This window comes from Pinus tabuliformis, chromosome 1_1 (genome assembly GCF_031772625.1).
Source record: "Pinus tabuliformis cultivar Carrire ecotype Pingquan chromosome 1_1, CPIR1, whole genome shotgun sequence".
NCBI lineage: Eukaryota > Viridiplantae > Streptophyta > Pinopsida > Pinales > Pinaceae > Pinus > Pinus tabuliformis.
Window position 1 is genome coordinate 497,629,133 of NC_142297.1, and position 144,179 is coordinate 497,773,311.

Below are 144,179 nucleotides of genomic sequence, written 5' to 3' on the forward strand. Positions count from 1 at the left end.
AGTGAGACCCGGAAGATAGGCGTTCGAGTGAGGAACCTTTATCAGCTACATGTGGATGGATGCGCAGCAATGGCAAGCAAGGTAGAAGGATTGGTGAGCTGGGATGATGGCGAGTTGTGGCACAGGAGATTGGGTCACCTTCACCATGGAGCCTTGAAGATACTGCAGAAGATCACTACAGGGCTTCCTAAAGGCACACTTGCGCAGTCAGATCAGTGCAAGGGGTGTACTTTGGGGAAGTTTGTGAAAGCCACCTTTCACGAGAAGGATTGTCGCGCCACGATGATCCTTGAGAGAATTCACATAGATGTGTGTGGACCTTTCTCAGTTGCTTCAACAACAAAACACGGGTATTATATGATTTTTGTTGATGATTTCTCTCGTAAGTGCTGGATCTTCTTCATGCAGAAGAAGAGCGAGACATATTCAAAGTTCTGTAAATTTAAAGCACTGGTCGAGAAGGAGTCGGGGAAGAAGGTGAAGGCTCTTAGGAGCGATAATGGTGGTGAATACATCTCGGACGAGTTCAAGGATTTCTGCAAGGCAGAAGGGATTCGTAGAGAGCTCATAGATCCCCATAACGCACAGCAGAACGGGGTAGTTGAGCGGAAGAACAGAACGATTGTGGGTGTTGCACGAGCAATGTTGCATGATCAGGGCCTACCCCTTCACTTGTGGGCAGAAGCATGCAATACAACAGTTTATGTGCAGGACCATTGTCCTCATAGGATACTTGGCATGAGTACACCCGAGGAGGCTTATTCTGGTAAGAAGCCTGATATTTCTCATTTGAGGATTTTTGGTGCTAACGTTTACATGCATGTGACAAAGGATGCCAGGAAGAAGTTGGAGCCGACCGCAGAGGTTGGGATATTTGTGGGGTACACTGATACGCCCCACAAATATCGTGTGTATTTGCCAGACAGTGGTAAAACTGTTGTGCGACGGGATACAAAATTTCAGGAGGAGAAAGCCATGAAGTGTTCACTTGAGAGGGAGCTACACTTGCATGCAGATGAGGAGCTATTAGTTCCTAAGGATGAGCTTCAGGATGTGGATCAGCCACAGGATGAAGTTCATGGAGTGGAAGAGACCACTCATGCAGCGCCAACCATCAGAGGGCGAAAGCGCTTGACAGAAGCTGAGCGACTGGCTCAAGATGCAGAGAAAGTTGTAGGACCACCTACAACCCAACCCAGGCAGAGACAGTCACCTGATCGATACACTGGATACATGGCTCTTATGAGCAAGTGTGTTGTGACTGAGCCATCCTCTTTCGAGGAAGCTGTGGAGGATCCCGTGTGGGTAGACGCCATGGTGGAAGAGTATGATTCTATTGTCAGAAACAGTGCATGGGAGATTGTTCCTAGACCGGAAGGGAAATCAGTGGTGGGTTCGAGATGGATCTACAAAGTTAAGCAGGAAGCTGACGGGAGTGTGGAGAAGTACAAGGCAAGATTTTTTGCCCGAGGCTTTTCACAGATTGAGGGCATCGATTATGAGGAGACCTTTGCACCTGTCGCAAGGTATTCTTCCATACGGACGATTCTTGCTCTCTCAGCACAGATGGGATGGCACATTCATCAGATGGATGTAAAGACTGCGTTCCTCAATGGAGTCATTGAGGAGGAGGTGTACATTGAGCAACCCGAAGGCTTTGAAGTCTTCAGCAACGAGTCGCATGTGTGCAGGCTCAAGATAGCGTTGTATGGGTTGAAGCAAGAACCACGTGCTTGGTACACACGGATAGACAGCTATTTCATAGGACTTGGATTCTCCAAGAGCGAGGCGGATCCGAACCTATACCAGATTGTGGTGGAGGGTAAGTTGCTTATCATTGTACTGTATGTTGATGATTTGATTCTAACGGGTGATGAGCTGTTGATACTGTCATGCAAGAAGGATCTTGCTACAGAGTTTGAGATGAAGGATTTGGGCCTCCTTCACTATTTCCTGGGATTGGAAATATGGCAGCGCAGTGGTGGACCATTTGTTTCTCAGGGCAAGTATGCTTGGGAGATACTGGAGAAGTTCAACATGCATGGCTGCAAACCTGTTGATACTCCTCTTCCTGGAGGTTGGAGGAAGGAGGATGCCACTTCGGGAGAAGAAGTGGATGCCACTGTTTATCGACAGTTGGTGGGGTCGCTGATGTATTTGGTCAATACACGACCTGATATATGCTATGCAGTTAACCAACTTTCACAAGCTATGGTTAAGCCTACCAAGCTATTCTGGAAGGCGGGCAAGCATTTATTGCGCTACTTGAGAGGCACATCGGGATATGGTTTGTGGTACAGACAAGAGGATAAGATGAAGCTTTGTGGCTTCACGGATGCAGATTGGGCAGGGAGCCCAACGGACAGAAAGAGCACATTAGGAGGGGTCTTCAGTATCGGATCGACAACAGTTTCTTGGTACAGCAGGAAACATAGATCTGTGGCACTCAGTTCAACGGAGGCCGAGTATATGGCAGCAAGTTTGGCTACATGCGAGGCTATATGGATGAGGAAGATCCTAGTTGGTTTGTTCGGTTCTCATTTGGATCCTACTGTGATTTACTGTGATAACCAGAGTTGCATTAAACTCTCGGCTAATCCTGTATTTCATGATAGATATAAACATATTGACATCAAGTACCATCATATCAGAGATTGTGTGCAGCGGAGGATCATGTTACTTTCGTACATTCCAACGGAGGATCAAGATGCTGATATTCTGACGAAGGCTCTCACCAGGAGCAAATTCGAGTACCACCGAGGCAGGATAGGGGTTGCAGATAATCTATATCTTGTCGAGAGGGAGTGTTGAGATTGCAACAAGATGATGGAGCTTAGTGAAAAGAGTCGCCTTCACTAAGTGGGCCCGCAGGCTATTTTTTGGCGCAAGTCTATTTTTTAGACTATGTCTATTTTTAGACATATGGATCATGTCTATGGATTGTAGGTTGTTGTTTATGGATGATTGATCAAGTTGGGAAAAACTAGATGGACTTCTGTTTTTTATGAAAGTGTGAGTGATCACAGTGTGAGTGATCAAAGTCTATTTTTAGACTGGCTGTCAAAAATAGAAAAGTCAAATATTATTATCTCACAATAATATTTGGACTATAAACTTAATCTTATTCTCTTGGAGCACTTCAGTTTGAGCTACAGAGGTGGCACATGCAGCTGTCAGAAGGAAATATGCTTTTCTTATGAGTCAGTTGAGTTGTTGCATGCATGACTTCAGTTAGAACTCAATCAGTTGAGTTTGGTGGAGTTGATTGTGGAGTTGATGGAGTTGTGTTCAGTTTAGCTTTGTTAAACTGGTTGTATTTAGTCTAACTGGAAAATAGACTAGAGATGAGTTGGGTGAATTAGTTATTCATTAATTCACAAGTTATTAACTCATAATACAACTAATGAATACATCAATTAACTTAGTTGCATGTTAGTGCATGTTCAGTTCAACAGGGACAGGTGGTAGAGAATCAGATTGCTATCAGTTGTGACTATAATTGTGCACCAGATCTTGCACAATAAAGGGATTGAGTATGCCAATGAGTTTGCTCACGTATTTGCCCACATTATAGCGTGTGCTCACGTCCAACAAAGTGTGAGTGACTATTTTGCAAGTGAAAAACGAGTTTGGTGAGCCATTCTCATCAGTTCTTGAGCAGGTATTGAGCAGTGGAGACAGACAAGCAGTGGAAGAGATTTGGAGATCAGATCTGAGTTGTATTGTGTGTAACAGAGGTGGAGATACTTGTGAGAAGTATTATGCTGTGTAATGTTACATGACTCAATCATTAATATATAGATAGTTGGGGTTTTTAGCGAGATGCTTTCCCCGGGATACATACTGTGTTAATGTGTGAATGCTCTTGATGTTTTATTGTTATTGATGCTGCTATATTGATGATCAACGTAGAGGAGCTTATGTATTGTGTATGATTTCCGCAATAGTACATGATCAGGATAATCTCTGTTGAATATGTGTTAAATTATTCAAAATTTCTACAGGATATTCTTTTGCATGAGGCCATATCACATTTTCAAGCCTATAAGTATTGTAAAATCATGTTACATAAGAAGTGGAGAAATAAAGTGGATATCTGAAGTGAATGGAACACTATATTATTGATATTGTTCATTTGAGACATGATGCATTCTAAAGTGAGAAGAGGATTTTGGTCAAAGGTGATTAGGAAATTATGTTAAATGTCGATTTTAGAACATATCCATCTCTTATTGAATTTGAAATCAATTCCTTGGTATGGGTTTGAAAATATTTGTGTGATTGAAATGTCTAAAGAAAATGTAACCGAAAACTATGTATAAGTAGCAACAAAAAATCATTCCTTCTTGTCGAAAGACCACCTCAAGGATTACTTGTAGGCCTTTTAGGAGTTTCTACACTTAGCTTGTTAGGAAGGTCACAAGGTTGCATGGGTTCAATGTTGTTACGAGGTGTCAAAAACAAATTCCACTATCAAGAAAAGGTGAAAGCCTCATTGAATGAACCAACATTCATTAAAAATATTTTCATTTCAATTATTCATTCCAATTTCCATTGTTGAGAAGACAATTTTTTTACAAATTTTATCTCATGAATATTTGTGAAACTAAAAATAAAAATAAAAATGATGAAATGAGTCCAAAGTGTAGAGATTGGGGTTGAAATCCATGTGGAAAATTGAGAGTTTGAAATTGGAATGCCTTTTTTAAATGAATTTAGTAACGACAAAATCAAGGTAGAGATAAAGTATAAGTTAAAGTTTGAAATTCATGAAGGATTCATTTAAGAATTGGGTGCATGATCAATGTTATGCGACATCCAAAGAATTTAGAATTTTGTCAAGTCATTTCATAAGGGTTTTTTCTTTTGTCATGAAACCTTATAACTCAAGTGAGATAAATAATGTTAAAGGTGTCAATTTCATGTCAAACCAAAGTAAAATATTGCAATGAAAATTCTGGTTAAAGGAATATGATAGTGACATTTAGTTTGGCCAATTATTTTCACAAGTTCGAATCTATGTCAAACTGGCGTTTTTGTTGGGAATGGGCACCCTGGGGTCAATTTTGGGTTAAAAGCCCAAGTTTTGGGGCTAAAAGCCAAAGTTTTGTGTAAAGTCTACGCATTTTGTGGTCACAGAGCGCGAAGATGTCAAGAGTCAATAAAGGTTTTCCACCCTTCTTTTGTGTAAAATTATGTCAGCTTTAGAGATCTACCCATGGTCCGTAGACCATGGGATTGTATAAAAAGGAGGTCTTAGAGGAGTCTAAGATAATGGATTTGATAGTTGAGCCTTGTTATGTTTTATGAATGGGTCTGTGAGAGCTAAGATTGAAGAGTCTTAGCAGAGTAAAAGGCTTGGCAACTGAGTGTGCAAAGGCCTAGGGTGGAAGTCCACAACTGAGTGCGTGGACCCCTGCAGCTGTGTGCACAGGGTAGTCAGAGTCTGTACTGGATATTTGAATCAATAATAAAGAGGAGTATTCTGAAATTACCTGTGTATTTTACTTTTGTTCATTGCATGTGATTATGTTATGTTGACTCCTGGGTTTATGTTTTAATGCTACTCTGATGTGCAAATCTATGTGTTCCTCTATTTTATATGACCACAAGTACAGATATGTGTTTGCACGAAGATAACCATAAATGCATGTTAAAGTAACCAATACTTAAGAAAATATGGGTAGATACAAAAGTAAGAATAATTGCAAGGGCACGTAAGTCCCTGATCTATCTATTTAGGACACGTGAAGGACGATCAGAGACTTTTGCAGAGGCTTGAAGGATGAATAAGAAAAGTACTTTGATAAGCCCTAAAGGGCTTATCGATTTGCGCGAAGGAAGGTTAGGGAAAATAACCGACATCACAACCATCTCAGGGTGTGGAAACCTGGTTCCTGCATTCCCCCATACTGCTTCGAGTGAGACTTCAGTTTGTGCTTCGCAAATTGATGCCAAAAGGGCCAGTAGTGTAGGGATTTGCTTGGCTACTTAACGCTAAACCTAGGTCAGGAACCATCAAGCCAACGAATGGTTCCGTTTCCAAGACCAAGATGTGCATAACAAGGTGTGTGATGTCGCATCATTGGAATCCAACTAAGAACGAGATTGAAGACTGGTTGGATAGAAAGATCCACGAATTCATGGCACAAGAAAATAGGAACCTGCGATTGACGAAAGAACAGTGGTTGGAAAAATATTTTTACATAGAGATACGTGAAATATTATTTTGTTCCTTCTTGGTTGAATTATACGAGTGGATCACGAAGTTAGCAGTTGACCAAGGGAGGTGGAGGCTTGATGGTTCAATTGTTTGGACCCCAAAGTTAGTGCAGAAATTGGAAGCCTTTGAAGATAAGATCGTGTGCACTATCGGTCATTGGCTCGACCATATCATAGGAGGGTTTGTGACAAATTTCACGATCAATACTTCGGTTAGATACAGCGAAGCAGAGCATCGCTTCTTCAAGGGATCATGAGGTAAGTATTTGAAATCATTAAATACTTGGATTATGATTCTCTTGTGTGAAAAGAGGGTTATGTAGTTACCTTGATGTTGTCGGGAAAAGTATCCAATACGGAATGACCCTATCCCACTCTAAGGGTGATAGTACCTCAGCAACAATCAAAGCAAAGATATTCGAGATTACTTCTTTATGAGATGTAAGAGAGAGGGGGAAGAGATCCACTAATCGATGTATTCCGCTAATGATTGATCCAATCTTCTCTCTTTGCTGCTTGCTCCCAGCTCCTTGCTCTTTCACTGGCCCAACTACACCAAGATCCTGCAAAATAACAAGAGAGGGGAACTACAAGAAGCATACATTCATAATTGATTCAACGATTAGAATAAATCAAATACACAAGCATAACAATACACCATTGAGACACATGCATATAGAAGAACCTCAAATGCTTTATTAATGGAAGAAGTAAAGTTCAGGAAGTGATACAACCATAAAAGGCCCAATCCAGCATCACCTCCCAGCAGAAAGAAATCTCCTCTTCACCTCCTTCAAGCAAATCACCCAATAGTTCTATACTCAAACCAACAACACTTCCTTACATTCACAAGATTCCAGCCTGCTTAGACCTCATGAGAGAGCTCTATATATAGGAGTTTTGGAGAAAGGATGAGTCAGCTTGAGGTTGGCATGAAGCTGACTAGTGTCCTCTCCCACTTCAGTTATTCTTCAGTTCTTGAGTCCACTTGGAGGTTCTTGCTTCCACTTGGAGATCCAAGTGTCATTTTGGAAGCTTCCTGGGCATTGACACCTTGAGGAATGACTATGCCACTTGGCCAAACTCGCCCAGCGCAGGTAGCCTTCTTTGCAGTTGACATTCAGCACAGGTACACAGTGGAGTAGTTGACATTCAGCGCAGATGCTCAGTGGAGCAGTTGACATGATCCAGAATTAGCTTGTTTTTGAGTGTTTTCAGGCGGAGAACTGATATTCTGTGCTGTGGTTTGCTGACCTTGTTCCTCTAGGGGTAGGAACAACATGTTTAGGGACTTTGGATCCCTTAGATTATTGACATTTCATGCTTCATGCTGTTAGGCACAAAAATGTCTATAACAGTTGCCCCCTAAAGTATGAGGTCGTTTATCGGGTGAAATGCTTTATCAGGAGGATCCGAAGTTCATTCAATCGCTGAGAGGTGACCTGTAATAAAATACAATACGATACATTATTTTTCATTCTGCTTTCATGATCTAGCTGAGGCGGGCATTCCCATGCTCAACTTTATAAATTCATTTTAGTACATAGAACAGATGATCGTCTGATGGTAGAGTGATAATTCTCTCCTGAAATTATCATCCTTTGAGTAGGATGACCATCTGCTGCAATGATGTACATGTCAAATGCCTTTATGTTTCCTGAATATATATCGCAACCCGGATGGATGAAACTAGATCCGGGGTCTTCAAACTCGTTCGATATTTACTCTAAGTACAAGTTGATCCATGTGAGAATTGCGTTGAAGTCGAACATGGAAAGACATTGCTTGATTATCGGTCAATGATGTAAACCGTTAACAAGCGCGAGAGGAATCACTGATAATGATAATGACCCTCAAGGTACTGCAGTACAATTCACGTGGTGTGAATAAAGGACTTGGCATCGAACACCATGCAAAATCTTCTGGTCGAAGGTCATTGATGTATACCTGTCACCGGAAGTGAGAAACTTGCCATTGAGGCATGCAAGCTTCAAAGTACTGAGGGGGGTGTTCCTAGATCAAATTCTTGGATAATGAGCTGAAGTCGACAAGAAGTGATCCGTCAAAGGAGGACCTTAATGAATCCCACATCAGTGACACGGAACGAAGCTAATGATTTTAGTGGAGGTGAAAACAATCCGTGAAATATGATTTAGGGTGGCGATCATGGGTGGATGAAGGATAATGTATGGCAGTGGATGGGACACGGTTGACTCTTTCTGAACAACATCTCTTGAACATATAACGACACTGATGCGATGGATTGGTAGCATTACCCCAAATGTGGATGGTTTGGAAAGGACCATGGTGATGAGACCGGTGAATGAAACAACCCAACCCGATGTGATACGGAGGAAAAGTGTCATGTTCAAGAGCGACTTGCTACCATTAAAGCTTTGAGGTTCTCCCAATTTTTCCCCAGTCATTTCTGACCAATACCTCTTTATTTTTGTCAAGCTTGAGGAGGATAACATATGCTTGTTCTATAGCCTGCCCTTCGGGCAAGCCCATCGCTATGTTTTAACGAGCCTAGCGATAGGGAAACTCGTTCTCGTCTAAAGACAAGTTTGTCGCTATTTAATCATTTTAACGAGTCTAACGACAAGGAAAACTCGGTCCTTTTCATTTTTAGAGAATCTGAAAAGGTACAGAAAGTCAACTCCAAGATTCCTTTTTCATCATCTAATCCCTTAAGTCCGAAAAAGTATAAAACAATACAGAAGGGATGAGTTTTCGATAACTTTAATGAGCCGAATAAAACAAGCGCTCGACCTTTTTGTGTAATAATCCCTCAGGTCCAAAAAGATTAAAATCTAGAGGAGGGATAGCTCTTCCGGTCACTTTAACGAGCTGGAAGGCCAAAACTCGGAAAACTTTTCATATTTTACGAGTCAGTTGAAAAGAGCTCAAAGAAGACTCGTCTTTTGAGGAACGAGTGATAAACAGGGATAGCAGTAGATTCCAGGTACAGGTTGGAATTTTCCAATCACGGCAGTGTCACAAGGATGGCTAGGTGAAATCACTCTTCGCAGCTATTCCTCAAAATAGGTAAACAATCATATGAGGGTGAACGATCGGCCAAATGGAATGGAGGTGGCAGGTGCAAACACGACCAAGGCTTTTTATGGCTAATAAATTTACGATCACCATGGTTATTTACCAGGATAGGTTCATTTTTTATTTAACAAGCTTGAATGCGCAAAAACACTGCTCAATATTATGTTTATTTTTTAACGAGCATGAAGTATGTGCTAAAACTGCTCGGATCTCGCTTTTCTATTTTTTAACAAGCATAAATTCTACGGTAAAACTGCTCGATATACCAGTCATATGATAAGAAATGTCTCCTGTAAGACTCCATTTTTTATAGAGCTCGCGCCTTACATAAGCTATGCTCCCTCTCATCCTTTCTTTATGCAAGTTCGGAAATGGCTAATCCCAAAAGCAGATAAATAACCGCTCTTAGCTTGCACTTCAAAAGGTTTGCATGCCCCCAGGTATAAAATACAATTTCAAGGCTACCCCTCCTCTCCCCCACCTCTTCTTTTCTTTGGGTGTTCACAGCTACTTGTCGTCTTGCTAGTATAATGTTAACGATACTTGTCTTCTCGTTATTTTTAACAGGTCTTATGCGGTACTTGTCTTCTCGTCAGCCCAACTTTTGATAGCTCTTTTGCAAGATCACAAGAGAACAGCTACTTGCGACAAGAGAAGAACACTACTCAAAGACAAAACATTAATGTTATTGAGGGAGGCTTGCCTCTTTTTGGTTACCCAAAGATTGTTTTGTTAACACCATCAAATGAAAACATTTCCTCGGCACTGTCTACTGAAGTAAACAATGGTGAATGACCTTTGTCAAACAAGTAACCTTGACAAAAGAGTCCTATTCCAGAACAACCCCTCTTCCATCCACGGATGGGGTACGGACTAGTCATATTCTTTCGCGGAAATTCTACCTTATACCCAGGGTTTCCTCTGCCCAAAGCAGACTAGGATGCATGCCCCCTGGGTTCCAGTCCCATCTTTTCGAATCACTCACACTCATCGGGAAGGAGGACTGGGGGTGGAGACATTTCTTGATTGAATAGACCATTCAGGGTTGGTATTTGACTATTTGCGATGCATGATCCCGGAAATGAAAGTTGGTCTACGAGCTTGACCATCCTTCCTTCGTGTGGAAAACACATTACTCTAAAGAGTGAGGAGACTATAGCTCCCATGCAATATATATAGTCTCGTCTAAGGAGTAGGTTATAATCCAAGGGTCCTTGAACAACCTTCACGTTCATTTGAATGGTCTTCCCTTTCAATGTAACAGGTACATTGGGGAGGATCCCTAATGGTCGACTGGTTCCTTTATCAAAACCCGAGAGATTTCTTATCTCAGGCAAAAGCGTCGGGGAACCCAGTGCTTTCCAAGCAATAGAGGAAAGGATACTCACAGATGCCCCTTCATCAATGATAGTGCCAGCCATTACCATTCTATAAATTTGGACTATGATTCTGAATGGTACATTGGCTGGCAACCGGGGTCTGCCTAGTTGGTTCCAATCAAAGGACACAACTAGGTTGCTTGGTGGTGGGACCGAATATACGGCCGAATATTACCCTGACGATGTTCCTTCCTGGGATAAAGGAATGGGCGCATTGCCCTGATGCTCATCAGAGTCAGTGTTGATGAAAAGAATCTGGATGGTGTCATCCTTATTCTCTTCAGTGAGGGTGTCATTTGAAGATGAATCTTCAGTGATGGTGTCATTTGAGGATGAAAACTTTGAAGGAAGAACCGGGTCAACTGCCGTATCGACCTTTAGACTTTCGTCTGGTCTGGATTCAGTAGGTTCATATTCAATGACTGATGCTTCAGCTGACCACTTGAGCGGGCCAGCTGTATTTTCAACCAACGAAGGACTTGGCATGAGTTTTTTGTATCCAGGAGGAAGTCTCAATGGTGAAACCGGGTGATCTTCCAAAACTCTCTTCGCTTCGTCTAAGAAGGGACAACGGTGGATGGCGTGATCGCCTTCACACAGTCTGCAGGGGGATCTTGCTCCCCTCTTTGTCTTGAACCTTCACTTTCGCTGGTTGATGGTAAGCATTCAACATGGCTATCAGAGGTTGATGCTCCCGAATTGTGCAACCGAGGGGACCAGTCCCTTAGTATCTGGGGAATACAGGGACAATCTCTATGGAAGTGGTCTCCTTCACATATGACACATGGCGATTTAGGCTCGGTCTGTGCTGTGTGTGGATTTTTGTTAGATGTCTTTTGCTTGCCCCCAGTCGCCTTAGGATCCTTCTTCTTCTTCTCTCTCTTCTTCTTCTCCTTCTTCTCCATGGGAGCTTGGCTTTTGCCGGCTCTACCTTGCGAAGATGAAGGATTGGAGGAAGAGTTATAGGAAGTAGAAGGCTGGTGGGCAGCTCTAGACTGATCTAACTGTTGACTCGACTGTTCAGGAACCATGGTGTTCTGAACTACATTGGTTGAGAATAGCCAAATAGGTAGGCCAATTGTCAATCCTAGAAGCGACAATGTGGCCATGTGGGGCGCACCAACTTCTCCCCAAGAGGAGAAAGGGCTAGGATTTCCATCCTGTGGAATTCCTTGGTTGGGGCGTTCCATGTTCTCAACCTACAGATCAACGCAGGAATAGGAGGTGATTATGTTCTGTTTAAAATAAATTTTATAACGACGCTTTAGACACAACTTGCTTTTTCACTTTTTAAGAGTCGAGAAAAAGCTAAAGATGACTCTAGTCTCCTTCGATGTTTTAACGAGCCCGAAGTGACAAATGCTCGGATGGACCTTTTCAGTTATAGAGTTTGAAAAAGGCCAAAAGAAACTGCTCTGGAGTTCTAGGCAGAGGGTGTGCCAAACTTTTCGCAAAACCACAGAATACGTTTTACGGTACGAGTGGTCGATCTTCGTGAATGCTGTGTTCACTGCATTGCGATCAGTAGGGCGGCCGACACGGCTTCCTATGGATAAAGGCTTTGTTCCTATAGGGGTCTCCCAATATATACGCGACGGTATGTGGGAGCACAAGTCCGTATTGATACTTATCGCTTCACCGTGGAGGAATCACCCAACCACTCAACGCTAAGATATCACGTTTAACGACGCCAGAACACGTCTCTAGCTTAGACCTCTATATGTTTGCGTTATGTTTCAAAGCGTTGTTATGTAAATTCAATTTATTTTAAGGTTGATCTTGTTTAGCAGTTTGCCTTTATGGATCACCACGAGATGTATAGTAACACTCCTAAATGCAGTCTAAGATGATAAGCAAGCTTTTCAATCTTTCAACTTTGAAAATCTTAACTACTGAGGGAAAAGAAAGACATCATCTTTTCACACAGATCACAGAGCACACACTAATGCACTTTTTCCTAAATCAACATACAAGCTGTCAAAATGCACATGCACAATGCAAGTATTTCTTTTCTCTTTCTTAATGTTGATGTAATACAAAAAGAAAGCTGTTGTATAATTTTGAATTCGATTTCAAGTGAAAGCAAACAAGCTTGTCCAAAATAAAAAGACACCTTAAGATTTACTTGTTTCGACACTAGAAATATATAAATTCAAACCATATGACGAAATCAAAAGCTCAATCAGCTATGAACAACAAACAAACTAACTCTTAAGATCAAAACGACACTTAATCACAGGTCTAGATTTAAGAGGCCACAGCAAGACTAGTTCACTTTCGTTATGGGAAACTGTAAATGATACAAGAAATAAAAAAAGAACAAACACAGTTTCTTTATACAACCGAGGCGGAATAGTGGCAAGGAAAGTTGGTTTCAGATAGGTACATTGACTGATAACAGGCTGCAAAAACAAGGGTGAAAACAGGGCAATAAACAGGAGGGAACCCCAGTAGCACTAGGCAAAACTGCTTCAGCGCAGGTAGTACACTAGAAGTTTGAACTTCAGCGCAGGTAGCCCCTTCGGGAACTACGCTGAAATGCAGACTACCTTCACAGTGCCTACACTGAAGATTCAAACTTTCGTTTTTCTCAGTCTCCGAGTCACAGATTGCTCAAAAATTCACAGTTTTTGGCCAAATCAGAAGCTATCAATCAAGTACACACAAAGGGATGAAAAGGAGGATGAAAAGCTATCACTAAGAGCTATTTAGAGTCCTTGTGGATCAGCTCTTCAAATCATAAACATGCCCAGAAATTGAGCAAGAGTAGATGCCCTCTACTTTGCATTTGAAAGCTCCAAATGCAGTTCGATTCGGTACTCCCTGTGTTTATGAAATGAATAGCAAAAACAAAAACAACCAACAAGATACGTTCCCTAGAGGAGTTGCCAATTTTTTGTCGGGAAAAGTATCCAATACGGAATGACCCTATCCCACTCTAAGGGTGATAGTACCTCAGCAACAATCAAAGCAAAGCTATTCGAGATTACTTCTTTATGAGATGTAAGAGAGAGGGGGAAGAGATCCACTAACCGATGTCTTCCGCTAATGATTGATCCAATCTTCTCTCTTTACTGCTTGCTCCCAGCTCCTTGCTCTTTCACTGGCCCAGCTACACCAAGATCCTGCAAAATAACAAGAGAGGGGAACTACAAGAAGCATACATTCATAATTGATTCAAGGATTAGAATAAATCAAATACACAAGCATAACAATACACCATTGAGACACATGCATATAGAAGAACCTCAAATGCTTTATTAATGGAAGAAGTAAAGTTTAGGAAGTGATACAACCATAAAAGGCCCAATCCAACATCACCTCCCAGCAGAAAGAAATCTCCTCTTCACCTCCTTCAAGCAAATCACCCAATAGTTCTATTCTCAAACCAACAACACTTCCTTACATTCACAAGATTCCAGCCTGCTTAGACCTCATGAGAGAGCTCTATATATAGGAGTTTTGGAGAAAGGATGAGTCAGCTTGAGGCTGGCATGAAGCTGACTAGTTTCCTCTCCCACTTCAGTTATTCTTCAGTTCTTGAGTCCACTTGGAGGTTCTTGCTTCCACTTGGAGATCTAGACCCTCTTACTCATCACTAGGCGAATTCTCTGATCCAAGTGTCATTTTGGAAGCTTCCTGGGCATTGACACCTTGAGGAATGACTGTGCCACTTGGCCAAACTTGCCCAGCGCAGGTAGCCTTCTTTGCAGTTGACATTCAGCGCAGGTACACAGTGGAGCAGTTGACATTCAACGCAGATGCTCAGTGGAGCAGTTGACATGATCCAGAATTAGTTTTTTTTTTAGTGTTTTCAGGTGGAGAACTGATATTCAGTGATGTGGTTTGCTGACCTTGTTCCTCTAGGGGTAGGAACAACATGTTTAGGGACTTTGGATCCCTTAGATTATTGACATTTCATGCTTCATTCTGTTAGGCACAAAAATGTCTATAACACTTGATGTTTAGGGCTATGCAAAGTGCAAGGACTTTCAGGGATAGAGGAAGAAGAGGTCCTGAATATAACCCGCTGATTGAGCCTCCTCTAAGTGACGATGAAGGAGCAGCACAGGCTTCTCTGATGATTGCTATTTAGTTGATAAGACAAAGGTTCCCATGAAGACCTACAACACATCCATCCTCACCTCCACCGCTTACCCCCTCACCCACACTGCCACCACCATTCAACATGGCGAACTTTGTAAAGCTACTTGTGCTCAAGGGCGTAGGAAATGAAGATCCGTACTAGTTTTGGTTCATTGTGAAGGTAGTATGGGAAGCTCAGGGTATCACGGATGATCAAATGAAGAAAGAAACATTGGTTAGTGATTTGTAGGACCATGCACTAACTTGGTACATTAAGTACTACACTGATAATCTGATGTCCGCGTTGGCCGATATCCAAACCATGCTGAATAAGGAATTTAGTATACCTAAGTTTGAGGCACAATCAATTGTGGGATTCAAGGAGATCATGATGAAGCCTGGAGAGACGCCCTAGGATTTGGATCAAAGATTGAAGTGTATGATTCGTGAAGCCAACATGAATCTGACTGATGGGTAGCATCGTTAATGGTTTGTGGCCTCACTCCTACCTCACCTAAGGGTTGGGCTATCACAACAGAAGATCAGGACCCAAGCAGAAGCTCTGGAAATCGCAATGACATTGCATGAAACACCAATGCAGGATGCTAATCTGGGGGTTCAACAGATTCACGCGTAGTTGCAGAACCTTTTCCTTGAAAAGCAAAGTCTGAAGAAAGACAAAACAGCTTGGCCAAAGGTGCATAAAGAAGTGTTGTGCCTAAAGTGAAAAATCCAGGTGCATGACAAAGATCAGTATCTTGTTTTCAAAAATTATGTTGCATCAGGGGAACCATTGCCTCTAAGGCTAGAAGCTACAGCAAGGCCAAGTACAGGGCCCACACTCTGGTGTGCTATCTGTCAGGTAGCTGGGAAACATGTGACAAACAATTGTCATTTGCTATAGAAATTCGTATAGACACCGCAACAACTCTTCTACCACTTTTGTCAATTTGTGGGTCATGATGAGCGCAATTGTCGAAGTTACGAATTAATGTTGGACAGGACAACTACATACAAGGTGTAGGCAAAAACGTGGCCTCCAAACCAAAGGCATTGGAGGAGCGTGAGGTGAGTATCACGGGTGCGGACGAGGCTGACATGGAGGAGGACCTGGTAGAGGTCGAGGGTAGATTATTTGTTACAGTTGTAGAGGATCAGGACACTACACATGAGACTGCCCGAATCTGACACGACTATCATGCCGCTATTGTACTCAGTTTGACCATGCAATGGAGGATTGCCCTATATTGTTATCCAAGATACATGAGAAGGCAACACAACCTCACCAACCAACTCAAAACCTACAAATGATGAGGATTGAGCCTCGTGAGGAAGATCCTAAGGTAAATATTGTGTTGTGGAGTAGAGTGATGACTAGTGAGGATAAGGGGAAGCATCCCAAATAAGGTGAGTGGGTCTCCAAATCACCAGAAAAGGAAACCATGTTTGATCTGGAACGCGCAAAAGGAAGTAAAGAAAAGCTTCATTGAGGCCTCTACCTCAAGAATTTAGGAGAAATCGGTTGAAGAAATGGACCCATCCATGATTACCACGTTCTTAAAGACCTGTAAGAAACTGCTTCGCGATAGTAAGTTTGTGAAGGGACTACAAGAACTAATCAATCAGTGCGTTGGAAAGGAAAACACTATTGACAAATTGCACACAGTCAGAAAGCTTGGTAAGCATAAGGCAAGCACTAGACGTGAGATGAGACTCATTGCACAGACAGGAGAATATGAAATGGACCAAGTTATCTTGGACCTAGGGTCTGACATGAATGTTTTGAAGTAATAGAGATTGTGGATGATAGCAATCCCTACCCCGCACTCCATGGGATCGATTGGGCCACTGACATGAATGGGGTAATCAACCTGAAGAAGTGAAAGATGATATTTGAGAAGAAATCACTCCACATAGTGGTGCCACTAGATCCTACAGAAGTCCCGCGCTATACAAAAATGGTCCGCGATTATGAAACTGATGATGATTTGGACCAAGTTTACAAGATAACGACATGAGATCATGATTGGGTGAATCTGACAGTAGAAAGACGTATTGCATGGGACCGCGAGAGCTCCTGAACATCAGATTTAGATGAAGAATTGCAGCATTGGAAGAATCGACTACATAAAGTATCTACGTTGAGCTGTAATATGATGACCAAGTCGTTGTGCTGTGTATCATCAAAGATAAGAAATCTACCTCATTATGATGGGTTAACTAATGTTGATCACTTTATGGATGCATTTGAAAAGGAAGTACTAGAGAAGCATCACTTCCAGGCATTAGATTGGGCACTGTGTGCTACACCCGCAATATGGTGGGGTACACACAAACATAGTTTTGATGATTGGCGTGAATATAGGAGGACAATGAGGGTACGCTTTAGTCATCCGAAGGTGTGATTTACAGAAAAATATGATGGGAGAAACGATTCGTGTGACCATTTGGCCAAATGGAATGAAGTGTACGGAGCAAAGCCTCAACTGGAATGGGTCCATCTATTTTGTCATACCTTGGATGTTATACCAATGAATTTCTAATTAGAGATGGAACTCTCCCATGGCACTGAATAATGGGATGTTTTGCACTAGGGATTTTTGATGACGTTCAATTTGAGGATGGATTTGAATCTATCAACAAAGTGTTGCAGGAGGTTAAGACGAAAATTTTCAGGATACTACAGGATCCTCTAGATTTGATTCAACCTTATTGGACCACCCAGCTAAGCCACACGTTGGAGTGCTACAATGTCATAGTGGAAGAAGAAGATGAAGACCCAAGGAAGATTAATATTCCAAAGACTAAATGACATCGCGAAGTTGAAGGACCATAGCTAGAGAACCTAGACATAACTGAGCCACTCAAAACCAGGCAGGTAAACATTGGCACGAAGGTAGATCTGAAGTTTGCAAGGATTGGGGACTACTGGAATGACGCGACAGTAGATAAGGTCACCGAACTACTCCGCGAATATCAATATTTGTTTTGCACAAAGTTTTCAGATCTAAAAGGGATAATAGGGGACCTGTGTGTCATGAAGATCACCCTAAAATTGGACACGAAACCTATGAAGCAAATACCTTACTGCCTCAATATGAAATATAAAGAAAGGGTCCACCTAGAGTTAGACAAGATGCTCACCACGGGTATTATTAAACTGGTGGAATAATTTGATTGCATAAGCCCAATAGTGGTTCAAGAAAAGAACCAGAAGGAAGAAATAAGGATATGTGTAGATATCAGGAAGTTGAATGATGCCTTCACGCATGATCCCTTCCCAACCCCATTCACCGATGAGGTCCTGGATAATGTAGGCAGTCAGGAAGCATATTCGTTCACTGATGGGTTATTTGGGTACCATCAAATCAAGATCATGCCAGAGGATAAAGTAAGACAACCTTCACAGCTAAATGGGGATGCTTCCAATATACGGTAATGCCTTTTGGGCTGAAGAATGCGCCAACCATCTTTATTTGCGTAGTCATCGCGGTGTTCAAGGATTTAATTCATAAATTTCTAGAATTATACTTTGACGATTGGACAGTCTTCAGACTAGTGAAGTGCCAAGTGGCAAGTTTGTGCTTGATGCTAGATACATGCTGGAGGTACCAGATCTTGCTCAATCTAAATAAGTGTTTCTTTTGTGTCCCTTTTGAGATCTTGTTGGGCCATGTGGTATGCAGAAAAGGCTTGAAGGTAGACCCTACGAAGATCACAATCATAATCAATTTGGAGGCACCAAGGAGTGTGAAACAGCTGTATGCAATGTTGGGGCATACGGGATACTATAGGAAATTTGTCAAGGGCTATGCCCAGATCACTGTGCCAATGGAAAAATTGTTAAGAGATGTTACGTTCTATTGGAATGAATAATGCTAGAAGAGCTTGGATGTGTTGAAGGAGAAAATGGTCACTGCATCGATCCTAGTCTTCCCGGATTGGAAGAAGGAATTTCATGTGAATATAGACGCATCATGTATTACGTTGGGAGTAGTACTGACATAGGCTAGTGAGGGGGACTTGGATCACCCTATAGCATTCACAAGTAGGATGTTGTCCAAAGCTAAGAAAAAATATTCCACGACAAAGTGCGAAGGACTAGCTATGGTGTACGCACTCTAGAAGTTCAAGAATTATTTGTTGGGAGGACATTTTAAGATGTATACAAACCATTTTGCATTAAAATACCTAGTCAACAAGCCCGTGTTGGTGGGGAAGATATGCAAGTGGTTGTTGTTGTTTCAGGAGTATGATTTTGAAGCTATTGTGAAACCAGGATGCTTGAATGCTGGACCGGATCATTTGTCGCCCATTGAAATGGGAGAAGAACCTACAAATTTGGAGGAAGGACTACTCAACGTGTAGCTCTTTGTAGTACGTGTCGCAGACAACCACTTTGAAGATATTATACACTTCCTTACAATAATTACGGCTCCAGAAGAATATAAAATCCAACGAAAGAAGGAACTGGTGGTGGGCGTGGCAGACTTTTCTGTCATTGCAGGGCACTTGTACAGAATGGGATCAGATGAAATATTGCGATATTATGTGCCAGAGTTTGAATGAAACAGTTTCCTTGATGAGGCTCATGAAAAAGCTACAGGAGGTCATTATGCAAGAAAAGCAACAGCAGAGAAGATTCTACACACTCGGTTATGGTGGCCTACCTTGCATAAGGATTCAAAAGCATATTGTAGGGCATGTGATGCATGATAAAGGATGGGCAAACCCTTGCGCAGGGATGAGCTACCTCTGAATCCGTAGATATTGCTACAACCCTTCGAGAAGTGGGTGATTGACTTTGTAGGACCAATTCAGCCTCTAGGTAAAAAGAGGAGTGCGCGGTACATCATTGCCGTGACTAAGTACTTAACCAGATGGGTGGAGGCACAACCTGTGAAGAACTGTATAAGTGCGACAACAACCAAATTCATATTTGAGTACGTACTAACAAGGTTCGATTGTCCATGAATTCTAATGAGTAATCATGGTACACACTTTCTCAATGAGACGATCAGCGCGATGAAGAAATATTTTTATGTTTACCATCAAAAGAGCACACCCTATCATCTGCAGGATAATGGGACGGTGGAAGCATTTAATAAAATATTGGAGAGCACACTCACGAAGGTTTGCAATGCTCAAATAAACGAATAGGGTGTTTGCATGCCCATGGTGCTATGGGCTTATAGAACGACTTGCAAGAAGTTGACTGAACAAATGTCGTTCACACTGGTTTATGGCGTGGAAGTTGTGATGCCGATGGAGTACATTGTACCTAGTTTGCGCATAGCGGCATTCATAGAAATGGTGGATCATGGAGCCCTAGAGGAGAGGCTCGCACAGCTAAAGGAATGGCACAATCAGCACATCAAACTACGCACCTTCAAGGTAAATGATTTAGTTCTATTATATGACATCAAGTTTGATAAAATTCCAAGAAAATTTCGGATGCATTGGTTGGGGACCTATGTCATTAAGGAGATTACCGATGTTGGAGCAGTTTAGTTGGTAAAGTTGAATGGGGAACCATTCCCTGGGTAGGTGAATGGCAGTCGATTGAAGCCATACACCGGCAATCCAGCTAAATGACTATATGGTGGAAGCATAGTCTTAACACTCCAGGCAACTGAAAGGAGGCGAGGGACTATAAACTACATTGCTCGTGTTGGGGAGTTGTGCGATTGGGGAACCACACGGAATGAAGGAATGTCATAGTGTCAGCACAAATGCATAGGGAGCTACGCTATCCAACATTGGACTGTGCAGGGCAGCTGAAAAGTGACCGTTATGGTCAATGTTCATGACTTGACAGTGGGAAAATGGCTAAATGGAGCAGGGGGTGGAATTTAAGTCAGAATTTAAGGGCAAGATATGTGAAAATATGCCACCAATCCAGCATTTATAAACAAATTTTGGGGGTAATGATTGGATTTGAGTTTGAAAAGGCCTATAAATTACAGGTGGTTGCCCACCAAAAAACACTTGTCATTTTGAGAATTGAGGTGTTGAGCTCTCAGGCGCGCATGAACCGTGAGAGATTTAAAGCTTTGATAGCAAGTTCGGTGTTTGAGATGTTGCCAAAAGAGATGTAGGAGTTGTTGTCTAGTATTATGTCGGTGCCCACAGAAACTGTGAGTGCAGGAGAAGCAATGGCAGCTGAGGAAGCTGCGCCAGAGGTTGAGAGCGTCAAAGTACCAGCAAAAGTGTCTAAATCACTGAGGACGCCTAGGTTGAGGCCTACGCCGACCCAAGAGGGTCCAAAATCAAAGAAAGACAAGCAGAAAGTGCCACAGCCAGTGCGTGCATCACCCAGAAGGCACCCGCAAAGGGAAAAGCCCACCATGTAGGAGAAGGGAAAGCTAATTGACCTTGAACCTAAAGAGGATGTTGAGGAGATCCCCATGGATGAAGAAGACATTGACATGGGGTGGAGGATGTTGATGTTGATGGGTCTGACCCTAACTTTAAGCTACCTGAGTACATTCCTCTACACGGAGGCAAGATAAAGGTTCCAAAGGAAATTGATGAAAACAAGGTTTCACTACATACACCCTTGCTGCTAGACAAAATTTCCTTTGAAGGACTGTGTTTGGGGCACGTCCCCTTGTTAAAATTGGAGGATTGGGATTGGGCTGATACAGAGTGCTTTCCCCACTTAGCGATAGATCAACTCATGCATTGTGCCTTCTACAAAGACTCTGGTGTGACCACGTGTTACAGATCCATTTGGGCACATCAATCCTAACATCTAGATTAGTGTTTTATGGATCATCAAACCCTAATTTCAGTTGCTTCATGCCATAAACAAGTCACCCCTTTGAATGCCTCCTTCCTAGACAGTTTCATGACTTGAAGACATCCAGAAATAGCCTTTAGATTGACCAGTGTAGGTAAGCCCTTATGAGGGTGCACTACAGAGCAGTTGAGTCCACTACCAGGGTGCTCTACAAAGCACTTAGGCTTCCTTTCACCTATGCTGGGTGAGAATGAGCGAAATTCACATAGGGTTTGGGGAATATTCTTATCTTTTGGAGTCATATAGAAGGTTCCCTCACTTATCAACTCCTATGAGCTCGAAAATGGATGAGGAATGAGTTAAGGAGCATCCTATCCTCTCATCCCTTCCTCCATGGAACTAATTCTAAGTATGGAAGGCCATTCAATGCCACCATTAATGAAAAAACCTCCTTCATCTTCCTATAAATTGACCACTCATCTAAGTGATCAGGGGTTGGATTCTCTTGAATTGTAAGGAGATAATGCTGCTATGAGATTTGGCTTTGAAGCAAGTATTGTAATGCTACAAGTTTTTCATGCTTTTGATGTGATGTGGATGGGATCCAAGCTGGAGGAATGGTTTTGAATGAGACACCAATGGTTGTAATTCCTTCTTCTATTTAATAAAGTGTTTGAACCTTTTTCCATATGTTTGTATTGTTTCATAATGCTTATGTACGTGAATTGTATCTGATTCCTTTCACTTATATTCAATAGATCGTATGCTTTGATTGGTTCTTTGTCTTCTATTGTGTTTACAGGGTACTTCTCAAGCGGATTAAGTATGGGAAGGAGTGACAGGATCGATACAAGGGAGACGAGAGGAATATAGAACTACAAGTAGGTCTTCTATCTTCTCATATTATCTATTTCTTATAGGAAAATTCTAAAACACTTTAAACTGTTATTCTAGATACAACTACTTATCTAGGGAATTAGTATTTATCCATAGATGCTAAATTCTCCAAAACAAATTGGCGACCATACTGGGGAATGAATCCTCTTTCCAAGTAGATTATCCACCTCCTAAGACATCCTTGTAGACCTTATCTGTGTTCATATATCGTAATTTAGTGCTTTACATTGAAAAATTGGTCAAAACTATGTCAAATGGCCTTTTGAAATGTCTCACTGTCACCAGCGTAGGTTTTTGAGGGACACAGTGTGCTGGAGAGCACCCAAGCCTTAGGGAAAATGCTCTAAAGTGCATTGTCCCCAACTCCAGGATGTGCTCATCCTCCTAGGATAAGTTTCCCACCTTTGGAAAGAGCTTTTGCCAACTTTTCTCTGTTTGTTTGTTTGTTGATTTATCAATGAATGTTGTGTCTTAGAAAATGAGTTTCTATCTCCTGGTTTGGCCCAACTTTGATTGGATTGATTAATGTTTCTTAATTTTTTCTTTGTCATTATCGATCGATAGTCAAAGTTAGGATATAATTGATTAATCTTCATTCCAAAGAAAGTTTCGTGAAGTCTTCTCTTCCTTCGAATTAGAACCGTCGTAAAAATCTTTGTTCTTATTTTTATCACCTGGATTGAACCTCAGGCTGAAGGAAGGCAATGCCAGGGTAACCACAAACCATGCTTAGCCAAGTAGTTAGCCTTACTAGGCCGGGAGAGGGCTCTCTCTGTAAGGATCTCAACCAATATGATTGGATCAGGAAGATGATATTAGGCTAGGTATAGTAGCACAAGGTTTGATTTGATTTTGAAAGGGTTTTGTTGGATCAGGAGGAGCCGGACAGTTAGGGCTAGGAAATTAGGTCAAAATTATAGGGTGTTTGATGGGGCAAGGAAGATATAAAGCTTAGCACTCTAGGGTTTGATGGGTGAGGTGTTTCAAGACTGGTGAAAAGCTAGGAAGAGCATGTGATCACCATGGATCCTTCCTAAACTATATAAAACATAAACTAGCGAACATTTTCCCAAAAGCAAAGAATTAATGTTATGGATTCTGCCTACAAACTTGAAAACATCCACTTAGAAGAAATGAAATGATTAATGAAGTACACAAAACATTTTAACATATGATCACAAGAGAGGAAATTGAACTAAACATCATACCACATGGATCCCAAAGAAATAGCTGCAATTTTTCATTAATCTCTTGCTAAATTGATACAAAATGATGTACAATTAGAGCATAAGCATCCAACTGAGTCCAACCCTTTACAATGAGAAAGAAGAAGAAGATATAGGCATTGTTTCAACCTCCTCCCATCCTCAGGGTTCGAATCCCTAAAATGAGGAGCTAATATAACCAACAGTGAATAAGAAACTGGAACCTAGTCATCCTAACAACTTGCCTCTAAAAGTGATGAAATTGATTCATTTGTGCTCAAAATGACTTTTAATCTAATGAATCTACCCTCTACTACTAATTATCCATAATTTTTACAAGACAAGTCATAATTTACATTAGTAAAACATCCTCCATGAGAAAAAATCCAAGATCACAGTCAAAACACAGTGAAATGGCAATCCTGTGCAAAATTTTGTCCTACGTGCAGTGCCACTTTCAGGTCCCTTTTGGAGGCCTTCCTGGCCTCCAAATTGAGCTCATGATAGCTCATTTGAAGCTATCATGCCGAGGTCTACCTGCTGAACTGTCACTGCTAGTGTTTTCCTCCTCCTCATAATCTTTGTCTCCTCTATCCATGTTTGCCAAGCTTTGAGTTTGTGTACTCCTAGAAAAGGGATGGAGGTGGTGAGTAAGAGTGATTAGGAAAAAGGGAAGGGGAAGTGATCTTGTGGGGTATTTGGTGGACTAGGTAAACATGAAAATGAGTGGGAGGATATGAACCATGAGGGAGAGGGGCTAGGGTTTTAGGGTATTTCTTTGGGGATGAAGGAAAAATGGATATGGAGTGTTATGGAGTGATATCAAGGAGGGGTTTATGGTTTTAGTGATAAGTGATGGGAGGAATAGTAGGGGTTCGGGTTTTAAGGCATAAATAGAAAAGAGTCTAGGGTTTTACATTTACCATGGAAAATTATCCTCAAATGTATTAATTGAAAGCCAATGATGAAGTCAAGGAATAACACTTACTTGTTTGAGGGGAAGGAAGGCAAATTTGGTGTTTTTTAGGTGGTAGGAGTTCGTTTGGCCCTTGCTATCCATACACGCAACACTGTTGTTTTTTTCCACTGAGAAAACTGGCCTACATGCAACACTCTCTCTCTACACGCAACGCTTCGACCTGAATGAACAGTGCCACCTCCAACTGCCCTGTGTGCAGTGCCAATCTCCCTAAGCGTAGCGCCACTTCTCCTTGGCCAAGAATTTGCTCAACTTCTCCTCTCTCCTTCAATTTTTGTCTTCTTCTTTGTCAAATAAGAATGATAGGCTTGAAAATGAAATGTGACATCTTATATAGGAGTAAATTTTTATTTTTCATTAGAAAAACCCACTTTCTAATGTTTTTGGACCTTTTCCAAATCTCTGTTTTAATGCCTTTCCTTCATTGTCCCTTTTTAGGTGGATGATGCTCAATTTGAACTAATTTTTGTAGTGTTTCATTGTCTTGTAGCAAGGAGAGATGCATTGGTGCAACTGGGATCATTTATTACATAAAGTGACTTAAATTACATAAAAAAAATATAAATTAACCTAAAATACTCTGTTTTCGAAAATTACATTAGTGAAAAGAGATATTTGTACAGTGACCATGACATACTAGCAATCACTCTTGGTTTATTTATCATCCTCATAACCTTGTTGCCCTTTATTTACACTTACCTAATGGAAACATGATTGATTTTGACTCTGACCTAATGGAAACATGATTGCTTTTGACTCTGAAACTATGACTAAATACAACCTGGAGATGGGTCAGCAAATGTACTTTATGAGGGAAAATTTGTTTTTCTGAGGAGAATAAAACCATTAGTGGATCAGCTTGTCATGACCTAATGAAATGATGCAAAAATTTCAGTATGAGACCCCTAAAATGAAAATGCAAAGAGAAAAATTGATCCTTTATGGAAGTATGTATATATTGACACTAACATTGGCCTTATTGGGGATGGTAGCTCCTTGGATGTGTTAAGAACACCATAGACCAAGTGCTTAGTTGATTGGGCCAATATGGTCAAACAAACAAAACACTACAAAAAAAAAAAAAACCCTTTTTTACAAATTTTTGAAGAATAATGACTCAATACAAATTGAAAACTGACTCACAATCGACTCTAAACTGACTCAAAACAAAACCAACCAAACTCAACACAAATCAATTAAGATTTATAGCCTTCTCTTCAGGCCCTAAGCTCAAATGACATTGTACTTGATATCTTGTAAGGAAAAGCAAACCAATATATACAATGACAGTGAAGCAACTTCAAGGAACAACATCAAAAGTAGTAGTGTTTCAGGAGCCTACCATTCACTGGTCCTCCTGAGCATTCTTGACCATCCATTTACTTTAACAAAAATGCATTCTATCCTCGATAAGCTAATATTTTATAGGGTCCTTTCCACAGATTTTCAAACTTACCATGCTTTCCTTTTTCTTCATTTTGTGCATCCCATCGCAACCCTACATCTTCCAACTAAAACTTTTCTGCCTTGGTTTTTCTGCCATAAATATTATTTATCTTCTCTTTCAGCCAGAAATTTTTTTGAGAAACCTCTTCCCTTGTTTGCTAAAGGTGAATCGTTTGATTAATCCTACACTGAATATCATCCTCTTCGTTGTGGGCTTCCTGTAATAATCTCATGATCGAGACTGCAAGTGATGGGGGAAACACTGTATCAGTACCATAAACCAATTCAAAAGGTGACATACCTATTGATTTCTCGCTGCTCACTCTTTCGGCCCACAAGGAATTAACAATCTTTCGATGCCAATTCTTTTTGTTTGCCTCCAACATTTTCTTAATAATGTTCACCAAGGATTTATTTGATGACTTAGCTAATCCATTGCCCTACGGGTAGTATGTCGTGAAATGAACCAATGTGATATTGTACTTGTTGCAAAACTCGACCATCCTCTTTGACTGAAATCCTGCTGCATTATCTGTAATAATCTTGTGAGAGCAACCAAAGCAAGACAAGATATTTGACTCTAGAAACTAGATAATTACCATGTTCATGGCTTGCCTTGTCAGAATGGCTTCAATCCACTTGGTGAAGTAAACGGTAGCTGTCAAAATCCATCTGTGTTGTGCTGATGGCATAGGATTAATTTCTCCTATGAAATCAAGTTCCCGCTACTGGAATAGTGCATTTACTTCAACTAGCTTTAGAGGAAGAGGAAGCATCTTCCTTTTTCCCTGAAAAGCTTGACATTTGTGGCAGCTCATGACTGTCTTATATAAATCTGAAAACAAAGTTGGCCAATAAAATCCTGCTCTCAACACTTTGTTAGTTGTTGTTTTCCAAAACAAGTGACCACGACAATCCCCTCTATGTAAATCATTCATTACCTGCTAAGCTTCATCTTCAACCAAACAATTAAGAAGAACCCCTCCTAGGTCTTTCCAATAGAGAGCACTATTTAAAATGCAGAATTTTGCAGACTTTAGTTTTAGTGATCTACCTTTAGTTTTGTACATTCCATGAGGTGGAAAAAGATGTTGAAGAACATATACTATATCATAATACCAAGGTGATTTGAGAAACATCTCATATACCTGAATGAGTGTGCCACCATCTTCGTCATCTGACATTGCTCCAATGAGATTTATGTCTAGAGCATGCAGATTCGATTCAGCCATCAGTTTTAACAAGCCTTGTCCTTTAATTAGTTTGGTAGGCTTAATCTCAAGATAGTACTCTAACATTGCTGCTATCCACTTACCTCTTCTTCCCTCCAGATCAGTTTGCATGAGAACATCTTTGACAATTGTGTTAGTGAATGCAGAATGTAGACTCAGAAATACTTCAATGCTTTTATAAGATCCTAAGCTTGTTTCTTAATGGTATTGTAGCGCAAAGCAGCATCTCTAATAGTTCAACTGAAAAAATCAATGGGTTACTCCACCTGATCCTTCTTTTGCATCAACACCATAGCCATAGTGTGCTCAGATGCAAATCAAAATATAATAAAATCATGAGTATAATTAGGACTGATCAAAATTGGGGCTATGGTCAAAGTAAACTTTACCAAGTTGAATGATTTCATGGAATCCTCGGTCCATTTCACAATGTTGTCCTTCTTCAACATATTAGTTAACTCATGTAAATGTTTAGCCAAATTTGGTATAAATCTGCGTAATAAGTTCATCTTACCGTTGAAATCTTGAATCCCCTTTTTGTTGCGTGAAAATTCTATTTGTTGGATTGCCTCCACCCTTGAAGGATCAATGCAAATACCATCTTTGGAAATTATATGACCGAGGATTTTACCTTCCTCCATGGAAAAAAGACTCTTTTTCGGATTTAAAGAAATCCCAAACTTCTTGCATTTCTAAAAAACAATCCTTAGGTGGTGTCAAATCATCTCAATAGACTACCAAGAAAACATCCTTCTCATTAGCGAAAGCTATGTCCATTTCCCACTGAAAAGTGGCTCTGCCATTATTCAGCCCAAATGGCATCTTGGCATACTGAAAAGTTCCCCATGGTGTTGTGAAGGTAGTTTTGTCTTGGTTTTTTTCATGAACCAAGATCTGATTATATCCCAAGTAGTCATCTAGTAGTGACAACCATGATGCTCCAACTACTCTCTGCAAAATATGGTCCATCTTAGGAAGAAGATAATTATCCTTCAAGGACACTTTATTGAGGTTCTGGAAATCAATGCACAACCTTATCTCTCAGTCTTCTTTTTTACTGGGACCAAATTTGAAATCCAATCAAAAAATATAATTGGAACAATGATACCAGCGTTAAACAATATATTTACCTCTTTCTCGATGGATGGCAGTAGCTTTGGATTGATTCTTCTCAACTTTTGTCTAAAAGGTTTTTGATACGGCTTAATAGGAATAGTATGTTGAATGATGTTCTTGTCATACACTTTCAAATCTGAATAATCCCACAAAAAAACATTAGAAAATTCAAAAAGAAACTTAACATACTTAGCCTTTGCTTCAGGAGACAATGTTTTTGATAACTTTACAAGCTTAGGCTGGTCTGTTATTCCTAGATTTACATCTTCAACTCCTTTTGTCCATAGGAACCAAGGTTGGTTTTCTCGCCACATCATCTTGATCAAATAGCTCCTCTAAAGGTATGAGACCTCTAGGAATAATATTATCCTTTAGCTGTAAAGCCTCCATCTGATTTACCTAAATGTCTTGTTCATCAGAATCATAATCATCATCAATGAAAGCATTCTTAAACTTCCCTTCATTCTACAAAAAGGCATTAATTTCATTGTCATCCCAAAAAACATGCCAATATCTCAAATTATCAGGAACAATAGGCCTATGTTTGACATGAATTTCAAATTTATTGTTATAATTCATTGGAATCTTCAAATTCCTTGTTGCATTAGCGAGTGAATCAACAATGATGTTTTGACTTTGGGGCACTGTTGTTGTTACGGGAATAAGTACCCTAGGGCTTTGGGTTAGAACCCCAACAAAGCAAGAGTAATCTATAGCAAGAAACATGCATACAACTCAGGAAACATGCTTAAATAAACAAACTATGTAAGGATGAACATACCCGGATGTCCTTCGTTTGGGTAGTTCCAGCAGGGTTCAAACCCTCTACAACTCCTGATGATCTTCGAATATGCAAATCAACCAATCCAAACATACATAGCAGCATATAGATAAAGCATTTTAATGAAATCAACTTTATATCATATAAGTAAGATGATTAGTTATACATCCAAATGACATTCATACATGAATTACAACCACATCTGATGCATAAACAAGGTCAATCTCAGGAACAAGACAATGTTTCTTTTTATTGTAGAAAACTATAATAAACATGGAAAGAGTTCACCTTAGTCTTCTTCTTCCGACTCCAACCAGAATTGTCCTCCGGATTCATCTAGTCCCAGCCTTCAACAGCCTCCTTCCATAACCAATACCATGATATCTCAAGCAAGTGGGAGAATATCAACACTCAAGGAAACAAGGGTTTCCTGAACTTGGGGAAGTGCTTGAAGCACAGGGATACTTCAGACTTGGTCAGGGGATAATCTCAGTATAGTAATTCTATCTCTTCTCTCCTCCTTAAGGCCTTCCCATAGAATTCTATTTATACTTCTCCCAATTAATTTTTTAGTTGGGAAATAGTTGGGAAATAGTTGGGCCACAGGCACTAGGAGGTAATCAACAGGTAAAACCCGTGAACTCCACCTATAGTTAAGGAAAAATAAATTTAAGTTTTTAACACATATACGTGGGTTGGGTATTGACTAAATCACGTGTACATGCTTTTAACCCACGGAAACGTAGCGTACAGGGAGTAAAACATTGTTTTAAAAATATTTGGACCAAGTCTAGAAGGAGGGGTTTCCCTAGGCCATAAACCAATCATCAAAAATACCAAGGGTGATATTTGGAGCTATAACAGATGCCCCCTAATATATGAGGTCGGAAGGGGTACATGATGGCCGAAATTTATTAAGTATATGGAAAGGAAACCTATCGAAACTGATAAGGACTTCACTAGATTTCAGCTTGCCAAGCCATCAAAAGAAGATAAAAAAGAAACAGTTATCTAAGGCGGGCATACCCATGCTCAGAGAAAGTAAAGCATGTCTGCATATCAAGTACAAGCGGATCCACTATGTATACAAGTATAAAGAATTTAAAGTACATAATGGATCATCTGATTGTGATCGAATAAGTACATGTCTGAATATCACATATAAGAAGATGATCAATGAAGCTGAAAGATGAAGTTGATCACTGATGTCAAAAACTGATCCCAATAGTACCAAATGAACATGATGGAATAAGATGATACTACATCGCAACTCATATTCCAGCATATAAGATGTCACTATGAAGGACTGCAACATACAATGTGGATGGTGTCAACTAGCAACAACAGGAGCAACTGACAAGTGAACCAAAGAATGTTGATGCAACCCCAGGTCTTCACCGACCGCCGTGGTACATTTCTACACAATGGGAATAAATGATCTAAATTCGACCATGTGAGAAATCGTTTGATTATCAGCCATTAATTTATACCATTAACAAATGCGAGACTACTCACCGATAATGATAATGAGAGTCAAGGTACCCAGTAAAATCTAACAAGTGCGAATAAATGAGCTAAAATCGAACACCTGGAAGAATCTATCAATCAGGGGACAATGATGGTTTCCCATTGTCGATAGCGAAGGATCTACCACTGATGACTTCAAACCCCACGGTACTGCCAAATTCACTCTAGATCTTTTCCCCAGAGTAATGAGTCATAGTTGATAGGAAAATATCCACTAGAAGGAAGGAATTAAGGCATCCTACATCAATCTAGCACGAGTGTAGCCTGTAGGCCAATAATGTGGAAGGAATTATATGAAAAAAGATGTAGTAACCCAACCGAAGCACATTTCTGGCGTACACAAGATGTATCTAGTGCACGATAGAAACCTTCTGAACCAACCAATAATGAAAGCTGACATAGAGGGGAGGAATCCACCAATAGGGTCAAATGGAAACCAAGGCACTACACGAATCCCAATGTCTGATAATGAAATTTGATGTCGAACACAAGGGAAACCACTCAATCAAAGACCCATGAGACTAATCGATGTTGAGCACAAGGTGACCTATCAATAACGAAAATAGGGCCAAGGTGCACCTCTAAGCCTATCCCTAGAACAATATGTCTTCATCAATAAGGACAAGACCCACCAGAAAGAAGTCAATGGAGACCTTCTCAAACCGGCATGAGAAAAGGACCAATATAATTGATGTGATAACAAACATGATACTAACAACCAAGGATGGCCGACTGAAAAATAGGTTAAGAGACATTGCAGAGAGGTCGACTCAGGTTTACTTCCCTTGAACAAAAGCACGACTCAAAGATTACTGTGTGGTAGCATATGATAACTTTGTATAAGTTTTTCATGCAGGAGGCACGAGCGAACTCTCCATATGATTGGAAGAGATAACCAATCAAAGGAGAACTGACTCAATAACAAGGTTAAGGCATACCTAAGTCAAACTAAATCCTGCCCAAAATGGAGGAGAGACCTTCTTTTGAGTGCTTTGTTCAAGGGTGATATGACTGACTCTAACTGCCAACAATATATAGAAATGTTGTCCAGTTCTCGCTCTTTTTGGAATATATAATTTTTTTGTCTTTTTCTTTAAGCTTGAAAAAGAATAAAAGAGTGCTATAGTACAATGGAAAGAACGAGTGTTAGTGAAACAAATGATCTAGTTCCTGGGATGGGAACAATCCTATGCTCAATACAGGAAGGCAAAATTGGTCAAGGACACTCAAAGGGATGTTCCTTCCACAGGTCTAAGGATGTGTCAAGTCGCAGAAGCTAAGTGATTGCATGGTTTATTTTGCAAAATACATGGTCAAATAAGTGGCTTAAACACGAGTCCAAGGGAAGCCGACTCAAGGCCCAAAAGGTGAAAATAGTCAAAATGCAATGCAACAACACAACTCAAGACAAAGGAGCCTCTAGGGTATAAGGCCAGAAATAAGCGTAGAAGTAAGGAGAATGTGTCTTCAACACACAAGTCATGGCGGGACTAAAGAGGAATCCCAAGCCTAAGAAAAAAAAATCAACATGGGTGCCAAGTGACAACAAGGTACTATCTAGGGCACCCATGATAAGGTAGGCTCTACCACACAAGTCATGATACTTCTAAGAAATGAGAAGGTTCTGCACCATAACTTGGTGGGGTTGATCCTAAGGCCAAAATGGGAAAGGAAACTGATAAGTGCACAATGCAGGGGAAAAAACCTAACCTATATGCCATTTTAAAGAACCAATACCTGTCAGAACGGATCAAACATAAAAATTTCCAAAGGAGAAATCTTCCAAGTTCGGTAAACATAAATAGGAACATTAGACAAGAAGTTAATACATCCCACATATAAACTTCATATAAAATCTTATGTTATAGAATACAGAGCTTGAAAATGCGTACCTTATATATACAATATGGTACAAGGAACCACACAACTTTGGGGCTTACGCATAATAGGTCTTCTAGAAAAACCCCTTATAGGGCTCAGGCCAAGGACTCCTTTGGTAGTCAAAACTCATGGCCTCAAAGTGTTCCTCTTGTGAAGGAAAATCAAATTCTGAGTAATCATGAGAGCTACAAGGATCAAAAGAGGGAATTAAGGGGTCCCATGTCCCTATAGGAAGAATCTCGTGGTCAACTGTCGGGACCAAGTCCCAAGAAGGAGAATAATAGGTCAAAGGATCCTTCTCAGAAGTAATTGAACATTGAGGATTCAATGCCACATAATTCACCCATGGCGGGGTGGAGTCTACTTGAACACTTGGAACAAACCAAAGGGAATTTTGTAGTAAATTCGAATTGGGGTGGTGATTATCATATGCAAGCTGATCAATAGTGACATTATTCCTTTTATGAGGAAAACACATCACTCAAAAGAGTGAAGACACCACAGCATTCATAGCATAGACATAATCATGCCCAAGTATCATATTAAAGTCTAAATGCCTACCAACCACCATCATATCGATTAAGATAGTCCTCCCACCTAAAGTAATAGGAAATTGAGGAAGAACACCCATAGATTCAACAAGCCTTCTATCATAGGCTAACAACTGACTCTAAGCTGTCAACAACTTTGGGGACCCCAAAGCTTTCCAATTCAAAGAGGATATAATACTTGCAGAGGATCCTTCATCCACCATACATCGATAGAACTTTGTGGAATTAACTCTGACCTTTATTTGGAAAGGTGTAGTGGAAGGATGATGAGGCTCAAAAAGACTATCCCAATCAAAGGAGACACTCCTAGAACTTGGAGGGGGAACATTCGAAGAAACCAGAATGCCCCCTATACCAAAAGACTCTGTACTAGAAATCAAACAGACTCTTTTGTTAGGCACTTCACCCCCCAAAAGAGGAGTGTAATCAGCCAGAGATTGCACTGGCTCAACCACATTATCAACCAATGGTTGATGGGACTGTTGAGAAACCATATCAAATCCAGGAGTAGAAGAACTTTCAGACTCGGACCATATCCTTTGTACCTCTAGAATACCAGGGCACAAATGAGTAAGATGGTCTCCCTTGCATATCTTACAAGGGAACTTAGGTTTAAAACTTCTACGTCTAGGTTTCTTATCAACATCCATTCCACCAACATGACTAGCAAAAGTTTGTGGAGAGCCCCGAACATGGCTTGCAGAGGTCAGTGACTCTTTACTAGTGTGACTTGAAGTGACTAGACTTATGCCCCCAGCATGACTTGCAGTGGCTGAAGGCTGATCTTCAACATGACTTCAAGAGGTTGATGGTGAATTCCTAGTATGACTTGCGGTGACTAGACTTGTGCCCCCAGCATGACTTGCAGCGGCTGAAGGTTCATTGTCAACATGACTTGCAGAGGTCAATGATGAATTGCAAGTATGACTTGCAATGACTAGACTTGTCAACCCAACATGACTTGCAGCGGCTAAAGGCTCATCTTCAACATGACTAACAGAGGTTGATGATGGATTGCTAGTATGACTCACAGTGACTAGACTTATGCCCCCAGCATGACTTGTAGTGGCTGAAGGCTCATCTTCAACATGATTGGCAGAGGTTGATGATGGATGGATAGAATTATTCTTCTTCTTCATCTTCCTCTTTCTCCTCTTTTTAGATCTCTTATTACAAGAAGGAGGAGAAAGAGGAACCCTATATTTCTCTTTCAAAGAATATGAACAATTAACATCCATGTGATGCCCCTGAAATAAAGCATTCGTCTAAGAAGCTTCAAGAACATATGGAATATCTGGAGTGGACCACAACCAAACTGGTAGTCCAACATTCAATCCGGGAATATTCAAAGTGGCCATCAAGGGAGTACCAATGTTTTCAAAGAAAGGAAAAGCATAAGGATCCCCTTTTGGGAGGGTACCTTGGTTGGTTTCCACATGAATATGGGCCATATCTAACTTATTCACAGATCCTTCCCTTACGAGAATGTACAAATGGCTTTTCAAGGAAGATAGACACACAATCAAAACCCTTGCCCTTGAGAAGGCAACTCCACAACTTTTGAAAGAAATATCAAAAGCCTTTCAAGATCTGTGAAGTGGTAGGTTAGTCACTCAGAATATAAATCCAAAAAGTGACGAGACAAAAATACCTAAAGCCAACTATATACAAGGATAAAATAGCACTCGACTATAAAGTCCCTACAGATACAACCAATCAAGCAACTTCCAACTATTTCTGCTCCAGGTGATCAGGATCAGACACCAAAATACAAGAAAGTGAAGTAAGGGACCTTTCGAAGATAGTCTAGGATAATGATGGCACAAGCCTACTAGCAAAGGTATCAGAGGTAGTTAAGCTAACCTCCAGACAACAACCTTTACTGGTGCAAGCCCCCAAGCTTCACAAGGGTGCCCTCCAGAAGTATTGTTGAATGTGATGCAACATCAACCTCAAGTGCCACGAGATTCCCCTCCGTAGCCACCTATGTGGATTCCTAGGATAGGCAACTATGGACACCAACTCATATCAGAATTCAGGCGAAACAGTCGTGAGGTAGGATCCGACAAGTAAGAGAGGGGGTATCTCTCGTCCTTATCTTCACTAACCCTCGTGCTTTACTCCCAGTCACGTAGCTTTCCCGGTCTCCCTAACGCTATTGGATTTCGATATTTAATCAAACTTTTATCTTTTACAATTTAGAGCAGCCTTGGAGAGTTAACTCTCCTCTCTCCTAATCCAGGCCCCTAATAAACCTAAACTTGTTGGTGTATTCTGATGACAATACAAAAAGTTCTAGTTTATTTTAATTAGCGCTTGATTTTAAAGGTTGTTCTTTTAAGTCAAGGGTATGGGAGTGAAGCTAATGATGTGTGTATGACTCAACTGAAATCAATGAAAAAGTAGCTACATGAATGCAATCAATTTTCCTTCGATGAAAAGAGATCTCTACATAGGTTCTACGAAACTTTTATAAAGCAAAAAAATTTTCTGTTCTTTTTTTGCAACACACTTCACACACGCAAAAACTGAAAGATTACTAATGCTTTAACAATGCAAACCATCCTAATGCAAGGTGTAATGAAGATGCAAGATCCTAAATCACTCTTAAAAATGAAAGCAATTGTTTATAGCCATTAATAAGCCAACTTAAGTATTGAAGATAATATAGATTTTGAATGCAAAATTTCTCTCCAAACAAGGACAGATCGCAAAAGATCACAATTAACTTTTCAAAAAATGAAAAAGGAACCAAAAACTTGGCTAAAGAAAAGAAAAAAATGTTTTTTAAGACTTTTTCTTTTTCAAGAAACAATCAAAACAACTTTTCGAAAGCACTCTAAATGCAACCAAAGACTCAAAGACTGAAATAATAGCACATGGAAACTTTGCACGTCACAAATTTGACAACGAATGAAAACTTGAACAAAAAAGGCTTCAACTTGCACTAAACGACCCAAAAGGCAGCAAAGAGCTTTGGCAAACTAACCAAGAAGTCAAGAAAGAAACACTTTCAAATTTTTCAAAAAGAAACTTTCAAAAAGAAAGAAAAGTTGTAAGGCCACAAAATGATGGAAAGCAAAGCAAGTATACCAACAATCAAGCTTGACACAAAGATTGAAAACAATTTGTTGTTCTGGAAGACCAGAACAATCAATAAACTCTATAAGAAGTTTTATGTGTCAAGACATAAATCATAAAACTCACTCAAAACCAAACCTAGGCCAAAAAGTTTCAAAGAAAAAGAGAATTCAAAACAGTAAGCTCACTGAATAATCAAATTCTAAAGAAAAAAATTGACAACTCAAAACCCAAACAAACCAAGAAACAAATATTTACGGGCAGAAAGATCTGAAAAAAGCATGCAAAAAATGGTATACGCAACTGTGTTCAAGTACAGGTGTGTGTACACGCGCTTCTGACAAAATAAAATCGCGTATACGCGGTTTCACTTCACATAAACAAGCATGTGTATACTACTATAAATAGACAAAGATGTGTATACTTAGTGTTGCAAGAAAAATAAAAAACAAGGCTTGATAAAAAAGATCAGACTTGAGGTCTGAGTTCCTACAAGAGCAGGCAACACTGTCATAGCAAGCAAACCAATAACTGAGCCCTAATTGACACTGAACAATCCAAACTAGGAATAACAAGATTGATATCCCCAGTGGAGTCATCAATTCTGTTACGGGAATAAGTACCCTAGGGCTTTGGGTTAGAACCCCAACAGAGCAAGAGAAATCTACAGCAAGAAACACGAATACAACTCAGGGAACATGCTTAAATAAACAAACTATGTAAGGATGAATATACCTGGATGTCCTTCATTTGGGTAGTTCCAGCAGGGTTCAAACCCTCTACAACTCTTGATGATCTTCGAATCAGCGAATCAACCAATCCGAACATACATAGCAACATATAGATAAAGCATTTTAATGAAATCAACTTTATATCATATAAGTAAGATGATTATTTATACATCCAAATGACAGTCATACATGAATTACAACCACATCTGATGCATAAACAAGGTCAATCTCAGGAACAAGACAGTGTTTCCTTTTATTGTAGAAAACTATAATAAACATGGAAAGAGTTCACCTCAGTCTTCTTCTTCCGGCTCCAAGGGGAACCATCCTCCGGATCCATCAAGTCCCAGTCTTCAACAACCTCCTTCCATAACCAATACCATGATATCTTAAGCAAGTGGGAGAATATCAACACTTAAGGAAACAAGGGTTTCCTAAACTTGGGGAAGTGCTTGAAGTACATGGATACTTCAGACTTTGTCAAGGGATAATCTCAGTATAGTAATTCTATCTCTTCTCTCCTCCTTAAGGCCTTCCCATAGAAGTCTATTTATACTTCTCCCAATTAGTTTTTTAGTTGGGAAACAGTTGGGAAACAGTTGGACCATGAGCACTATGAGGTAATCAACAGGTGAAACCCTTGAACTCCACCCATAGTTAAGGAAATTTAATTTTTTTAAATGTTTTAACACATATACGCAGGTTGGGAATTGACTAACCCATGTGCACATGCTTTTATCACAGGGAAAAGTACCGTACAGGGAGTAAAACATTGTTTTTAAAATATTTGGACCAAGTCTGGAAGGAGGGGTTTCCCTAGGCCATAAACCAAGCATCACAAATACAAAGGGTGATATTTGGAGCTATAATAGTTGTCAATGTGTATTCTGGAAACATCTTCAAAATATCCAGAATTGTGTTCTTGTAGGCTCTCATCCACGGATGCTTTGCTTGATATTCTCCTTTTACTTGTTTAATCACCAACTCTGAATCACCATAAAACAGAAATCCTTTTTGCACCTAGTTTCTTCAAAAAAAAAAGACTTGTAATCAATGCCTCATACTCTACTTCATTATTAGAGCAATCAAAACCTAACTTGTACGAACATACTCTAACATTACTTGGGACTTTGTTAGGCTGAAAAGCAGGATTTCGAATCCAAATTCCAATACCAACACCGTCTTTACCCATAGAACCATCGAAGCCCATGCTCCAAAGGTCAGATTCATCTTCTTTATGTTGGAATTATGATTTATTTTCAACCTTACCTTCGCTGATTACTTCATTTTTCTACTCTTCACTAACCTTATACTAATTGGACGCTGCTCAAAAGAAATTGCTATTTTTTCTTTTTCTTGATTAAGAACTGTTATAAAATTCTCGAAAATTTCTAGTACATCATCTACCTCTACAAGATGAATATCTACACCATTCAATCCACTATCAGAGTACAAACAAAAGAATCTAAATCATGTTAGATGATCCAAAAATACAATTTTATCATAGGTTATAAAATTAGAATAAAATAATTATTAATTTAAGATATTAAATTAATAATTATTATTCTAGAATGTTTAATTATTTAATGGAGACTCTTAGAATTAGCATATTGTTGTAACTAGATATGACTCTCCAAATGTGTCGTATCTTAGGCTCTATTTTAGGAGATTGGTTAGCTAGTTGGTTTGAATAGCATTTATTGTAAATGGACACTTGTTATTTAATAAGTGATCCATAATTAGAGGTAGTTAGGACATGGAGATTATAAATAGCTCATTGCAAGAGTGTTTGGTTGTTCGGGTGTAAACTCTTGCAAAATCAATTATGTAATGTTTTATTCTTATTAATAAAATTACGTGTCTGAGGACACTTCTACCATTATTGTGGTATCAGAGCTCCAGTAATGTTGTCGTGGATGTGAGGAGGATCTTCCAACTCAACAAAGTCCTGGAAAACTCCATTCAGTTGGCCAACAAATCATTGCAAATCCGCCACCGAAAGGTTGAGATGGATTTTTGCCAACGTTTTTAATACATCAGTGCACCTAATTTCTTGTAAACAATCAGCATGCAATTTGGTACCAATTGTCATCGAACCGGGAATTGAACACGCAACCAGTCCTTCCTCATATGGTTCCTGAATAGAACGGATCCACCTTCCAAGAAAATGACTCTCCTTACGTACCTCCTTTGTCTTGAAGTAGCTGCATGGTCGATGGTGGAGTAGCGTTGCTAGTTTGCCAATCAATGAATCTTGCCAGCGTAAAGCTAAAGTGAAGCCTGCCACTTGCCAGCTTGATCATAAAGTTTTTTTTTTTTCGTGTGGGGTATTTTGATGCATATTGTATTTTAAAGAGGTCTGATCATTTTGTAAATATTTGGAGAAATAAGGATTTGTAAAGTTTTGGAGTAATAAGGAGATTTTAATTGTAATTTTTTAAAGAGCCTAACTATAATTCAAAGTAAGTTTACTTCGAGAGGGGGTAAATTTTTTTTACCAGATTGTGCAAAAGTCAAATTTTGAAAGTTGCCTTGTAAAAATTTGAGAAATTGACTAGAGCCAAGTGCAAAGCTCAGTCAATTTTCTCCTGTTTTGACGACTATTCGAGGGTCAAGGCCAAGCCCCGATAGACCGTGTTTTTTGCGTGGTGTGTTGTGTTGACTATCTTGTCCTTTCTATTTTGATTCTTGGTGCGACGCTTCAACGCTAAAATGTCTAAGTTGATTAATTTGTTTTCTGATTCCGAAAAACTAGAAGGCACCAAATCTTATAAAACATGGCATCGACTCATCAAAAGCACACTCATTTACAATGAATTATGGCAGGTAATATGTGATGGAGATGTTAAGCCGAATAAACCCATAGATGCAGATGCACTGGCAAAATGGGAAATCAAGAATTCTAAAGCCCTAGCTCTTATTAAATCGTCTGTGAATGATGAAATGTATGTCCATATAGAAAATGCTTTAGATGCATGGACTTCCTTGAAAAATTTTAAAGAACTCTTTGATACTCAGCCTAAACCAAAGAAAGTTGATCTACAGTTAAAATTGTTGCAACAAAAATTAACTGAAGATGGTGATATTCTTGAATATCTCTCCAGACTTAAGAATATTAGGTAGGAAATTATTAATGATGGTTTTCCCGCAATTTATGATAGCTTTATGGTCACAATTGTAATTGCTGGGCTTCCTTCTTCCTATACACATTTTTTAGAGACTTTACAAGTAACTGGGAAATTAGAAAAACTAAAGTTTGATGAACTTTGTGAAATGTTGAGTCAACATGATAAAAATTTTGGGAAGAAGAAGAAAGTTGGTGAAGATGTTTTTCTCACAGAGGCTAGCACTAGTAAGTCATCAGCAGATAGTTCTCGAGGAAGAGGCAGAGGGAATCAGAATCAAGCAACACATAATCGAGGTCGAAGCCAAAGCAGAGGCAACAATTTTTATTTTTTTTTGTCGTTAAAAGACTATCTAAAGTTTCTATTATATGTACAAAATCAAATTACAGACAGTAATGCAGGCAATCCAAGGCCAGCAGATGCACCTTGGAAAGGTTAGACTCTGAAACAAGAAGCTCCCTCACAGGGGCAGCATCGACTGAACCAAAATTCTCCCTTAGGCAACTATTCAAGCTAACAGAGTATTTCCAAAAAACCATTGCTTCTGGAGGTACAGAAGCAGAGAAAAACAACAACCTACGACGTTTCATTGCTAAAAACACAACCATTTCTGCCCACGCAGGGGCTATCGACCATGATTGACTGAACATAACAGTAAAGAAAAGTAAAGTTGAACCCTTCATACATGGGCCAGATAGACAGACTCAGAAAATTCCAATTAGACCGACGCACAGATGATGTCGTGACCGACTTACCCGCAGGGGCCTTGGTCGTCGCTTCTGGTGGCGAGAGGAGGGACTGAGTGAATTTGGGGCTCGCTGCCTGGTTCCTCGTTAAGGCTTGGGTCCTCCACCACGTAGCACCATCCCCTTCCTTCCGGGACACCTGCCCACATGGCCTTCCATCTTTCCTCGTCCATGCCTGGAGGTGCCGGCCCCAAGTATGGTCCGGTGTCTTTGTCCTCCTCCTTTCCCAGACTTGCTTGCTCAGCCTGCGGCAGCTCCTCCATGCTACCTTTGCCCTTATCCTCTTTGCCCGGACTTTCTGGCAGGGTCTCCATTGCCTCCTTGCTCGCCCCCTCTGAAGATGTCTCCACCATGCCCTCTGGTGCGCCTGCCTCGCCACTTTCAGGAATTCTTGTGAACATAACAGAGATATGGGCATTGACTCCTGTGGTATCCCGAGAGCAACCCAAGGTGAAAACCACAGAGCCAAATGCAGGCAGCAGTGGCCCTCCCTCGCTCGAACTGCCCACTTCCAGAAATTTCCCACACGGGAGCTGCGTTTCTCTGGCTCTCCTGTGGCAGTAGCAACATCAGCAATGATGATGTTCGTCTGCTACAGGAGTTCGAGAGGAGGACCCCCTTCCTGGTCCTCGTCTACATGGCTGCCTCTCCCGCAATTTAACCATGTTTGCTTCTTTGCCTCCCTCGTATGTGCAGACCACTTTAATTGCCAAGCACCCTCCCTCTATGTGCAAATTACCCCTTCGAACCTCCCATTGAACCAGAGAGCCTGTGAATTTCCACCACTGCAGTTTGCCACACCACCAGTTACAGCGGCGTACCAAATTGTGCACAGCGGCGGAGTTTCTGGCTTGCCTCGACTCCTTCTTCCTCGTCTTCCACATTCGCCTGGATTTATCTTGCCAAGGCTCCCACATTGTTCTCTGTAATCGAGTTCTGAGTTTCCCCTTCCCCAGAACATTAACTGCAATCCGTCCCGGCTCATTAACTGCCATGAATACCGTCGCGTTTGTGCAGAACCTCTATGGAATGGAGGTCGAACCATCTCCTTAAGAATAACCACGAGGTGGCACATGCAGGGCATGTGGCTCGTCCTCCCTCACCACGTCATCACCCGCATCCGGGGAAAGCAGAGGCAACAATTTTAATAGAGGAGGAAGAAATAATTTTCAAGGTAGAGGAAACAACCAAGGAAGAGGAAATTTTCAAGGACAAGGATATAATAGTCAAGGTAGAGGACAATCTCAAAATAGAGGTCAAAGCAGAGGCAGAGGACAATCTTCAGGACGGGGAAGAGACTTAAGTCAAATTGTGAGTCGAAGATGTAACAAAGTTGGCCATTATGTTGAAGATTGTCGAACATAACTTAATAAAATTCCCAAGTTTCAGCAGCATTCAAGACAATTTGCAAATGATCAAGATGAAGATAACTTAGAATATGTTTTTACTTCCTCACCAGCATTACAAATTTCATCCCATCTTAGAAGTGACTATGAAGATGCCTGGATCTTGGATTCTGGGGCAACTCAGCACATGACTTGTCGACGTGATTTTTTCTGGAATTTTCAAGATTGGCAACTTAATTCCATTTTTCTTGCTGATGATGCAAAACATACTCCTTATGGAAAAGGAGTAGTAAAGGTTTTTCTCCCTGACATTGGAGAAAAAATGATTTCCAATGTATGGTATGTACCCAGTTTCAAGAAAAAATTTCTCTCTTTAGTCACGATTCGACAAGCAGGACATCAGGTGATTATGGAAGATGGTTTAGTGAAGATTAATTCAGTGAAACAGAACTTGAAAACAGTTATGACAGGTTATGAAGATGGAAAACTGTTACAGATGAAAGGGACAGTTATTCCAAGGCATTCTGATTTTGCAGGGGCAGTGACTACAGGTATTTCACCTATCAGTCTATGGCATGTAAGATATGGACATTTGAATTTTGAGAGTCTTTCTCAATTGCAGAAACAAGGAATGGTTAAAGGACTTCCCACATGCAAAAGGGAAAATGCAAAATGTGAAGCTTGCATTTATGGGAAACAAAATCGCGAAAGTTTTCCAACAAGTTCATGGCGTGCAAACAGGGGGCTACAACTAGTTCACAGTGATGTTTGTGGTCCACTACAAACTTCATTTGGTGGTTGCAAATATTTCTTACTATTCATTGATGATTTCAGCAGAATGACTTGGGTTTACTTCTTGAAGAACAAGTCAGAAGCATTTGATAATTTTAAACTTTTTCGCCAACTTGTTGAAAATGAAGTCAAAGAAAAGATAGGTACTCTCAGGACGGATAATGGGGGAGAATTCACTTCAAATGAATTCAAAACTTATTGCATTGAATATGGCATAAGACGACATCTCACTAATGTTTAGACTCCACATCAAAATGGAGTAGTCGAAAGAATGAATCACACTTTGTTAGTAATGGCGAGATCCATGTTAACATTCAAGAGGTTAAGTCCAACATATTGGGCAGAAGCAATCCATAAAGCTGTCTACTTAAGAAAAAGATCTCCAACTGCTTCTTTAGATGGAATCACACCTTATGAAGCTTGGTTTGGTTTCAAACCTTGAGTTAAACATCTTAGAGTTTTTGGGTCAGTGTGTTATGCCTTAGTTCCGAAATAAAAACGAACTAAGCTTGACTCGAGAAGTTTAAAATGCACAATGATTGGCTATTCTGATGAGAAGAAAGGGTATCATCTTTTGACCAATGGAAAATTCATTGTGAGCAGGGATGCCATTTTTGATGAAACAGAGAGTAAGAGTGCTGAAGAAATTGAAAATCTTCTTCACAAATTAGAAACTAAAGGAAGTAAAAGAAATGGAAAAATGCAAAGTCAACCAACTTCACCAAATTGGTATGAACTTGATTTTCCTTCCTCTGACGATGAGTCATCCAGTCCATATACATCAACAACATCATCGGGGTCTTCTAGCAGTTCATCCACATCTCCAAGCAGCAGCAGTTCTTCTGACAGTGATTCTCCACATTCTTCACCTGAACGACGAACATCAGTTTATATTAATCCTCTTTACAGTGATGGGGACTTTACAGAAGCGCAAACAAGTGAGCACCAACTTCAGAAATGGGCAGTTCAACTTTTGAAAGATGTAAAGCCTTATGAACAGAATAAAACTGGCACCAGAAGGGCACATAGAAGTGAAGGAAATTTTGCCTTGATAGCAAATGATTTTGCTGAACCTTCCACATACAAAGAGGCAGTAAAACATAAAGAATGGCAACAGGCTATGGTTGAAGAATATCAAGCAGTAATTGATAACAACACTTGAAAACTTGTTGATTGTCTAGCAAATGTTAAACCCATAGGCTGTAAATGGGTTTACATAATTAAGTATAATCAGAAGGGTGAAATTGACAAGTATAAAGCACGACTTGTCGCAAAAGGTTTTGCACAGCAGGAAGGCATTGATTATGAAGAAACTTTTGCTCCTACAGCTAAATGGAACACCATTCGATTAACACTTGCATTGGCTGCTCAAAAAGGATGGAAAGTTCATCAAATGGATGTAAAAAGTGTTTTTCTCAACGGGGATTTACAGGAGGAAGTGTATATGACCCAACCACCAGGTTTTGAAGTTGAAGGACAAGAACATAAAGTCTGCAAATTGATCAAGGCTTTATATGGATTAAAACAAGCTCCTCGAGCTTGGTATGCAAAGATGGACGAATACCTTAAGAAAGTTGGTTTTCAACGACGTGAATCTGATGATAATTTGTATGTGTGACAACAGGGAATATATTTGGTAATTCTTTTTATGTATGTAGATGATTTGATCATCACTGGAAATCATGATGATCATATTGCACAGGTGAAAAAGGAGTTACATGCAGGTTTTAAGATGACAGATTTGGGATTACTTCACTACTACCTTGGAGTTGAAGTCTTCCAACGTCCACATCATATTTTCATTTCTCATAGTAAGTATGCCGCATAGGTTCTTCAGCGATTTGGCATGCAAGATTGCAAGCCCGTTCTCACCCCCATGGAGCAAAACTTGAAACTTTCAAAATTTGAAGGGGGGGAAAGGTGGATAGTACAACTTACAGACAGTTGATTGGAAGCTTGATTTATTTGACAAATACTCGTCCTGATCTATCTTATGCAGTTAGTATTCTTTCACGTTTTATGCAGGAACCACGAGACAGCCACTGGAATGCAGCCAAAAGAGTTCTTCGATATATCCAAGGAACAAAATATTTTGGTCTTCTTTACCCAAATACTAAAAATTTTGTACTTGGTGGAAATTCTGATGCCGACTTTGCTGGGAGTATTGATGATCGAGCATCAATATCAGGTTATTTAATGAATATGGGGTCAGCAGCAGTATCTTGGAGTTGTAAAAAACAAGCTACAGTGGCCACTTCTTCAGCAGAAGCAGAGTACATTTCAGCATGGGAAGCAGCATGTGAAATTGTTTGGTTGCGCTGAATTTTGCAGGACTTGGGCATTTCTCATGGAGAAGCTACATCATTGTTCATTGACAGCCAGTCAGCCATCAAACTTGCCAAGAACCCAGTTTTTCATTCAAAGACAAAGCATGTGGACACCAAGTATCATCATATCAGGTCTCTCATTGCCAAATATGTCCTCAAACCAGTTTATTGTCCTTCCGAAGATCAGATCTCCGACATTTTCACGAAGCTGCTTGGCAGAATAAAATTTACTAAGTTCAGGGATGAACTTGGTATCTGTTGTAATGTATCTTTGGATCATAGGGGGGAATGTTAGATGATCCAAAAATACAATTTTATCATAGGTTATAAAATTAGAATAAAATAATTATTAATTTAAGATATTAAATTAATAATTATTATTCTAGAATGTTTAATTATTTAATGGATACTTTTAGAATTAGCATATTGTTGTAACTAGATATGACTCTCCAAATGTGTCGTATCTTAGGCTCTATTTTAGGAGATTAGTTAGCTAGTTGGTTTGAATAGCATTTATTGTAAATGGACACTTGTTATTTAGTAAGTGATCCATAATTAGAGGTAGTTAGGACATGGAGCTTATAAATAGCTCATTGCAAGAGTGTTTGGTTGTTCGGGTGTAAACTCTTGCAAAATCAATTATGTAATGTTTTATTCTTATTAATAAAATTATGTGTCTGAGGACACTTCTTCCATTAAATCAGTATGTACAACATTAATCGGATGATTCATAGGATTCTCTTTACTACTGATCATATACTTCATTTTATTTTCCCGATACAACTTCCGCAATTGACCAAAAACATGGATTGTATCATAAGAGAAGTCAAGCTATAAAGTGCCTTTTAGTTTGGTTCCCCACGATCTAAACAAAAGCATACTGAATCGTGGTGGTATATCAGCGAATACCACATCCATTAAGACATTTTTGGTTGGGATTTGATCTAAAGAAACCACCAAACCTTTGATGAGACCAATGCAACGAACTCTACTAGAATCAAATGAGTACAAATCATTATATTTTCGGGTGATATCTAGGCCCAGCTTTGCGTAATGGCATTGGGCATCAAATTGTGGGAAGCTCCAAGATAAAACATAGCATTATGGAGAATATACTCATGTAGTCTAAGACTCAGATAAAAGGGTGGGACTTCACTATCTTCAGGCTGACCTTCTATGGCTGGACCAAAAATGAGTTCAGGATGATCATCCTCAACATTCACCATGTCAGACAAAGGATCGATTTGTAGTATTCTAGATACATGATGTTTATAGTTGCTATTCTTAACAAGCTCAGTCAAAGGAATGGACACTTTCAATTTAGCAATTTCACTTTCTAAATTAAAAGATGAAACTTTTTCTACCTCTTTGACACCAATGTCCCTCTTATCTGTTTTCTCTTTCGTTGCACTACCTTTTACTGATTGTTTTTCTCATTTTCAATTTTACTTGTTGATGGTACCTTGCTAGGATTCAGATCAACAAGCTCTTTTCCTTTCTTCTGAGTGTTTAAGGGATCATTCTTTGACTACACATCCTTTCTTTTCTTAATAGGATTGACTGGTACATATCTTCTCCTTAAAGAGTATTGCCTCTGTTCTGCACTCAAAACATTCATGTAACCATGCTCATAATCATCAGATTCAGCCTCCAAAACAACATCATTTGCCAAGATTTAATCCTCATCCATTTGAATGTCGGGACCTTCTGCATACTCTTCATCTTCGGTCAAAAATATGGGCATACCATTAGGAATGAAAAAGTGATTTGTTTCAATTACTGGACCTTCCTCATCTTCCTCTTCCATTCCTTGAACATAATTATATTGTAAGGGAGTTCTGATATGCTGCTGTTGTTGTGCTGGTTGCTCTGGTGCTTTTTGTTCTCTTTGCTTGATTCGGAATTGGGGCTACTGCTGGCCTCTAAAATTTGGATTCTGGATTAGAGGTTTAGGTCTATATGTGATTGATAATCAGTCAACCATCCTTTCCATTGTTCAAATCAATGTATCCATTTTTACATCTTAAGTTGATGCTTCTTCTTTCACGGTCACTCTTTTTTCAGATCTCATTCTTGCTCTTTTGGCCAGCAACTTTTCTTCTACGCTCACAACATTCTTTTGCATGTCTTCTAGTGTTGTATGATCATGTTCCCGCAACTAATATGCCATATCAGTATCGAATCCATCTGGAAACTTAAGCAAAGGAAATCCCTTCGGTGGTTTAATGTTTGCAGGAATAGCATTTTATACAGCATTAAATCTTACACAATAGTCTTGCACACTCTCGCCAACATTTCTTTTGGTGTTCTCATACTCAAAAAAAAATTGAAGGGGATTTTTCTTCACCTCCCATCGATCCAAGAACTTCCTATGGAGGATTAGTAAAGTAGTGATAGAAGTTGTTGGTACGCCTCTGAACCATTTCCAAACTCCACCTCTAAAACTTTGTACAAACAAGCTCATCGTCACATCTTCAATTTCAACTTCATGGAGGTCAAAGAAATCATTCATTTTGTCTACGTGCTACTGAGCTGTAATGGTTTGGGTGGCATCAAATAAAGGTATTTTGGTTTGATAATCAGCAAGCATGGCACCAAGATTTTGAGGTAAAACAAGGGGTTCATATCGGGCAACCATAACTCAAGGTGAGGGAGGTGGTGGATTTAAAGCAAGGATTGGAGTACTCGGTATATTCAAAGGGGGATTGACAACAACTTGAGTAGTGTGACCAATTTGTAAAGATGAAAGCAGTGGGTAAGGGATTGTTTGAGTTGCAGTAGATGTAAAGGAGATATTTCGAAAATCAAAATATGGCCTATTTTTCACCGAAGTGTCTACGCTTGAAGTAAGGTTATGCAACTGATCGAGAGCATGAACAAGCTGTGACCCTGATTTAATTTTTGTAAACAAGTTCTTCAACGGGGTTATCAAAAGATATAGAGGAATTAACAACTATTTAATCAATCCAACTCAAAGATTTACTATGAAATAGACTTTGCTCAAAATGAACATCAAACTCAATATCTTGCAAAGTGTCTAACCTTTCTGGGAGTGAATGAACACGAGGAATGAAAACTTCACTTGATTGTTCTTCTGCTACACTGAATTTCTTTGTAGCTTTCTTAGATTTCCACCCAATTTTATGAGGATCACTGACAATGGTTGGAGGATTCGGATCTAGATTAGATCTGGTGTACTTTCGAGAAGCTAGTATGCTTAATTTTGAAATTTTATATATTGCTTTACAACTTTCCAATTCAGCCTAGTAAATTCTAAAACTCATCATCCACAAGCTTAAGAATTCAAATGAAATATATTACTGGGGTGATTAATCTTTCAGTTCCCCAGTATGGTCACCACTATGATATCACCAGGATTGAACCTCAGGATGAAGGAAGGCAATGCCAGGGTAACCACAAACCATGCTTAGCCAAGTAGCTAACCCTACTAGGCCAGGAGAAGTCTCTCTCTGTAAGGATCTCAGCCAAGATGACTGGATCAGGAAAATGATATTAGGCTAGGTATAGTAGCACAAGGTTTGATTTTTTTTTGAAAGGGTTTTGCCGGATCAGGAGGAGCGAGATAGTTAGGGCTAGGAAATTAGGTCAAAATTGCAGGGTGTTCGATGGGGCAAGGAAGATATAAAGCTTAGAACTCTAGGGTTTGATCGGTGAGGTGTTTCAAGACTAGTGAGAAGCTAGGAAGAGTATGTGATCACCATGGATCCTTCCTAAACTGTAGAAAGCATAAACTGGTGAATATTTTCCCAAAATTAGAGCATTAATGTTATGGATTCTGCATATCAACTTGAAAACATCCACTTAGAAGCAATGAAATTATTAATGAAGCAAAAAATAATTTTAACATATCATCACAAGAGAGGAAAATAAACTAAACATCATACCAAATGGATCCCAAAGAAATAGCTGCAATTTTTCATTAATCTCCTGCTAAACTGATACAAAATGATGTATAATCAGAGCATAAGCATCCAGCTGAGTCCAACCCTTTACAATGAGAAAGAAGAAGAATATATAGGCATTGTTTCAACCTCCTCCCATCCTCAAGGGTCGAATCCCTAAGATGAGAAGCTAATCTAACCAACACTAAACAAGAAACTGGAATCTAGGCATCCTAACAACTTGCCTCTAAGAGTGAGGAAATTGATTCATTTGTGCTCAAAATGACTTTTAATCTAATGAATCTAACTTCTACTACTAATTATCCATCACTTTTACAAGCCAAGTCATCATTTACATTATTAAAACATCCTCCACGAGAAAAAAAAATCCAAGATCACAATCTAAACACAGTGAAATGGCAATCCTGTGCAAAATTTTGTCCTACGTGTAGCGCCACCTTCAGGGTCTTTTTGGAGGCCTTTCTATCATCCAAATTGAGCTCATGATAGTGCATTAGAAATATATTCAGGTATACTTTCCAAAACATCTATAATTTCCTCATTTGAATCTCGTTTGATCCCTCAAAAGTTGATTCTCCCAAGACTACTTCTATGTGCCCAAAAAGTGGCAGAAAGGACATTTTGGGGTCCTTTTTTGTCTTTTTGGTAGACCAATTCTGCTCCAAAAACTTAGAAAATGCATAGGGTGCATGTACTCATCACTCTGAATCCAAAAATTAAAGCCTTTTTTCCATTGGGTGTCCCTAGGAAAAGCGCAATTCCATGTAAAGCCAGATTTCCTGTGTTAAAATTTCCAAAATTTGCTAAAGACAAAAATTATTCCACACTTGATATAAATTTTTAAACAGCACGATCATCAAGCATCCCAATGAGCCAAGGAATATTCAGCAAGAAACCTAAGCCTATCCTCCTCTTTTTTGCCTTTGAGAGCCCGTCTCAGCCTTTCTTTCATTTGTTTGACCCTTATATTGCGAATTTTGTTCTAGGTCCTATAGTGGTAGGCCATGTGCCTGATGATCTAGTTGTCCCTATTGGCCCTTTGTAGCAAATTTTCTAAGTGCAAATTGACTCTTTCAAGCCTAATTTCTCTATCACCATCAATTTCCTTCTCAATTAGAGTCAAAGTGACCTGTGCTTCTTCCTCTTGCATTGTTGATTTACCCTTGTCACTTTGTCTTTTTGTCTTGAAAAGTTCCAGCTTCATGAGGACCTGCTTATCACTCATCTGCTTGTTCTCTTGTTCCACATATGTGATGACATACTTATCTCTCTCCAAATTGTCCATCAATGCTTGGATTTGAGCCTTTTTCTCCTATATGATGATGTTTTCTTTTGTTGCTTCATCCTGAGCCTCTAAGTCAATTGTCTCTATGCCATGATGAATATGATGTTGTTCTGGCTCCTCATGTTCTGTCAAATCAAAATCTCTTTCCTCCTCATCCTCAAGATTTTCCTCATGCATCTTTTCTTTCCCTTTATGCAACTGCTACACCTATACCTGTTGTGTCGATGAAGAAGGAAAAGCCCCTTCCACACCCTGTGGAGCAAGCATTTCCCTATGAGTTGATGAAGAAGGCAAGGTCCCTTCCACACCAAGTGGAGAAAACACTTGCCTATCAGCTGCAAACAATTTTCTTATGCCCCTATAGTATGTCTTGTAGGTCTCAGGCATGTCAATGGCTTTAGTCTCTTTGGCCTTCTCATCTTTCTTTACCTGAGTATTGCGAGAAGGTCCTCCTGATTCTTGAGACACTGGTGGAGAATTTGAGGACCCCTGAAGATTTCATGGGCAATAAATGTCTCCCAGGAGATGCTGCGAAGGTTCAGATGATGAAGCACAATCATCTTGATCAAGGAATAGTGGTATAGACCACTCATATGCTGAGGTTATGGCTTTTTCTGTACAAAGTAGGCCATCTCCTCAATATTCCTGAACAAGAAATAAGGGAGGTTCAACATCCTCACCCTGGTAAAATGCATGAGAAGCTTGATGTGATAGGTGTACAATCTAGAAAATCTTCCCTCACAAGTGAAATATTTCATGATGATTTTCATCATAGGGGCATACTTGTCTTCAAGGAACCTGAAAGGAAAAAGCATTTTTGCTTCATTTTTTGTACCTAGGTTTGATGTAAGGCTCCTAATAATGTTCATCTAGGTCTTGTGCCTTATACCATTTCTCTCCCACATTTGGAATCCTCATTTCATCTGCAATGATGGATGGTGAAACTGTGAATGTCACCCCAGCAAGAGTCACCTTGTTGTCATGAAGATTGGCTACAAAAAGCCTGGTGAGCTCAGGATGGTTTTGAACTCTCTCCACTTGCTCACAAAACTCATAGCACCCTAGATGCTTGAAACAAGTGACAGCCAAATGTGAGGCCTGCAACTCTTTGAGGTTTGATGGCTCCGCCCTGATATTTCTGCCCCCCTTGTGTGGTTTTCTCTGATGTCGAGGTCTATTTACTAAACTATCACTTCTAGTGTTTTCCTCCTCCTCATAATATTTGTCTCCTTCGTCCATGTTTGCCAAGTTTTGAGGCTGTGTGCTCCTAAAAAAGGGATGGAGGGGGTGAGTAAGAGTGATTAGAAAAAATGGAAGGGGAAGTGATCCTGTGGGGTATTTGGTGGACTAGGTAAACATGAAAATGAGTGGGAGGGTATGAACCATGAGGGAGTGGGGCTAGGGTTTTAGGGTATTGCTTTGGGGATGAAGGAAAATGGGATATGGAGTGTTATGGAGTGATATGGAGGAGGGGTTTATGGTTTTAGTGATAAGTGATGGGAGGAATCGTAGGGGTTAGGGTTTTAAGGCATAAATAAAGGAGAGTCTAGGGTTTTACATTTACCATGGAAAATTATCCTCAAATGCATTAATTGAAAGCCAATGATGAAGTCAAGGAACAACACTTACTTGTTTGAGGGGAAGGAAGACAAATTTGGTGTTTTTTAGGTGGCAGGAGGTCGTTTGGCCCTTGCTGGCCCTACACACAGTGCCTCCTACAGGCACACAATTCCCTTCTTTGCGCGCAACATTGTTCTTTTTTTTTTCACTGAGAAAACTGGCCTATGTGCAACACTCTGTCCCTACGTGCAGTGCTCTGGCCTGAACGCACAGTGCCACCTCCAACTACCCTGTGCGCAGTGCTAATCTCCCTAAGTGCAATGCCACTTCTCTGTGGGCAAGAATTTGCTCAACTTATCCTCTCTCCTTCAATTTTTTTCTTATTCTTTGTCAAATAAGAATGATAGGATTGAAAATGAAATGGGACATCTTATATAGGAGTGAATTTTTTATTTTTTACTAGAAAAACCCACTTTCTAATGTTTTTTGACATTTTCCAAATCTTTGTTTTAATGCATTTCCTTCATTGTCCCTTTTTAGGTGGATGATGCTCAATTTTCACTGATTTTTGTAATGGTTCATTGTCTTGTAGCAAGGAGAGATGCATTGGTGCAATCATGATCATTTATTACATAAAGTGACTTAAATTACATAAAAAATATAAATTAACCTAAAATACTCTATTTTCATCTCAAAAACATGTTTTTGAGATGAAAATTACATTAGTGAAGAGATATTTGTACAGTGACCATGACTTACTATTAATCACTCTTGGTTTATTTATCATGCTCATACCCTTGCTGCCCTTTATTTACACTTTTAAATCATGCTTTTGACCTCAGAAATGAACCCTAAGACCTAATGGAAACATGATTTCTTTTGACTCTGACCTAATGGAAACATGATTGCTTTTGACTCTGAAACTATGACTGAATACAACCTGAAGATGGGTTAGCAAATTTACTTTATGAGGGAAACTTTGGTTTTCTGAGGAGAAGACAACCATCAGTGGATCAGCTTGTCATGACCTAATGAAATGGTGCAAAAATTTCAGTATGATACCCCTAAAATGAAAATGCAAAGAGCAAATTTGATCCCTGATGGAAGTATGTAGATACTGACACTAACACTTATAAAAGATTGATTGATTGTATGTGCATATTTCCTTTTGTTCGTATTCACATTAAGGAAATAAAAAAAAAAAATACATGCATGCTGCATTGAAAAAGTTTGTGTTCATAGGAATAGTGTAGGGAAATTGAATTTAGATTGTGCTCTTTGCTCTTTGATCAAAAGAAATCTGATTACTCTATCCCTAAGTAGCTAGGATTTTCGTTGTTAAATTGAATGGAAAGAATGCTTATTATGATAGTTGCATTCCTAGGAATTTCAGAATACATCACGTGGTGAACTTGAAAGGCAAATTCCTAAGCAAGATAAACTTAAAATTAACATCAATTTACCTAATGGAGCATTGTCATTAACAAGAACATTTAGTGGTTCTAGGCTAGAGAAGTGTTCCGGCTCCGTCAAACAAAGTAGCTGTCACTAACTTGTTTGCAATACATCTCGAGTGTGATACCTCATTCCACGTACGTGAGTATATCGTAGCTCGTCCACGTACCTTCTGTTGGGTAGCGAATCCCCCGCATAACGTTTTTTGGGCTTAAAGCTAAGTTTTGGGTCAATGTAATGTAAAGACCCCACAAAATTCGGGCGTGGAGTGCAAGAATCTAGGGTAGTCTACCCCAAAATATTGTAATTTAATATAGAATGTGTCGACCTACCCATGGTCTCTGGACCATGGGAATGTATAAATAGAGCGAGGCTCTAAGGATAGAAGTCAGTTTTTAGATTTGATCTTAAGTGATATGGGTTTTTGAATGCGATATTCGCTCTGAGTCTGTAAGTCCGAGTCTTGGGTCGTAGTAGTAGATAGAGGCTCCACAGCTATGTGTGCGGAGGCCTAGTAGAGTCTGCAGCTGTGTGCACAGACCCCTGCAGCTGTGTGCACAGGGTAGGAAGTGGATTGTAACTGGAAAAGGCATTAATAAAGATAAGTTGGTTTTGGAATATTGCGTATCTGTTTCTATGTTCCTGTTTATGAATCTATTTACAGTTTATGATTACGCACATGTTTGTTTATGTTGAATGGCAAATGAAAGTATTGGGCCCACTTAATTTAATTCAAGATCTATAATACTAATAAGAGCAGTAAAGGGTAAAGAACATTCACAATCTTCAATTAAGCCACGTGAAGGTAGTTGCACTAGACAAACAGTTGCACAAAATAGCACAGTGCATAGAGTAGGATCGCGAGCCTTCCAAGACTCATCAAGACATCCCAAGAGTGTGGAAACCTGGTTCCAATACCCTCCCATACTACCTCGGGTGAGACCTCAGTCCACATTCTAGAGACTGTTGTCAAAAGGGCCGGTAGTTTCGGGATTTTTTTGGCTAAAACACTTCTGAACCTTGGTCAGGCCCCAACAATCCAACACCTTCGGGTATATAGGGTAGTGTTACAGTACATAAAGTATATGGGAATGATCTCACTGTGTAGTTTTGCATTAGACAACACTTATATGGACTAGGCCTCCACGTACCTTCGGGTATATATGGGAGGAAAACTCTAGGTTACTATCCATCCTTAAGTAACTGAGTCGGCTGCCTTGTAAACTGTGATACATCGAACACAACATTCGGGGAGATTTCCTGCCCGTACTTCTTGGTTCGCAAGGAGGTATTCTGTAGTTCACAATTGCTTGGTAAACCTTTTTCCCAGTATACTCCTTTTTGTTTATTTCTTTTTTGATAATAAAATTAATCAGCAATTGTGGAGGAACATCAACCCTTAACCCGTCGTTCACAGAGAACAACGAGCAAACCGCCTTTGTTGCCCAAAGCTACACCTATTCGGACAAAGTGATCTCTCTTAACTGAGTCTAGTACATAAAGAAATCCTAGTTCTTCATCTGAATTACCTGAATCATCTATTTCAGTAAGTACTGAGGCTCCAGTTACTCCAACCATTTCTGGTACATCTATTTCTGAAGAAGAAGTTTCATAATTACCTGAGGACATTAGCATTGATCCTAGTGAAACAGTAATCGATGTTGTTCAACAACAAGTTGATCTTCAACTTGAAGTTGCTAAGCAAGAAAGTACTTATGAACTTGAATCAGTTCAACTGTAAGTTAATCCATAACCTATCCCAGTTCAAACATAAGTTACATCTGAATCTGAAGTTGTTAAGGAACCTCTTTCTGAAACTGTTGTTCATTTACCTGAACATCTGGACTTCAAATTTGAACATTCAGAATTGTTACTTTACCAGAAGACGATCAATCGGTTACCCCTCATACATCAGTAACTACTGAAAATTCAACTTTATCAACACCATAAATCTTTTACGAACTAGACAATGAAGTTATTCCACCAAGTTTATTTGCTATAGAGGAAGAATTTGAAGAAGATTCTACACCTGGAACCCCATTCCACTTTGGAACTGGGCTTTATCTTTACCCTCATACACGTTATTTTACCGCTCCGTTTGATCCTTCTTATTTTCAAGTACCCGTCGATTCTTTAGGACAACTTTTGGGTCAGCTAATTATGGCTGAACAACCGTCAACATCCCAGACTATATCATCTAATGCAATTGTAGTAGAATCTTTTGTTGCAACCTCTTTGATGTTTTCTACCACACCTGAGTCGTACCTGTATGGTGAATCGTCTGTCCCAGCTGGTTACCAATTATTGTCTAGAACCCACTCAGGGGTTTCTTCTACACCATGGTCATCACCCATGTCCTCAACTAGAATTTTACCTAGTTCTTCCCTAACGGGAACTCAACAGTTTGATCCTACATATCAATATCAAGCTGGGAAATCTAGTCAACAAAGACCTATGTATCCATTAAATACTGGATTGCCACCATATGGAGAGAAATATACTTATTCACCATATCCTCCTTATTCCAGAGGACCATCATATGGTAATATCCTGCAGTATTCAGGTCAACCTAGAATTAGAGTTTGTCAATGGCAACCATCAATTCCAGTTCAACCAAGGTTTGTGTATCCAACACAACCAATGCAAACTGCGCTAGCTCTTTCTACTACACCTGTTGTTACTACTGTACCACAGTCACAAGTTCAAACTGTTGTATCGCATTCAGTACAAACTGGTCCTTCTACCTCGCAACCACAAGTTTCAGGTCAAGAAGTTCAAGTTTCTTAGGTTGTTTTACAACAACCACTTATTTTTGGGGTTCAACAACAACCTCAGGTTAGTATACCATTATCTGGACTGACTCAAGTTTACATTGGTATAGTTTATTCACAACCTAGCCAACCTTTCATTGCTAGGAAACAAAAACCATTAAATCAACAACAGTTGTACCAACAACAACAGTTGATTCAATAACTGTAGCAGCCTCAATTTCAACAACCCCAATTCCAACAATTCGAACCCAACTTTGGACTTTCCCAACAGGCTCAACCTGGGTTTGGTCCATATCAAGCTTACCAAGGTCCTGGTCAACAAGGCTTTGCAGGTTATGGACAACCACACTTTCAACTTGGTTATCAACAACCACCTTATTCTAGGTTTGTTTAACAACAACCTTATCAAATTTACCATATGCAAATGCCCTATGTCGGTATGAAAAGACCTATTGCTCAGGAAATTCCATCATATCCTGGGTATGCTCAACCTAACTTGAATCAACAGTTTCCATTTGTGGCAACTTTAGAATTACCAGATTTAAATCGGCTCACTAATGATCCAATATTATATGCACCTTGGTGGCCGATAATTCCGCATAAGCTACCATTTTACATTTTGAAATTTAATGGAAATCCTAGAGAAGACCCATCAAATCATTTCATGACATTTCATTTATGGTGTTCATCAAAATCCTTAAATAATGATTTAGTTAGACTTCGTCTTTTCCAAAGAACACTTATTGCTCTGGTGGCTAAATGGTACATCGAGTTACCAAGAGCTTCTTTCAACAATTTTACAAATTTAACCACTACATTTTTGACCCACTTCCAATTACCTATCAGATATGAGACTAGAATGGAACTTATAACCAACTTTAAACAGACTACTTGGTGGGCTCCAGTATTGCAGCAATAATGATGCAACTCCTGGGACTCCCTTCTTTACTTTTATCAACCCGGTAGTTTGTAACAAACTTGGAAGCGACAGTGCTATATGCACAAGTACTAGCTCTTGCCACAGCTGTCACTTGATCAGTTGGCACAAGTCCGCTAGGAGCTTAAGCCAACTTCTATGAGCTCTTAGAAGAAGCTTTTAAGTGATGAATGAAATCTAACCCAACAGAGGCTAATCTACTTGCAGAAAGAAGCGGAAAGCTGAAAGGAACAAAAACCCTAACAAACCCTAGTTTTACCGACTAACCCTACTAGTGCAAGTAAAAGGATGAAATCTATAGAAATGGATGCCATTGACTTCTACAAAGGTAAAATGCATGTGACTAAGCTACTTCTACAGTAAAATCTGGAAAAAACATCTTTTTGTATTTTTGAGTAAGTTGTCAGAATTATTATGCATGTGCTTTAACTAATTTTTCTGTGCAGAGGTTGATTGGTGAAATGAAATGCTTGCACATGTTTGGGAAGGTGAGAAGAGGGCCTAAGGGGTCCCTAGCACCCTTCCAGAGAGTTTCATAGTGATCGGATCTCAACCGCTTTTGTGAGCTTCTACAGGAAGTCTGCAGGGGTTCTACAGGATGTACTGTAGCTTCTACAGGATGTTCTGTAGCTTCTACAGGATGTTCCGAAAAGAGGATTTTGGAGGGTTGATGGAGGAAAAACGGTGGGAAAGTGGAAATGGAGGTTGGATAAGGATGTTAAGGGGTCTAGGACCTGGTGAATGAGGCCAAGGAGCGATTGGATTTGTTCAAGGATGGAGGGAGCAATGATGCAAAAGAATGTAGAAATTAGGGCAAAGTGGGAAAATGAGGCAAATGAAGGGCAAGAATCTGACTTCGGGGATGGAGTAGGTTGCATTGATGGGGTAAGGGTAGGCAAAGAGGTATTACAGATGCTATGCACACTATTTCTCAAAACTGATCGAAGAAAGACTAGAAAAACCAAAGATCTAACTATTTTAACCTACTTTGACCTAGAAACTAGAAACCATGATGGACAGAAGTTTATTGGCAGAAAATAATGTAAAATAACAATGAAAACCAAGCAAGAACAGATCTAAGCATGTCATCATAACTAGTATCAACTTTTGCAACTAAGAATCTGACACTAGCAATTGCATGAAGAAGCAAGAATAATGTTTTTGTGGCAGCAAGGACACCTTGGTCTCACCTCATGGTCCCAAGGAGGGAGAGATGAGATCAAGGATTGCTTGATGGCATTTTTGTAGATATTTTCCTTTACCAATCTATCAAATCAACCTGAAGCATGAAAATCTATTTCAATCATCAAAAACAACCTAAGTAACAAAGCAAGATCTTATTCTAAATAACAGATTTTATTCTAAGAATGCAGCAAAGACACATAAAAGTACACAAAGGAGGTACTGGGAACTTGGGTTGGGCCCAACCCCAAGAGCTACAGCCTCCTAAGGAAGATTAGAGCTGGTGCAAAGCTGGATTCATCTTTATTGATCAAAAGAATAGTTACATCCCAAAAATTGTCTACAAGAAAAAGCTTGCAAATGTGCTGAAATGCAGAGCTAACCTACTGCCTAAAAAATGACTAACATCTGACTAAAATCGAACTAAAAAATGACTAACTTCTGACCAACCCAAATGAGGCCCTAAGCCCTCTTATTTATACAAATTGAGGACCCCAACAGTCCTCCTAAACTTTAGGGACTCGGCTGCCAAAACTTGCAGTTAACAACAACTTTACTAGCCCTTGCTCGGCTTCCCTTGTGATAATCGATGTGGTGGCCCTTGAACTCCGAGATGTTGGTGGAGAATTTGAGGTAAGGGCTCATAAATGAAGGGGACGCCTTCCTACAAATCCTCTCCACGAATTTGGCTGCCAAGTGCTCATTTAAACTTTTGATTTTGTCTCCAAATTGACCAAAAAGATTGCATAAAGCACACATTAGACTTGTTGGCGTAATGACTAACCCAATTCACTCTATTAGCATAAATATAATTAAAAGCATGCAATAAACTAATGAGAATTGTGGATTAAGTTGAATTACAAGGCTGAATGAGCCCATATAATTACCCATTTTTGGGGCTCATCATCACCCCCCTACTGAAAGTGTTGCTCATCCTCCGAGCAACTAATCTATCTCTTTATCTTTGATGGCCCTGGTGGCCTCCTTATCATCCCAAGCTTCTGATGTGGTCTACTCATGTATGCCATAAAATCCTGCCTTCTTGTCCATGTCCTTCCACTGTTCCTCCTAGTCTGCTTGTTTGAATTCTTGTGCTTTTCTCGTTCTATCTCTTCATCCTTCTCCTCTTCTATTTTAATTCCTTCCTTTTCCTTTTCTTGTCTTGCTGAGTCATTAGTTGCTTCATCTTCTCCCCCTTTCTGCTCTTCTTCCTCACTATCAGAAGGACTGATATCATAGGTGAGGGCTTTTATGTCACTTTCTGTTGTCATGTCCCCGACGACTTCCCAACTAGGGAGTGTGAATGTATGGAGGGCTTCTTAGTCTTTAAGATACAATGCATAGGATCAAGTTGGTTGTCTTCATTGCAGGGCTTCTATTGCCTAGCTGACCGTGCAGGCCATCTGGGATTCTCTCTCCAGCAACTGTTGTTTCAACATCAGTATTTCAGCTACTACCTGAGACTCCCTCTCTTGCTGCTGCTTTATCCTCATTTCAACATCAGGCTGTGTATCTTCCCTTGGCTGTTGTTCCTCTACTATTTCCTAACCTGCGAGATAACATTCCTATAGTTGCTGCTCTTCAGAAATCTGTGTTATGTCTGCCTTTTGAGTTTCTTGTAGAGAATTCTCAGCGTCCTATAGAACTATCTTTAAGTCCATCATCTTAATTCTTTCTCTCTAGTGAAGGTTTTTGGCTTCCTCGTTCATAGGTGATGGTTATCTTTGAAGGAGACTCCTCCTTTTGTTTAGTTGTGGTGTCCTCAATGATAATTGGCTCCTTTGACTGTGTCTGGGGTCTGATCACTTTGATCTGTGTGCTCCTCTTTGCTTTAAAGTACATGGAGGTTTTCCTCTTTCGCTTCCCTTTTTGTTTCGGAGGTGTGCTTAAGGCAACAAGTGTAGCTGCTGCCTCCCTGGCCAATATCTCAGGTGATTTCTCCTCTTGTTGTTCTGTTTCCATGCTTCTTGTAGAAATCCATGTGTCAACTATTTCTGTCTGTTTTGATGGATGTGTCTTTTCCTTTTATTTCTGTGTCTGCTTTGGCTGTGACATCCTTCAGGTGGAATTTTTTAGCCCTCTCTGCCTAGAATTCAACTGTCCTCTTATGAAAGGAAGAATTGTGCTTCTACAGACAAAGTACAAAGCTCAATTTTTCTTCTCAGCGCACATACGGACATGCAAGTTCAAAATTTTCCATACACAGGTTGGCCCCCACAGTTGCATATCTTCTCTACAAGATAATTTTAAAGACAAGAAACGCGAAGAATCTTGATGCAGACACAACTGAAAAACTCAGTGAAACACATAGGCAAACGTTTTATTTCCAATTCACAGGCAGATTTTTCACTGATTTTCCAATCTCATGCCATGTTCAATTCACCACTTTGCACAAACAAATCATGCACAAAGAAGCTTCCCCAATCCTATCTCATTTTGAGCTTGAAGTTCACTGAAAATCCCAGGTTTTCTTTCTGCAAGGTTATTTTCTATGTTTCGTGTAGAATCCTTCCTATAGAAGGCTCTCGTTTCCTGTAGAACGAAACTACGCTTCCTGTAGAGCCCAATAGGCGGGAGATTTAAAAAAAACGACAGAAATCTCGAAAAATTAGGCAGGAATCTTGCAGAGGACCACATATTAGCTGATCTGGAAGTGGTGGATGTGTGCTTTAGTTGTGAATGTCGTGAAGGCGCAGTGAACAAAGAGTGGTGAGAGTTTTAGCCGAGCATCGTTTAACTGTAGCGTGATTCGTGTGAGAAGGTGAGGTGGTCGTATGTGCATTGGCCCCATGGAGACTGCAGTGCAGTTATGAACTGTATGTTCTCTTCTTGTTAATCACTTGTCATCAGTTGCACTGGAGTTCAAACAGCCAACACTACCTGCTATTTTAAATTTCATGTGAGTTGACTATACACGAATGCTGCATGATTTCTGGCTGAGCGCTAGAGAACTGGACAAGGCCCTATCTGAACTGGATGAGGGAGGCCAGTTAGCTGGCCACCAATCTTGTTTAATCCAAACCATCTCATTGTTCACGCAATTCTTAAATTGCATTCATGCAACAGAGGAATGGGTTTAGTCACGTACTCGGAAGTCGAATGTCCTGGACCTTTTTGCTATTGCATGCTCATATCCTGTGGATGCATGCTGGTCTGTTTTCTGATACATGGCTTATTTCCTGGTGCAGGTATCCTCTGGCTGGACCTACGCTGCAGGAGCCTGCTTCAACGTTCACATTTGCACCCTCATGTTGTTGACGCTGAATTTTTACAGGACAACAACTTGTTTTCTCCATTTCTCCCAAACGATAGATCGGATTGACCTGAAACTTTTCGAGCATGCTTCTATCATTGTTATGCACCTCCCATAGAAAAATTGTGGTCAATGGATGCATGGATATCGAGAAAAACTGAAAATGGCTGAAGATTACAGGGGTCAATTTCTCGGAAACCGGGCATCGGAATCGGCTGAAACTACTTGGGTAGGTTACTATCACCTATATGCATCTCCCCATGAAATAGGTTTTGAAATGGATGCATGGATATGGAGAAAATGTAAAAATGGCTGAAGGTGATGGAGGCTAATTTCTCAGAAACCGTGCACTAGAATTGGCTGAAATTGCTTGGGCATGTTGCCATCATCCCTATACAACTCTCCATAAAACGGTTTTGTAAATGGATGCACGGTTTTCACGTGAGGGAAAAAACAAATTCCAGCACTATGTAGTTTTGTTTCAAAGCATTCTGCAGTTTTTTGCATAGTAATAAAAAATGAGCTTGGGCTATAATGCAGACTTGGAATTGATGGAAGAGAAGTTTGAGGATTGTAGGAGGACTTATGAACCCTTTAGGAAGCTATCACGTTCGCCAAACTGCCTTTTAAAATCCATTTCTAGCTTCCTATAATTTCTATAGGAACTTCCTGTAGAACACACAGTTTTTAGGAAAGAAGCACAATGAGATGGACAAAATAATGAAGAAGGGTGAGGGATGGAAACATGGATGTGTGCAAGCCTCATGGACATATTCCCAAACTTCGGGTCTTCTTCGGAGATCAATTTTGGCTTGTTTGTAGGCTTCCTATAGAAGACACAGAACTTTCTGTAGAAGGCATAGAACTTCCTCTGTCTTTGTTTTGAGTGATTCTCCTAACCTACAATGTCCTTGCTGCAACTTGTAATTATTGAATGGAAATTAGGTTTATTTTTATTTTTCTTTTTCTCTTTTTTTTTTTGAAAACAACTAGGGCGCCTCATGGAGGTTTTCACCCTAATTTCCTGCCCTGGGCGCCTCTAAGGGAGGTTTTCACCCAGGGATCTTATTCTCTTTTTATTTTCTCTTCTTTCCAACCCATTGACCACCTCATGGAGGTTTTCAATCAATGAGCCAATCTAAGGCGCCTCGGAGGAGGTTTTCACCTTAGATTTTTATTTTCTTCTTATTTTCATTTTTTTCTTTTTCTTTTTTCTTTTTTCCTACCCTACCCTACTTGAAAAAAAAAAAAAATTTCAAGTATAAGAATACTTCCAATGGAACCATGTGCACATCAAGATTAGAGACAAAATGATGTGGAGGCTTGAAATGCATGCTTTGACAGGTATATGGATTTCAGAGACCAAATGATTTGACTTTGAAGGTATCAAACATAGCTAAGGAAGAGAGTACTGCTGCAACTTAGTGACTGTCTGGAACCATATCTCAATATAGCTCTGATATCCTTGGTCCTTTGGCTGATCTGGATCATTCTCCATATCTTCTTCTATCATTACCTTCACATCTTCCTCTTTTTGCTGATTTTTCTCTTGAATACATGGAGGATTTGATGGTAACCATGAGGGAACTCTCTCGATCTCGGATTTTGATGCCTTCTCTTCATCAAGTGCAGCCCATGGTTCTTTGATCTTTTCTTTTGAATATTCTTCTATTGGATGTGGTCCTTCAATGCTTTCAATATAGTCTCTTTTTTGCAATACTCTTCCTGAGCTACAGTGAATATCATTGAGCTCAAGAGGAGTCGTTTGGACATGTTGTGCCTCAACTTTGCAATTGGGTTGAGCTATTCCAATGTGCGGGTTTGGAAATGGTGGTACAGGTAGTTGAGTGGGGGTGTATATTTGAGATGGATGTGGATGGGGTTGTGGTTGGGCAGGTGGTGGAGGCAAATGAGTGGGAGGAGAGTTGTACTTGGGCTTCCACCCCTGATGAGGTGCATTCCACTGAGGCTGTGGCTGAGCATAGGGGTGAAATGGATGAGTAGCTAGTTGAGCAAGATATTGAGGAGGATATGACGAAGGAGGGGGTGTGGACCAGGAAGGATGAGCAGGGGGACCCCAGGGAGGCATGGAAGTGGTCTGATAGGGGTCATAATAGGTTTGGGATGTCCCTCGCATTCCCTGCTGGTAAGGTATGGGTCCATTTGGCCTCCTTTGGTTCCTATGATAGAGTGATTCAGTGACTCCTTTGGCCCTCTGATATGCAACTTTAAGTCCAGGCAAAGAAGGGCATTGATTTGTAGGATGGTCTTCTTCACAGACAAAACACACTTCTATGGAGTGCAATGGACATTCGTTCCTAGGATGCTTTCTACTGCACCTGGGACAAAAGATGGCCAAAGCCCTCTCAACTTTCTCTTGCTTCTTTTAGATCCGCAAGGTATCCATTTGCATGGCAAGAAACTTCCTCATCTCGCTTTTGACATCTTCCCACATGTTTCCAATTTCACCTTCAATGGATGAGTTGGAAGAAAATATATTTCTCCCAACATTTATGTTTTCAGCCATTTGCTCGAGAGGAATGTTTTCTTCTCCTTCTCCCCTAGAGGTTCTTCAAATATGTCTTGCTGTCCACCTAATGGTTCTTCTTAATCACAGCCATCGAAGAAGAGAGAAGGTTGGTTGTGTGAATCAGTGGGGGTGTTGTGCAAACATTTCTCTGACTTATCTCTACTCCTACAAGGCATGAAAGGAAATCTTTTTCGTTGATTTTTGTTCCTTTTTCCTGCTTGTACCTGCAAAAACTAAAATAAATTGAACTACAACTAACTAAAATCTATCTTGATGAAATGAAAATGCGGAATTGAAATGAAAGTAGGAAAGGACTAATCTATGTTGCTGAAATGAAATTGCAGGAATGAAATGCTAGGCTACGCTTGCAGAATTTAAATTATGGAATCGAAATGCTAATCTACGCTTGCAGAAATGAAATTGAGGAATTGAAATGCTAATCTATGAAAGTAGGAAATGTCTAATCTACTTTTGCGAAAATGAAATTGCAGAATGGAAATGAAGCAATCTACTCTACGCTTGCTGAAATAAACTACTTAGCAGAAGGTTGTAGTAGAAAATAGAAGAAAAGTAGCAATCACTAATACTCTGACGCTTCCCCGGAAACGGTGCCAAAAAGATGGTGGGCTCCATTATTGTAGCAATAATGCTGGAACTCCTAGGACTCCCTTCTTTACTTTTACCAACCCCGTAGTTCGTAACAAACTTGGAAGCGACGATGCTATATGCACAAGTACTAGCTCTTGCCGCGGTTGTCACTTAATCAGCTGGCACAAGTTCGCTAGGAGCTTAAGCCAACGTCTATGAGCTCTTAGAATAAGCTTTTAATTGATGGATGAAAGCTAACTCAACAGAGGCTAATCTACTTGCAGAAAGAAGCGGAAAGCGGAAAGGAACGCAAACCCTAACAAACCCTAGTTTTACCGACTAACCCTACTAGTGAAAGTAGAAGGATGAAAGCTATAGAAATGGATGCCATTGAATTATAGAAAGGTAAAATGCATGTGACTAAGCTACTTCTACAGTAAAATCTAGAAAAAACATATTTTTGTATTTTTGAGTAAGTTGTCAGAATTATTATGCATGTGCTTTAACTATTTTTTCTGTGCGGAGGTTGATTGGCGAAAGGAAATGCTTGCAAGAGGTTGGGAAGGTGAGAAGAGGGCCTAAGGGGTCCCTAGCACCCCTCCAGAGAGTTTCACAATGATTGGATCTCAAGAAACCACTTTCGTGAGCTTCTACAAGAAGTCTACAGGGGTTCTACAGGATGTACTGTAGCTTCTACAGGATGTTATGTAGCTTCTACAGGATGTTCTGAAAAGAGGATTTTGGAGGGTTGATGGAGGAAAAACGGTGGGAAAGTGGAAATGGAGGTTGGATAAGGATGTTAAGGGGTCTAGGACCTAGTGAATGAGGCTAAGGAGCGATTGGATTTGTTCGAGGATGGAGGGAGCAATGATGCACAAGAATGTAGAAATTAGGGCAAAGTGGGAAAATGAGGCAAATGAAGGGCAAGAATCTGAGTTCGGGGATGGAGCAGGTTGCATTGATGGGGTAAGGGTAGGCAAAGAGGTATTACAGATTCTCTGCACACTATTTCTCAAGACTGATCGAAGAAAGACTAGAAAAACCAAAGATCTAGCTATTTTAACCTACTTTGACCTAGAAACTAGAAACCATGATGGACATAAGTTTATTGGCAGAAAATCATGTAAAACAACAATGAAAACCAAGAAAGAATAGATCTAAGCATGTAATCATAACTGGTATCAACTTTTGCAACTAAGAATCTAACACTAGCAATTGCATGAAGAAGCAAGAACAATGTTTTTGTGGCAGCAAGGACACCTTGGTCTCAGCTCATGGTCCCAAGGAGGGAGAGATGAGATCAAGGATTGCTTGATGGCCTTTTTGTAGATATTTTCCTTTACCAATCTATCAAATCAACCTGGAGCATGAAAAGCTATTTCAATCATCAAAAACAACCTAAGTAACAAAGCAAGATCTTATTCTAAATAACAGATTTTATTCTAAGAATGCAGCAAAGACACATAAAAGTACACAAAGGAGGTACTGGGCACTTGGGTTGGGCCCAACCCCAAGAGCTACAGCCTCCTAAGGAAGATTAGAGCTGGTGCAAAGCTGGATTCATCTTTATTGATCAAAAGAATAGTTACATCCCAAAAACTGTCTACAAGAAAAAGCTTGCAAATGTGCTGAAATGTAGAGCTAACCTGCTGCCTAAAAAATGACTAACATCTGACTAAAATCGAACTAGAAAATAACTAACTTCTAACCAACCCAAATTAGGCCCTAAGCCCTCTTATTTATACAAATTGAGGACCCCGATAGTCCTCCTAAACTTTAGGGACTCGGCTGCCAAAACTTGCAGTTAACAGCAAATTTACTAGCCCTTGCTCGGCTGCCCTTGTGATAGTCGATGTGGTGGCCCTTGAACTCCGAGATGTTGGTGTAGAATTCGAGGTAAGCGCTCATAAATAAAGGGGACACCTTCCTACAAATCCTCTCCACGAATTTGGCTACCAAGTGCTCATTTAAACCTTTGATTTTGTCTCCAAATTTCCCAAAAAGACTGCATAAAGCACACATTAGACTTGTTGGCATAATGACTAACCCAATTCACTCTATTAGCATAAATATAATAAAAAAAATGCAATAAACTAATGAGAATGGTGGATTAAGTCGAATTACGAGGCTGAATGAGCCCATATAATTACCCATTTCTTGGGCTCATCACTACTGCCACCCATATATCAAATCATATTCATGAGTGGTGGCATCATCGTCGAATGGTTAAGACATATGTTCCTGATCAGCTTTTAGCTGATTGGTTCTTAAAATCCTTGTTGCCATCAATCACCGAGGATGTGGCAAAAGGTGGAGTTGTCACAGAAGAGCAAGTAATTTCTCATGCCCAATACTTGGATTTGATTTACACACAATTCGGCACGCTCTACGATAAAATTCCTAATGCACCTCGATTATCTTTCATTGTTCCTCTTCCTCCACAATTGAGTAAGGACTCTCATGTCGACAATGATGTGATTAGTTCTTCGAGCACGTAAATGGTAGGAAGACCATCTAGTCAAACTCTTTCCATTTCCAATCAAACTACCAATGCATCAGAAAACAATCTTGCTTCCGAAATTAATGTCGTGTCATCTGACAAAATAAAAAATTAAAAGTGACCAGGAGGAAAGAAAAAGGGGAAAACAAAAATAAAAAAGATAATTCCACTCTAGAGAAATCATCTGATTCCTCTGCTTCGGTCAGGAAACCTCGTTATCCATGTCTAATCTGTAATGACAAGAATTTTACGAGAGATTTTTCGCACGGCTCTGAGGTCTCTAAACTTTTAAAGACTTCAAACACATCGATAGTGTTGAAAAATCCATTTCCAAACCCGAAGACACATTTGGTTGCAATAGACCATGCTTCCAAATCCCAAGTACTCATGTTATCCATCACAAAGCCACAAAACAAAGCTTTGGTGTCAACGAGAAACAAAGATTATGGAAATCCACCATCGTCGTTGAATAATCAAGCCACTGATCAACCTAATCCTTTGACTTTGACTTCATCTAAAAATATTCCACCCATTGTACTAGAATTAACAATAAAACCACCAAAGGGAGTTGTACACAAATCAACATTTAACCCTCAAGCTCGAACAACTCAAAATTATAACATAGTGGAAGATCTTGCTCAATCACCCTCTACTATGTCGACACTCAAGGTGTTGCAAAAATGTTCCTCCCAGAAGCAGGCTTTACTGTTAGCAATTGGCGGAATAGATCCTATGCATCCTAATCTTGTGGCTTTTAACCATGTGGGATATACACCATAGTTATCGGTGCAGTTAGCTTTCCAGATTCAAGTAAAATCTCTCAATAAGAATGTTCACCGAACTATTATTGATGAGGGGGAATCTACTTGCATTATGTCAATGAGCTGCTGGAAAAAACTTGGTTCACCATCGTTGTCATGATCACCAACCATGTTGAAATCTTTTGATGGAAGAACATATACTCCTTGTGGGATTTTAAGTAACCTGCAAATTGAACTAGGGGGCAAAACAGTTACTGTTGAAGTTGAGGTAGTTGACGGACCCCTCGATTACAACATTTTACTGGGAAGGCCATGGGTATATGCTATGGCTACTATGGTTTCCATGTACTTTCGTACTATTGCATTCCCTATTAAGGGTGGAATCACAGTCATTGATCATCTAGCCTTCTTTGTCAATATTTCACAAGCTACGGGAGGCATTCCGTTCATGTTGGAGTAGGTCTCTTTAAATATCCTTCCTTAATGGGTACTTTTATGCTACCATCTAAAGAAAAATCACAAAGCCATATAACCATATGCACAGCAAATTAACACACAAAAATTAAACTGGAGGAAAAGGCAGAGAGCCATCATGTGGTTTCTCTTACTCATGTAATTATCTTTATTCAAATAATTTAATAACACATTTAAATATATGAGTAAGTGGTCTTAAGATAGTGTGTCTATCTTAGACTCACTTGGTTGATACAATTTCTCAACTTACACACTAATTTAAGAGAGCTAGTTGGAGAGAATCTCTCATCCAAACTAGACTCCTTAGTTTGAGGAATTCTCATGATTTTATTTATTGAATTTAATAATTGGATTTATTATTGATTTTTAAGAGAGTGAGGTTAACATTCCCCCCTTCAATGATAAATCCAAAACAAACAAGGAACCATCTTCCAAGTTCTCAAGTTGTTCTTCATAAAACATTTGCCTAAAAAACTGCTAAAGCTCGATGCTAAAAAAACTCAAATATGAAGAGACCATGAGTTAGCTGCATGACTAATTCATCTCTGAATGTCGCTTGACAACTTCATCATGTGCCAAGCCACAAAAGGATCCAACCGCCCTTTGTTTGAAAAAAGCATCCGGTGTCCGCTGACACAATTTGATGAACACCCACTGGTGTATTTTTTAATTATGGTCGCCCACTGGCTGATGAAGATGCCCACTGGCTACTTCGCTAATGTTGTTGAGACTTTCAGTCTGACAACCACTTGTCAATTTCATTGACATTTTCCCCCCTTTGTCAGCTGAAAGGAGAGGCAATCTTCTCCAAATTATATTGAACTCCCCCCATATAGGTGGAGGAGTATTTCACTGGTGTACTCCCCCATTCAACTGCACGAGATTACCATCTTCATTTGACTGTTGGCTACAATACGTGTGAGTGAATCCGATTGTAAAACTTGTACAATTTTCTGGCTGTGGATGACCATTTCTAAGGATCAATCCATGAATAATTTATCTTCAATCTAGCTGACTATCATTCATTGCAGCATTTCTCTGAAGTATTATTTGACTTATCGTAATGGCTACAAGGATGGAGATCAAAACATTGATTTTCCATATGACTGGTTCTTTAACAATGAGAACATTTCGGTTTGTCTACAACTTCAACTTGTGTACATTGACGTCGGTTTGCAAGTTGTTGAGAACTTGCTGAGGTGATTTGTTCAAGTAATCTGGCACTGACGAATTGAATGGGCTTTGAATAATCAGGGATATGTAAGTTGTCGTTATCTTTGACATATCCTAAGCCACGTCGATTTCGATTACTTTGCATTTGTTCCCATGGCTTGATGATGGGTTTGGAAGAAAGTTGAACTGGAGAAACTTCAACACTTGAAGCAGGTTGGATGAATGAAGTCGAATGATCAGGTGTCTCTGGATTGGTCAAAGACTTAGAAGCAACAGGCTTCTCTTGCAACTCATTTCTCTACAGTTACGACTCTGGTTGAAGGAACTCAATCGTTTCATGTGCATGTTGAATATGCACTTGAATATCAGCAAGAGTTTTTTTCTGATGTTCAACATGTCGCCAATTGATGATAAAATCAAATTGTTAAGAATTTGGGACAGTTGAATGTGTGTCGCCATGTTAGCTTGCTCACTTTGAATTCAGGTTCGCTTGTACTATTTCTTATTGTTGATGATTTAAACACTTGCTAGAGTTTTATAACTTGTGTGCTTGAACTCGTGATTTCACGCTCACTTGATGACGATTGCTTTTCTTGAATGCTTCACTGACACTTCGTGAATGCTTCAATCAACTTCACACTGGCTCGTTTTTTGTAGATGTCGTTCTTTGAAATTTACATAGACTCACTTGTTGTGTGTGTTTGAATGACATGGTCGCTTGCTTTGTTGTTTGAATGACACTTACTTTAAACACTGGCTTGATTTGATGCTCACTTGAACTTGCTTGATTGATTAGTGACACTTTGTGATTTCTTGAATGTACTCACTAAATGTGATGATTTGTAAAAAAAGGAAAGGGTGTCGAACACTATCGAAAATGCACCCAAGATACAAATGACAAGTTCAATCCTGATGAATCAGTTGAAGACTTACTTGACTTAATGCATTCACCTTAACAATTCAAATTAGGGTGTTGGTTACACCGAGAATGCACCTGTACAATTTAGTTAAAAAAAAATTATCTGCAAGTGATACAAAAAGTGTTGATGTTGTTGATGTCATCTTGACTTGAAATGCTTGATTTTGTAGCATCCTTAACTTAATTGCTTTGATTACATGATGTGGAATGTGCTTGCTTAGAAGATCATCTTATCAAGTTAATGATATGACACTTTGTGCTTATGTACTTAAGCTTGATTATAGGAGCTTGATTAAGCATTCTTATACTTAAGCTTGCTTATGTGCATGTAGTTGTTTAAGCATAATACAAAGAGATAATTTGAACACGAGTCATGCACATGCATTCATTACACATGGTGTACCTAAGATACCCTTATTCAATTTTGGGTGGTCTAGGACACAATCACCACAAAAAATATGTCTTTATTAAACTATGAATTACATCAACCTTCCACTTCCCAAGCAATGATAATGCCAAGCTCGCAACCCTTTGAAGCAACTTGTCTTCAAAATATGGATGTTCACTTACTCAATCACTCTCGAAGTAAAATATTACTTTGGATTACAATAATGACTTTCACTCAAACAAATTCACTTATCACTCCAAATTTAAAAAAAAGGCATCTTATCTCTCTAAAATAAAAATTAATTTTCACTTTCATAAATTTCAACTCCATTCCTAAATTTCTAATTGATCTCATACAATAAACCACACCTCCAAAAAAAACTTTAATTTAAAACTATTACATCTTATCTCTCCAAATTATCTTCTTATCACTCCCATAAAATATACACCTTATCACTCCATTACAAAGCTTTATCTAAAGATCTTTTTTAAACATTTTTACATTCATCCCGTTAAATTATAAACTTTAATAACACACTCCAAAGTGATTTAACTTTTCTTTGGAAGTGATTTATGAAGACACATTTTCCTTTTAAAAATTTTACAACTTCTGTATGTAAAATTATACTCACCATTAGCCTTTATGAATATAAAAATAGACTACAAAATACCATAGATGCTTTTTTAAAAAAAAAATCACCATACAATTTGAAAAGCACCCATATCGTGCAACGATCCTTCAAAAAAAGAAACGTAGAGATGTTAACTGATCCAACGCATTGAGACATCAATGCAGAGACAATCCTTTATTCAAATCCGTCAAATTGGTACACGCTGGAACTCTTTTAGAGGTCCTCCACACCGGCACATTTTTTGCTTCTAGCCACTTTACGAATTTTGTTGGCTTTCTCCGGCACCTTCAATCAACTTCGCGTTAGCATGTCGTTGTGAGATTCAAGTGTGCCCTTGGTTTAGCATGGTGTTGTGCGATTCAAGTGTGCCCCTGGTTTAGCATGTTGTTGTACGATTCAAGTGTTCCCCTGGGTTAGCATGTTGTTGTGCGATTCAAGTGTGCCCCTGGTTTACGCAATCTTCACATTTTATGACTGACTTAAACCGACTTCCACGTTCGACGGACTTCCTAGGCTCAATCTGCGCACAAGCTCTGTTGAACACTCCTTACATAGGTTCCCTCAAAAATCTCTGATACCACATGAAGAAAAATTACAAAGCCATATAACCATATGCACAGCAAAGTAACACACAAAAATTAAACTGGCGGAAAATGCAGAGAGCCATTATGTGGTCTTTCTTACTCATGTAATTCTCTTTATTCAAATAATTTAATAATACATTTAAATACATAAGTATGTGGTTTTAAGATAGTGCGTCTATCTTAGACTCACTTCGTTGGGACAACTTCTCAACTTACACAATAATTTAAGAGAGCTAGTTGGAGAGAATCTCTCATCCAAACTAGACTCCTTAGTTTGAGAAATTCTCATGATTTTATTTATTTAATTTAATAATTGGATTTATTATTGATTTTTAAGAGAGCCATCATGTGGTCTTTCTTACTCATGTAATTCTCTTTATTCAAATAATTTAATAATACATTTAAATACATAAGTATGCGGTCTTAAGATAGTGCGTCTATCTTAGACTCACTTGGTTGAGACAACTTCTCAACTTACACACTAATTTAAGAGAGCTAGTTGGAGAGAATCTCTCATCCAAACTAGACTCCTTAGTTTGAGGAATTCTCATGATTTTATTTATTTAATTTAATAATTGGATTTATTATTGACTTTTAAGAGAGCCATCATGTGGTCTTTCTTACTCATGTAATTCTCTTTATTCAAATAATTTAATAATACATTTAAATACATAAGTATGTGGGCTTAAGATAGTGCGTCTATCTTAGACTCACTTTGTTGAGACAACTTCTCAACTTACACACTAATTTAAGAGAGTTAGTTGGAGAGAATCTCTCATCCAAACTAGACTCCTTAGTTTGAGGAATTCTCATGATTTTATTTATTTTATTTAATAATTGGATTTATTATTGATTTTTAAGAGAGTGAGGCTAACACCTTCACCATCTAATTTGGTAGAAGTGGCAAGAGTAGAGACTTGCAACATGATTTCCTCCACCTCATCTGATTTAAGGAGGTTTACCAACAAGGTTGAAGTTGATAGTAATATTGAGATGATTCCATTAAGCCCCATTGAATCAGCATAGCAATCATTTTTTTGGGCTTGTGTGGCAAACCCAAATCCACACTCAAAAATTGTATGGGTAGATCGTTCATTAGAATATAGTACTTCTTCGGATCCTTTTTCACATATACATTCTACGGATGAAGGAATAATTCAATCAATGATGATAGGAGAAGAACCATGGGAATATTATCATCGTTATTCCCATCTTCCAGATGACATCGAAGATTATTCAAATGAACTAAACCACCCTTCAGTTGTTGATTTCCTTTCGAATTCAGTGTTCATAGACACAATAGAGTCTAAGCGCAACCTATCAAATATTGAAGAAACAATTTCTATTAATATTTCGACCAAGCCTAATATTGTAGAGAACATTCATGTCAGCAAATCTTGTTTTCCATCAGAATTCGATAATTACCATACTCTCTTTCGTGAATTTATTGATATCTTTGCATGGTCTTACAAGGAGATGTCAGGCATTGACTCTAGTATTGTTGAACACGAAATCAAAATGTACCCAAATGTCAAGCTAGTTTGACAACGGCTTTGACCTAGTCATCCAAAGAAAGGCACTGCAATTAAAGCAGAAGTTGAAAAACTTTTGCGGACTGGTTTCATTTACTCTGTCCCTCTTACTGACCGGGTTTCCAACATTGTTCTTGTCATGAAGAAACAAGGGACAATTTGAGTGTGCATCGATTATACGGATGTGAATCAAGCATGTACAAAAGACAATTATCCTACTCCTTTTATCGACCAAATTATTGAATAATGTGACATCTGCGAAATATTCTCATTTATGCATGGATTTTCCGTCTACAATCAAATCAATATTCACCCACAGGACCAACCGAAAACAGCTTTTATTTGTCCATGGGGCACATTCTCGTATAGGAAACTCCCATTCGGTTTGAAGAATGCCAGGGAAACTTTTCAGAGGGCAATGAATTATGTCTTCCATGACATCAAGCACATTGTTCAACCTTACCTTGACAATTTACCTTCTCATTCACAAAAGCGGACTAATCACCCGCAACATTTGAGAGCAATATTTTTATGATTCCGACACTACAAGATATGACTCAATCCGCACAAATGTGTGTTTTTTGTTTGTTCTAGTCAATTGCTCGAATGTGTAGTGTCTAGAGAAGGAATTCAACTCGATCATTAAAGGTTCAAGAAATTCTGGATTTGCCTCCACCTTCAAATCTTTTACAGTTACAGAGACTCCGAGGGAAGGAAAACTTTCTAAGGAGGTTCATTCCTAATTACGCTGAAATGGCTAAAGGTTTTACACGTCTTTTCAAAAAGAAGATACCCTTTCATTGGGATCATGTTGCGTAAGCTTCTTTTGATGCTCTTAAAAATACCTTGATTAGAGCTTCATTGATGTATTCTCCAAATTACCAAAATGACTATTACCTGTATCTCGCCGCTACAGATATAACCATTGGCATGGTTTTGGTCCAGGAAGAAAATGGGATTGAACATCTTATTTATTATTTGAGTTGTAATCTCAACGATACAGAAAGTAAGTACTCTTATGTTGAAAAACTAACTTTGGCAGTTGTGCAAATTGTTCCAAGATTTTGTCATTATATCCTATTACAGAAAACAACTTTCATTTCATATTGCAACCCTATCACATACATTTTGTCACGTCAATTACTCGGGGGAAAATACTCAAAATGGATAGTTATTTTATAGGAGTTTTATTTGGACTTTATCAAGTCCAAATTAAAGAAATCACTAGTTTTCGTTGAGTTACTATGCGACCTTCCCTCGTCCTCCATTGATTCAACATCGGAACCATCAATTTTGGATGAGTCTCTGTTTCCAATTTTGTCATCTGATGTGTGGTATGGAGATATATTGATCATCTCCAAACCCAAACTTTCTGGCCTAATACCTCTCGCTTGCAACAACGACGTATTCATTACCAAGCGAAATATTATCTAATCATTGGTGACACACTTTATTGTCGTGGTATCGATATGGTTTTACGGAGGTGCCTCACGCATGTGGAAGCTGAAAAAGCATTGAATGATTTCCATTCGGGTGCCTGTGGTGGAAACTTATCTGTATATGAAACTGCACAGAGAATTCTCTGTGCTGGTTACTTCTGACCAACTATATTTAAAGATTGTATTATTGTTGTCAGAAGTTGTCACGCATGCCAGATATATGACCAAAAAACCAGATTACCACCTGCACCATTGCATCCAGTCGTTGTTTTTGGCCCATTTGTCAAATGGGGCATTTACTTTATGACATGTAACCCCACCTTGGCCAAATGGCATGGGTATATTATAGTAGCGTTGACCATTTTACCAAATGAGCCGAGGTGATGCCAACGTTGAACAACAGTGGTGAAACGGTTGCTCTTTTCTTTTTTAACCATGTGGTTGCCCGGTTTGGTGTACCATAAGCCATAGTTACAGATCATGGGTCGCATTTTCACAATCACATGATGGCTGAATTCACTGCTAAGTTAGGACTATCACATGATAGTTCTACCCCTTATTACCCGCAAACAAATAAGTTGAGGCCATCAACAAAGTCCTGAAGCAGATGTTGCAAAGAATGATAGGGGTTCATAAGAGAAATTGGCACTTAATCCTGTACTCTGCCTTGTGGGCATATCGAACCTCGGTGAGAAATGAAACTAGATTCACACCCTTTCAGTTGGTGTATGGTTTGGAAGTAATCTTACTGATACAATATGAAATTTCATCGCTCAAACTCATGATTGACCTGTTACCCGAAACTTCTGAAGAAGAAGCGCATTTCTTGGAATTAATCCATCTGGATGAAACCCATCGTGATGCTGCATTGGCTAATGAAGCACATAACAAACGTATTAAGGCACAATATGATAGAAATGCCAAGCCTCATATTTTCTCAGAAGGAGACCTGGTCTTGCTTTACGATAAGGAAGCTGATAAACTTGGAGCAGGGAAATTCGAACCAATGTGGATGGGTCCTTCTATTGTCAAGCGTGTTCTTGCAAAAGGTGCCTACGAGCTAGTAGATTATGATGGGATTCCATTGTTGCAGCCCTGAAACGGGCTATACCTCAAATGTTACTATACTTGATTAAGTGTAGTAAAACTCACTGTATATATGATTTCATTGCATGTGTGTGTGTGTATCTTTTAGAGATTTTTATCTGGTTAGTAATCCTCTTTGCATTTGTTGTAGATGTCGGAGTCTTCGAAATCTTTTTTTGGTTACGCAGATGGTGCTAGTCGTAGTACGCAGAATTTTTCTTCTGCAACATGGGCTATTTTCACTCCAAGTGACGAGTTAGTGAGTTTCCAAGGGATTTGTATCGGTCGATCGACAAACAACATCACTAGGCATAGGCGTTGATTGAACTACTCTCTGATTCCATTTCACTTGGCATTTTCCGAATCATCGTTAGGCTGGACTCCCAACTCATTATAATACAACTAATAAACATTTATTCTGTCCGAAATCCAACAATTTTTCATATGTTCCTTAGAGTTCGTATTTTAGAAAGACATTTTGAACACATTCAATATCAACATATTTCCAAAAATCTTAACACATTAACTGATTCTCTAGCGAATTATGTGTTAAATAGACATTTGCGACATATGTAAAAGTAATATTTTCAATTCACATCATCAGTTGAATAGGATTGCATATAGCCATAGAAAACTCTGAAGGTAAAATAGATAGTTTTTTAAAAGTTTTTACAAAATTTGAGTCCAAGACACGTTTGGTCATCTAACCCAAAAAACTCAAAAATGCATACAAAACACCCTAAGTAGATCTAGTGGTGCTCATGGTAACAGGTCACAACCTATTCTATCATGCGCAAAAGCCTTGCCCAACGGCTAGGAACACCAATAGTGTGGTGCTGCAGCCTCATAGGTAACTCCTCGATCTGGATATCTAGAATACCAAGGGTTAATCCCTCGATGTGATCCTGCAACTCTATTAAGGCTTTAGCCAAATCTAAGTCCTAGATAATTGTGCTCCTGATGTTTCTTTGGGTTGGCCCACCTGCAACCTCTTGGTGTCCCATAGGTCGAACAGTACCCACATCTACATGCATAAGAGTAATTTTAGGTTAGTCTTGGAGACATTGAAAAACACAAAAACATGTAGAAAATTGAAAAATCAAAAAACACTTTGGTCAAACAACTTACCTGTAGCACCCCATTGTGCTCCAACTGGTAGAATCAAATCTGGATCTCCACGGAAATCCATCCCTGAGTATGGATGCTTCTCGATAACAAGATGTTGTCACTCAAGCCAGCTAAAAATTGCAAGGGATAAAATGATTGTTGATTGACCTGCATGTTGAGCCATCAGTTCAACCCACCTCTACATACGTGGATCTCTAGGACCAACCACACCCAATGATACATGTTATGGTTTTATCAATGGGATTGTCTCTAAGGAAAAAGAAATTAAGATCGAACCATAGAATAAATTTTTCGTCTTACTATTTTTTACCTTAGTCAGTTGTTCTTTCAATAAAGAAAGCACAGCCTCGCACCAGTTGAAAACTTTTGGCTCTAGACACTCCAGTGCATACTGCATATAAGATCTGTTTGCCAAATGTAGTGTCACACTACTAGCAAATTTTGCGATTGTGAAGAGGATCATTCTTAAAGGAAAATCATCTACATCCCTGATATTTATTTTCCCATCCTTTCTAGGCTGTGTACCTGGACGACAAAACTATCTAATATAATCTCTCACCGATTCACTTCCACGGGCAAATCCATAAAGTGAGATGGGGGCACCTTGCCTCGACAATCCGGTAAGAAAGTAAATATCCTCAATGGTAATAGGGACCATCTTGTCCCTAATGTGAAAAGTCTGATCTGTAAGATCCCATGCACAAACAAGGAACCGCAGTAGTTCTATCCTCATTCCGGACAACTTAAAGTATTTGAGTAACCCATAATTTTCTAGGGCCTCAACTGTACCCAGATTGTTTATGGAAACCATGTGTTGTTCTCCATGCTCTCTTTCTCGCCATGTGATTTACATTTTGTTCTGATGAAAGCTTGAAACATAATCATAAGTTTAATTAGGATCCTTTCCATGCAAAAAACAAGACAAATTTTGGAGCAAACAAACTAAAACAAACTTGGGAAACTCGCCCAGTGCAGCCAAGGCACAGAGACAATGTGTTGCAAAGAATGCAAGCTTCTATCTAGGTGCTCTTAAGCGCAGTTTTTGATGTGAAAGCCTGCACTAATCCCAGGGCAAAAAAATGAAACCCTAGGGGCCCCAAATGTTGAAAATGCAACAAGATGATGGAGCTTAGTGGAAAGGAGTCGCCTTCACTAAGTGGGTCCGTAGGGTATTTTTGGTGCAAAGTCTATTTTTAGACTATGTCTATTTTTAGACATATGGATCATGGTCTATGAGTTGCAGTATGTTGTTTATGGATGATTGGTCATGTTGGGAAAAATAGATGGACTTCTATTTTTGGTTCACAACAGAGTGATCAGAGTCTATTTTTAGACTGTCAAGCTAAAAATAGAAATAGTCAAATATTATTAGCCCTTAATAATATTTGGACTCTAAACACTATCTTATTCTCTTGGAGCACTTTAGTTCGAGCTACGGATGTGGCACATGCAGCTGACAAAAGGAATCACGTGGTTTCTTATGTGTTAGTTGAGCTATTGCATGTATTCTGCAATAGTGTATAATCGGGATAATCTCTGTGAATAAGTGTTTATTATTCAAAATTTCTACATGGTATCAGAGCTAGTTGATTTGTAGAAAAAGTTCTACAGGATATCAAAGCAGGATTGATCAACAGATCTATTATTCAGAAAGTGTTTACATTTTATTTCTTCAGGAAAATTCTATAATCGGGCCAGGTAGCTTCTGGATTCATCCTTCTTTTGGAAGGTGAGATATCCGGTAAAAGCCCATACAGTCAATCTCTGTACGAGAAATACTTTGTTCTCACGAATTTTAGATCATAAGTGATTGAGTTTTGAGCTGGTGGAATGGCACTCAAGGATAAACTCAGAAACATCTAAGTGTGAGAATGGAGACAGTATGCCCAGGTATCTCACGAAGTTCACCCGGTGCCGGGATGAGCTGGGAAGTGTGGGGGTGACTGTCGATGATGAGGACTTGGTGAGATTGGTTCTCCTTGGTCTTCCGAAGAGTTGGCATTCCTATCAGGACTTTGTCAATGGTCGGGAGAAATTGCCAGGATGGGAGAGACTTTGGTCAGATCTTGTGCAAGAGGAGATTAGATGGAGCACCAGAGACAGTTCTTCATCCATGCACGATGAGGAGAACTGTGCCTTAGCGAGTAAGGTAAAGAAGGGGAAGGAGAATGGTTCTCTTTCTGAATCCAGTTCTTCCAATGATGGGAAGAAGGTTGACAAGTTGAAGGTAAGATGCTTTCGTTGTCATGAGTTGGGACATTATGCTGCTAATTGCCCAAAGAAGAAGTCCAAGAAGGGATCCGGGGAAGGATCTGAAGGTGAGGCACTTGCTTCACAGTTTGAGTTGGATTTCACACTCCTCGCATGCATGGTTTCATCCATGGTGGGAAGTGGTTGGTTTCTTGACAGTGGAGCTTCTTTCCACATGACCGGTGACAAAAGTTTGTTCAGTACTTTGGAAGAGAAAGATCTCCAGATACTCATAGCGATGGGTAATGATGAGAAGTATAGTGTCTCAAGTGCAGGCACAGTTATTTTTCATAGGGAGCATGGAGCTCGCCTTACCTTGACCGATGTCAAGTATGTACCAGGACTGAAGAGAAACTTGGTGTCGATCGCGATGCTAGAAGACAGAAGTTGTGATGTAGTCTTCAGTAAGGGAAACGTTTTCCTTGGACACATCATCACTAGACAGGTGAAGAAAATTGGTTCGCGGGTCAAGAACCTATATGCTCTTGAGGTTCAAGATGCATGCAAAGCCTTGGGAAGCGAGGAAACTGATGGAGACTTGGTGGTTGAGAGGGAGTGTATATTATACCTCAACATGCAGAGCCAGAAGAAGTCTCAGACGATTGTGGAGCAGCCACGATTGGTGCAGCAGCTTTAGGAGGTTGTGGAGAAACCACAACAAGGGAAGCTGAGAGGAGATCAAGTAGAGACATCTACTCATGCAGAGACCTCCAGTAGGGGGAAACTTCGAGCCAGGTGGGCAAAGGGATCGCATGCAACCATACTGTTGGGGGGAAAAGTATCTAATGCAGAATGCCTCTATCCCTACTCTGAAGGTGATAGTACTCCAGCAACAACTGAATGCAAAGCTATTCAAAGTTTCTTCTTTATGAGATGAGAGAGGGAAGAAAAGGATGATCTACTAACTGTTATCTTGCGCTTATATTCAATCCAGTCTTCACTCCTTGCTGCTTGCTCTTAGCTCCTTGCCCTTTCACTGGCCCAGCTACACACAGATCCTGTAAAAGCACAAGAAAAGGAAACTACAAGAAGCATACATCCATAATCGATTATAGGATTAGCATAAATCAAATGTACAAACATCTATTCATCATAAAGACATATGCACATAGGAGAATCTCGAATACTTTATTGATAATAGAAGTAAAGTTCTGAGAGAGTTACAACCACAATGGGCCCAATCCAGCAACACCTCCCAGCTGAAAGAAATCTCCTCTTCACCTCCTTCAAGCAAACACCCAATAGCTCTAATCACAAACCAACAGCACTTTCTTACTTGCACAAAATTCCAGCCTCCTTAGACCTCATGAGAGAGCTCTATATATAGGGTTTTGGAGAAAGGATGAGTCATCTTGAGACTGGCCTGAAGCTGACTTGTGTCCTCTCCCACTTTAGTTAATCTTCAGTTCTTGAGTCCACTTGGAGAATCTTGCTTCCACTTGGAGATCAAGACCCTCTTACTCATCATAGGGCAAATTCCTTGAACCAAGTGTCAGATTGGATGCTTCCTGGGCAGTTGACACCTTGCAGAATGACTGTGCCACTTGGCCAATCTCGCCCAGCACAGGTATCCTTCATTGATTTTGACCTTCAGCGCAGGTACAAGGAGGAGCAGTTGACATTCAGCGCAGATGCTCAGTGGAGCAGCTGACATGATCCAGAAATAGCCTTTTTTTGAGTGGAGAACTGATTCTCAGTGTTGTGGTTTGCAGACCTTGTTCCTCTAAGGGTAAGAACAACATGTTTAGGGACTTTGGATCCCTCAGATTATCGACATTTCATGCTCCATGCTGCTAGGCACAAAAATGTCTATAACAGTTGCCCCCTAAAGTATGAGGTCGTTTATCGGGTGAAATGCTTTATTAGGAGGATCCGAAGTTCATTCAATCGGCTGAGAGGTGCCCTGCAATAAAATACAATACAATACATTATTTTTCATTCTGCTTTCATGATCTAGCTGAGGCGGGCATTCCCATGCTCAGCTTTATAAATTCATTTTGGTACATATAACAGACGACCATCTGATGATAGACTGATAATTATCTGCTGAAATTATCATCCTTTGAGTAGGATGATCATCTGCTGCAACAATGTACATATCAAATGTCTTTATATCCTGAATATATATCGCAGCCCGGATGGCTGAAACTAGATCCGGGGTCTTCAATCTCGTTCGATCTTCACTCTAAGTACAAGTCGATCCATGTGAGAATTGCGCTGAAGTCAAACATGGAAAGACATCGCTTGATTACCGGTCAATGATGTAAACCGTTAACAAGCGCGAGAGGAATTACCAATAATGACAATGACCCTCAAGGTACTACAGTACAATTCACGTGGTGTGAATAAAGGACTTGGCGTCGAACACCACGCAAAATCTTCTGGGCGAAGGTCATTGATGTATACCTGTCGCCGGAAGTGAGAAACTTGCCATTGAGGTATGCAAACTTCAAAGTACGGGGGGGGGTGTTCCTAGATCAACTTCTTGGATAATGAGTTGAAGTCGACAAGAAGCGATCCGTCAAAGGAGGGCCTTAATGAATCCCACATCAGTGACACGGAACGGAGCTAATGAATTTAGTGGAGGTGAAAACAATCTGTGAGATATGATTCAGGGTGGCGATCATGGGTGGATGAAGGATAATGTATGGCAGTGGATGGGACACGGTTGACTCTTTCTGAACACATCTCTTGAACATATAACGACACTAATGTGATGGATCGGTAGCATTACCCCAAATACGGATGGTTTGGCGAGGACCATGGTGATGAGACCGGTGAATGTAACAACCCAACCCGATGTGGTACGGAGGACAAAGTGTCATGTTCAAGAGCGACTTGCTACCATCAAAGATTCGAGTTTCTCCCAATTTTTCCCCAGTCATTTCTGACCAGTACCTCTTTATTTTTGTCAAGCTTGAGGAGGATAACATATGCTTGTTCTATAACCTGCCCTTCGGGCAAGCCCATTGCTATATTTTAACGAGCCTAGCGATAGGGAAACTCGTTCTCATCTAAAGACAAGTTTGTCGCTATTTAATCATTTTAACGAGTCTAGCGACAAAGACAACTCGGTCCTTTTCATTTTTAGAGAGTCTGAAAAGGTACAGAAAGTTAACTCCAAAATTCCTTTTTCATCATCTAATCCCTTAAGTCCGAAAAAGTATAAAACAATACAAAAGGGATGAATTTTCGATAACTTTAATGAGCTGAATAAAACAAGTGCTCGACCTTTTTGTGCAATAATCCCTCAGGTCCAAAAAGATTAAAATCTAGAGGAGGGATAGCTCTTCCGGTCCTTTTAACGAGCTGGAAGGCTAAAACTCGGCAAACTTTTCATATTTTACGAGTCAGATGAAAAGAGCTCAAAGAAGACTCGTCTTTTGAGGAACGAGTGATAAACAGGGATAGCAGCGGATTCCAGGTACAGGTTGGAATTTTCCAATCACGGCAGTGTCACAAGGATGGCTAAGTGAAATCACTCTTCACAGCTGTTCCTCAAAATGGGTAAATAATCATATGGAGGTGAACGATAGGCCAAATGAAATGGAGGTGGCGGGTGCAAACACGACCAAGGCTTTTATGGCTAATAAATTTACGATCACAATGGTTATTTACCGGAATAGGTTCATTTTTTATTTAAAAATGAGCTTAAACTCTGGAGGAAACATTGCTCACTGCTTATATTTATTTTTTAACGAGCATGAAGACCAGCGTTAAAACTTCTCGGATCTTGCGTTTATTTTTTAATGAGCATGAACTTTATGCTAAAACTGCTTGATATACCAGTCATAAGATAAGAATGTCTCCTGAAAGATCCCATTTTTTATAGAGCTTGCGCCTTACCAAAGCTATGCCCTTTGGCAAATTTTGACCTTTGTCCCTCATCCTTTCTTTATGCAAGTTCGGAAACAACCAATCCAAAAAGCAGATAAATAACCGCTCTTTGCTTGCACTCCAAAAGGTTTTCATGCCCCCAGGTATAAAGTAAAATTTCAAGGTTGCCCCTACTTATCCGATAAAACATTTGTTTTAAAGGGTGAGGCTTGCCTCTTTCTGGTTACCCAAAGAATGGTTTCGTTTGCTGCCACAAACGAAACTCTTTCTTCGGCGATGTCTATCATTAGGTTACTCAAATATGGTTACTACTTGTTGCAGCAAAGAGTCCCCTTCTTTGGGGGTTGCCCCTACTTATCCTCTAAAACATAGTTTTAATGGGTGAGGCTTGCCTTTTACCCAAAGACGGTTACCATTTGCTGCCGCAATAGAATATCTTTCCTTGGTAGCCTACCTTTTTAGACAAAGATGAGTGACACTTTGTCAGACAAGTAACCTTATCAAAAGAATCATATTCTAGAACAACCCCTCTTCCATCCACGGACGGGGTATGGACTAGTCATATTCTTTCACGGAAGTTCTACTTTATACCCAAGGTTTCTTCTGCCCGAAGCAGACCAGGATGCATGCCCCCTGGGTTCCAGTTCTATCTTTCCGAATCACTCGCATTCATCGGGAAGGAGGACTGGGGGTGGAGACATTTCTTGGGTGAATAGACCATTGAGGATTGGTATTTGACTATTTGCGATGTGTGATCCTGGAAATGAAAGTTGGTCTACGAGCTTGACCACCCTTCCTTCGTGTGGAAAACACATTACTCTAAAGAGTGAGGAGATTGTAGCTCCCATGCAATATATATAGTCACGTCCAAGGAGTAGGTTATAATCCAAGGGTCCTTGAACGACCATCACGCTCATATTAACGGTCTTCCCTTTCAATGTAACAGGCACATTGGGGAGGATCCCTAATGGTCGACTGGTTCCTTTATCAAAGCCCGAGAGATTTCTCATCTCAGGAAAAAGCGCCGGGGAACCCAGTGCTTTCCAAGCAATAGAGGAAAGGATACTCACAGATGCCCCTTCATCAATGATAGTTCCAGCCATCACCATTCTATAAATTTGGACTATGATTCTGAATGGTATACTGGCTGGTAACCGGGGTCTGCCCAGTTGGTTCCAATGAAAGGACACAACCAGGTTGCTTGGTGGTGGGACCGAATACACGGTCGGATACGATCCTGACGATGTTCCTTCCTGCGATAAAGGAATGGGCGCATTGTCGTGATGCTCATCAGAATCTGTGTTGACGAAAAGAATCTGGATGGTGTCATCCTTATTCTCTTCCGTGAGGGTGTCATTTGAAGATGAATCTTCAGTGACGGTGTCATTTGAGGATGAAACCTCTGAAGGAAGAACCGGGTCAACTTCCGTATCGACCTTTAGACTTTAGTCTGGTCTGGATTCAGTAGGTTCATTTTTAATGACTGACGCTTCAGCTGACCACTTGAGCGGGCCAGCTGTATTTTCAACCAACGAAGGACTTGGCACGAGTTTTTTGTATCCAGGAGGAAGTATTACCGGAGAAACTGGACGATCTTCCAAAACTCTCTTCGCTTCATCTAAGAAGGGACAATGGTGGATGGCGTGACCGCCTTCATACAGTCTGCAGGGGAATCTTGCTCCCCCTCTTTGTCTTGAACCTTCACTTTCGTTGGTTGACGGTAAGCAATCAACATGGCTATCAGAGGTTGATGCTCCCGAATTGTGAAAACGAGGTGACCAGTCCCTTAGTATCCGGGGAATACAGGGACAATCTCTATGGAAGTGGTCTCCTCTACATATGACACATGGCGATTTAGGCCCGGTCTGTGCTGTGTGTGGGTTTTTGTTAGATGTCTTTTGCTTGCCCCCAGTCGCCTTAGGCTCCTTCTTCTTCTTCTCTTTCTTCTTCTTTTCCTTCTTCTCCATGGGAGCTTGGCTTTCGCCAGCTTTATCTTTTGAAGATGAAGGATTGGAGGAAGGGTTAGAAGAAGTAGAAGGCTGGTGGGATTCTCTAGACTCATCTAACTGTTGACTCGACTGCTCAGGAACCATGGTGTTCTGAACTACACTAGTTGAGAATAGCCAAACCGGCAGGCCAATTGTCAGTCCTGGAAGCGACAATGTGGCCATGTGGGGCGCACCAAATTCTCCCCAAGAGGAGAATGGACTAGGACTTCCATCATGTGGAGTTCCTTGGTTGGGGCGTTCCATGTTCTCAACTTAAGATCAACGCGGGAATAGGAGGTGATTATGTTCCGTTTAAAATAAATTTTATAACGACGCTTAGACACAACTTGCTTTTTCACTTTTTAAGAGTCGAGAAAAAGCTAAAGATGACTCTAGTCTCCTTCGATGTTTTAATCAGCCCGAAGTGACAAATGCACGGATGGACTTTTTCAGTTATAGAGTTTGAAAAAGGCCAAAAGAAACTGCTCTGGAGTTCTAGGCAGAGGGTGTGCCAAACCTTTCGCAAAACCACAGAATATGTTTTACGTTACGAGTGGTCGATCTTCGTGAATGCTGTGTTCACTGCATTGCGATCAGTAGGGTGGCTGAAACGGTTTCCTATGGATAAAGGCTTTGATCCTATAGGGGTCTCCCAATATATACGCGATGGTACGTGGGATCACAAGTCTGTATTGATACTTATCGCTTCACCATGGAGGAATCACCCAACCACTCAACGCTAAGATATCACGTTTAACAACGCCGGAACACGTCTCTAGCTTATACCTCTAGATGTTTGCGTTATGTTTCAATGCGTTGTTATGTAAATTCAATTTATTTTAAGGTTGATCTTGTTTAGCAGTTTGCCCTTATGGATCACCACGAGATGTATATAAACACTCCTGAATGCAATCTAAGATGATAAGCAAGCTTTTCAATCTTTCAACTTTGAAAACCTTAACTACTGAGGGAGAAGGAAGATAACACCTTTTCACATAGATCATAGAGCACACACTAATGCACTTTCCTAAATCAACATGCAAACTGTCATAATGTACATGCACAATGCAAGTATTTATTTTCTCTTCCTTAATGTTCGATGAAATACAAAAAGAAAGCTGTTGTATAATTTCGAATTCAATTTCAAGCGAAAACAAACAAGTTTGTCCAAAATCGAATGACACCTTACGATTTACTTGTTTCGACACTTAGAAATATGTAAATTCAAACCATATAACGAAAGCGACAAACTCAATCAGCTATGAACAGCAAATAAGCTAACTCTTAAGATCAGAAACGACACTTAATCACAGGTCTAGATCTAAGAGGTCAATGCAAGACTGGCTCACTTTTGTTATGGGAAACTGTAAATGACACAAGAAATACAAAAAGAACAAGTACATTTTCTTTATACAACTGAGGCGGAATAATGACAAAGGAAGATGGTTTCAGATAGGCCTACTAACTGGCAGCAAATAGCAAAAACAATAGTGAAAACAAATCAAGACACAGCAGGAAACCCCAGGAACTCAAGCCAAGACTGGTCCAGCGCAGGTGTAACACTGCCTGTTTGACCTTCAGTGCAGGTAGACCCTTCGGGAACTGCGCTGAAATGCAGACTGCTAGTGTACAGTCTGCAATGAAGAACGAGACTTTCGTCCGTCTTGGTTTCCGGGTCACAGATTGCTCAAAAATTCACAGTTTTTGCTCAAATCAGAAGCTATCAGTCAAGGACACACTAAGGGATGTAAAGGAGGATGAAAAGCTATCACTAAGAGCTTATTAGAGTCCTTGTGGATCAGCTCTTCAACTCATAAACCTACTCAGAAACTGAGCCAGAGTAGTTGTCCTCTACTTTGTGTTTGATAGATTCAAACACAGTTCGATTCGGTACTCTCCTTGTTTATGAAATGAATAGCAAGAAACACAACAAAATACTAAGACACGCTCCCCAGTGGAGTCGCCATTTTGTTGGGGGGAAAAGTATCTAATGTAGAATGCCTCTATGCCTACTCTGAAGGTGATAGTACTCCAGCAACAACTGAATGCAAAGCTATTCAAAGTTTCTTCTTTATGAGATGAGAGAGGGAAGAAAAGGATGATCTACTAACCATTATCTTGCGCTTATAGTCGATCCAGTCTTCACTCCTTGCTGCTTGCTCCTAGCTCCTTGCCCTTTCACCGGCCCAGCTACACACAGATCCTGTAAAAGCACAAGAAAAGGAAACTACAAGAAGCATACATCCATAATCGATTATAGGATTAGCATAAATCAAATGTACAAACATCTATTCATCATAAAGACATATTCACATAGGAGAATCTCGAATACTTTATATATAATAGAAGTAAAGTTCTAAGAGAGTTACAACCACAATGGGCCCAATCCAGCAACACCTCCCAGCTGAAAGAAATCTCCTCTTCGCCTCCTTCAAGCAAACACCCAATAGCTCTAATCACAAACCAACAACACTTCCTTACTTGCACAAAATTCCAGCCTCCTTAGACCTCATGAGAGAGCTCTATATATAGGGTTTTGGAGAAAGGATGAGTCATCTTGAGACTGGCCTGAAGCTGACTTGTGTCCTCTCCCACTTTAGTTAATCTTCAGTTCTTGAGTCCACTTGGAGAATCTTGCTTCCACTTGGAGATCAAGACCCTCTTACTCATCATAGGGCGAATTCCTTGAACCAAGTGTCAGATTGGAAGCTTCCTGGGCAGTTGACACCTTGCAGAATGAATGTGCCACTTGGCCAATCTCGCCCAGCGCAGGTAACCTTCATTGATTTTGACCTTCAGCGCAGGTACAAGGAGGAGCAGTTGACATTCAGCGCAGATGCTCAGTGGAGCAGCTGACATGATCCAGAAATAGCCTGTTTTTGAGTGTTTTTGAGTGGAGAACTGATTCTCAGTGCTGTGGTTTGCAGACCTTGTTCCTCTAAGGGTAAGAACAACATGTTTAGGGACTTTGGATCCCTCAGATTATTGACATTTCATGCTCCATGCTGCTAGGCACAAAAATGTCTATAACACATACCTCTAAGTAGGAGGTGGGGTGATGTGGATTGATCGTCCCAAGGAGGAGGGGCAGGATCCTTGAGGTACCCAACCTCTTGGATGAGACCTTGCTACGGGAGCCCCGATGTGGAGTAGCAGAGACAGATGTGGATGGAGTGGCAGAGAGAGCGACAGTGTAGGGAATCCCAGGACAACGCATAGCTAGCAGGCTGCAGCAATGCAAGAGGCACAAGTGTTTTGCATAGTGCTAGGTGGCACAAAAAAGTGTGCAATGGTGCAAGATGAATGGAGATGTTTCAGTAGCACAGATGTCAGAGAGGGAGCACTTGTCAGTAGCAGGTAGAGATTCAGCATCAGAGTATGTTCTAGTCCAAGAGAGTGGTCAGTTGGGAGTGTTTTGTTCCAAGTGTTGGTGGAGCAAGTGGACCGGGCAAATGTGTTGCATGCAGAACATTCTAGAGAAGCAGGATAGGGGTTGTAGATAATCCATATCTTGTTGAGAGGGAGTGTTGAAAATGCAACAAGATGATGGAGCTTAGTGGAAAGGAGTCGCCTTCACTAAGTCGGCCCGTAGGGTATTTTTGGCGCAAAGTCTATTTTTAGACTATGTCTATTTTTAGACATATGGATCATGGTCTATGAGTTGTAGTATGTTGTTTATGGATGATTGGTCATGTTGGGAAAAATAGATGGACTTCTATTTTTGGTTCACAGCGGAGTGATCAGAGTCTATTTTTAGACTGCCGGGTAAAAATAGAAACAGTCAAATATTATTAGCCCTTAGTAATATTTGGACTCTAAACATTATCTTATTCTCTTGGAGCACTTTAGTTCGAGCTACGGATGTGGCACATGCAGCTGACAAAAGGAATCACGTGGTTTCTTATGTGTTAGTTGAGCTATTGCATGTATTCCGCAATAATGTATAATCGGGATAATCTCTGTGAATAAGTGTTTATTATTCAAAATTTCTACACCAAAAAACTGTAAAATTTACATGAAATGACAAAAGAATGACTTGAAAATAAAGTAGAGAAGTTTAGTTCCTACCTAGTCCAGATGGCTCGAGAAATGGTCCACAGAATCTCTCGCAATCAGCTGATGAAGATCGGGGTAAAAACTAAGCTCAGAGCACAAAATCGAATGGTAAGTTCCAAATGGTAAAATGTCATGATAAAAACTTTTTTTATGTTTATTTCATGTTAATTAATCGAGTAAACATTAGTATTTACCTATTTTTTCCTATGAAACGGATATTTTAATCCATTTGGTGATGTTTTGAGCAGGTTTTGCAACTGACTTACAGAATTCAACGTGCTTAATTGTAAATTGTACCTTTGACCACAGAGCACACTTTTATCTCTTTTTCGAGCTTTGTTAAAAACGAAAAAGGAACCCCCTTGGATTCCTCTTTCAGCTCTTTTCAGACTCTCTAGACATGAAAGTATGGTTGAGCGCTTGTCCTTTCCAGCTCATTAACAGATTCAGAACGATATCTCTCTTGTATTATTTTACGCTTTTTTGGGCTTGCGAGATTAATTTATGAAAAATAACTTGTGGAGTTTTCTTTTTGTCCCTTTTCAAACTCTCTAAACATGAAAAGGGCCGAGTTATCTTTGTTTTTAAACTCATTAAAACATCAAATAGTGACAAACTTGTCCATCTAGACAAGACCACCTTCGCTAGACTCGTTAAAACATCAAATAGTGATGGATTCGCCCGAAGGGTGAAATTATACAACAAGCATATGTTATCCTCCTCAAGCTTGATAAAAATAAAGAGGTACTAGTTAGCAATGACTGGGGAAAATGGAAAAAGGGGAAAACCACTTTATGGTAGCAGGTCGCTCTTGAACATGACAGTTTCAATCCATCACCGTGACAATTTGGGTTGGGTTATTAGCTTGATGGTTATCACACCATTGGTCTATCATACCATCCATCACTTTGTTTTGGGTCAATGATACTAATTCATTTCATTGTTGCCAACATGTTCAAGAGAAGTCATTCAGTCAGAATTCATCTTTTGCAATACCATAAACCTTCATTTTTATGACCGCCACTCTTGGACCTTGTGTCCTCAGTTAAATTCCATCTCTTAAATCACTACACTCGTTTCACGCCATTGATGTGGGATATATCAAGGCCCTCCTGTGATGAGTCACTTCTTGTCGACATCAGCTCATTGTCCAAGAAGTTGACTTAGGAACATCCATTTAGTACCTTGAAGCTTGCATGCATCAATGGCAGGCTTCTCGATTTTGACGATAGGCATACATCAATGGCCTTCAACTGAAAGACTTTGTGTGGTGTTTGACATCAAATCATCCATTCACACCATGTAGAATGTACTATAGTACCTTGAGGATCATTATCATTATCGGTGATTTCTCTCGCATCTGTTAACAGCTTACATCATTGGCTGGTAATCAGATGGTATCTTCCTGTGTTCGACTTTAGATCACATATTCACATGGTTAGACTCGTACTTGAGTGAACATTTGAATGAGATAGAGGACCCTAGATCTAGTTTCATCCATCTGGGCTACGTTTTTAGGAGTACTAAATCATATGTATAATGGCTTTACATTGATGGTCATTTCGATCATGGGTCTATATCTGTGGACAACTATTTATGTACATGTAATGAAAGTTTATAAGCTGATCATGGGTATGCCTTCCCTCAGTGATTCATGTAAAATCAAATATCATGATATATGTATTGTAATCGATGTAGGTCACCTTCCACTTTGATACCTCCTCATCACATCGTAAAGCATTTCATTCGACATTGGCATTTTTCCAACTTCATGCTTTAGGGGGAAGATGTTACAGATCCATTTGGACACATCAATCCCAACATCCAAATCAGTGTTTTAGGGCTCATCAAACCCTAATTTCAGTTGCTTCATGCCCTAAACAAGTCACCCCTTTGAATGCCTCCTTCCTAAACAATTTCATGACTTGAAGACATCCAGAAATAGCCTCTAGAGGGACCAGCGCAAGTAAGCTCTTATGATGGTGTGCTATAGAGTAGTTGAGTCCACTGCAAGGGTGCTCTGCAAAGCACTTAGGCTTCCTTTCACCTGTGCTAGGCGAGAATGAGAAAAATTCACATAGTGTTTGGGGAATATTCTTATCTTTTGGAGTCATCTAGAAGGTTCCCTCACTTATCAACTCCTATGAGCTCGAAAATGGATGAGGAATGAGTTAAGGAGAATCCTATCCTCTCATCCCTTCCTCCATGGAACTAATTCTAAGTATGGAAGGCCATTCAATGCCAGCTTTAGTGACAAAACCTCCTTCATCTTCCTAGAAATTGACCACTCATCTAACTGATCAGGGGTTATTTTCTGTTGAATTGTAAGGAGATAATGTTGCTATGAGATTTGGCTTTGAAGAATGTATTGCTACAAGTTTGTCATGCTTTTGATGTGATGTGGATGGGATCCAAGCTAGAGGAATGGCTTTGAATCAGACGCCAATGGTTGTAATTCCTTCTTCTATTTAATAAAGTGTTTGAACCTTTTCCCATATCTTTGTATTGTTTCATAATGCTTATGTGTGTGAATTGCATCTGATTCCTTTCACTTATTCAATAGATCGTATTCTTTGATAAGTTCTTTGTCTTCTGTTGTGTTTACAAGGTACTTCTCAAGCAGATTAAGAATGGGAAGGAGTGACAAAATCGATACAAGGGAGACGAGAGGAAAGCAGAACTACAAGTAGGTCTTCTATCTTATCATCTTATCTATTGCTTATAGGAAAAGTCTAAAACACTTTAAACTGTTGTTCTAGATACAACTACTTATCTAGGGAATTAATATTTATTCGTAGATGCTAAATTCTCCAAAACACCATGCTAGTGACAAGAAAGTGGGTAAAAGGGTTGGATAAGGTTGGTCTGTTAAACATGTTGTGGGTACTGCATTACAACTGCATGCCCATAACCATGATAGTGATTAAGAATTTGTTGTGATTGGTGCCTATGGCTAGAGGAGTCGATGCCGATCATTGGCATGCTGATCCACATGATCACTCGGCTACTGCACGTAGGAGAAAATCTGACCATGGTGTTTTGACGAAAGGCACGTGAGGGCGACCTCACTGAAGCAATGAAAGATAAATTTAAGCTCACAAATAAGTCATACAGCTACTCCATCACTAGCATAACCAATCTCGTGGTCAAGGTAATTGCTCAGATCCTAGCAGGAAAGGTTATGCAGAAGAGTCGTGCAGATGAAGTGTTGGCACCAGTAGTGTCTTTAACGACCCAGTGCACAAAGGGTGTAGAGTTCAACTAGGTGTGCTACCTCTGCAGTGAGTTTCTTGTTAACTGCAAAGAGGCACAGGATCAAAGCAAGACATTTCACTAAGCATGGTTGTTGCTATCCATAGTTTTGGTCGCATGGGAGTTACCAAAGGACAATCAATTTCCTCCAGTCGAGCAGGACCTACCGGAAGCGATGAAGTTCGCTGCACTCTGGGCTATGAAGGACCCCCAAAGGGTGAAGGACAAGAAGGTATTTTGGATCTTGATGGAGATGAATACCCACATGGCCATCAACTGCACACCACAGTTGTCATCGACTTTTTATGATCAGTTGGTAGAGTATGTCGAGTTCAAGGCAGGCTTCCACCGGGTCTCTATGCACGTGCAAAAGGATCATAAACAAAAGTGGTATGAACTTCCATACCTAGCCACAGACGACGCAATCACAGCAGTCCTTAACCGCTGGCCGACATATTAGCGCACCGCTTCGAACTTGACAGTTGGGTCTAGCAAGTTCGCAGTGTAGTGAAAGAAAGAAGAGGCCAAGTGGAAGATGGAACAACTAGCAGAAAAGAGAAAGAATGAGATTGAGGACAAAGCCAAGGCAGAGCGCGTTGCTGAAAAATAGACAGAGGAAGAAGAGGAGTGTGGCTCTAACAGGAGTCAGAAGTCGCCTTCCCTGGAAATAGAAGAAGAGGAGGACTAGCATACAGGGCAAGGAGGAGCGGACCCGGAGACTACTCCATTTCAGATTAAGCACAATAGGGAACTGGAGAAATTAGGGCCACGAAAGAACTCCAAGGCCAACAAGACTTCCCTCGACCTGATCACCTTGACAGAAGGTGATCTGAATGACATTGGTGATACGGTGAAGAATGCCACTGTGAAACTGCTACATCAATTCGAGCCGCAGCAGAAGCATGCCTTAGGTGCCATTCAAATGGGACTACATGAGCTGCAGATCTAGGTGTCACAAGTGCAAACCAGTGTGGGTCACAGTAGCGCAACATCAACCAGCTTGGCGCCTGGGACAGTTGAAGTAGTAGAACTGGTTCGCCCCTTGGACCCTTGGTTTATCACGCTGCCAAATGGAGCATTGACCACCGAAGCAGAATATGATCGGGCCACTATCCGTGCCCTCTAGAAGTTCAGGCTAGACTTGGCCATGCTTCCAAGAGAAGACCTTCACACCCTACATGATGGTGTGATCATAGAACTTCAAGCTCAGGAACAGCGAGCATTGAATGTCATCAGTTAGCAGAAGGTGAACAACACCCAAATGTTTACCAAGAAGACTTCTGCCATCAAACTCTTTAAGGCTATCACCGCAAAGAATGAGCACACTACCAAGGTAGTGGCAGAGGCATACAAGGTTGTCCCCGAGCTGGATATTCCTAAAGATGTGCCAATGGACGAAGGAATTCAGAAGCTCGCTGCCAGAGTGCATGAAGCGATATCAAATTTGGCGAAGGTTTAGTTGGAACTAGACCTTAAGATCACAAAACTTGCGTTGAGGGACCAACGCTTGACTCCACCAGAGGTAAATGAGTAGTGCAAGGTCGTTGTCAGAGATGCAGTAGCCACTATACATAGCGCAGTAAAGGAGTGAATAGTGCTCTTCGAGCAAGCACTCGAAGTGGTTACCAATTTGCAGGAGGATCCCACCTTACAAAGGTTGGAAACAGAGGCTCGAGAGCTATAGCAGAGATATGATGAAGTCAAAGCGACGGTGCGCACCACCTCCCTTACGCAGCAGCTAGCAAAACTGCAGGAGGAAAAGGTGCTAAAGGAGTAGGTGGATGCAGTGCAGTGCAAAGAAAGCATCCTCAAGGCCATAATAGGGCCTTTTCTTGATGAATCTTATGTTCTCACAACCACCATCGAAGGAAAATTGGCTAGTCTAGAGGGAACGTAGCAGAAGGTACAGGCAGATGACGGAAGGCCAACGACAGAGTAGTTCGTCAAACAGATGAAGCAGGTGGCAACACAGCGCACCACCGATCGTGCATGTGGATCTGGGATGTCTTCGCGACAAGATCTCCATGCTAGCAGAGTGACTCGAGGGTGAGTCACCAGACTTGTGTTGGGGGCTTGTTGGGAACGAGCCCCCTGGGGTCAATTTTGGGGTTAAAAGCCCAAGTTTTGTGTAAATTCTCTGCATTTTGTGGTCACGGACCACGAAGATGTCAAGAGTCAATAAAGGGTTTCCGCCCTTCTTTTGTGTAAAATCATGTCAGCTTTAGAGATCTATCATGGTCCATGGACCATGGTATTGTATAAAAAGGAGTTCTTAGAGGAGTCAAAGATAGTGGAGTTGATAGTTGAGCCTTGTTATGTTTTATGAATGGGTCTGTGAGAGCTAAGAGCGAAGAGTCTTAGTAGAGGAAAAGGCTTTGTAGCTAAGTGCGCAGAGGCCTAGGGTAGAAGTCACAAGCTGAGTGTGCACACCCTTATAGTTGTGTGCGAGGGTAGTCAAAGTTTGTACTGGATATTTGAACCAATAATAAAGAGGAGTATTCTAAAATTACCTGTGTATTTTAATTTTGTTCATTGCATGAAATTATGTTATTTTGACTACTAGTTTTATGTTTTAATGTTACTCTGACGTGCAAATCTATATGTTTCTCTATTTTATATGACCGCAAGTAGAGATATATGTTTACGTGAAGATAACCATAAATGCATGTTAAAGTAACCAATACTTAATCAAATATGGGTAGATACAAAATTAAGAATAATTAGAGGGGCGCGTAAGTGCCTGATCTATCTATTTAGGACCCGCAAAGGATAATTGGAGATTTTTGCAAAGGCTTCAAGGAAAAATAAGAAAAGTACTTTGATAAGCCCTAAAGGGCTTATCGATTTGCGTGAAGGAAGGTTAGGGAAAATAACCGACATCACAACCATCTCAGGGTGTGGAAACCTGGTTCTTGCATTCCCCCATACTGCTTCGGGTGGGACTTCAATCCATGCTCCACGGATTGATGTTGAAAAGGCCAGTGGTGTAGGGATTTTCTTGGTTGCTTAACATTGAAGCTGGGTCAGGGCCCATCAATCCAAAAAATTTCAATATTAGTCAATGTTTACAAGTACCAAACATAATATCATGAGAACAACCTGACATAGATAATGCAACAAAAGAAAATGATATTTGAATGATGACCAATGAAGAAAGAAAAAGGTGTAGATGACTTGAAGAAAATAAAATTTGTGGTAGAAACCCTTACAACAAGAAATTTGTTACAAAGGAAAACTTCCAACGGAGGGTGGGTAGAAGTTATTGAGGTAGATCCATAGTCACAATGTTGCTATAGTTTTTTAAAAGAAAAGAGAAGGTGAAACCCTTGAGAGAATTTGAGGGAGAAATAGCCTATAGCTATGAAAACTGAAGAGAAGAGTAAGCTTAGAAGGTTCTAGTATAAGCAACTAGGAATTCCAAAGGCCAAGTTCAAGAGAGGATCTTAGTGAGGTGTTGTGTAGTAAGGTGAAACAAACTTGTTAACTTAGAGGTTATTTGTAACTCACAATGTGCATGGAGAAGTTCACAAAGGGAGAGAAAGAGTAATGACTATGAAAATTCAGGTAAAGGGTTCAAAAGGAAATGACAACCAAGTGAAAGATGGCATCAACTCTATGATAGAATAAGATGTAGAGATAGTTGAAGAAAATGCAAACAAGAGGCAAGGAAAGTTGACAAGGATGCAGGAAAGAAAAATGATGAAGTGAGAGAAGATGGACATGACAAAGAAACAAAAGTGAAGAATTGGAAACATGGTTAACACAATAGAAACAAAGGAAGCAAGGTATAAATAACAGTATTTTGTGTTGTTATAGGTAGATATAATAAATGCATGAAGCATAACATTCGTTATAAATGTTCCTTGGATAATGTCCTTTCATAATGTTCTTGGGAAGATATTGAAGACTTTTGAAATTGTATGTGCCTACTAAGTCAATACTGATGAGGTAAAGTGTACTCCATAAATTCCTGGTAAAAAACATTGATGTAAGAGATTTGTTATCATGTAATGTTGTGGTAAGCGTAAACCACCAGAGGATGTAAAATCATTCTTTATGTGGGTAGAATCACTAATTTGATATGTACACACCTAGCAAAAGTGTTGATGTTAGTGAGGAGGTAGTCAGAAAATATTTAAGTCATGAAAAAATGGGTTTGTGCATGTTACATAGTAATTTGTCACCGACCCCGCATTCCCTGATCCTAGACACTGTCGATCCATGTAATTGACATCTACCTTGTGTCATGTTGCAAATTATGTGTCAATGTATTCCTTGTCATCTCAGGAAGAATACCTCAGTTCACTACTCCTGGAGCAGACCCTTTTTACCTATGTTTTTGGGTCGTCGCGGGACAACATTTGTTCCACCCGCAAACATGGCCAAGATTGCACTAGCCCTACTAAAGTCTTCGCTCTGTCTCTGTATTGCACTTGTGATGACCTACTTTTCACAAGTTTTTTAAACAAATCGTCAAAGCTTCAAAGTGTAACAGCTTCATGGGCAGTCTTAGGGTTGGTTGTTGGATCAGATGAGCTCACCTCTTTCCTTTGGGATGGTTGTTCCACCTTTTGTGCAACCTCTCAAAGGGATGAGCTCTTTCTCCCTTCTCTTATGGAAGCTCCTCCTCCTATAAATTCTTCCTCCATGACTAAGATCAACTAGCTTCAAAGTTCAAGAATTTAATAGTAAAAGTAAAAAGTTTTGCTAGAGTGTGGAAGTAGCCTCTTACATAACTTAGCTTGGGATGGTTTTCAGTGGATTTGACTTGATTGCAAGAGTGTTCTAGCATTAGCCTTTTGGGTAGGAGAGAGAGTTATTCATCTTTTGGGAGACAGTTCATGAGTGGATGCTTGCGGAGACATGCTGACAGAACTCTTCAAGGAGACTTACGGCATCAAGGCTTGGTTGTATGTTTTACTTCAACTTACATTAATACAGATCAATAGCTTATTTCCTATATCTTATGTCAAATTTTGTATTGATAGCTTGAAGCTCCTTGACTCTTTAAGTAGATCATTTTTTTCATACTCTATTATGTTCGTGGTTGTGCTCTGTATGTTGTTTTTAGGTACAAGTGATTAGAAGAACGAGAGCTGAAGCAACACAATAGGGACTTCATCGAATGACAATTTGAAGGTAGGCCTTCATGGCACTAACTTTTTAAGGAAATTTGCTTTGGTATTTTCTTTGTTGTGACTAGACCCACTCTAGGGCTAGGGGTTGCCTCTATCCGCAAAGGGAACTTTCCTGTGTCACAAGTTGGCGACCATACTAGGGATCTTTGTCTTTTGTCTCCTGATTTGATTTTGTTTTGCTTATTTATTGTCTCCTTTACTTTTGGGATGAATTATTCATGTTATGGGTTGTTTGACTACTCCTGGTAGTCTTGCCTTTGTCATAAGTGATAGTTTTGGTCTTCCATCAGATGGTTTTTGAATTTTTTTCCTTTGATTTAGGGTCATCATAGTTTATTTTATGACATTAGTGAAGATAGTCGCGACTGCACTATCTAATTAGTTGTGCCTTCTCCTGTTTGGCGCGATTAAATTACCTCACAGTCGTGAAGAGTTCTGAAATTAGCTCTGCGTTGTTAACTAGTGTACTTTGGCGACGATGTCACAAAGTGGCTAGTTAGGGAGGTGCAACATTTCATTGTCGGTGCATGTTGTCAGTTTTATGCTCGCGAAGATTCCTGTAGGTTTCAATTTTGAAGTTTTTTTTTTCTGATTGGCCAATGTGTCCTATCCTTTTGAGCTTGTCTTCTGCCTCTGTATTGTGTGTCAAATTGTTGATTGTTAGGATATTTGATTCCGGGTTTCATTCCATTGAAACCTTTCCTCTTGAACTTTGTGACCTGATTACCTTAGGGTTTCTTGAAACATTAGCTTTTCTTGGGTTACTTGTTCGTTTGGATCTTTGGGTTGTGTTTGACATGATCCCTTTCGTTGTTTGAGGCTTCTCCTTATTAATTGTTTTTTCATCTTCTTGATTGGTATGTGACATTTGGTTACCAAAACGTTCAAGTCTTATTTGTTTGGTTTCCTTCTTTCACTTGGCATAGATCACATTGCTTCCCGATCAGTGAGAAAGCTTTCCAATTTTGCAAAAAGAAACATCTTGGTTTTGTGTCTTTGATTCGTTTTAGGGTAGAATGTTTCTCTTTATTTATTGAGTGATTTCATTCGAAAAGGGCTTAAAACTAGCATTGTTTTTAGTTTTTCATTTGGTTGCTTGTCATTTATTTGAAAAATAAAAATATTGCATTCATTTTTCATTAGGAAATGAGAACAATCTTTTGCATTAGTGAATTCTTGACATTTAGAAGTTGAAAAGAAAAGGATGTGCTTTTCATTTTCTTAATTGTATTGCTTGCAAGTTAGTAAAAGATAGAAGCATTTCTCTTTCCTCTTGCTTGGTTTGCTTGCATTTGCTTGCCTGTCGCTTTGGTTGCCTTGAAATGAACCTCTCACTTTTCTTTAGTTAGTTGTTCATTGAAAAGAAATGGTTTCTTCACTCATTTATTTGCATTCTAGGAGCTTTTGAAGATACATTCGGTAGGGCCTTGAAACTGAAATTTAATTCAAGATTAACAACTAAAATTTATTGAATTAATCTAAAAATGCATTGGAACTTAACGCTCACATATCTAGAGGTCTAGGCTAGAGATGTGTTCTAGCATCGTTAAACCTAGTGGTTGTTGTTTTCACTAAGGTTGGGTGATTCCTCCTTTTGTGATTCGATAAGTACTAGTACGGACTTGTGCTCCCTATACCGTCGAGTATATGATGAGAGACCCCACTAGGTTACAATCCTATTATCCATAGGAATATGAGTCTATTTCCTTACGAATCATAACACACCGAAAATAGAATTCGGGAAGATTAGCTGTCGTACGGAAAGTTCTTGGTCATTTCTCTTTCATTTTACTACCAAGGTGTATATGTAGTTTTACAATTTGTCTGGTAAACATTTTTCCTAGAATTCCAGTGCAGTCACTTTCATTCCTTTTTTACTCTTTAAAATTAAAAAGCTCATCTGAGCACTTTTCCTTTCAGGCTCATTAAACTTCGAAGGAGACTAGAGTCATCTTTTTCCATTTTTCTCGACTCTCTAAACATGAAAAGGAAAAATTTTGTTCCATTGTCATAAAATCTATTTTCCCTTAATAACATTGTACCTGTTAATTCTAGCCACATCATGAGTAATATCCTTGAAAAAAAATTAAAATCCCTCTTAATTAAATCTTCTCTCCTGGTCTTTTGAGTTTAGGCCATCCTGGTGGACTCATATGTTTCGTCGTCTTTACCAAGTGAAAGAGATACTTCTTCCCCTGTCTCTTCTGAGGTATCATCTGTTAGTGGCTCTCTTGGTATTGTTCCAATTGTTTAGCCTCTTACCTCTCGAGCTCCAGGTGAGGAACCTTTTGATATCAATTGGACTCCTCCCAATGTTTGGGAATTTTTAGACGAGGATCTTCCATCTATTCCACTTGGTGCTTCAGTTCGTATGGCCTCTTCCAACATGGATGAGTCGGGTTGTGTTAGCAGTCAAGAGAGCCTTGTGTCAACTAGTCAATATCAATTTCCTCCGGAAGGTTTTCCTTTCCACACCTCTCCGAATGTTTCATGACTGCTTCGCTATCGTACTCTGGCTGACATACCGGGTTCTACATCTCTACACCAAAGCTCTTTATGGTCTCATACAAAAATTCTGACTTCAAGGCCGTTCATGTCTACTCATTCGGCTACGACCTCCATTCCTCAAATGTAGGTTACATCGTTTACATATGTTCCATCGATGCCCACCGTTTGTGTGGCATCTTCAGCTCCTCTTGTTAGTGTAGTTAGCTCATCATTTGTGGTCAAGTTGGTAATCAATGGTTTGCTGGAGGTCAAAATCCAAGTCAACAACCAGGGTATGGTTTCAATCTACCCAACTATAACCCTTATGGACAAGATCCATTGGGGCAACAAGGCCCTGGTTGGAACCCTAACGTTGGTCCTTATCAAAGACCCACGATGTCTTTCAATCCTCAGTTACCTTTTCTTACGACTTTGGAACTACCCGATGTGTCAAAGTTGACAAATGATCCTATACTTCATAATCCATATTGGCCACCTATTCCAACCAAGATCCCTAGTGACTGTCCTAAGTTTGAAGGCAAGTCCGGAGAAGACCCCCAGGCACATGTCATGACTTATCACCTTTGGTGTTCATCCAATTCCTAGCTTGACGATTTTATTCGTCTTCTTCTTTTCCAAAGGACTCTTATTGGTTCTGTTGCAAAGTGGTAAATTGAACTCACTCATGGGACTTTCCAAGATTTTAACTCTCTCGCGATGGAATTTCTTACGCATTTTCAGTTACCGATTCGCTATGAAATGGGGACGCATATTATTACCTCTCTGAAACAAGACATGGCTACCCACATCTCTGATCATATTCATGAATGGAGAAGGCGTCACCATTTGATCAAATTCTAGATTCTTGATCAAATATTGACTTATTGGTTCCCTACCTCTTTTGTTGGTCCAATAGCCATAGATATTGCTATGGGGGCATGCGTTACTGAAGAGAAATCCATCACGCATTCTTAATATCTTGATTTGGTATATTCCCAATCTAGCACGCTTTATGACGTCTTACCCGATGCTCCGCATCCTGGAACTTCTAAAGCTCCGTTGTCACCTTCTGTCGATGGTGTTATTGGTTCCATCACTTAGTATTCTCGAAAGTATTCCACGACTCCTGCAAAGTAGAAATCCACTGCTCCTATTGAAACTGCTTCTCAGTCTTCATCCAATCCTGGGAAAACCTCAAAAGTTAATGTTGTCCAGTCCACCATGGCGGAGAAAACTTCGAAGGGTAAGAATAAAGGGAAAGGTAAAAATAAGTCTGACACACCAAATCAAGAACCTCCTAAGACTCCTACCGATGATGGTTCTAAATGCAAACATAAGTATCCGTGTCTTATCTATGATGAGGATCACTTCACTAAGGACTGTCCTCGATGGTCAGAGGTAAGTCGTTTGCTTAAGGGAACATCAGGGATTCCTACAGTGCTTAAAGAACCTTTTCCTTCCCAACAAACTCAAATGGTGAACCAACCTCAATCCTTTGCCTCATCTGGTTCTCAAGTCTTTATGGCTGGGACTATTCTTATTCATGTGTCTACTCGATCGAAATATTATACTCCACTGACCGAGAAAGAACATGAATTTCCTTCTAGTGTTTTGTCATCCAGTTTTGGCCCTCTTCATATTGAAAGGCCTAGTAATGAGTTCGTCATTCGACCACCTGCTAAAGGAATTCTCTAGAAATATTCCTATAATCCCAATGCTCGTGTTGCACAACACTATAGTATTATCGAAGATCTAGCCCAAGCTCCTTCGGCTATGTCTACATTGGAGGTTCTCCAGAGTTGTCCTCCCCAATGGAAGTCATTACTATCTGCCATCGGTGGAATTGATCCGGTTGATTCCGAGTTGATTACTTTCGATCTTGAAAATCATGTGCTGTGTTTGCCTCACCAGATCACTTTTCTCATCCAGGTTGTTATTAACTCAAAGACCATTCATCGTACTATTATTGATGAACAAACCTAGACCTGCATCATGTTTGTTGCTTGTTGGAAAGCCATTGATTCTCCATCTTTGATTCAATCTCCAAATACCCTAGAGGCATTTGATGGAAGAGATTCTCATCCATTTAGTATTCTCTCGCACTTACCTATCATCTTGGAAGGCAATACGGTCAACATCGAAGTAGAGGTTGTCGACGCCAATATGACTTACAACCTTCTACTGGGTCGAAGTTGGACGTATCCTATGCATGTCATTGCTTCTTCACTATGCCACATACTCCATTTTACTCATCAAGGGAAAATTGTTACGGTCGATCATTTTTCCTTCTTTACTTCCTCTTCCTCTGAAGGAAATGTTCCATATGTGGAGCATACCAATATTCGGGTGCTGGGCTCTTTAAAGCTCCTGCCCTCATGGATGTTTTTTTTCTCCCACCTCCTAATTTCCTCTCTGTTAATATGATATTTATTAACCCTGATCCTTGGGTGATTCCTCCTCTAAATTAGGTAGATTCTTAGGGTGATGTTATGTTGTTAAGCCCTGTTGATCTTAACTATGTTGAAATTGTCTCTGCTTCGGCTTCTTCTTCTAACTCTACTCCTTCAAGTAGATCTCTTAACACGTGTGTGCAATCCCCTTGGCTTGGAGATATTGCTTCTCCTGATCGTTTGCAAGAAACGTTTCCTTCTGATGAGGATATTCTTGAAACTTTGTCTTTTGACAATCCTCCTTGGGTCGAAAGTCATCATCGTTCCTTGTTTCTTCCTAGCTTTGGGGCAATGACTGTCTGTCTAGATACATTTTCTTCCCATGTTCCTTCTCAACCGCTTCAGATGCCCATCTTAACTCATGAGGTCTTTTCTTAAGGGAATATGGGAAATATCACGCAAACCATGCCTATCAACATCTCAATTAAACTAGGGATTGTCAAAAATATTCACATTGGAGTAACTTGCTCTCCTGAGGAGATCAATATTTACACTAGTCTCTTTCAAGAGTTTTGCAATGTGTTTACCTAGTTGTATGAAGAAATGCCTGGTATAGATCCGAGTATTGTGGTGCATGGGATACCTATGTATCCTGATGTGAAACCAGTTTGTCAACATTTACGTCCCGTGCACCCAAGAAAGGTAGTTTCCATTAAAGGAGAAGTTGAAAAAATTCTCAAGGCTAGGTTCATTTATCCTATTCCATTGATAGACTGGGTCTCTAACATTTTCCATGTGACTAAAAAGCAGGGCACTATTCGAATTTTTATTGATTATCGTGATATTAATTGCGCATGTCCAAAAGATAACTACCCCACTCCTTTTATTAACCAGCTTATTGATCACTGTGCTGGGAGTGAAATATTCTTTTATGGATGGATTCTTTGGCTATAACCAAATCAACATTTTACCTGTTGATCAACACAAGACTGCCTTTACCTATCCGTGGAGTACTTTTGCTTATAAAAAGCTTCCTTTTAATCTGAAGAATGTAGGTGTGACTTTCCAAAAAGCAATGTCATATACTTTTCATGATATTAGACACATTGTTCAGCCTTATCTGGATGATCTTCCTGCTTATTTAGCTAAACATGCATACCATATAGACCACCCCCATAAAAATTTTCTTTGTTGTAGACATTATAATATTCATCTCAATCCGCACCAACGTGTCTTTTGGGTTGAGTCAAGCAGAATCCTTGGGTATGTCGTTTCTAGGGAGGGTATTCATCTCGATCCACTCAAGGTCAAAGCTATTTTGAAACTCCCACCTCCTGCTACTTTGCACCAGTTGCATAGTTTGCAAGGGAAGGCTAATTCTTGCGTCTCTTCATCCCTAACTATGTTGAGGTCACTAAAGGTTATGCGCGTCTACTTAAGAGTGAAATTCCATTTATTTAGGATGAAATTTCCCAAAAGTCATTTGAGCAGCTCAAGACCCTTCTTGTTTCTGCTCCTTTGTTGTGTCCACCTAACTATCACCGTGATTACTCGCTTTATCTAGCTGCCGCTGATAGTACCATTGGCATGGTTCTGGTACAGGACGATGATGATGGTTCCGAGCATGTCATATATTATCTTAGCCACAACCTTCTTGACACTGAGACTCGCTATGCTTATGTCGAGAATTTGGCCTTAGCAGTCGTTCAAGCTATTCAACGTTTTCGTCATTACATTTTGTTGCGTACCATAATAGTGATTTATGATTGCAACCAGATGACATATATTTTTTCACGTCAATTACTGGGGGGAAAATACTCCAAGTGGATCGTTATCCTCCAAGAGTTTGATTTGGAGTTCACTACTGCCAAATCTAAGAAGTCACTAGTTTTTGCTGAGTTGATTTTCTCCTTACCATCTGCTTTCGCTCCCTCTTGGATATAAGACCGCATTCCGGACGATACACTCTTCTTGATCAGTACCCTCGATCCCTGGTATAGTGACATCATCATTTGCCTCTAGACGTCTTCATTTCGCTCTGACTTTTATAAGGATGCTCAGCGATGCATTCACCATCATTCTCAGCCATATCATATTATTGGAGACATGTTATACCGTGTCAGAGTTGATTATATTCTCTGCCTCTGTTTAACCCTCGAGGAAGCTGAGAAAGTCTTAAATGATTGTCACTCTGGTGCCTGTGGCGGTCATATGTCTGGTTATGCCACTGCTCAAAAGATTCTTCATGCTGGTTATTTTTGGCCATCCATTTTCAAGGATTGCATTCTTGTCGTCTGTTCATGTCATGCGTGTCAAATTTATCAGCGCAAGATGCAAGCGTCGTCTTTTCTTTTGCATTCTGTCATTACCGTTGGACCTTTTGCAAATTGGGGCATTGATTTTATGACCTGTAACCCTCGCTTGGCTGGGGGGCATGGGTATATCATCATTGCCATTGATTACTTTACGAAATGGGTCAAAGCGATGCCTACATTGACTAATGATGGTAAGACAGCTGCTCAATTTCTATTCAATCATGTGATTGCCAAGTTCGGAGTCCCTCAGGCCATCATCACAAATCATGGCTCTCATTTTCATAATTACTTGATGGATGAGTTGACAATCCAGTTGGTCTTGCGTCAAGATAATTTGACGCCATATTACCCCCAATCCAATGGCCAAGTCGAAGCAATGAAGAAAATTTTGGTCACCATGCTTCAGTTTACCATTGGAATGGATAGATCCAATTGGCATTTGATGTTGTTTTTTGCTCTATGGGCCTACCAAACCTCAGTTAAGGATGCTACAGGATTTACACCATTTCATCTTGTTTATGATCTAGAAGCTACCCTTCCGATTGAATGTGAAATTCCTTCTCTTAAATTAGTTATTGCATTACTGTCGAATACCACTCTAGTGGAGGAGCATCTTCTTTATTTAGAACGACTTGATGAGACTCGTCGACTTGCTTCATTCGTCATTGAGGCACATAAGAAACAAGTGAAAGCTCACTTCGATGAGACGGTCAACCCACGTTCCTTAATTGAAGGGGATTTAGTCCTATTGTATGATCAAGCTCATGATAAGCTAGGGGCAGGCAAATTCAAACCCATGTGGCATGGGCCATACATTGTAAGACATGTTTTACAAAAAGGTGCCTATGAGCTGATTGATTATGAAGGCAATCCTTTAGATAAGCCCCGAAACGGGCTTTATCTCAAGAAGTATTATGCATGAGTCTTTCGCAAATTTCTATGTACATAACTGTGTTTTCATTTTTGTACATGTTTGGCTTGGTGTGTAAGCCTTTTTCACTTATTGTGTCCATTTGATTCTTATGTAGATCTCTGTCGCACCTTATGTCGATTTCGCTGAGGGTTCCTGTCACAGTACTCAGAATCTTTCCTCTACGGCATGGGTTATGTATGATCCTCACTGTGAGTTGGTAGATCTTCAAGGTGTTTTTCTAAGATGTACTACAAACAATGTCACTGAATATAGTGTAGTTATTGAGCAATTGACTGAGGCTATTGCCCTCAATATTCACGTCTTGATCATAAATCTAGATTCACAACTTGTTGTTCTTCAACTTAATAGGCGTTATTTTGTCAGAAACCCTCATATTTTAAGGTTGTATTTACGTGTTCGTTTACTGGAAAAGAATTTTGATTTCATTACATATCAACATATTCCTAGAAGACTAAATACATTAACAAATGCATTGGCAAATCATGTGTTAGATAGACATTTGCAACATTTGTAAAAGTAAACATTGAGACATAATAAGTTGATAAAGTAGAACATAGGTATGTATATATATATATATATATATATATATATATATATATATATATATATATATATATAGATAGCCCCAAGGGTTAGTTCAATCGGTCAAGTCGGGGCCTCGCCAATGGGAGGTCACAGGGTCGAAACCCGAAAGCTCTTGGGGTTAGGTCTGTGGTGACCGAGGGGTGGACCCCCTTCGGGTGGGGTCCACCCAGATTTATCGAACCTGGAGTAGCGGATCAACTGACCAGGGTCCGTGAACCAGCTGGAAAAAAAAATTAAAAAAAATTAAAAAAAAAAATAGAAAAAAAAAAAAAAAAAAAAAAAAATATATATATATATATATATATATATATATATATATATATATATATATCATGTGTTGCACATCGTAGTGCTCAAAAAATATGTGTTCAGGTTACATCATGAGACAACATGTCTCTCAAAATTGCAGAAAATAAACCTAGGGGTCTAATCTATGTGATGCTCTCTATAGCACACCACTGCTCGGACAACACGTCTAAGCAGTCGGTGGATCCTATTTGACACCCCTATTGCGTGTTGTTGGTATTGCCAAGGGATATCCTCGAATCCCACGTAATCCGAGATCCGCTCTGTCAAGCCCTCCAATTCACAGGAAATCTCATCCTCCACATCTCCGCTAGTGTTAGTGTCAGTGTTTCCAGCCTTCCCCCAGTGATCAAACATGCTCTTACAAAGTGATTTTAAGGTGTCAAGGTCAAATTTTATCATTTGAGTGAGTCTTCAAGTAAAATTTGGTCACTAGGCATTAGGTCTAGGGTTTGCTTTCACTCCTTTTAAAGTTGTCCAAATTTTGGTCTATGTCACTATTCAGCTGAGTCTACCATCATTTAGAGGGTTTCCATCATCATGTCAGGTTCCAATGGGTCATTTTACACCTTTTTCATGCTTCAGTTGCGCCTAGGTAAGGTCATTTCCCTATCCGAGGGTTTTGAAGGCAATCTCTCTTGGACGGTCAAATCATCAGCAAAACTTGTATCCTGATGTTCATCCACCTTCCCCTATCCTTAATGTACCTTATTAAACATTTTCCATAACTGAGATCCCCCAAATTCCTCATTTTCACACAAACCCTAGTTTCTTGCTACAAACCCTATTTTCTAAGCTAGGCCTGTGTTTGGCCCTTTTGGACCCCTTCCCCTCACTCAATTTCAGAGATTACAATTTCCCCTACTTCCTAACATCCCTCCCTACTTCCAAAAATTTCCTCAATAATTTATAAGCTCCCTATCCCCTTCATTTCGCTTCATTTCAACAAATCTGTTGTTCCACACATCGGGGTAGGTTTTACTCAAATGATGTTTTTGAGCAAGGAAAGATGAATTTGGAAATAATTAGAGAGGTTTTTGTCCAAAACAAGCCAGGGAAGAAAAACCTCCTTCACGTTTTACAAATGTGTTATGCGTTTAGAGAAACGTCAAAAATATACTCGCCTCGGGAGAATTGATGCACCTCTAATGTGACCTTGGGAAAATCAAGTTTTCTCCTAGCTTGGTTGGCCAAATGACATTTTTTATGCGTCAACTGATCACTAGACACAAATATTTTTCCAATGAGCTATCATGAGCTCAATTTGGAGTTGAGGAAGGCATTCAAAAGTTGACTGCAACAGCACTCTGCCTTGAGGCAGCCTCATTTGGCACATTTTGACCAGTCTTGGGTGATTTGATTTTTGACATGGAACATGAACTCCAAATTAACAATTTCTAGTTGGGTTGGAAAGTAGACTCAAATACCTTTCCAACGAGCTATCTTTCACCCAATTTGGACACAGGGAAGGCCTCCAAACGTCACCTGGAAAAAGGCGCGGCGCACTGGGCTAAAAAGGCCTGGAATTCTTTCAAATCTTCCTCAAAATTGCAAATTCTTTATTCCACAAGTATAGATTCAAGCATGGAGGAGCTGAAATGAAGCACAAAGGGGGATATTCATCAAGCATGTCGTAATAAGTGCTATGGCTATGATAATATCAAAGATGTCAAGCTAAGGCCAGCAAGCATATGTAGAAGCCGACAAGTTGTGGAGCAGTTGGTTCATTTAGCACGGTTGCTGCTTTTATTGGGGAGGAGAATGTTGTGACTAACTATGAAAATTCCCTTGCGATTTCTTACAAGGCTATTGCTCATCAAAGGTTGGTAGCTAGTTTTGGCGTTGTGTCCTTACATTTTATTTTGTTCTCCACCTTTGCATTGACTCTTTGGTATGGATAACAGTTAATCATTCATGAAGGATATTCTGGAGCCGAGTGTTATTAATGTCATCATTTCAGTTATGAATGGAGGTGTTACCATGATTAAATGCCTTATGAGCTGGAAAAGCTGTAGCTTACAAAATGTTTGAGACAATTTATAGAAAGCTAGAGATTGACGTATATGATACAAATGGGTTGGTACTTGAGGATATTCAGGGTGATAATGAGCTTAAAGATGTACACTTAGGTTACCCAGCGCAGCCTGATGTTCACATATTTTCAGGGTTCTCACTAGAAATAGCTAGAGGTACCATTGCAGCTATAGAGGTACCACTACAACTATAATTGAGAGTGAAAGTGGGAAGTCCACAACTATAAGTCTTATAGATAGATTCTATGATCCACAAGCTGGTGAAGTGCTTACAAATAGTGTCAATATCAATCAATTTAATGGATAAGGCAAAATATTTGACTTGTAAGCCAGGAACCTGCTCTCTCTGCAACCACTGTTAAGGAGAATATTGCATATGGTAAAGATGGGGCAACACAGAGGAAATACAAGCTACTGGAGAGCTTGCTAATGTGGCAAAATTTATTAGTAACATGCCTCAGTCATGGTTGCTCTTTTCGGGGATTTGATACCCAATTCAGAGAGCATGGTACCCAATTATCTGGAGCTCAAAAGCAAAGGATTGTGATTTCGATTGCATGGCCCATCATTACATGGCACGAAATATGAGTTCCAAGGCCCGAAACATGAGCTCCAAAGAAAGAATCAGGAGCCTAAAGGCGAAATTGAGGAAGGTGAAAAAAAGACAAAAGAGGCAAAAAGAGCAAGATCGGCTCTGAATCTTGGCTAAGGCTTGCATTTTGAAATTTTGTGCACAAAAAACAGGTTTTTTCTCCCTGTGCGCCGCGCCACCTGGCGCGCGCTTTCGCTAGGAAGCTCCAAATGACAAAAATTTTACATTTTTGGATTTTCCATGGAAAATTACAACTGCTGGTGCATGGCCAAGAAGTTTGGGCAAGTTTTGAGTCCTCAGGAGGTCAAAAACACCCAAAAAATAACCTCTCTACCCCTATTTTGACACACAAGAAGCAGTCTTGAAAGATTGCAGTTTTGGAGGGGAAAATGACATCCAAATTGAAAATTTTCACTTGGGTAGGAAAGTAGACAGGCAAGTATTTCCAACAAGCACACTTGGGCTCAATTTGGGCTTTAGGAAGGGCCTCAAAACCACCTCCAAAGTGGCGCGACGCATACATCTTTTCAGCGCGGCGCACAGAGACCCAAAGGCCAAAATCACTTCCGCTCCATGAGAATCCGATTTGCAATTTTCTCCAAGTGAGACCGTTCATTAAAAATACATTTTTCCTGGCATCAAAGGCAAAGTTTAAAAAACATTTTCATTAAATATTGGCTTCTATCCAAGTGGCAAAAGGAAGGCAAGCAGTCACCCAAAAATCTACGCTACATTTTTGTTTTTTATGTAACGCTGCACCTATCACTAATGGTTGGCTTTTCATTTCCAGTTTGTAATGATTTAAAAAAATCCCCAACTTTGGATCAATCCAATTTCTGATAGTGAAGCTTATTTATTGTATGAAAAACTATTTGCAGAGGTTGGGTGGGAACTTCTGGGAAACGGTGGGAGAGAAACTCAGTTACTCACTGTACATTTTGACAGGGAATTAATGAAAGGTTGTAGCTCTGGTTCATGAGATTCCTATGGCGTGAGTTTGGCAAATGTATTTTCTTTATGTTTCATATGTATTTTGTTATGTTTCATAGTTCATTCATATTCATTTCCAGTGAAAGCTTCTAAGTAAGAAAAGGTAGAATTCAGTTTACTGCTCTGCCTTGGGAAAGTTTTCACGTTTTATGTTTTCTTCTGTTGAAAAGGATTCATGTATTTATTCCCTTTTCACCCTCTTAAACAATCTCTCCACTTCATATTATTTCAAATCTAATTGCTATACTTTCCGCCTGTCTTGCCTCACGAAATAATCTGTGTCTTTGAGTTAAATTCTCTACTCATGTTGTTCCTTGGTCTCATACATCCCAGAAAACTGAGTCATTCATCAAAATACCTCTTTCATATTTATTTACCTAGCCTAAAATCAGTATCCATTTTAAGTCACTCTCTAACCCTATTCATTTATTTTTCACTGAGCGTGACCTGGAGAGAGCCCTCTCTTGTCCTCGTAGGTCTAGCTACGAGGCTGAGCGTGGTTTATGGTTACCCTGAATTTTGCCTTCCTTTAGCCTAAGGTAGATTTAGGTGCTAACATAGTGGCGACCGTACTGGGGATGAAATTGGTTTTCTTGTAGATTGTCTTGCCCTAATACATCTATCAAGTTCAAATCTGATGGTTGATGGTGGACAACGATCAGACATAAGAAGTCTGAAATCATTCACCTGGCGACTCCATTCGTTGAAGAATCCAACAATCGATGCTTCATGGTGACTCCACTGTAGAGAGATTAGTAGCTTCAAGATTTTCAAGATGGAACAGGTTGCAAGAAGGTATGCTCCTATGAGCTGAGATCACATTCCAAGCTTTCCAAATAAAATTCTGAAGGTAGATTGGTCAAGGAATTTTCCTACGTTTAAAGATGATGGTAGGAAGGATGCGGCTTTACATCTGGTTAGATTTCACATGCACATTCGCAAGTTGAAGGTTGATATTCCTGAAGATTGCTTGATGAAGATATTCCTGGCCACTCTAGAAGGTGAAGCCCAATCTTGGTATGAAAATTTGCTCGCTGCTTGTATTTACTGTCTAAAGGATTTTCATGCCATGTTCAATGAGAGATATAAAGAATCTTATCCATCATTAAATCTAGTTCAGGATTGTTGCAAGCATGCTTATGGTTTTATTGAAAGCCTTGAGAAATATTATGAGGGTGATAATTTCATGGATGAAGAGATCATGGAAGCCCTGTATGAAAATCCATTTCAGCAGCATAAAGACGATCATGAAAATTTGTAACAGAATCAAGATTTTAGTACGGTGGAAGATGAAGGGATTTTTCATCTTGGCAGTCAACAAGGATTACATGAAATGGATTAGCAATATGAGGAAAATTTGTATACTCCTTCACTTGAAATTAATGAAGACAATCAATGTTTGAGCAGAAGAAAACAAAAAATATTATCTCCTCTGTCTGAAGGCGAGATAGATCAACTCTTGAACAGTCATGTTCCAGCTCAGGTTAACACAGATATGCAGTGTGCACATGGTCAAGAAGGTGATGGTGGAACTTCTTCCTCTTCTGAAAAGGATGACAGTCCTGTAAGCAGCTTTATAGATCAGCAGGTTGAAGATTTCCATATGGCTGAAAGTGATGAAAGAGAAAGTGTCGTTTTAGATCTGTCCATAAAAGAAGACAGCATGCAGAGAAGTCAAGTTTCAAATTCAGAATGTGATAATGTTAAGACAGCCATTTCAGATGTAGATTCAGATTGTGATGACCAAGAAAACCTTGTACTAAGTCCCATGAAAGAGAACTCTGCTGTTGAAATCATCTGGGATGAAGAAGACAGAGTTTTGGATCCAAATGTTCTCATGTCATCAGAACACAGTCTTCATGAAGAGGTAATCCAGTCAGCTCATGAACAGCAAGATGAGATCTTTGCTCAAGCAAGTGAAAAAGTTCCTCTGGATGAATTTATGGTAGATGATAGAAATGTTAGTGTTAGGTTTCAAGAAACATCTGAAGTTGCTTTTCTCATGATTGATGAATGTGATGAATGTAATGAGAATCTGGCTGTCATATCGTATGAAGATGACCTACCATATATTCAGACTTAAGAAGATCAGACCATTCAGGATTCTCTTTCATATTCTTCCTCATATGTCTCATGTTTTGAAGTGTTCTTTGAAGAGGAAATCTGCGCATCTACTTGTTTAGAATTTTTTGAGGACCAGGACCATAATTTTTCTGAAGTACATTATGAAGGAAAATCAGAATCAAAAGAAAAAGACATCTTTTTTTCTCAGCAGGAGGTGGCAATGGAAAATCTTCATGTTTTTCATGATCCAATGGCAAATCCGTTGCAGTCAAAAGTGAAGGTGATTATGGCAGTATTCAGTGATGAAGGAGATCATGGTCAATTAGCTTTTTGGAGACCCAGTTACAAGTATCTATTGTTGACCAGAAGATCTGATTGGAAGAATCAGTCAAGAAGCCATCTTCTTGATTGGTTACATTGGCATTTTGATATAGTTTGAGGATATATTGTCTTGTAAGAAACACAGGTGGTCAAGTACTGCCACCAAGCTTTAAGTTTTAAGTTCAGGTCTTAGTATTTTGAGTTAGTTTGTTAGAGTCAAGTTTTTTCAGTCATTTCAGTATTGCATCGAGTTAGTTTGAGTCAGGTTTCAGTCAATAAATGAGTCAAAGTCTTGTGTTGTTTGTCGAGATAATGACTCCATAGCCCAATGGACGAAGGCATTGGTCTGCTCTCCCAAAGATCTGCCGTTCTTGGCACCTCCAAGGAGCTACCATCCCCATTGGAGCCAATGTTAGTGTCAGTCTTTCCAGCCTTCCTCCAGTGATCAAACATGCTCTTACAAAGTGATTTTAAGGTGTCAAGGTCAAATTTTATCATTTCAGTGAGTCTTCAAGTAAAATTTGGTCACTAGGCATTAGGTCTAGGGTTTGCTTTCACTCCTTTCAAAATTGTCCAAATGTTGGTCTATGTCACTATTCAGCTAAGTCTACTATCATTCAGAGGGTTTTCATCATCATCTCAGGGTCCAATGGGTCATTTTACACCTTGTTCATGCTTCAGTTGCGCCTAGGTAAGGTCATTTCCCTCTCCTAGGGTTTTGAAGGAAATTTCTCTTGGACGGTCAAATCATCAGCAAAAATTGTATCCTAATGTTCATCCACCTTCCCCTATCCTTAATGTACCTTATTAAACATTTCACACCACTGAGATCCCCCAAATTCCTCATTTTCACACAAACCCTAGTTTCTTGCTACAAACCCTATTTTCTAGGCTAGGCTTGTGTTTGGCCCTTTTGGACCCCTTCCCCTCACTCAATTTTAGAGATTACAATTTCCCCTACTTTCTAACATCCTTCCCTACTTTCCAAAATTTCCTCAAGAATTTAGAAGCTCCCTATCCCCTTCATTTTGCTTCATTTCCACAAATCTCTTGTTCCACACATCGGGGTAGGTTTTACTCAAATGATGTTTTTGAGAAAGGAAAGATGAATTTTGAAAAACTGAGAGATTTTTTTTGTCCACAACAGGCCAAGGAAGAAAAAACTTCTTCACTTTTTACACAGGTGTCATGGTTTTAGAGAAAAGTCAAAAATATAGTCGTCTCGGGAGAATTGATGCACCTCTGAAGTGACCTTGGGAAAATCAAGTTTTCTCCTAGCTTTGTTAGCCAAATTACTTTCTTGAAGAGTCAAATGATAACTAGACACAAAGATATTTTCCATGAGCTATCATGCGCTCAATTTGGAGTTGAGGAAGGCATTCAAAAGTTGACTGCAATAACACTCTGCCTTGAGGCAGCCTCATTTGGCACACTTTTACCAGTCTTGGGAGATTTAACTTTTGACAGGGAAAATGAACTCCAATTTGAAAAATTCTAGTTGGGTTGGAAAGTAGACTCAAAGGCCTTTCAAACGAGATATCCTACACCCAATTTGGACACCGGGAAGGCCTCCAAAAGTCACCTGGAAAAAGGCGCGGCGAACTGGGGAGACGCGGCGCACTGGGAGAAATTTTCTAGTGTAAATTTACACTGGCGCGGCGCACTGGGAAGGCGCAGTGAACTGGGCTAAAAAGGCCTGAAATTCTTTCAAATCTTCCTCAAAATTGAAAATTCTTTATTTCACAAGTATAGATTCAAGCATGGAGGAGCTGAACTGAAGCACAAAGGGGGATCTTCATCAAGCATGTCGTAATAAGTGTTATGGCTATGATAATATCAAAGATGTCAAGCTAAGGCCAGCAAGCATATGTAGAAGCCCGCAATGTTGTGGAGAAGTTGGTTAATTTAGCACAGTTTCTGCTTTTATTGGGGAGGAGAATGTTGTGACTGACTATGAAAATTCCCTTGTGATTGCTTACAAGGCTATTTCTCATCAATGGTTGGCAGCTAGTTTGGGCGTTGGGTCCTTACATTTTATTTTGTTCTCCACCTTTGCATTGACTCTTTGGTATGGATAACGGTTAATCATTCATGAAGGATATTCTAGAGCCAAGTATGATTAATGTCATCATTTCATTTCTGAATGGAGGCGTTACCATGGTTAAATGCCTTTGGAGCTGGACGAGTTGTAGCTTACAAAATGTTTGAGACAATTTATAGAAAGCTAGAGATTGATGTATATGATACAAATGGATTAGTACTTGAGGATATTTAGGGTGATATTGAGCTTAAAGATGTACACGTAGGTTACCCAGCATGACCTGATGTTCACATATTTTCAGGGTTCTCATTGGAAATAGCTAGAGGTACCATTGCAGCTATAGAGGTACCACTACAACTATAATTGAGAGTGAAAGTGGGAAGTCCACAATTATAAGTCTTATAGATAGATTCTATGATCCACAAGTTGGTGAAGTGCTTATAGATAGTGTCAATATCAATCAATTTAATGGATAAGGCAAAATATTGGACTTGTAAGCCAGGAACCTGCTCTCTCTGCAACCACTATTAAGGAGAATATTGCATATGGTAAACATGGGGCAACATAGAGGAAATACAGGCTGCTGGAGAGTTTGCTAATGCGGCAAAATTTATTAGTAACATGCCTCAGTCATGGTTGCTCTTTTCGGGGATTTGATACCCAATTCAGAGAGCATGGTACCTGATTATCTGGAGCTCGAAAGCAAAGGATTGTGATTTCGATTGCGTGGCCCATCATTACATGGCACGAAATATGAGTTCCAAGGCCCGAAACATGAGCTCCAAAGCAAGAATCAGGAGCCTAAAGGCGAAATTGAGGAAGGTGACAAAAAGACAAAAGAGGAAAAAAGAGCAAGATCGGCTCCGAATCTTGGCCGAGGCTTCTTTGGTCCAGCATGACATGTGATAGAGAAGGTACAGCCCAAATTTCAAGAAATTTGGAGCACATTTTTGCATTTTGAAATTTTGTGCACAAAAAACAGGTTTTTCTCCCTGTGCGCCGCGCCACCTGGCGCGCTTTCGCTAGGGAGCTCTAAATGACAAAAAAATTACATTTTTGGATTTTCCATGGAAAATTGCAACTTCAGGTGCATGGCCAAGAATTTTGGGTAATTTTTGAGTCCTCAGGAGGTCAAAAACACCCAAAAAACGACCTCTCTGCCCCTATTTTGACACACAGGAAGCAGTCTTGGGAGATTGCAGTTTTGGAGGGGAAAATGACATCCAAATCGAAAGATTTTACTTGGGTAGGAAATTAGACAAGTAGGGCTTTCCAACAAGCACACTTGGGCTCAATTTGGACTTCAGGAAAGGCCTCAAAGCCACCTCCAAAGTGGCATGATGCATACATATTTTCGGTGCGGTGCATAGAGACCCAAAGGCCAAAATCACTTCCGCTCCGCAAGAATCCGATTTGCAATTTTCTCCAAGTGAGCCCGTTCATTAAAAATACATTTTTCCTAGCATCAAAGGCAAAGTTTAAAAAACATTTTCATTAAAGATTGGCTTCTATCCAAGTGGAAAAAGGACGGCGAGCAGTCACCCAAAAATCTACGCTACATTTTTGTTTTTTTGTAACGCTACACCTATCACTAATGGGTGGCTTTTCATTTCTAGTTTGTAATGATTTAGAAAAACTCCCCAACTTTGGGTCGATCCAATTTCTAATAGTGAAGCTTATTTATTGTATGAAAAACCATTTGCAGAGGTTGGGTGGGAACTTCTGGGAAACGGTGGGAGAGAAACTTAGTTACTCACTGTAGATTTTGACAGAGAATTAATGAAAGGTTGCAGCTCTGGTTCATAAGATTCCTGTGGCGTTAGTTTGGCAAATGTATTTTCTTTCTGTTTCATATGTATTTCGTTATGTTTCACAGTTCATTCATATTCATTTCCAGTGAAAGCTTCTAAGTAAGAAAAGGTAGAATTTAGTTTACTGCTCTGCCTTGGGAAAGTTTTCGCGTTCTATGTTTTCTTCTGTTGAAAAGGATTCATGTATTTATGCCCTTTTCACCCTCTTAAACAATCTCTCTACTTCATATTATTTCAAATCTAATTTCTAGACTTTCCGCCTGTCTTGCCTCACGAAATAATCTGCATCTTTGAGTTAAATTCTCTGCTCATGCTATTCCTTGGTCCCATACATCCCAGAAAACTCAGTCATTCATCAAAATAACTCTTTCATATTTATTTACCTAGCCTAAAATCAATATCCATTTTACGTCACTCTCTGACCCTATTCGTTTATTTTTCACTGAGCATGACCCGGAGAGAGCCCTCTCCTGTCCTCGTAGGGCTAGCTATGAGGTTGAGCGTGGTTTGTGGTTACCCTAAATTTTGCCTTCCTTCAGCCTAAGGTAGATTTAGGTGCTAACAGCTAGGAGGGGGCATCTCGAACTCCCTCTCAACTCTCCGAGCAATGAGCGACAAACCTGCAGGTCTTTCAAGTCCAACATCTGCAGGATTAGAACATAATGATAAGGACATATATATAAAAAATAATAATAATAAATTACAAAACTCTTTAAAATCAAAAGCATGAGTTTGTTACCTCTATCGTCCTAGTGTTCCCCTAGAGGGAGTACTAGGTCTGGATCACCTCTAAAGTTAGTCCCAGAATATGGCCAGTCCTCTACAACAACGAGTTGGCGATCTAGCCACTTGAAGAACTCTGGTCTCCATGACATCTAATCACTGCCGCCTCCTCGAGGCATTAGTATCGCCCACCGGGTAATCCGTGGCTCTCGTGGTGGTGGCCTTGCCACGACCACTTCCTATTTCTGAAAGATGGGAAGTCGTTCCAAGATGAATGGTACGAGGATTGAGCCATACCCAAATTGTTTGGTATCACCTCGTCGGCATTTTGTCAATGGCCTTTTGAGGTTATTTGATAATGCCTCTGCCCAATTAAATACGATGGGGTTTAGGTAGTCAGCAGCGAGCCGGATTTGAGTCTTGGTGGCCTCATGCAGGGCCTACAAACCAGCTGCTTTAGTGATGCTGGAAAGGAGGACTTGCAGGGTCAAGTCATCTATTGTTGCGATATTTAGTATACCCCCCTTGTCCGATTTCTGGGCCTCTAGACACATCCTTCCGATGAGCATGTCCATTGTCTCTCCTGTGATCTGAGTACCTGTCATTCGGGGCCTTTCTCCCCTCCATGATAACCCTATTAGGAAGTAGATATCGGCTGCATCAATCTCTAGCTCCTGCCCCTAAATTTTGAATCTCCCTTCATTTGGATCCCATGCTCCAACGAGATATTGGAGTAGATCCGGTTATGCTCTTAGGCATGGTACCATGAAAAACTTTAGAAGCCTGCAATTCCTAAGCACATCCAAACAATTTGGATCCCCCATGGCCAACTCATCATCGTTGCTATGTTCCCGCTCTTTCCATTCAATCACCATGATTTTCTCCCTGCAAACACACAAACATTTAATTATAAATGCCATAATTGTGTTTAAAATCTCATGAAATTGCTTAAAATATGGAGGATTTTTGTTCTCGGCACTCGTCACACCTGTTTTTCAAACAGGTGCACCAAGCCAGAATCCGAGGTTTGGAAAATTTGGTTTCTTCACAACCATTTGTTGTACAGTCACGAAGAGCTCATTTTCCCTCCGTTGGAAAATCCGGCTCTTCATGGTCCCAGGCTGGGAACCTGTGTCGACCACTACGGACACTCTCGTCCGCAAAAATCCTCTAAATCACGGGTAAAAACTTTTAAAATGAGATACATTCTATCTAAAAATGTAGGAAAAAGGTGTGGTTCCTACCTGGGCTGGACGGATTACCAAACGAGCTTCTGAATCTCCTCCAATCGATCACTAAAATCGCAAGTGCACAAGGGTAAATTTTTTCCACTCCAAGGTAAAAGTAAAAAGTGAATTGTTTTTTACCAATTGGCCCTTTTATAAGCTCTTTTTGGCAAATTAGGGTTTTAGGTCTATTTTGAATATTTTATGCGTATTTACGTCAAAAACAAATCTTACACTTGCTTTTTGTGCAGCGACAGGTTCCAAATACTCTGGTGATGATGATTTACGAGTTGTATTTTATACTTTTTCGGACTCGGTAAAAACACGAAAAAGTCCCTTTTGGAGTCATCTTTAAGCTCTTTTCTGACTCTCGAAACATGAAAAGATTATCGAGCTCTTGTCGCTTTGAACTCGTTAAAGGCTGCAAAGCGTCATCTACCTAGTATAAGTTTACCCCTTTTATGGACTGGGATAGATTACTTACGAAAAAGGTATACGTTGATCTATCATGGTCAATAGGTTCCCTTGGGTATTGTTTTCTACCTTTTCGGATTCAAGGGACAAATTTATGAAAGGGGACCTTTGGGGTTTTCTTTTCTGTGTCTTTTTCAAACTCTCTAAATATAAAAAAGATTCTGATTTTTACCTATGTCGTACTCGTTAAACCCTGACGACATTGGACGAGACTGAGCTTCTCCTTCCTAAGGCTTGTTAAAATTTACTAGGTCAAATTTGTTCGAAGGAAAAACTTACATTACAAGCATATGCTATCCCCTTTAAGCTTGTGTTTCAAAAATAATTGGGGTACTCGCCGAAAATGGTGGGGGGAAATTTGGAAGTATTCTGTTGGTTGTATTAATTATTACAACAGCTTGTCACTCTTGAACATCGACACTCTTTCTGCTTCGTGTCGGATTGGGATGTCCTCACTTTATCATTGGCCTTCTGGGTTTTTGGTTATCCATTTTGACTCATTCCATCTAATCCTTGCTGCATCATCATGACCTTTGATCCCTTGGTACCAAAATGCTGCCAAACTCCGGAGTCGTGTCACTAATATGTTCAAGAGCTTAATGCTTCTGTAGTTTGTATCCTTACACACCTTCCTCAGATTCTCTGTCTTATCCACCTCATCGTGTTCCTTTGTCTCGCATCGATGGTTTGGGAAAAGTTATGGCCCTCCTTCGACCAGTCGCTTCCTGTCGACTTCAGCTCATTATCTGGGAAGTTGATCTAGATACTCCTTTCTGGTACCTTGGAGTTTGCATGCCTTAATGGCAATTTATTCGCATTCGACGATAAGCTTTCATTATTGGCCTTCGATCTGGTGATTTCATGGGTGTTCGACTTCAGCTAATTCTTCACACTTCGTGGACTATACTAGAAATACCTTGAGAACCATTGACATTACTGGTGGTCTCTCTCACACTTGTTAATGGTTTACATCATTGACCGGTAATCAAGCGATTTTATAGTATGCTTGACTTCAGCACATCTATTTGCATATTAGAATTTGTACCATGATCAGGTTGGGATTCAAGACCCTCAGCTCAAATTACACAAGTCCAGGTTGCGCGGATTGATTCATGATTGTATACATGACTCTTTTGATTGGATGGTTGCGACCATACCTGAGTCTTTCATATGGTCCTTTTGATTGGATGGTTGCGTCCATACCATAGATCATTTATGTTTATCTTCTAGATGGTCGTGCACATGCCTTATAAACATGTATTTCCTTTCACAATGTAGTCATGTATTAGAGATATCAGTTGTACTTGCATTTGCAGGTTCTCCGCGATGGTGTTCTATTTCAGTTATGGATTCGTAAAGCATTTCACCCCTCCCACTCTCTCATCCTTCATGCTTTAGGGGGCATCTGTTACACAATAATTTGTCACTGACCCTGCATTCCATAATCCTGGACACTTCCGATCCATGTCATTGACATCTGCCTTGTGTCATGCTGCAAATTGTGTGTCAATTTCTTCCTTGTCATCCTAGGAAGAATGCCTCAATTCACTACTCCTAGAGTAGACCCTTTTTACCTATGTTTTTGGGTCGTCATAGGACAACAGTTGTTCCACCTGTGAAGATGGCCAAGATTTCACTAGCCCTAGAAAAGTCTTCACTCTGTCTCTGTGTTGCACTCACGATGACCTACTTTTGGCAAGTTTTTTAAACAAATCGTTGAAGCTTTGAAGTGTAACAGCTTCATGGGCAGTCCTATGGTTGGTTGTTGGATCAGATGAGCTCGCCTCTTTCCTTTGGGATGGTTGTTCCACCTTTTGTGAAATCTCTCAAAGGGATAAGCTCTTTCTCCCATCTCTTATGGAATCTCATCCTCCTATAAATACTTCCTCCATGACTGAGATCAACTAGCTTCAGAGTTCAAGAGTTTAATATTAAAAGTAGAGAGTTTTGCTAGAGTGTGGAAGTAGCCTCTTACATAACTTAGCTTGGGTTGGTTTTCAGTGGAGTTGGCTTGATTGCAAGAGTGTTCTATCATTAGCCTTTTGGGTAGGAGAGAGAGTTATTTGTATTTTGGGAGACAGTTCATGAGTGGATTCTTGGGGAAACATGCTAACAGGACACTTCAAGGAGACTTATGACGTCAAGGCTTGGTTGTAAGTTTTACTTCAATTTACATTAATACAAATCTATTAACACCTAATCATCAGGATTGGGTGAATGACGGAAATTGATGTAAATAAATAATAGAGAATATGAATAGTCGCCGGGAGATGAAATGAAGAGTCTCTCCCTCATGTATATAATAATGACTAACCTGAATGAAAATCAACGAATTGTTTTTGAGGAGTTACCTCCTGGTCTGACATGGTATCAGATCTAGCACCATTTTTGGCTTCCCTCTGCTTTGTAACTCCCTATTCTGCCTATGGTATTCTAAATCCTATGCAGACTAGCTAGCCTGGCTCTGCCTAGCAGCTCTGACGCTTCCACTGGCCTGAACGCATCAATATTCCCCTGCGAATCACTATTATTCTCTGCTACGTTTCTCTTGTTGCTGCTCCACCTGCATGCAAAATGCTCAGCCTTTATGCGCTTGAAGTTGATGCTGAGCTTGAAGATGGCCTTTAGAACTTTCAGCTCCATCCACGGCATATGAATCCGCTCCCACTCCCACTCTCAATTTTTTACATTTCACTCTTTCCACCATCACCAAGCTCTAAATTATGATGCTCCAAACTATTGTTTTTCTCGTCCTTTTGTAGTGTGCTCAACAGCATTCGGCTCTAGGAATCCGTTCCCTACCTGTGTCGAGAGGTCCTTCAAAACAGTCGTGGATTGCAAGGATTGACATCGCAGAGAATTGAACCTAAAATCTCTGCGTTTTCCGTGAAACACAGACGAGGACTTGAGCAAGATTGGGACCGATACATTCGAGCAAGTGCTCGGGGAAGGAAGCAGTTGATGTGCGCTCATTCAAGTAAGACCAACGGTGGCGGTGCTAGTTCTAGTGGCAACGGTGGCGGTTGTGGGGGAAGTTGTCATCAGTGTAGTGACTTCACCCAAGATTGCCCTAACCATGAAGGTTAGGCATATTGGAAGCCTACCATTCCTCTCTTCTAGTTCTATTTCAGTGTTTTGAATGTTGTGCCCGCTGCGGCTACTCACACCTTCCCCAAGATTTCGTGGTTTGTGGCTATAAGCCTGCTCCTGTTGTTGTGTATTTAGTGGCTTTTGTTGTTGTAAGCCTGCTCCATATATGCATCAAACTTGCACGCAGATAAGGGAGGTTAGCGGCGATCGTTATTCCTGCTCCATCATTCTCAAAGTTGGTTCAATCCTTCACATTCAATGTTCATATTCACAATTGGTTTATGGCTCTTGGATGTTCATTGGCAATGTAGTCTCTACAATTTTCTCCAATGTTGAGATCATCTTCATCCCTACTCACTCAGTTCTATTGTGAATTCTGAAAGTGGTCATTAGCCTCCTACACCTTCGCTATAATCCTGCATTCTAGTTCACCGCCACTCCTACTACTTTTTCCATTGTTGTTGCCCTCACCCTAGTTAATAACTCTGATATATTATCCCTCATTTTTTTTTTCAAAGTTAAACATAATTTGCCACCAGAAATACAATTTTTTACAATATATTGCCATTTTTTTTTTTGCAATACACAGATGCATTCAATCATATCTATTGTGAGAATAGTTCTCACTAGCAAGGAGAACTATCTTGATTGGTCCCAGATGATAAAACACACCCTCATTTTCAATGAGTTATGGAAAGGAGTATGTGTTGGAGATAGAGACAAAGAGCCAGAACAACCTACCTCAGACAAAGAGTTCGCAATTTGGGAAAATAAGGACAGCAAAGCCTATGCATTAATTGCAGCATCTGTAAGTGAAGAGGTGAGTCACCATATTTCACCATTTTCAACTGCTTTCAAAGCCTTATAAAATCTAAAAGAACTCTATGACTCACATTCTGCACTTGAAGTTATTCAACTCATGATTAAACTCTTCACTCTTGAATTACAAAATAATGATCCTCTTGCTCTTGCATCCGAAGTAAAATCTATAATGCATGATACAAAGCCACTAAGGTTGAATTGGATATTTCTCTTATCACTTTTCTCAAGGCACTTTATCCTACTTACTCCAATTATCTTGAGTCATTGCAAGAAAATGGAAATCTCAAAGATATTACCTTTGACTCTCTTGTGAAAAAAATTGATGAAAGAGAGAAAGCTTTTGGAAAGAAGACAACCCTTGAATCTTCTGAAGAGGTTGTCTTCCTTGCTCATAAAGAAAAGAATCTTGCCCAAGATTCTTCTAGAGGAAGAGGTGGTCGAAGAGGAAGAGGAAGATATTTCAGAGGCAGGGGGGGCAGACACTCTGAGGGAGAAAAGTTATATTTGCACTACATACGCTGCAAAAGAAATGGATCACATGATGCATCTACATGCAAGTTACCTTGGGACAAAATTGAGCAGCAAAGAAACCAACCCAAAGGTAAAACTAATGACACAGACAAAGGTAAAGCACCTAAATCCACTCATTATGTTGTGGCACAATATAATATTGCAGTAAATGAAGACTTATTTAATGCTTCACTTGCTTCTTGGAAAAATGACTGGTTGCTTGATTCAGGAGCAACTTACCACATGACTCATAGAAAATATGTTTTTGAAGAATTTACTGACAATGTTGATGGAGCAGTATACTTTGCAGACCAATCAAAACTCAAGCCATCAAGGCTTGGCACAATCAGGCTCAAATTTCCTGGTCTTCCAGACTTTCTTCTACATCATGTTCTATATCTCCCACAGCTGAAGAGAAACTTGCTATCATTGGTTCACATCTACCAACAAGGTCACTCCATTCATATGTTTGATGGGAAGCTTGAGTTGAGAAAAGCATCTGACCACCCACTTTTCATGAAGGGGATATAAGAAGAAAGGCTTCTCAAGCTGCAGGGTACCTCTGCTCGTGCGCAACATTTCTCATACAACTCTCATTATGAAGAAGGTACACTTCCATCAAGTTTATTATGGCATGCTAGATTTGGACATTTGAACTATGATATCCTCCACTTGTTGAAGAAAAATGGTGTCACTGGTTTGCCTACAATTCCTAGGAAACTTAAGCAATGTGATGCTTGTATTCTAGGAAAGCATAGCAAACGGTCTTTTCATGATTCACATTCAAGAGCACATAGAAAAATTGAACTCATTCATTCAAATTTATGTGGTCCAATGCCTATTCCTTCTACAAGTGGAAATAAATATATGATGATATTTATTGATGACTACACCAAAATGTGATGGGTTTATTTATTGAAGAAAAGATCTGATTCTTTTCAAACATTCAAGAACTTTCATACATGGATTGAAAATGATGCACAATCTCATATTGGTTCTATTCGAACTAATAATGGAAAATAATACACTTCATATGAATTTGAAAACTATCTTCGCCAACATGGGATCAAACATTAAACAATTGTGCCTTATAATCCCCAACAGAACGGTGTAGCTGAAAGAATGAATAGGACAATCTTAAATATGGTGTGCTCCATGATGTTTTTCAAAAATGTAAAATTGGTGTTTTCAGTTGATGCAGTTCTATGTGCTGTATATATAAAGAATAGATTTCCATCTAATGCTATCAGAAACAAGACTCCCTATGAAATGTGGTATGGGCACATTCCTTCGGTAAAGCATCTTAGGGTCTTTGGTTCCACCTGTTATGCCTTGATACCAAAGGTACATAGAAACAAACTTGGTGCAAGAAGTCGTAAGTGCATATTCTTAGGGTATTCAAACACCTCCAAAGCACACCATCTCTATGATGAAGTCAATAAAAATTTTGTTGTATCTAGAGATGCAATCTTTCTTGAAACATCCAAAACTAACAATGTTGTTGAGCGGCAACTTGATCGCTTGTATAGATTAAAAAATGAAAAATAATTTCAAGAATTTGAAAATCAAATTCCACATCTTGAAGGGGGGATTCCTATAATATATCAACATGTGGAATCTTCTTCTGAAGCACTCTCTCCCCCGCATGAAACTCCAACAACGGATGATGCTTTAAGTGATGTGATTGATAGAACTGGGAGACTCAATCTTGATTTAGTCCCAACTCAATCAACGGAGTAGCCTGGACCATCTGAGAAAGGTCCCCCAAAGTGGCTAACAAAGACACTTGAAAGTGTTCATCCTGATGAGGTTGGAAAGATAGGAACTAGAAAATTCAAACCGACAAAATGGAGGTGATGTAGACGAATCTAATTCACCTATTGATATGGATGTTTCTTATGATTGTGAATTGAATTTTTCTACAGATTTTGAACCAACGTCCTTCAAAGAAGCTGCTTCTCATGATGAATGGAAAGAAGTGACGCAAAAAGAGTATGATGCCTTGATAAAGAATGACACTTGGAAGCTGGTTGATCCTCCATTAGGAACCAAACCAATTCGCTGCAAGTGGGTCTACAAGAACAAGTATAAATCAAATGGCTAACTTGACAAGCACAAAGCCAGGTTTGTGGCAAAAGGTTTTGCATAGAAGGAAGGGGTTGATTATGAGGATACCTTTTCCCCCACAACAAAATGGGCTACCGTCCAGACACTCTTTGCCATAGAAATACAGAATGGTTGGAAAGTCCATCAAATGGATGTAAAAAGTGCTTTCTTTAATGAAGATCTAAAAGAGAATGTTTTTATGTCCCAGCCTAAAGGATTTGTTGTGAAAGGAAATGAACATAAAGTATGAAAACTTGTGAAATCCTTGTATGGCCTCAAACAAGCACCGCAAGCCTGGTATGAAAAACTAACTGAGCATCTTCTGAAACTCAATTTCAAACATTATGATCTTGATGATGCAACTTTATTTGTCAAGAAAGTTGGAAAAACAGTTGTATATCTTGTGGTATATGTAGATGATCTTTTGATGACAGGGAACAATGAAAGCTACATTACATCCATAAAGAAGGAATTGAAGAAAGGTCTTCAAATGACTGATTTGGGCTATGTTCATTACTATCTTGGTGTTGAAGTAACTCAACATCCAAAGTCCATATTCCTTTCTCACAAGAAGTACATTGGAGATCTGTTGAACAAGTTTGGCATGACAGAATGCAATCCTCTTACTACTCCAATGAAACAAAACTTAAAGCTCACATCCATTGAAGGAAAAGAATTTTAGGATGCAACAAAGTATAGACAACTTGTAGGAAGTCTCAACTACCTAACTGCTATCAGACCAGACATTTCATTTTCTGTTGGAATTCTCTCCAGGTTTATGCAAAAGCCTTGTCATGGAATCAAGCATACACAGGTGGATGACTTCAGCTTGATTGAATACTCTTATTCAGACTTCGATGGAGACAAAGAAACTGGGGTATCTACTTCAGGTTACGTTATTAGTCTTGGATCAGGAGCTGTCTCATAGAGATAACACAAACAATAAGTTCCAGCAGATTCCACAACAGAGGCAAAATATGTGGCAGCAACTGAGGCAACAAAAGAAATTGTGTGGCTCAGGAAAATTCTTGAATATTTGCATGTAAAACAAGTACAATCGACTCCACTCATGATTGAAAATACCTCGGCAATAAAACTGGCCAAGAACCCAAAGTTCCATGATCGAACGAAGCACATCAATACTAAATATCATCTGATTCAACATCATGTTGAGGCCAAAACAATCCATCTCTGTCATTGTTCCACTAATGAAAAAATTGCAGACATCTTCACCAAAGCGCTTGGAAGAGAAAATCTTGAAAGATTCAGAACTATTCTTGGACTCACCAACATCCCTTCAGATTAAGGGAGGGAATGTTGACACCTAATCATCAGGATTGGGTGAATAACTGAAATTGATGTAAATAAATAATAGAGAATATGAATAGTCACCAGGAGATGAAATGAACAGTCTCTCCCTCGTGTATATAATAAAGACCAACCTAAATGAAAATCAACAAATTGTTTTTGAGGAGTTACCTCCTGGTTTGACAAAATCAATAGCTTATTTCCTATATCTTATGTCAAATTGCGTATTGATAGCTTGAAACTCCTTGACTCTTCAAGTAGATCGTTTTGGTCATACTCTATTATGTTTGTGGTTGTGCTTTATATGTTGTTTTCAAGTATAAGTGATTAGAAGAACGAGAGCTAGAGAAACACAATAGGGACTTCATCGAACAATGATTTGAAGGTAGGCCTTCATAACACCAACTTTCTAAGGAAATTTGCTTGGGTATTGTCTTTGTTGTGCCTAAACCCACTCTAGGGCTAGAGGGGTTGCCTCTGTCTACAGAGGGAACTTGCCTACGTCACAGTATAGGATCAGAATGATTGTAGTTGGAGTAGAGAAAACAATGAGGAAAAAGTTTACAAGAGATCAAGGACCCATCGACAAGAGTCCATAAAGAGTTTTTGATCCTCGGTATTTTAATACTAGAGCATCGAATAAAGGGTAATACGTGAGACAAAATATTAGGATGATGAAAATGATGACAGTGATGCAAAGTGAGTAGTAGTTACATGTATGAAGAATTGCAATAGAAGAATGGTTGGTGAACCATGTATGGGAAGGAGTTCCCTAGAGAATCGATGGATACAACGAATGACAAGCCACATATTCTAGTGCAAGGTGATTCTTTTATAAGGATTTCAACTTATATTTATGTTTACATGTTCAAAATGAAGAAGAAAGGACTGAGAAGGAAGAAGGCCAATGATGGGGAAGACCAAAATTGAAAAGAGAGAATAATAAGGGAAAATATGAAGAAATTCTTAGTTTAGTATTTATTACTCATGAAAGGGAAATCATTCCTTATTGTAATGTTGAATGAATAATATGATGAAAAATGGGATAATGTAAACCAAATCTAGAATTCTACGTAGGAATGAGATATGGAGAAATATGATTGAAGGTAGAGATGCATATTTTTTAGAGAATCATGGAGATAGTGTGGAAAGCTCATAGGAGATAGTTACAAAGATATTATTGGAGATAGTTAAGAAAATAGCTATAACTAATTAGCTCATTATGATGCATTTTTTATGGTAACCTATAGCTACAAAAGGGACCATTTCTACACTAAATGTAACATAAGCGATAATGATTTAATTAATATAATTTCCCCAAAACGGGGGGTGGGGGGGGGGTGTGGAATTGGAGTATTCTCTCAGTGCCCTTGTTTTGTAATATGTGGGTTTGTGTTTCTACATGAATGATCGTAGTATTTCGTAATTATTTGATTATAATTTTTTTAGAAAATATTTAATATCTTTATTGTTTCAATATTTTATTATGAAATATAAATTTTTGTATTCTCTATTCTTACTATTAGATGTATTTTGTGTTTCGTTTATGGAATTTGACAATATAATTTTTGGCGACAATGTGATTTTTCCTTATTTAAAATGCACAAATGATTCATTATTTTGAAAATTCCCAGGAGTACTCAGATTGTGCAAATTACACAACTCAAACTTATGATTTCAAGAAATATGTGACAACAACTATAAAATATACTTAAAAAAAATTGAAACTGTCTCATAATTACACGATAGTAATATTTTCTCTTAATCTATTATTAAATAAAAATTTTATCTCAAACATTTATTCATAACCTAATTTCATTACATTTTCATGTTAAATTCATAATCATAATAATGGTGGAATAGATTGCATTAAAAAAGAAAATTATCATAATTAATATCATAGAAATAAAAATAGACTTTGGTTGTGGTTATGAAAAGGTGTGTAAGATAGATAAATTATTATTACCATTTAATTATAAGTTGGTGGATATTATAGCACATAATAATTATGAGAAATTAAAATTAACTATGAGAAATACATAATTATTATCCACTACAATAATAAAAAAATTCATAATTCTTAGTAATACATTTTTCACTTGTTAATCTTTTAATTTTTGTAATCCCATGTAATTAGGAGGTTACATTGAAATTCGTTTACCCTCAAATATAATTTTTTTCCCAATATGAAGTAACTCATTTTAAAGTAAACTTTATAGTATATTTTTTTCCTAATATGAAGTAACTCATTTTAAAGTAAACTTTATAGAAACTAAAGAATCTTAAAAAGAAATAATAACAAATATTTTTTTTAGTAATATTAACAATTTATTTTTAGTAGTCTTTAAGTGTGAAAGTAAGCATGGTAGACATCTCATTATTACATTCTATTATTACCATGTACAATTTTCATAGTGAGTTATAATTATTTAAAGAGTAGTTTAAAGAGGTCACAAATTTGCCCAAAAAATAATCGAAATCTCGGCATGAGTTTTGACAAAATCTGGCAGAAATTTTGGGAAATATGGCTTACAACTATCAAACTTAAAGATTTTAGGTACCCCTCAACAAGTGGTTAGAGACTGGAAAATTCCTCAAGGTATTGGTGAAGAAACTTTGAGGAATCCAAGCCTGTTTTGGGAATAGTGATCTCTTGACTGGTTTTGGCGAGATCGTGGTAGCTTGAGGGTGGAGGTGGTTTAATCTCTAAGGAGCCCTGGTTCTTTATGTTTTGGTTTTCTTATGTGATCCCTTGACTAGTTTTGTTGAGATCGCAATACACTGAGGGTGGAGGTGGTTTAATCTCCAGGAAGCCCTGATTATTTATGTTTTGGTTTGCTTATTTGATCCCTTGACCAGTTTTGGCGATATCACAATGACATGGGGGTGGAGGTGGTTTAAACTACAAAAATCCCTATTTTTTATGTCTTGAGATCCCACATTCATGCTTGGAATATGGCACAGGTGATTGGTTGAAAGAAATATTTGGTTCAGCACAATCATAGTAAGGTGGTACGTGGAAGTCCCTAACTTAGTTGGATTTTACATAAATTATTAAGAGCTATTTTCCTATGGTAATCTATGAGCACTTGTACTTTTTATATGATGATTTTATGGTTGTTCTATCATGGTTAACATTTTGGTTAATTATTGGTTATAAGCATGGATTTATAATGTTCTCTAGTTATGTCTTGTTAATGATAAGTATTTGAATGGTTGATGAATGCATGGGATAAAACATGTTATTGCAACTATTATGAGAGGGAGTTAGACCTTATTTACAGTTCTCAGATAAGTTTCAGACTCCTTTAATCAAATATGCATTCATGACTTGTAGATTACATGTTTACCATGTGTTTGACGAAATGGTTGTCATGGTTATGACTAGTTAGGTCAAGTTCTTGTTCAATTTATCTATGAAGGGATTTTTCCTAATGTTATATATCATTCTAGAAAGTCTCGTTGAGTTCTATGCAGTGGTTTGGAGGCTATCCTTAAGTGGTAGCTCAAAATCTGGGACCGCACCCTCTGAATTGGAAGTTCTAAGCTATAACTGCATCATTGCAAGCCTATGCATGCGGTTGTAGGGTCATAACCACACCCTTGAAGGCTTGTGCATGCAATTGTGGGATAAAGACACTGAAAAAGTAGTCTAGCTCAGGGTTTGGGCACCTGGAGTGGTTGTTTAGCTCCTGGCTATCCTGTAGCTCCTAAGGAAGGTCAATAAAGTTTCAGTTTGTCAACTCCACTAATTTAACTAGATTTAGGAGATTGGGTCATGTCATAGTAGCCCTCATCTCATATTTACCCTGGCAAGCTAGTTAAAGTGGGTAAATGTGGGAGGAGTCATTTATAGGGGCATCTTTGATACCTATTTTTCCCTTAGACTCCTTAAAATTTAGATGTCTTAATTCCTCCAAGTCATTGTCTTCTGGCTCTTTGTTGATTTTGTCACTACATGAAACAAATTCATGAAATCCATATTCCTAAAGATGTCAACAATATGCATAGCCATTGAAGTAAACAATATGTTTTCCAGTGGGGAACAATACCCTTTTTATCTCCTTCAAAGCCTCTATTATATTTTCAGCTTCATCTGAGAAGGACAAATCACTACAAAACTACTAGCGCTTCCCAATTACTTGTCTACCTTTTCACCTCTTCTTTTAGATACCAAGCTTGTAGAAATGTTCCCATAATGTGAATGAATTGATGCATCTACACTGCAATAGGAAGTCCATTTTTTTCCAAACAATGGTGCAAGTCTGAACATGCTTTTATGGACTGGTATAGCCTTAATATGAAATAATTGTATCTAAATTATTCTCTAGTATAGTGAAACAAAATAACATAGCAAACTTGAATTATTCCCAGTTTTGAAGTGAGTTGGAGTGAGTTCCCCACCATCACGTAGGGATTGCTTGTAGAGCAACATCTAGTAAAGGAATTCTTTGGGTTGCTGCAATATTTGAATCTATTTCTTTAATAAATTTAAAAATACATCCAATACCATTTAAAGTAGGATAATCCCTTACCTCATTTCCAATCCAGTGGGCACAACAAAAAGTTTCACAACGTCTAGAGTGTAGCTCATGGTCTCCTTGTTGTCAAGCATTCAACGCAATGTTTGAACTTGCTTTTATGTAGGGTTTATATAATCTTCTATTTTTCTAGCAGTGAGCTAATATAACTGATCCAATAGATTAGACTCCTCAACATCATATACAGGATCTATAAACCCTGAATCTTGACAAGGATCTAACGGTTGTATAACTTGGACTTTGTCTACTTCAAAGGTCATATTCTCTCATTTCATATCAATACAACATGATTCTAAAATGCCTAATCTATCCTCAACAAGGCTGGATAAGGATCTTCATCACCCAAATTATCTATATCCTTGAATTTTTCATATGTCTCCACTCCTGCAATATCAACTTCAACATCTTCAAGTCGACTAATTGGAAGAATACAATATTGATTATCCATGGATAGCTAGATAGGTGAGAACACCAACTTGGTCTTGCCCAACACCTCCCATTTTTTTCTTAGAAAGATATTTACATCATACCCCAAATCTAACATAGAATCTTTAATTTGGTATCCTAGAATTTGGACATCAATGCGAAACTCTCTCCCTGTTCTTCTCTTGTTACGGCTAACACGTCTTGAGTGACGTTCAAGTAAATTAGCAAAAACAGGTCTATCTCAAAACTCTTTGTCTCTAATAATAGTAAGTTTTTTTCGCAATTGGTTGGACAACTTCTCATTGCTCATAATTTGTAAAAATAATTTCAACCACTCCATAACTGGCTAGGATGTATCCTGCAAAGATCAAGGGCTCCTCATCTACCCCTTTTCTCATTGGTCTACTTACAGAATGTAAGATGAAACTAGTTGCTTGAATATTTTTTTTGCATTATTATAGTATTTTCTCTACTAGATACGGTCATAATATTTCTTTAGGAATGTAGGTCATATTATAGTAGATTTCTCAGGTAATTATTTATCCGCTCTATTCCTCTTATCTCCACTAGTTGCAATGTTTATATTTGGTTGCCAAACTGAATTATGTACTCTAGATTTCGCATTGATCATATCTGCACCTCTTTGTCGATTACACTCTTCCAAATGTGCAACTAGTTTTGTACAGTTCTCGGTAGCATGAACATTTACACAATAATGAGAAAACCAAGTCCTCCTAGGTAATGGATAATCACGAGAAACATGTCCCTCTAGTCATAGTTGTTACAATGAACTAGACCTCTTCCTCAACTTCCCCCCATATTTGTCCTCATCATCGAGGAGCTTCATCTACCCAGAATGTAGTGTGATCAAGGCGGTCATCCAGAGCATCCAAATCTCTACACTGATCTATATAGTGAGTTGGAGACCCACAAAACACATTGTTTGTAACATTAGATTACTTCTAAAATACAAAACAAAATGTAAGTTGCATGACCATAAGTGCGAAAAATTTCACAATAGTGGCAGTCGAACCTTTTGATTAGGAAATACATGTTATTATGTATTCCCCTAGTTCAGAGCATTCAAGAAAACTTTCTCAACTCTAGAAGAAGGTCTTGGTGGTGGCAGAGGTCGTCCAATTGGAATTTTAGATGGTACCACATTCCACAAATGCATGATGCCCTTCAACAAGACATACAATACACCAAAAATATGGTCGCATAGGTTGTGCATGATGTATATCCTTCAATCTCTCTGTTAACTCCATAATCTGATGTTATAAACTAGTGATAGTAGGATAATGAGAAGTAACACCTCCTCTCTGCTCATGAGGTTACCTCGCCAATGCTTCAATATTCATGGCTTGTTTGAGTGCATTTTGGAAGGTGTCAATCTTTTGTTGCATTAATGGGGGTTCTATTTATGGAAAATAGAGCTTTAATAAACCAATCACTTTGATGATTAGGGTTGATTGGATAACTCAATTTTCTAATCGCATCCTTAAATTGTTGCTTGAATTTCCATGTAGTTTCTCCTTCATGTTATTTAATATCCCATAATTCATATAATCCTTGTTGTTTTTTTTGAGGAAGTCTATACTCCTAGATAAAATCTTGTTTAACTTGGTCGCGAGTAGGATTTTGATTCCTACCAGTCCATTTAATAAACCACATTAGTGCTCTATCTCTCAAAGTTGTTTGGAATTCAATATTTCTATCTACATCTAGTGTCTGTCTCTCCATCCATATAGCTTCACACAAGTACCAGTGTTGTTCTACATCCTCATTCCCTTGGCCTAAAAATTCAGGATACTAAGTGAATGACCCTGTTATATTCTTGGCCATTGCAGACTAACTAGGAAGAACCAATACAAACCCTTATGAACCATGTTGTGAAGAAACTGATAAACTAATCTGAAAAAAAAAAAAAAACCATAACTACTAGAAGTACCATTTATGTATAAAATATGAACTTTCTAAAATTTTAAAGCTTTAACTAACTTTGAAATAAAACAAGCAAGTTTCTAATAGAGTATTAGGGGGAGGTCAAGGAGAGAGATACCCCTATTTTAGACTATGGGATGTTATACTATGGATTTTTACTTGAAGGGAATGAATCATATTCAAAAAATAATCTTTTCATTCATTTAATCGTCTCGAGGACTACTATAATATATCATTGTGACTGATTGTCTAGGAGCTTCTAATTGTATGACCCCTTCTCAGTCTCAGTCGGATCCATTGCTTCCATTTATCTTTCCTACTACAGTGCTTCCATCTCTTCTTATTTGGGTAGAATTTATTCTGCTACCTATCTTTGTACCTCACAACTTCAAGATATTTGTCCCTATTTTCACAACCTTGGACTACCCAACACTTCTCATATTTTTTGTAATTCCCTGTGTCATCTCCTAATTTTCCACAACTCATTCTCCCACCACTCGTTAGATATATTCTCTCGTATCTTCCCTACAATCTCTAGCTCTATGCAACTCTTCTGTATTCATTGCAACTCTCCTCATGTTCTTTAATTGAAAAACATCTCTCCCTTAAAATTTACCCCCATTACCTAGGGTTTTAGGCTACCATATTTATCTGTTGAAATCGAAGTATGTTTTCTTCTACCATAAAAGTATTAATCCATAGAGAGATTTCTTTCAAAAATCATCCCTGCAACCCATATTTGAATACTACTTCAACTTTAAAGACAGATTGGTGATCTTCGACAGAAAATTCAATGATATAACCCTCTAAAGTTGTTGAACCCATAAATCTATAGCTCTAGTCAATTCAGTATCAATTCAATGCAAAGCATTTAAATCTACATAAGTCCAAGTTCTACAAACTTGAAGGAGATTCCCAGACACTATCTTATTCTACAATATTCTCAACCAATTATGTAGTTCCTTAAGACACTTGCACTAGAAAATTTCATGGTGGTAAAATGCAGGTTCTGCATTTAAGAATTCCTCCTTAACACACTCCAAGTTTTTCTTTCTTAGTTGAGCATGCTATAAGATAAATTAGTCAATATTATGATACCACCATTCTTGGATATCACCTTTGAGAATCCTCAACATCATGATCTAGATCCCCTCAAAGTACATAGGTCTCAGGAAAAAAACCATTTGTTGGTGCTAAATTTCAATTAGAGACCAAGGGTTCAACTGTTGGTTGCCAACAAAATACTTTGTTATAGTCTAGCGCAATGTCGACCCTGTAATTCCTTTGCAAGGGAGAATCGTTTCACTCAAGGCATGCCACGACATTCCAGGATAAAGGTGGATTAATAGATAGTGCCGAGGATGGACTAACAAATGACTAGTTCATTATTTAAACAATGACACAACATTCACTCAATTATTTAGGAATCTTCATGTATCTAAGACTAAAGAATTCACAAAATAAAATATCAAACAATGTGTTAAAGCAACATAACAAAATTTTAAAGGGTTCAGTTGAATCATAATCATTCCATACATATAAACTTAGAATTGATCCCTACAACACCTTGTTTATTAATAAGATCAAATATTTAGATTACAAATTTGTGAGAGTGCACAAGATCTTTTAGGAATATACCAAAGCATATTGCAATAGAACCCAATTACAATCAAAAGCTAAAAGAAGAAGCTTTAGAACTCATTCCAACAACATCTCGGCATAGGTTTCTCTCTCTTCTCTGCTCAGCTCATTTCCTGTAGCCTTTTATATATTTTTTTACTTCGATCCCACTCATCTTATCTGGTCCACTTTAATCACTTTGATCTGACTAACTTGATTTGGTCCACTTTGAAAAAATCCAAGTGCCTTGGTCCATATCATCTTGATCCTTTAAAATATAGGACTTCAGTACTTATTCCATGGCTTTATCAAGTCCCAATATAACCACTTCCTTCTTATAATTGTCACTTTATTCTTTTATAATCTTGATTTCTGGCTTGTTTGATCATCTTTATTTTCCACTCTTACTGATCATTTCCACATCCTTTTCATGATAAAAAACGTAATCAAAATTTACCAAAAACTAAGGACCCAACACTCATCAAAAGAAGAATTAAAATAATTCCAACCACAAAAAAAACACCCTCAAAGAACCGAATCAGATATGTCCCCACAAAAAACTATAAGATTGAATATACGTCACACTGCAAGCACCTTCTGCACTCCAAAGAAATCCTTAGTTACCAACCATGGGGCCAAAGACAAAAGAACATGTATGAAGGCTCTACCATGCAATGGACACCTATACCACCAATGTGGCAATGACACAAACAAGTCATGAACAGAAGATTCTAGAGAAATGTGTCCCCCCAATCAAATAGCCATGATGAAGGAAAAGGGAAATTCCAAAACATCTACTCGAGAGCCCCAAACGATATGTAAATCATAGCATCATTAATATGGAAATAATTGAGCATACTCAAACATGGCCACCAACTTCAACGTTAAGGAAATTAAACTCTTACCCAACTAACTCACCAAACACATTAAATGGGCCATTCAAAAATCCATGGATCAAATTCCGAGAACTCGGGCCATCAATGGACACTTCACTAGAATATGACAAATGAAAACATATATATATATCTATATATATATATATATATATATATATATATATATATATATATATATATATAAACAATTTCGGATATATTGTATTCATTCCAAAATAAAAGGGAGCAAGACTCACAAGTACATGAAGGTTGAAGCAATCAAGGGAGATGGAGAGACGAAAATCCCTGATCCTTCTTTTCCAACTATTACATTAACTTCAAAAGATGCTAATTTACCTACTAAATTTAGCTTGAAATATCTAATAAACCGTTGAAGGCGTAGAGTACATTTACAAAGCATAGTTCAATATGATTGGAAGTAAAATAACTAGAGTAGGGAGTAATTTCTTTTGATTTGCAAGGAGTTTCATGGCGAGCCATGGTCTGGAATTCCTCTTAATCTTTGTTGACAGACTTTCCTCTAGATTTTGGTTCTTGCTGCCATAATCCAAAGTATTTGAGAATTCTCCTTGTATTTTGGTGACCATCTCTTGCAGAACACTAATTGCATTTTCCAGATCAGCGCATTTGTCGTTGAGTTGCTCAAATTGTTTTCTGTACTCATTGCACTGATGATAGAGATACCCAATTTTTTTTTTGCATTTCTCCCACCACTAATTGTGCATGGAGTGAATGTGGTTCGGAACAAATTTGTGTGACTTGCAGTGTGGGAATGATTGAGACTTAGGAAACAGATTAGAGGGATCCATGCCAAAGGAAGTAGGGGAGCAGAGTGAGTTGAGGAGCACGAAGAAGGGATGAGTTGGAACTATAGGGGAAGAAAAAAGAAAATGCAAAATCGAGAAGAAGATAGAATGAGGGAAGTGAAAGGAAATGAAGGTGTAGACATGAAGAAATAGGAGAGGCGAGTAAAATGGGAGGACTAAGGGTCTAAGGAGGCATGATAACAATGGTATGGAGAAGCGCAAATGGCATAGAAATGGGATCGAGGAAGGATGCATATCTGCATTGAAATGGGAGCTATGACAAGTGAGGAGTTCGAAGCGATAAGGATGTTGACCATTGAGCAGAGGTACAAGAGTTGAGAGTGATTTTTCTGATCACGAGATAAACAAGTGAGAGAGGGTAGGAGTGGGAGGAATTAGGGGGTGACTTTGGAGAGAATTTCATTATTGATTTTGACTTCTTCCTCGAGTTAGATACAAACATTATTTGAGTGCTTACCAGTAATCTTCTTGTTATCTCTTAGAACATAAAAGAAGGACACATTTCCTAAAATTTTTAGCTAATGTTGGATCCTGGTTGTAATTTTTGACTGAGATCAACATTTTCTGTCTTTGGATTTAAGAGATCTGTGGTTTATATCTTTTGAATCAGTGACCGGAGAATCCACAGTATGAACATTTTTATACCAACGTTTCAAATCACAAATGGGATCCATCATCAGGACTAAAGAATGATGATAAAAAAAGAGCTTCTTAGAAAGAATAAATAATAATGAGGATAAATTTTTAAGGAACAACACACTGTCAGCTGGAATATTAATTTTATTTAATTTTATTTTAATAAATTACTTTTATTTTTATTTATTAAAATTTTTATTGAAGAGTTAATATATTAATTCATAACCTATTGATTAAATTAGGGAATTGAATTAATACTAAAATTAGTTTATTGAACTAAAATATATTAATTTCTATATAAATTAAATTAATATATTAAACTAATTCATTGTAACAATTATAAATAATAAATATTTATAATTGATTAATATATTAATTAATAGTTATATATAGAAATTATTATATTATAGCATTATAATGTTAATTATTATATTAAAAAGGTTATTTCTATAAAAATATTAGGGTAATATATTAATTTTTATAAAAATACTAGGGAAATATATTAATTTCTATATAAATTAAACTAATATGTTAAACCAAATCATATTAACAATTATAAATAATTAATATTTATAATTAATTAATTAATTAATATATTAATTAATAGCTATATAGAAATTAATATATTATAGTATTTTAATGTTAATTATTCTATTTTGATATAAATAAAAGGTACTGACTAATAATAGTAGAATAGGAGACGAATAACTTACCTATTGAATGCTTTACCTGGGGATGTGTTGGCGATTTTGATTTCCCTGATCAAGGGAAGCCAGCTCCCACTAATCTCCATACCATTGTCTCTGTTCAGATTATGAGGATGCTTGATAATTTCAAGTGCTTCTCTGATCTTTTGTCTCTGATGCTGCTCTTCCCTTGCGATAATTGATGCTCTTTCCAGGCAGATATGGTGTTTAGTCTTCGAGGAGTGTTCTGCCAAGGTTGAAGTACGAGATCTTCCATTCCTAATATCAGCGCCATGTTCCTTGAGCATTGTCTGGAGGGAACGACCTGTTTCACCAATGTAGCTTTTTCCACAAGAACAATCTATTTTATAGACTCCTTTAAGCTGATGATTGTCAATATCATCTTTTACAGACTTCAAACCTTGCCTGATAGTACCAGGTGCTGAGAAATGTGTGATAATGTTTTTCTTTCTTAGGATTTTAGCGATTTTGTCTGTAACTCCATGGATATAAGGTAGAAAAACTTTACCACGTTGAGGCTGGTCTTAAGCCTTAGGCTCGTGAGATAACAACTTTCTTTCAGCTTTCTCTATGGCTTATTTAATCTCTTGTTCTTTATAGCCTATACTCTTAAAAGTTAAAACTAAATGCTTCTTTTCTTTGTTCAGATGCTCTGAGTCAGAAATTCGAAGGGCTCTAATGGCAAGAGTGTTTAGAACACCAAACTTCTGGGATGAGTGATGGTGGGAATCCGCATGGAGGTAACTTTCTGTGTGGGTTGACTTCCTGAAAACCTTATGGCCCAAAGAGCCATCCTCTTTTCTGATGATTAGAACGTCTAAAAAAGGGATGCTCATGTTTTCTTCAAGCTCCATCGTAAATTTTATTTATGGAGAGATAGAATTTAAGTGAATGAAAAACTTGTCAAGTTCTGCTTTACCATGCATCCAGTTTATATTGGTATCATCGACAAAATGCTTCCACCAGGCTGGTTTTAAAGGATATGATTCCAGGGCCTTCTTTTCAAAGTATTCCATGTATAGGTTGGCCACGATTGGCGAAAGGGGTGATCCCATTGCCACACCAGATGTCTGCTCATAAAATATTCCTTGGAAGGTGAACACAGTTGACCTTAAGCAGATTTCAGCCAGCTTTGCAGTCCCTGGATCAGTAACATCTTTTATAACCTGAATGGCTTCATCAAGAGGAATCTTCGTGAATAAGGATACCACGTCAAAGCTTACAAGGACGTCATCACGCTCCATCCTCTCATTTTTAATAAGATTTGCAAAGTCCTGGGAGTCTTTGATGAAGGAATCAGTATTTCCGACAAGGGGTTTAAGAATTTTAGCAACATATTTAGCAAGTTCATAGGTTGGGGAACCAATAGTATTAACTATCGGTCTAAGGGGGACCCCTTCCTTATGGATATTCGGTAATCCATAGATTCTAGGGATAGTTTCACAAGAGGGGATTAATTTCTTCTTTAATTTTCTGTCTTTGTATTCTTAACCATTTGTTGAATTAGGATTGAGGAATCCCCAATGATGATTGGATTCATATCATTTTTGTTGCTTAGGATTTGGGCTTCCAATAGAAACCCATACTCTTATGCATTGTTATTAGTTTCTATACCAAGCCCCACTCGAAGGAGATCGAGTTTGCATTCTCATGACCGATGATGTAACCTCCAACATCTACTCTACCTGGGTTGGATTTTGAGGCTCCATTAAAAAATACATGGTCTTTTTAGGGAATTTAACCAAATCGGAAAATCCCTTTCTTTCAAACGAATTTTCCAATGTTTGGGCTTACCTAGAGTGGTTTTGAGAGGGCTTCCCATGACTTCAGGTTTGTCTAAAACAAATTTGGTCCATATTTTCTCTTCTTGTTGAAGGATACTCTTGCCCAATTTCTTTGCTCCTTTTGCGAAAAAAAAATCAGAAGCCAATCCCCAAGTTTTGGCCAAATTTTTCTTGACTTCTAGCTATATGTTTTGAAATATTTGTTTATTTCCAGAAAGCCATATTTGCTAACCTAGAAAATAAGGAAGACTTCTCCAAAACCTCTTTATCAAATTCTTGTTTTTTAAAGAGTAGGTATAGCTTGCTTTCCAATTAGCATAGAATTATGAGAGGGTGAGATTAAAATTGATATTGGCCTCAATCGGGCAGACCAACAAGATCCAACATTCTTCAGAAAATTTTCAACTTAAGAAGAGATGTTGAATTGTTTCTTCCTCTTTTTGACACAAGGGACATCTTGAAGGACCATGGATACCTTTTTTCTTTATATTTTCTTCAATTAGGATCTTGCTTTGTAGCATAGTCTAAATAAAAATTTTGATTTTTGGAAGGCTCTTTGTTTTCCAAACTGATTTCCAAAGAGACCAACCTGGATGTCCATATTCTTCTTGAAGCCTCACATAACCTAATTTTACTGAAAATCCTCCTCTTGATGGGTTCCATTTGAATTTGTCTTGCTTACCAAGGCTAATTTTAGCTACTCCCTTGAGGTGTGAAAGGAGAAATTTCCATTGATCGTTGAGATAACAAGGAAAGGTTGGAGGGGACCAACCTTCCCAAGAGTTATCTTATTGGTTCCAATTTGAGAATTGATCAAGAGAATATATATATTCCTTTATTTTTCATCCAAGTCTTGAGTGGCTAAATGCCTTGAATTTTAGAGAGAGGTGAATTTCCTAGGATACTGTCTCTCCATAAGTTAATGTCTTGACCACCACCCAAAATTCTAGATGTGTTTTCTTTTACAAGAGCTAGAGATTTTCTAAGAAGCTTCCAAATTTGTGAACATGGTATAATGGGCATTTTTGTTGTTATAAAATGTTGATGAGTGGAGTTTAAATACTTTTCCTCGAAAAATTGTTTCCATTAGGAGGGCTCCCCTATTATGAATCTCCATATGATCATTTCTTTGAAAGCTATATTCATTAGACCAGGAACTCAAATGGAAATGCCACCATTCTCGCACATACAATTACTTGTTTCCAATTTACCATACTGAATTTCTTGGTCTCTGATTTCCCCCCTTGACAAAAAAATTTCCCGATAATGAGATTTATTTGCTTTTGTAGCTAGCAGGTGCTTGTATAATAACAAATTGATAAACATGTAGATATGATAAGATAGATTTGATCAAAGTAACTCTCCCAGCTAAGCTGAGCCAAAGCATGCCCTAATTTTGGATTTTATCCTTCATTTTGTCTGTGGAAGATAACCAAATCTCATAATTCACAATATCTTTTGAAATTGGTAGACCCAAGTGTTTGAAGTGGCCTCAGTTTGCTTTGAAACGGACTCCTAGTATTTGAGAAATATGTTGAAGAGTTCTTGCAGGGGTATTCCATCCATAAAAATTGTTATTTAAATTACTTAGGAGGCATCCGAAGACCTCCAATAATCTTTACAAAATGTCTTTGAATATTTTTAGCAACAATGCATGAGGCTCCCCCTAAAAATAATGTGTCATCAACAAATTATGAATGGTTTATGCTCTTGATTCCTCTACTGAAATAGAGACTGGTGATGGTGTCATTATGTATGTTGTGCTTTAAGTTTTTGATAAGAGGTTTTGGCATGATAATGTAGAGGATGGAGAGAGAAGGAAGCCTTGTTAAGCCTCTTGACCTTTGAAAAAAAAACATATAGTCCTACCATTTATAAGAGGGGAAATCTAGGGGCTAATAATGTAGGCTTTTATGAGATCTATGAAATCTGAGGCGAAGCCAAATTTATGGAGAGCAACAGTTAAAAAAGAAAGGTTGACTTGATCAAAGGCACTAGCCATGTCGAGTTTCAAGATGAAGCCTTTTTCATTTCTAGACAAATTGGAATGTATGGCTTCTTGGACAGGCATTATATTATCAACATTTTGCCTATTTGGGACAAAGCCTCCTTGATTTTCAGAAATCAAGTTGGTAACAAGAGGTTAGAGCTTATTTGCTATAACTTTGGAGATAATTTTGTAGGAGGATCTACATAAATAGGTGTGTCTAAAGCGATGAAAGGAGGAGGGTTTAGATTCCTTAAGGAAAAGGGTGAAATAAGTGTAATTGGTATTGCCACCTATTTTCTTTTTTTTTCTAAAGACCCATCAGATCATCTTTTGAAGGTCCTTTTTAATGCGCAACCAAAAGGAATCCTAGAATGAAATGGAGAAACCATCAGGGACCGAGGTTTATCTGGTTGAAGATTCCAAATGGATAATTGAAGTTCATCTTCTTCCACTTCTTTTGTTATAACTAATTTTTTCTCTAATGAAATTAAATTAGGTATGTGTCTTATGAACTCTTCATAGTTTGAATTCCCAAGATCTGTTGAGAGAAAAAGTTTGAATTGTTGATAAGCTTCCCTTTTTATTTCTTCTTGACCCTTTATTTCAACATCCCCTTCTCCTTTAATTGTCTCTATGTGGTTTTTTATCGTTCTCATTTTGGTGGTATTATGGAAGAATGCAATATTCTTATCACCGACCTGTATCCACAAGTTTATGGACTTTAGCCTCCATGTCTCTTCCTCATTTATGATGTTCTTATAAATTTCCCAGTGTATTTATTTTTATTTCAGTTGATTCTCTTTTGTTATTTCTCCTTCCTCCATGATGTTTTGTACATTTTCAACCTCCCTTTGCAACTTGAGTTTATTTTGTTGAGGTTTTTTATAATGCGCTTGATCCCAATCTTTTAGAGTTTTTCCGACATTTTTTAGCTTTGATTCCCAAACAAAACTTGGGGAGCCATTTATGCTTTGATTCCATGATGTGGAGACCAGGGTTCTATCTACTTCAATACTGTCCCAAAGGGGATTGTAACGAAAGGGAAGAGGTCCCAAATTTTTACTTTCCTCGAAATTTAAGGCAATAGACTTATGGTTCGAAGTTGTTGAAGGGATGATCCTTGAGATCACAGATATATAATCTGAAATGATGTTTCCTTGGATTAAAAAATTGTCCAATATCTCTTTGATATTACCCAGGCCTAGCCTTTTGTTGCTCCAAGTGAATTTACCAATTTTGGGTAGTATGCCTGATATATTGTGAGTTTCTATGATGTTTTCAAGATTATCTCTGAAAACGTCTACCTGAAAGCTTCCACCTTGTTTTTCATTTGCATGCAATATCAGATTAAGGTCTCCTCCAATTATGAATTCTTTATTGGTTTCAAGGCTTAAAAAATCAACCAAGGATTTCCAACAATGGTCCTTGTCTCTTAAATGAGAGGGACTGTAAATGTTGAAGAAACATATTTGATAACTAAGGATCTTATTTCTAAATTCAGTCTTGATCCAATGAAGCTCTTTGAACTGACATATAAGTTCCCATGAGGATTGTTTCCACATTGTACAAATACCACTTGATGCACATATTGCTTTTATAGTTATTCCTTCATAATATTTAGTTTCCCAGATTCTCTAATTCATTTCTTGTTCAGAGGACTTGGTCTCCTGAATTAGGAAGAAGTCTAGACATTTAGATTTAAAAACATATTTTTCTACATTGACTTTCGAGGGATGTATGAGGCCTATACAATTCCAGGAGACGAATTACATTATCTACTTTGAGATAGATTAGAGGGGCCTTTCCCTCAA